The 144179-nt window shown below is 33.4% G+C and overlaps 12 protein-coding genes and 1 pseudogene across 18 annotated transcripts in view; 6 read left to right on the top strand and 7 right to left on the bottom strand.

Moving 5' to 3' along the window:
• The window catches only part of LOC132299150 (T-complex protein 1 subunit alpha-like), a 12312-nt gene extending 6272 nt beyond the window's left edge, over window positions 1–6040 (bottom strand). Inside the window, exons 1-10 of the mRNA XM_059795623.1 lie at window positions 5752–6040; window positions 5595–5659; window positions 3305–3394; window positions 3099–3185; window positions 2934–2993; window positions 2667–2717; window positions 2166–2261; window positions 1437–1502; window positions 1030–1247; window positions 459–555 (exon numbers count right to left, since the gene is read on the bottom strand). Coding sequence (XP_059651606.1) covers window positions 459–555; window positions 1030–1247; window positions 1437–1502; window positions 2166–2261; window positions 2667–2717; window positions 2934–2993; window positions 3099–3185; window positions 3305–3394; window positions 5595–5659; window positions 5752–5824 — 903 coding nt within the window. The 5' untranslated portion in view covers window positions 5825–6040. The remainder of the gene's footprint in view (window positions 1–458; window positions 556–1029; window positions 1248–1436; window positions 1503–2165; window positions 2262–2666; window positions 2718–2933; window positions 2994–3098; window positions 3186–3304; window positions 3395–5594; window positions 5660–5751) is intronic.
• Window positions 6041–9105: 3065 nt separating this feature from the next.
• On the top strand, window positions 9106–13885 carry LOC132299149 (probable plastid-lipid-associated protein 11, chloroplastic). 2 transcript variants are annotated; one of them, XR_009480031.1, is made up of 5 exons: window positions 9106–9735; window positions 10163–10228; window positions 11492–11606; window positions 13094–13207; window positions 13504–13885. XR_009480031.1 is itself a non-coding variant. In XM_059795622.1 (4 exons), the coding sequence occupies exons 1-3, from the start codon at window positions 9221–9223 to the stop codon at window positions 13191–13193; spliced, it is 681 nt and encodes a 226-aa protein (XP_059651605.1). In that variant the 5' UTR covers window positions 9107–9220; the 3' UTR covers window positions 13194–13207; window positions 13504–13885. The 2 variants fall into 2 exon arrangements, 1 of the variants encoding a protein (XP_059651605.1); XM_059795622.1 differs by lacking the exon at window positions 11492–11606 and having other exon boundaries at window positions 9107–9735.
• An 8498-nt stretch (window positions 13886–22383) lies between these two features.
• LOC132298611 (ASI1-immunoprecipitated protein 2-like) lies at window positions 22384–23588 on the top strand. The gene is made up of 2 exons (XM_059795013.1): window positions 22384–22580; window positions 23032–23588. The coding sequence occupies exons 1-2, from the start codon at window positions 22483–22485 to the stop codon at window positions 23303–23305; spliced, it is 372 nt and encodes a 123-aa protein (XP_059650996.1). The 5' UTR covers window positions 22384–22482; the 3' UTR covers window positions 23306–23588.
• Window positions 23589–30940: 7352 nt separating this feature from the next.
• LOC132299148 (metalloendoproteinase 4-MMP) lies at window positions 30941–32436 on the bottom strand. The gene has a single exon (XM_059795621.1). The coding sequence runs from the start codon at window positions 32297–32299 to the stop codon at window positions 31232–31234; it is 1068 nt and encodes a 355-aa protein (XP_059651604.1). The 5' UTR covers window positions 32300–32436; the 3' UTR covers window positions 30941–31231.
• A 10936-nt stretch (window positions 32437–43372) lies between these two features.
• On the top strand, window positions 43373–48496 carry LOC132299147 (squamosa promoter-binding-like protein 7). Of its 2 annotated transcripts, none has more exons than XM_059795620.1 (3): window positions 43373–44329; window positions 45043–45161; window positions 47871–48496. In XM_059795620.1, the coding sequence occupies exons 1-3, from the start codon at window positions 43617–43619 to the stop codon at window positions 48275–48277; spliced, it is 1239 nt and encodes a 412-aa protein (XP_059651603.1). In that variant the 5' UTR covers window positions 43373–43616; the 3' UTR covers window positions 48278–48496. The 2 variants fall into 2 exon arrangements, with proteins under 2 accessions (XP_059651603.1, XP_059651602.1); XM_059795619.1 differs by having other exon boundaries at window positions 47856–48496.
• Window positions 48497–64133: 15637 nt separating this feature from the next.
• On the bottom strand, window positions 64134–66579 carry LOC132299146 (squamosa promoter-binding-like protein 8). The gene is made up of 4 exons (XM_059795618.1): window positions 66377–66579; window positions 65421–66124; window positions 64840–64997; window positions 64134–64605 (listed from the first exon to the last, which is right to left on the bottom strand). Exons 2-4 carry the CDS (start codon window positions 66041–66043, stop codon window positions 64454–64456), a joined length of 933 nt encoding a protein of 310 aa, XP_059651601.1. The 5' UTR covers window positions 66044–66124; window positions 66377–66579; the 3' UTR covers window positions 64134–64453.
• A 4887-nt stretch (window positions 66580–71466) lies between these two features.
• On the bottom strand, window positions 71467–78504 carry LOC132299145 (uncharacterized; annotated as a pseudogene).
• A 113-nt stretch (window positions 78505–78617) lies between these two features.
• On the bottom strand, window positions 78618–82709 carry LOC132299144 (malate dehydrogenase, cytoplasmic-like). Of its 3 annotated transcripts, XM_059795614.1 has the most exons (8): window positions 82467–82709; window positions 82299–82351; window positions 80848–81006; window positions 80578–80753; window positions 79865–80130; window positions 79639–79774; window positions 79408–79519; window positions 78618–78981 (listed from the first exon to the last, which is right to left on the bottom strand). In XM_059795614.1, the coding sequence occupies exons 2-8, from the start codon at window positions 82339–82341 to the stop codon at window positions 78887–78889; spliced, it is 987 nt and encodes a 328-aa protein (XP_059651597.1). In that variant the 5' UTR covers window positions 82342–82351; window positions 82467–82709; the 3' UTR covers window positions 78618–78886. The 3 variants fall into 3 exon arrangements, with proteins under 3 accessions (XP_059651597.1, XP_059651598.1, XP_059651599.1); XM_059795615.1 differs by lacking the exon at window positions 82299–82351 and having other exon boundaries at window positions 82467–82708; XM_059795616.1 differs by lacking the exons at window positions 82299–82351; window positions 82467–82709 and adding an exon at window positions 81873–82224.
• A 1997-nt stretch (window positions 82710–84706) lies between these two features.
• LOC132300977 (uncharacterized) lies at window positions 84707–85436 on the top strand. Its single transcript, XM_059798279.1, has 2 exons — window positions 84707–85064; window positions 85132–85436. Exons 1-2 carry the CDS (start codon window positions 84707–84709, stop codon window positions 85434–85436), a joined length of 663 nt encoding a protein of 220 aa, XP_059654262.1.
• A 21-nt stretch (window positions 85437–85457) lies between these two features.
• LOC132300976 (uncharacterized) lies at window positions 85458–87674 on the top strand. Its single transcript, XM_059798278.1, has 2 exons — window positions 85458–86007; window positions 87562–87674. Exons 1-2 carry the CDS (start codon window positions 85458–85460, stop codon window positions 87672–87674), a joined length of 663 nt encoding a protein of 220 aa, XP_059654261.1.
• A 3757-nt stretch (window positions 87675–91431) lies between these two features.
• Window positions 91432–100126, top strand: LOC132299143 (3-hydroxyisobutyryl-CoA hydrolase-like protein 1, mitochondrial). Its single transcript, XM_059795613.1, has 14 exons — window positions 91432–91719; window positions 91810–91890; window positions 92105–92173; window positions 92314–92377; window positions 93824–93903; window positions 94561–94644; window positions 95970–96054; window positions 97283–97368; window positions 97462–97583; window positions 98669–98729; window positions 99014–99112; window positions 99202–99303; window positions 99392–99433; window positions 99787–100126. Exons 1-14 carry the CDS (start codon window positions 91597–91599, stop codon window positions 99904–99906), a joined length of 1218 nt encoding a protein of 405 aa, XP_059651596.1. The 5' UTR covers window positions 91432–91596; the 3' UTR covers window positions 99907–100126.
• An 11971-nt stretch (window positions 100127–112097) lies between these two features.
• LOC132299142 (uncharacterized) lies at window positions 112098–118408 on the bottom strand. Of its 3 annotated transcripts, none has more exons than XM_059795611.1 (9): window positions 118318–118408; window positions 116608–116656; window positions 116273–116519; window positions 114716–114868; window positions 114289–114394; window positions 114057–114171; window positions 113740–113829; window positions 113098–113627; window positions 112098–112814 (listed from the first exon to the last, which is right to left on the bottom strand). In XM_059795611.1, the coding sequence occupies exons 2-7, from the start codon at window positions 116653–116655 to the stop codon at window positions 113791–113793; spliced, it is 708 nt and encodes a 235-aa protein (XP_059651594.1). In that variant the 5' UTR covers window position 116656; window positions 118318–118408; the 3' UTR covers window positions 112098–112814; window positions 113098–113627; window positions 113740–113790. The 3 variants fall into 3 exon arrangements, with proteins under 3 accessions (XP_059651594.1, XP_059651595.1, XP_059651593.1); XM_059795612.1 differs by having other exon boundaries at window positions 113098–113688; window positions 113771–113829; XM_059795610.1 differs by having other exon boundaries at window positions 112102–112814; window positions 113771–113829.
• Window positions 118409–119170: 762 nt separating this feature from the next.
• Window positions 119171–134857, bottom strand: LOC132299141 (elongation factor G-2, mitochondrial-like). Its single transcript, XM_059795609.1, has 20 exons — window positions 134191–134857; window positions 133305–133526; window positions 132588–132709; window positions 132333–132483; window positions 131280–131351; window positions 128233–128328; window positions 128048–128136; window positions 127843–127909; window positions 127114–127152; window positions 126870–126930; window positions 126518–126627; window positions 125810–125884; window positions 125656–125724; window positions 125415–125536; window positions 122443–122568; window positions 120347–120467; window positions 120088–120188; window positions 119939–119999; window positions 119631–119684; window positions 119171–119531 (listed from the first exon to the last, which is right to left on the bottom strand). The coding sequence occupies exons 1-20, from the start codon at window positions 134632–134634 to the stop codon at window positions 119430–119432; spliced, it is 2304 nt and encodes a 767-aa protein (XP_059651592.1). The 5' UTR covers window positions 134635–134857; the 3' UTR covers window positions 119171–119429.
• Window positions 134858–144179: the final 9322 nt, after the last annotated feature.

Below are 144179 nucleotides of genomic sequence, written 5' to 3'. Positions count from 1 at the left end.
TCTCTACAAAAACCTACAGCCAACAACACGTAATAGAGATATAGGAACGCAGACACTCTTTGATGGAAGAATACAACACAAGTGTGACTCACAAAGAAGAAACCAACAAGTCCCTAGTTCACAACAAATAGAATATTATCTTTGGCTGGTCAGATAGGTATCTCAAAATGTAGGTGAAGTCCCATCACACAAGATGCTTAGACAGTTCTTTCATTCATTTCTGAAGACGTAGATAAATGAGATACTTCAACAATTTATTTGTCGCCCTGGATAACAAGTTTGGTTTAAGCTTGCTAGAGCAGAAAAATAGAGACCACACCAATAGCCGCACAATGTGATTGAGATGTGCATCTAAACTGTTGAAGGATAGACTACCGGTAGATACCATACAAGTCAATAAATCCACGACAGGGAATTAAAATCTTGCTATGGCAACGCTAAAACTACTCAAAACTTGCCTTGAGAGCCATATCATCAATCCCTTTTGTAGTCAAAACAACATTGGCTCCAGCTCTCAGAAGTTTCTCAATACGCTCTTTAGTCATATCGGCTTCTCTGTAAAAGAACAAGTACAGTTAGTCCTGCATCATACCAAACTGCTACAGAAAAGGAAAAGAGCCTATAAAGGTAGGTAAATAAATAAACAAACAGCATGATATGATATATTTCTTCTAGAAATATCATTGCACGATTACCAGAACTGTTGCTTGACAAGCATTTAGTTGCTCATTGATGTATACCCTCATGACTTCTTCAAATAGTATTTATACATTTTATTACACACACAGACACACGTATATTAATCTGGAAATGATGCCATCTAGACAATTTTTGCAATTCCTGCTATCCTATATTTAGTTCTCAAAAGAAAACTAATGCATGTATGAATGTATATAAATTGTTGATAGTCCATAGCAATGTATTTGATATGTAATGTAAGAAGGTGAGACATGCACTCTGCCCCAAGTATGACAAGATCATTTCATGACACAAATGTTAACAGAATATGATTTTTTACAGACTGGTCACCTTTGACGAATCTTTTCAAGCTCCCGGGGATCAGAAACTAATACTTGAACACCCATTTGCATTTTTGTCTTTTGAAGATTGAAATCAAGACAAGCAATTCTTGCAGGGGAAACTCTGGTTGACATTCCCTGTGCAGCACGGCCCGTATTCAGAGCATAGCCATTCAACAGGTAGCTTTCTCTTGCACTTTTACCATGAGCTTTAAGAATATTAATTCCCTGAAGAGTAACAAGGGAATCGCATTCTGAAATTAAAGTCTCACGACAATCTATAATATAACAAATAATAATCATTATATAAATGAAAGCCATTAAAGAGACCATCCACTGTTATATTTAATTTGAAAAAGAGAAGCTCAAACTAGAATATTATGTTAACAAAAGACAGAACCTTCTGTGACAACTGACCTTGATTGGATATCTAATTTCTCCTCGCGCATTGGTCATTTTTACTGCTTGTACTGCTTCCACTACCTGGAAAATTAATAAAATGTGTATTTTATTTCTCCACACAAAGGAAACTAATAATGCTTCAAGAAAAGAATGAATTCATTATATGCATAATGATAGCCACAACAGAATAGAAACTCTTGCATGATGAAAAATTAAAACTTTCTAAATATACAGGGGACTGTAAGTTTGATCTACGTATTTCCAGCATACAGGGTACAATTGAGCACTCAGATGCAGGGTAACTATTTTATTTGAAGGTAAAGCTTTAAGCTTCAATCAAATAAATTTCCGAAGTAGAAATAACTCCTCGGGGTTATTTACAAAACTGAAGATAACCGCCAAAACTTCAGTCGAGGCATTCAAAATTTTTGTAACAAAATTAAATGCAATCGTTTATGAACAGCCGCATGAAACAAAACCAAGAACTTTAAATAAAATGATGATAATAAAGACTCGGTAAAGACAAAAGGGCTGATGGAAAATATTTGGTGCATGAGTGCATCAGACCGCTCATTTCTTCCAAACTACTTTAGAATTTACTAGCATACATATGATGACTGATGACTTCTCCAACAATAGTGTGTGCTATTAAAGCTAACTTGCATTATAATCCATTTACAAATAAATAAATAAAACTACCGAGGCCGAAACAAATTCAAATTCTATATCATCCAATTAGCATACCAGATTTGCAAAGAAGTTGCTGTCACCAGCTATTAACTTCGAGGACATGCAAGTCTTGGCACAGTTCACAAGAGAATCTTTACCAAGCTTTTCAACCTAGAAAAAGGCAAAAGAATGACCCAGTTAACATTACATTATAGTACATGCAAGCAAGAGCATGAGGCATGAAGTTCAAAACCACTAAATGAGATCCATTAAACTACAGTAGTTGATAACTTCTTCAAACCATTCAAGAAAATGTTAACGAGTATAAGTGAAAGTAGAATCCAAAACAGGGCGAGTCCTTTAAGTAGATCTCCAACATGGACCACCAAAAATTGTATCAGATTTGATGTAATCCATGGGTACCAATGTGCCAAGTGGAGGTCATAGTACAATTTTGAAACTAAGGCATCAAACTATAGTACTTCAAATTCTCATATACATAACTTTCAATCAGATACTTAGATACATCAACTTTTTGACTTCTTCTCAAATCTCAACTTAGCAAAAGACCATTACCTTAACAGCCAATTTTTCATCAACATATTTGCATGCTTCCCTCATAGCAAGCTGACAAAAACATAAAATAAATTAGAATACAATGATAACAACTTGCATGCATGTAAGGGAATGAAAAAAGAAGAAGACAAAATTCAAAATAAAAGACCATGGTGCAAGCTCATATTTGCAATCTCAGGTATGCCTCATATAGTAACTTACAAAATCTACAAAGACAAGTATGGTCATAAAAATAAGTGAAAACAAATCTAAGAAACAAGTACTTACTCTGTATCCACTGATTATAGACGTTGGGTGGATCTTATTTCTCACAAGATCATTTGCTCTCTGCATATATTAACAATAAAATCATCCACAATACTAATAGAATCTAAAAAATCTCATATGGACCAAAAAGTCATTTCAAAAGATAATGCAGTAGGAGGATATAACCTTAAGCAACTCTGCAGCTATAATGACCACTGAAGTTGTCCCATCTCCAACTTCTCGGTCTTGAAGCTCAGCCAACTCGACAAGTACCTAGAAGAATCAGGAAAAGAGGAGCAAAAAACAATATGAATGCACAACGAAAAGCTCCAGTTCTACAATAAATACACGTAGTAAAACCATATGAGCAGAAAAAGACTTCATTTGTCCACCTTGGCAGCTGGGTGCTCAACTTCTAACATCTTGAGAATTGTAGCACCATCATTAGTAATTGTTACATCACCAATATCATCAACAAGCATCTGAAATACCAAAACAGCACCATGATGTGAGGTCAGATGAAACCATCCAATCGAAAAACAGGAACAATCTATAAAATAATCTAAAAAGCTCACACAAGAAATAACTTCTTTTTCTTTTTCTTTTTTTTGTTTTTTTGAAATTCCAAAAGGTATGTCTCCAGTGACTACATAAGCTATGCCTAACAAGTGGACTGCTCAAACATTGTTGCTGCTAATTTCCCATTTAATAAGCAGTGGGTACACAACCAAAACCAAACTCATAGGTTCACATGCACTTTTATAATTTATATGTAATTCAACAACTTGTACTGAGTTGGCCCAATTCTAGAAGGATGTACGTCTTGAACTTCTAAAGTGGATCACAAGTAGGCCACTGCAATTTTCTTCAACATTTTCAGGTTAAATCACCATTTTTTAAGTTTCCGTGTCCAGTTCACCATAGGGAAAAGTTAAGTGCTATGTCACATAGACTCTTTCAAAGTAGGTGAAGAACCCGTGTCCGACACACATTATTCGGACATGGGTATGGGATGGGATATGCGTCCAACACCTTTGGTTGGACACACACCTAAAGAATATATCAAATAATTCCATTTTATTATATTAATACTTCAAATAAGTGAAATGCCTATATTGGTCACTATGTTACATAAAAACATTATTTTACTTTTAAAATAAGATAGAAATATTAAATAAAATGAATATTTAGCAGTGCCCATTTGTCCTTCTGTTTGAGGATTTGACACGTCTAACACGTGGATACATACCCATATACCCAACACACGTACCCGAGTCCATGTAATATAGGTTAAATGTATTGAAGTGTAAAATACACCATGACCCTACAATATGTTAGATCTTCGTGTAAATGTGTGTTGGCTCTAGAGAAGCTCTTCTTCCTATTGAAAAGGAAGAAAAGAAGGACCTAACAGTGTAAGGAAGTATCACAAACACAAGAATTGGATTTTGGACATGCATGTTGATGAACCCTTACACTTTAGCACTTTACCAAACATATGTATGCCGAGTTGCACTAATGCAGATTCAATGTTTTGGGAATGTTCAACATTCCCTCTCTGATAAATGAAAAGCCCTCAATGCCAATCAGAGTTCAAACCAAAACTGTTACATTTTGATGCAGTTAAAATTTATTACCTTTTTAATTCAATTATCTCTAATAGTGAATTCCAATATTGTTATAACTCCTTCAAACTACACCAAACCAATTCTTCGCATTAAACAAATTGATATTTTCATGCACAACTTTTGAACTATTCCAACCCGACTCTTGGAATATGACATACATACTTAAAAGATACAAAGCAAGAATAAAGAATGCAAAAGAAAATTTAAACAACATAGAGCGCAAGGTTATACTTTCAAATTATATCCAATCACTCCACTAATTTTAGTTCTACAAAAAATAGAGTGGCTCAACTGAAGAAGGTACCATTCCAACCAACTGGGATCTATACATAATTCTTGTTTCTCCATTCTAGTTAAACCACATATTGTGTCATTTTTTCATTACCATATCAACTCTTGTTAATGTTAGTCTTCTCCTTCCCCCAACACTATGAATGTGGACCACAATCTTCGTGCACGTGACCGTACTCCTTTTAGGACATCCTATTTCCCAGCTACCTATATTATATCTTAAGTCTAACGGGTGTTAGTTCAATTGTCTCATGAATGTAATCATTTCTAATCTCATTATTTCTTATCTTACCATACATAAATCTCAACATCCACATTGCTACCGTACTTCTTTTAGGACATCCTATTTCCCAGCTACCTATATTATATCTCATAAAGTATGATAAAATAACCATTTTATATAATTTACCTTTAAAAAATGAAAGCTATATGTTATTTATGCATGATGCTAACATTAACTCTTATAGTTTTATGCTTATTTTCAGCCTAATCATTGATAATAAACATTAATTACTTTAAGGTCTACAAAATTGAATCACAATAGCAAGAGGAATCGTCATGGGACTTCATTACTGAGTTGCGCAATATCACTGTGTGTGATTTCAAACGCACACATACAAACACATTTTGTCAGTATCAAATCTCTCTCTAGATAGATCGAAAAAACATGAAAACAATTTAAAAGATCAACATATATAACTATAACACCAATCAAATTATCATGTTAAAATAGACAGCTTTAATTTGAGTGTGAGAGAGTGACCTTATCGAGACCAACAGGTCCAAGTGAAGATTTCACAATATTGGCAACAGCTTGACACGCCACAACTGTTCATATCAAGACGAACAAATCAGTAAGAAATTATCATACAAACTTGTGTTTGTTAGTGTGCATATGTGTAGAGAGAGAAGGATATTACTGTTTTGAGTACGAACGTCCTGCCCCGACTGGCGTTCCCCTAAAATAAAAGGAGATTGTGCCGTCATCGCCATTTTCGATTGAATCAAGAGAGAAATATAGGGATGTAGAAAACCCTAGATCAGCTCTGACGGTGAGTACTTGCTTCTCTCTCTCTGAGATAAAAAAGTTCAGAGGTTGGTGAGTTTACGAACTACTGCTATGTATGCTCCCTCTGGAATGTTAAGAGAAAAGCTTGGAAGCGAGAGGAACAAACAATTGCAGAGTGCTACTGTGTGCGTATATGAGAGGGTTTCGAAGGTTTTTCATTCAAAGTATGCTGCGACGTCGTTTGAGCTTCTATCGGGACAATTTTGTTTTTGATTAAATTACACTCCACCTCCTATTGTCATAATTACAGAGTCCTCCCATTTTATAAGAATCATTATGAATTACCTTTTGATAATTTTTGGAGGACATCATTAACATGGAATAGCTTTTGTACTTTTACCCTAAACGGTTATTGTGTGTTAGTTTATAAATGCTACTTGAGATATCAAATAACATTTTTACATCTCTATTGGAAAAAAGAAAATAGGAGGGAAAGAGTTGGGATGGAATAAAGCTCGGTTTTATTAGACAATGATAGTAATGAGGTAGGTTTGAGATGGGGGTGCAACTCGGACGAAATTGGAGGCTCAATTGTGGCTCAACTCAATATATCTAAATAATTTAACCATAATTCAACCCAACTTGACCAACAATTTGAACCTGACTCATCTTTTGTTTTTAAAGATCAAGTTTAATTTGGGCTTGCAACTCGTGTTGAAATTTTGGGTTAAATTTGAACTTTCAACTCGAGTTTGTTATTTTGTGTTATAATTCGCGTTGTTGTGATAACAAATTAAATAATTTAAAATCAACTGAACCGCTATAGACTGATAGTTATGAATCATCTTATTTAGGATGTTGAGTCCACGCACTAAATAACCAATCACGTGCAACTAACACAAATATATATCATGTTCATCAAGAGGGGTTCGTAGGGTTTTATAATTCTGGATGGGTTCGTTAGGTTTTATAATTCTGGATGGGCTCGGGTAAGGTTTAAAGTTATTCGACATAGTAACCCGAGCTTGGCTCAAAATGATATTAGGTTGCTATATTTCATCTCCGGAACAAAATTGCAATTTACATATTCCAAGGTCAAGAAAATCAAAGTTGGCTTGAGTTGATTGGTGTTAGGCTCGCCCGAGTTACGCCCTAACTTAGGGCAAAGGCCTTTCCCTGTCCCTACGGAGCCTTTAAACTTCAAGTCAAAATTTCTCCTCATTTTCTTACTCAAATTTTTAAAATCATATTTAAAAGTATAAATCAAGCAAACATTATTTCAAACCAAAATATATTAAGGGTAAGATGAGATAAAATTTCAATATAAATGGGATTGGGCCGGGGCGACTAGGGACCCGAGTTGCGCCCTAAATTAGGGCAAAGGCCTTTCCCTGTCCCTACGGAGCTTCTAAACTTCTAGTTAAAATTTCCCCTCATTTTCTTACTCAAAATTTTAAAATCATATTTAAAAATATAAATCAAGCAAACATTATTTAAAACCAAAATATATTAAGGGTAAAATGAGATAAAAATTCAATATAAATGGGGTTGGGGCAGGGCGAATGGGCGACCTTCCGAATCCTTACCCTGCACCAACATGGGTTTTCACTCCTAAAAACCATTCCCAACCAAAACCCTAAAACGACCCCAAAATTATTTAAAATGGAGCGGAGTGTTTTGCCATGCCTAAATAAGATAGAGATGGCAAAAATCCCCGCCCTGCCCCATTTGAAGCGGCTTTAGGGAACCGGTTATGTAAATGGAGACAGGGACAGTGCTGCTTTGAAAAACTCGGCAGGTTTTAGGGTGGTTTTGGGGGAGGGTTGCCTTGATCCAGCCCGAATATACTATAAATTTATTAAATTACCCTTACATACTATGATGTATTACACACAAGAGAAAACCCTAACCCTCATTTCAATTCATGTCTTAAGTCTTGTGACAAAAAAACAAGAGCCACAACTAAGGATGACAAAATCCCCCTGAGAACGGATCCTCTCAAAGTATCATGTATTAATCCTACGACTACTAAAGCACCACATCAACAACTTATTTGACTACTGAATAAACTAAAAGACAATGTTACCAAGGACGGAGCTATGAATGGGCTAACCTGGGCTATAGCTTAGGTCCAATTTAAAAAAAAAAAAAAATTAGTACTATTAAGTCCATGTACTACTATTCAAACCATCCATTATAAAACATTCCGCCCAGCCCAATCCAAACACATTTTTGTACTATTAAGCCCATGCACTACTCTTCATTTTCTTATCAGCCATTCAACCCATCCATAATAAAACATTCAGCCCAGCCCATCCATAATAAAACATTCAGCCCAGCTCAATCCAAACACATTGTTGCAAATCCAAATACATTGTTACCTTGAACTCTTCTTTTCTCAATCAGCAGAACCCGTGAACAATTTGAATGTTCAAACTAAACAATTAAAGTTTCCTCCCAAATCTCAACTTGGTATCAAGTAACATAGATACTTAAACTTCACTCTTTTGAACACAATTTTGAAGTGAAAAAGTAGATCTGTATGTTTATAATCTAAACCGTTCTCTACTTGAATTTTTTTTTTTTCCCCAGCAAATCCTTTACTTGAAAATTTTCTTTTGCCCCCCTTACTTTCAAATCCTGGCTCTGCCCCTGAATGTTATGGCATTTTCTTACTGTTTTGAAAATTTCTTTTTCGATTTTTTCAATCATCAAGATTGGAATTCAATTGTAGAAAGGAAACTACTTCCTAATATGAAAGTTGGATGGAAAATCAGCTCATCAGTCCATACGATACCGTATTTAGTAGTCAAATAAGTTGTCGATGTGGCGCTTTAGTAGTAGTAGGATTAATACTATATATGTTTGGAGTGAACTTTCCTTGGAGATGATCCGTTCCAGGCGTGAAAATCACTGTAATATAAAGAAGATGTTCCTATGATTTACATTTTTTAGTTTTGAACTGATTGAATGTGTTTTGTAACTCAATGCTGATATTTTTTAAAATAGGATAAAATCTTAAGAAATAAGACATAAAAGCCAAATACATATTCAGAACTTCTCATTTAAAAATATATTTTTTATTATTTTTTTCAATTTTATCAGGGCAAACAATAATGAGTAATTAAAAATGGATAATAGTTCTATGATAGGAAAAAAGTCCATAAATCACCTTAAAAAAAAAAAAAAAAAAAAGGGTTGTTAAATCAGAAATAAATCCAAAACCACATTGAGAGAAAAATAAATAAATTACACGTACACCGCACGTCCCCCACCCTTCTTGGACGGACCATCGTCAAGATCCCGACCGCCCTTTTCTTTAGCCAAGCCTCTTATCCAGACCAATTTACACACAGTCACACACTGTCATATATAGTTCCATGGCCACATGCCATTTCTTTCCCGCCATTTCCCTCCTCACCACCACCCACTTCAAATCCCCAAACTGGCCAAACCCTAGCCCTCTCTCTCCAAAAACCACAAAATGCAGAGCCCCTACACTCGCCCGATCGTCCCTCACCGACCAGTCCCTCACAGCCAAACGCATCCTCCTCGACCTCATCTCCGACCAAGACCGAGGCCTCAAAACCCAGAACAACCCTCGAATGCTCTCTGAAATCGTCGAAGCCATTGACGCCATGGCCGTTGTGGGCAGCGATTCGGTCACCACCGGCTCTTCACTCTCCGGCACGTGGAGGTTGCTATGGACAACGGAGAAAGAACAGCTTTTCATCATCAAGAACGCCTCTCTCTTCGGGACACAAGCCGGCGACGTGTTACAGGTCATTGACGTTGAAGAGCGTCGTCTGAACAACGTCATCACATTTCCCCCACATGGGGTTTTCTTTGTTCGGTCAAGTATCGAAATTGCTTCGTCTCAGAGAGTGAATTTCAGGTATTTTTAATGTTTACATGCTTTATTTTATGGTTTATAACTTTGCTAGTGTAAGTATTACAAGAAAAATGTGTTATTGTTATACTTATCAAAAAAGAAAAGAAAAGAAAGTGTTCTTGTTATATGATTAGTTGCATAGTTTGAGCATTTTTAAAAAATCTGAGAAATTTAATAATATTTGGATGTTGGGTTGCAAATTGGGGAGGGCGAGCCTTGGAACCACCTTACCATTGCGCCAAGGTTCACCCTCCCTGGGAAACAACCTCTCCATATACCGAGGTAAGGCCTTGTACATTTGACCCTCCTCGGACCCTAGAGCCTTTCATGCACTGGGTTGAAAATTGGGGTAATAATAATTTGTGTGTTGGTTAAAGATTTGAAGATCTAATAGTGTTCTTCTATTAATTGTATTGTGGGTTGTTTGTAGATTTACTAGTGCAGTTCTACGAGGGGAGAATTGGGAGATTCCATTGCCACCATTTGGGCAGGGGTGGTGAGTGCTTGATTTTTTCTTCATGTTGATTAAGTTAATATTTGGTGGTGATTGTTTATTTATTTATTATTTTTTAAAGTCAGTCTTGATCATACTTTGTTCGATGTACTGTGCCAAGTGCTTCTTTGGTCATTTTCATTTGGTTGTTGATTTTTGGTCTTTGAATCCTCTTGCTCACTTATTGAGAACACTGGCATTTGTTTCTTTCTATTACTGCTGTGTATTCTCTCTATATGTTTAGTGAGTCAGAATTTCAGAATAACTATTTCTGGTATTGCTCATTTCATTATTTCATTTAAGAGAGCTCAATTTATATACATACAATCATGTATACTTGAAGTTGATGAAGTCTTATTGCAGTGCAGAGTGTTATTTCACCCTTTGGTTGATGTTGAAGTATTTACTAAAGAATATCACACTATAGTTGGCTGTTTTCCAGGTTGGAAGAAGGATCCCAATTTGGCAATTTTTCTTATTATTGGGCCATATGTACCATGGAGTACTTACCTGTCATGTCTTTTCTCACTATCCAAGTGACATCTGTTCTGTCTTTCAGTTGGATAAACACTGTACTTGAACATCATATTTCATTTTCTTTTCATTTGTGTGCTTATTAGTATTTATATTATCTCATGTTAAATTAGCTTATTTAGTATGTAATGTGTTTTTTTACCATAGATTCATTTTTTTCTTATTTAAGTGCCCATGATAATATTAGGATGTCCAGGGATACTAAGTAGTTGTTTTGTGTTCGGAGATAAAAAGAGCAAACTTCTATCGTACTTCATTACATTAGTTTATCTTTAGGGTAAATAACTATGGCAAGTGACATGACCTTTATTGAGTGTAATGTTAGGGTAAGAGGAAGATCAAAACTAACATGGGGTGAGCCAGTTAGGAAAGATACGATAGAGAACTGACGTTGTGCTTTAAAACAGATTTTTTTTTTTGATACTCGGCCTTAAACAAGTGTTGGAGCGGCATTCACGTAGTTGATCCCAAAAGGCAGGAAAAACTCTGTTGAGTAGAGTGGAAAGATTACAAGGGAAGTCTCCCGTCCCCCCAAATATTTCTCGATCACTTTTGCAAACCATAACTTATTTCTAGTACTTTCTTTCTTGTCATTAGCTATAATTACATTGTTGGATGACAAGTTCTTAAACTTTTTGAATTGTAGCAGTCTTTCCCTGGTTTTCTGAGACATATGACATATTTGCTTTCCTTTCTAATTGATAGTAAACATGAAATTTCCAATTTATGCAGGTTCGAATCTGTATACCTAGACAATGATATTCGGGTTGTAAAGGATATCCGTGGAGATTATTTAGTTGTTGATCGTGCTCCCTATGAATGGACAGAATGATTTATTTTAACTTGGGTAGTCTTTCCCTTCCATCATCTTCTTATTGATATTGCAATTTTGTTAAGGAGACAATGCACATTCAAAAAAAGGGCATCATGCACTTTACTTCCTTTTATGAGAGAAAGTGGAGTGAGATTTTTTATTTTTATTTTTGAGAATATTGTATCCCTTTTGTTAAATTTTCCAAATATATTCTCACTTGAATTGTTTGAACTCAACACTTCACTCTCAAAAAAGCCTCTCTGCCCTGGAGTACTACCTGTTACGTTGTTTTCTTGCTAGTCAACTGACGGCTATTCTGCCTTTCTGTTGGATATGTATTGTACTTGAACATCATCTTTCATTTTTTTAATTTATTTATTTTTCTTTTGGGGGGGGGGGGGGGGGGGGGGGGAGGGGGTGTGTGGAGGTTGTCATCCTTATTAGTATATTATAATTATATCATGTTAAAATGGCATATATAATATGCAATGTTTTTTACCATGAATTCATTTTTTTATTTATTTTTGTGCTCATAGTCTGCATTCTGCAATGATAATATTTTTTTGTTGTTGCTGCAGCTGCAACCTTTGCTGTTTTTCTTTTTAAATTCCTCCATATCTCTCTATCTCTCTGAAGTAATTAGGGATTCAGGATGTGCTAGTTTGTTGTTTATTTATTTGTTATGGGGCTTTGTGGTTGGAATCAAGTGCATTTTGGTTCTTGGTGATGAGACTCGAGTTGTGAAGGATGGCCGGGAGACTATTTAGTTGTTGATTGTGCTCCTTATACTTGGACAGGATAAATGGCAATGCTTCTATCATAATTCATTACATTATTATATATTTTTTGGGTAAAGAATATATCTACATTTTGCAAATCAATCTGGTTGAAAATCCAATTATTTATTTTCTTATAAAAATTTGAAAATATTTAATTGAATAAGCTCAACAGTAGCTCCTAATGCAGTCCTCGTTTAGAAATGAACACACATTTGTATGATGGTGGAAATAGCACATGTTGGATATGTAAATGAGAGGAAACAGATATGGATAGGTTGGCTGTGTGCAACGATGACCAATAACCATACTGGTCATGAAAAGTGACATAGTCCTTACTGAGTGTAATGCTGGAGAAGAGGAAGATCAAAACTAACCTGATCTGAGATACTTTGAGAAAAAACAATAGCATATGGTAAAACTGGGGTTTTGGCCTTAAAAAGTAACTGTTTAGGTCAGCCGACTCCAAATAGTACGTAAAAGACTTTGTTGAGTTGAGTAGAAAAATTACGAGGGAAGTCCCTTTCCCCCTCCTTCTTTCTCCACTGTTTCTGAAAATCAAGCTAACCTTAACAGTTAACTTTTTTCTTTCTAGCAGTTTCTTGCTTGGCACTAGCTAATTATCTTGTTGGATACAAGTTCTGAAGCTTTGAATTGTAGCAGTCTTCCCCTAATTTCTGAGATATTGGCATGTATGCTTTACTCTTTGATTGATAATAATCATGAAATTTCCAATTTATGCAGGTTTGAATCTGTATATATAGACAATGATATTCGGGTTGCTAAGGATATCCGTGGAGATTATTTGGTTGTTGATCGTGCTCCTTATGAATGGACAGAATGATTTATTTTAACTCGGTAGTGTACCCCTTTTATGCAGTACTGTAATATATTCTCAGTCATTATTGTCATCTATTGGAACTATATATGCCAGTTCTTTCATCCTGTTATTGATATCATAATTTTGTTAAGGAGGCCAGACTCATGCACTCCACTCCCTTCTATGATAAGAGAGGCATAATAGGAAGTGGAGTGAGTGAAGCTTTTTTTTTTTTGGAGTGCGAATATCATCTCTCTTTTGTTAAATCTCACCTGAATTGCTTGAACTCTACACTTCACCCCCTAAAAGGCAATTTCTTTTCCCTGATGTTCAGGTTTGCTTGCTTTTGGATGGTACTCTTGGCTCTTGATGTTAGCCCTTGAAACGTCATGGTTGAAAGCGTGATTTTGTTAAGTCAGATTTTGGCTCTCTTCACTGTATAGTTCAGTCGAATCTTGCTGTTGAACTCTTATATCATCATCATCATCCTTGCCTTTATCCCATAGAGTCAGATTTTGAACTCTCATATCTTGTATATAATGTCAAGTTTTACTGCAACAATATGGGCTGCATTTATTCTTTGTAAAATCAGGTTTCAGAGTGCTCTGGAGTGTATATATTTCGTTGTATTATACATAAATTTTCTCAGATTGACTATAGAACTTACTTGTATGCTATTTTCTTGAAGATAATCTCATATATTTTGTTTCGACTCACTTCTTTCAGTAGACACTTGGCGTACAGGTTATATTTTTTGCTGAATGCCCTTGTGAAGTTGACTTCCTTAATAGTAGGCACCTGATAATTCTGATGTGTCCAACAAGTGCTTTGCTCTTCAATTTGCTTATTTGAAGTCTCCTCCATCTTATTAGGTGATCGTTTATTTGGATACTATTGCAATCTTTTTCTATGTTTATGCATATGTAGTTGTTTCATGTTGTAGAAGCAATTGATGTTTAGCAAAAAAATTCTCTTGCAAAGAGGAGAAGAGAGAACTGATTTTCGTTGGCTTAGGTTGCTTATTGTTTCTGGGTAGCACGTTGTGAAACCGGCATTGGTTTCTTTAGTAAAAATACCATTCTAGTGGTGAAATCTGGTGGATGTTGTACCCTTAATCTAGTTTCAAGTCTTCCTAGAAGCTAGAATACCATCTTTGTTTGCTAGGTGCTAGCCACCAACCAGCTTGCCACTCCCTGAAAAAAGGGCCGAGCACCACCGTGTGGTCCTGGACACTATTATACTTAGTCTTGCATGGCCATTTAGTGGACTTCCTTGTCTTTCTCTTGCCTACTTCATTTGATTCTTCAGTTACTTAAAGCAATAGATCAGACATAAGCCTGCATGGTTAGTATTCGGTTTTCTGAAAACTGAAAATCAGAAAAATGTGCAAAATACCTATTTGGCTGGGAGAAACCAGTTTTCTGTATTTTGTTTGAATGACAAACCACTGGTAAAGGATATATATTAATAAAATCCTAATAGGAGTAATACTCTTTGGGACCCTCGTGTGGCACACATGGGTTAATCAGTGATTGCTGTGTGCTTTCATCAATGGACTGCTTTAAACTCCAAATTTTTACCTCTTATCACAGAAAGTTGGGGGAAAAAAAGAAAAAGATTGACACGGTGAATGTTGTTCATTAACTCTATCAACAACTAGAATATATTTTCTCTGTATCTGTTAGTACATGCTTACAAGGAAGTCGAGAGGGGTATCGATTATGGGCGTGTTACTGCCAGAAAGTCTGTTGCACTAATACCCTTATGATGAGGAGAGTGAGTGCGCCCTATTTCAAGGACAATTCTTTAGTGCCTTTGTCCCTTTAGTATGTTGTTACTCACATTCTACTCTTCCAACCTACGTGGCAATGGTGCCTTGAGTGAGCTTGTAGGGATTCATCTTAGTGTTCAGTCAAATGTTCAATCTTACCTTATTGTCTGTGATTGAAATTTAGAGGCAGGGTAGAAGGAATAGAAAATGTATCTTTAGGAAAGTTAAGAGTTTCGAGTCGGTTTAGGTTTTCTAGAATTTTTTTTTACGTTTTTAGAGAATTGAAAATTAGAAAACTGCACAAAATTTTCTTTGGTCTCACGATTTTTGAAAACTGTATTCTCAAAACTCGGTTAGAGTGTCTTTTATAGTTCTAAACAATTTCCGTTTTCTAAGTTAAATTGTTTTTAACAATAAAACCAAGAAGATCGTCATTTCTCCTTCTTTTTTTTTCCCTTCTTGGTTGAAGAAGTAGAGGAAGAGGGAAATGAAAGTAGGAAGTCCAGGTCAATGCTAAACTTACAGATTTGAGATAGGATCCCTTACTGTCCTGTGCCGTTTTGATGCACAGGCATGAAGTCCCATATAAATACGCTGTCGAGGTTCGTGTTTATGTATCAAAACTATGTCATTTTGATGCACGCGACAAATTCTAAATCGTCTATGAACATGAAAATGAGAAGATTCAGGTTATGTAGCTTAGTTTTATCAGACGTTCCAACAAATCGACTTTTACAACAATGAAACTGAATCAGAAAAACTTAGTTACGACATGACCATTCCCATTGATAGAGATTGAGATATTGGGTGAGCCCATATATGATTGTTGTAAATCTTTGATAGACCCCAGCAGCATCCAAATCTTGGTCTTATTCACATGATTTGCAGGGTGAGAAGATTCAAATTCTGTAGTCTAGTTTCATAAGATGTTTCAACAAATCGACTTTAACAATAATGAAACTGAATCAGAAAAACCTAGTTAGGACATGACCATTACCATTGATAGAGATTGAGATATTGGGTGAGTTGTAAATCTTTGATAGACCCCAGCAGCATTCAAATCATCCAAATCTTGGTCTTATTCACATGATTTGCAGGGTGATGGCCCCCGGTTTGATCATGAAATTGCAAGGAAACAAACAGAGTGTGAATCAATGAAATGTTGATGGTGGGTATAGCTAATGTCACCTACATTTGACTTTTTTTATAAGCATGTACATATATGGGTCCCACAATTTTCCAAAAAATATAATGGTTGCTGTGTACCTTAGGCTTTACTGTACGGAATGAGTACCTGAGATGTACAGGCAAAAAAAGTTCAATGTCTGGGGCCTCTGTGAATGAAAACGAAAGATGAATTGTGTGAAGGAAATTTTGGGTGAGACCTTAGGAAATTTTGGGTGAGACCTTAGGACACTAAGACTCGTAGGAGGTTGTAAACCCAAAAAAAAAAAAGAAAAAGAAAAAGAAAAAGAAAAAGAGTAATAATAATAATAATGTGTATTTATTCTCTAAATTATAGAGAATGACAAGTAATTACGAGTTCTTTTTTTAATAAAATAAATTGGATTGTTTAATTAACTTGACATTTATAAATTATTATGACGTTAAATATTACGTGATTTCTTATTCACATAAATATTTGAATGGGTCATCCTTATTCACATAAATATTTGAATGAGTCATCGTATGTAAATTATGAATGTTTTTTTTATTAATTAATTGTTTATATTACAAATTTTAATGAGATGTGGCACCCAACTAATTTGGAATTTTTTTTTTCCCAGATATTTTCTTTCTTTGGCAGTGTCAGTTCAAGTTGGACGAGTGAGGTTCATTGAACCAGGTCTGTGCTCAAACTCTCTTGATACATCTATAAATGCATTGAATCAAATTTGAGTTTCATGAGTGAATCGAATTTGTTTCTGTCATGTTTTGATGCTTGTAATGGGCCTCATCATAAAGGGGTTAAAAAAACATGTGAAGAGACATGACACATGCCATGTTTTGTTGGGGGATCTTAATGGTTGGTATGGGAAGATTCCTGCAAGCTTTTGGATAATCACAGGTATAAGAAAATCTTGAATTCTAATTGCCAAAACACGGTTATTAATACTACTCGAATTGTACGGAATAAAGACAAGAATAATGATGATGGATAAGTTATTAAGACTAAAGATAAAGATAAATTTTTAATAAAGTATAAAAATAAAATCAATTTAAATAGAAAAACTTTTTATGAAATATCATATCTAACGAGTGATGCAAAGTCTGATCTTTAACCGATCCATGTGAAAGGAGCAAATTATACTGCTCTCAGTTCATTTACCTGCTTGTGGTTGATGGACACAAAAGTTGTGGTGTCTTCTCAGTCTTACCGACTTATCAATCCTTTGATATTGTGTTCAGTAGATGATGGGTCCTGAACTACAACATATTCTTTGAATTTTTTTATCTTTATTTTTATCAAGAGACGCGAATCCGAGTTCATAATATTGTTCCTAATAATAATGCTCGAATTCTCAAAACTCCCTTTAAAGAAGATCGTACCATCTGGCCTAATGATGTACCCATTTTTTAAATAAATATAAACCAAACTTGGCACACAAATTGTACAACAAAACCTACATAATGATTCTAAATGTCATTTTCCTCATAGTAACGGTGCCGGAGTTTGATGAGACCCGATATTTTTGGTATTGGTTGTTCAATATTGATCAAGCTTCTATTTTCACGGAGAGGTCGAATTCAAATAATGTGAGGGGATGATGAGTCGTCTCACATAATTCTTATACAATAATTAATAAAAATATAATCTCTCCCATTTTATAGTGTTTAGTTTAACCATCGATATATATGTCGTTAATAAAAACGGATCAAAATTTTTATCACTTTCCAATCAATAAATTTATAAAGATTCAAGATTGGAACGTTTGACAATAAAAAAATATAAAATGGGAGGTGGGCACGGAATTGTGACATAAACCTGTCTTGGTCTTTTCAAATTTCCTTTTCTTTAGGAAATTGGATGCATACTCATATATAGGCTATATAGGCTAACCTTAATTGTCAAATTTATGGCCACCAATTTGGTATGTATCAAACATCTATTTTTATCCTGTCCTAGCATTATTTTCAATGTTAATAATACAAAATTACAGATATACAACCCATGCTACCTCTTCTTTGGTAGAATTGTTGATATGCAGACTGATTCAGTACAAAAATGAGGCCTAAGTTAAAAAATTTAAACGAGACATTCCAAAAGAAAACTTACTTTGCTCGGATAAGACTTGATACATGGAAGACAAGTAAGAAGTTACAATAGAGGTGGATTTTGATAGTAACGGTAAGGTTACTTTATTGTGATCTAGAGGTCATGAGTTTTAAACATATATCAGGTTTAAAAAAAAAAAAAAATCGTCTCTTCAAATAAAAGTAAGATTGAGTACATCAAACTCTCCCGAAACTTGTTGTAGTGTCAGAAGTTTGGGTAATGATTTTTTTAAGTGTTAAGTTATACTCGAGAAGCGAGAACTTTAAAAGAGGAAGAAAAGATGAAAGATTTCACATGAATCTTTTGTTTTTGCCAATATTGAGAAATTAGAAAGTTGGATTTGGTAATTAGAGTGGACAAATGGAAAAGGGCATATCAAAAATCACAACACATATATAAGAATTGATATTTGCTTAGAAATATTTAAACGGGACATTATAAAAGAAAACTCGTTTTGTTCAAATAAGACTTGAAACGTGAAAGAGAAGTAAGAAGTTATAATAGAGGGTGGACTTTGGTAATAACAGTAAGATTGTTTCATTGTAATTTAGAGGTTATGAGTTTTAAACATTAAATTCAAAAATAAAAAAATAGCATATTTTCATGTAAAAGTAGGATTGCGTAGATCAAAATTTCTCCGGCCAGACATGTTTTGGTGTCGAAATTTGGGAAAGGCTTTTTTAAGTGATAAATTATATTTGAGAAGTTCAAAAAAAGAACAAAAGATAAGAGATTTCACATGAGTTTTTTTTTGTACTTGCCAATAATGAGAAATTAGAAAGAGTTGTATTTGGTAATTAGAGTGGAAAGAGGGATATCATATTCTTTAGCCACTAAGAAGCTTGGGGTGCTTCTGTAGTTGGGGGGGTTGGGGTGACCTATGTACCAAACCTATAGGAAATTGAAGTGACAATTGTTAGAACATGTCCTTAATTTGCTTCCCCATTATCTATCATCTATGACTTTGTAGTGATTTGTTTATCATAGATGTCAACTAATAATTTAGTATTTGATGGTTATAGTGATAATAATATATTGTTGATTTTTTCTGTTTTTAACTCAATGAGTACAATTATAGTATTAGAGACCATTCTTATAATTGAAGTCAGAGAATCATAATGTGGTTTAGACTTTGATGGGATGACAAAAATGGTAGTTAAGTTTGTTTTGGTGATGGTAACAAAACTACTTAATAATTTCTCACCTGCCCACCAAGCAAAATACTTACCTCTACTACCCTCATTTAGTTTTTTATTTTTATTTTTTAAATATTTCCACGAATCGTGCAATGCGTCCTCTTCACAAAAATCGAGTAAAGTTCAAACTATATCCGCGAGCGTGACTCTTGAAAAATTATTTACACTTCAAAAGAAATCGATTCTAAAATTAGTATATTATGAGACACCAAAATTTAAGTATTTTTTTTACTGCACCTTAAGATTAATCCCTCATCTAGTCCTCCATAATTTCTCAACACCTTCATATATAAATGTGAGAAAGCCTTAAGAAAATCAAATAAAACTCATTTCAATTCTATGTACCTGTATTGACACTAGTGCTAACTCAGTGTAAATATTCATAATTTAAATTATTATTTTTATAATAAATATCAATATTGTAAGTGTAAGGTGCAGACTCCAAGCTATTAATAAATAAAAAATAAAAATAAAATTGCAAGTTTCTTCTTAACGAAGAGATGTTAGATGTGTGTGTGTGTGTGTGTGTGTGTGTGTGTGTGTGTGTGTATATATATATTGCTATAAATAATTGGAGGTCTAGACAGCTGATCATTTTCTTCCCCACATATAAATTCTTGAACATGAAGTAGATGACTAAGATGAGAGAGGTGGACCCACATGATGCTTATCAGGTCTATAAATCATAGAATGTTATGTATCACACCCTATCTACACAATCCTCCAATCTTGAGCGTAGACCTGTTAATCAATGGTAAGAGACATTCTATAATATTAGAGTTTCGTAGTCGGGATTTCTTAATCGTTGAATCATTTATTAGATGAACCCACCACTACATTTAAAGACAAAATAATAATATTCACACCACAATTTTCTCCACTTGCACTTTAGTTATTTTTACTTAAAATTTAAAAGGCATAACTATCCTTCAAAATTTACTTTTACATTTCAAAAAAAAAAACATTCTTACATTTCCTTTGGAATAAGGAGTTTTAATATCTTTTCTATCTTCTACTTAAGTAGAAGGTGGAGAGTATAAATAAAAATTAGAAATAAAAGTGAGTGTGAATTTTTTTTCATGATTTAAAAAAATAAAAAATAGTCAAACTGTGAGTTAAATAAGGATGCATTTAAATGGGGTCCAAATAAAGTCCATAAAAAGCCAGGTTATTTACAGGTTGGATATACAATATTCAAGTAGAGTTATATTATATGTATAGCATACCATAAAGTCAGGTTATTTTTAGGTTGAGTTTCAATATTCAATTTATTTATTTATTTTTTATTTTGATAATAAACTCATTAAATCTACTAATTCGAATGCTTGCTCTCAATGAGTTTCAATATTTATTGTTAAATTAGGCTAACAATTTTAATTTAAACTTAATTCAAATTAAACATGGGTGGAGATTTTTTAAAACCAAAAACCTATTCAAGTTTTAGAAAATTGACCAAAATTTATACATAATCATATTAAATTTTGTTAAGAAATATACTTACACATTCATTTTGTAAAGTGTTTAATTTAATTCAAGGTTCAGGCATCTTGACAAAGGGAATCCAAACTAAGATCATAGGTGAAACACTTAAAATATAATTGTTTACTATTCAGACAATACGGTCACATCCTTACAAACTTCAAATAGTTACCAAAACAAGATAGTGTGGTTGATCCATTATTATATTCCTCAATTGCCAACAAGAATGAATTAAATGACTGGTCCATCCCACCTGCTTATGTTATGAAGTTGACCATTTTTTTTACCCTTCTCAAGTCAAGCCTATTAGTATTACTTTCACTGTTTTACCTTACCATTTCGACTTTAAAACACTATGACTCTCACTATTTTCAAACCCTGAACAAAATATACTCCCTTGGTCTTAAAATACTTGACTACTGTGAGTCACACATTGGATAAATATCAAACTAATTAATATCAAACTAATTAATGAAAAAAACATGTTATATAAAAAATTGTGCAAAAAACAATATTAGTGATTTTTTTTTTTTTTTTTGGTTCAAGGTATTTTAAGCATTTCAGTTTTAAAATTCCATAAAATGTCCTTGCTCAATTTAAAAAATGCATAAGATTTGAACACCATGAATATTTACACATTGGATATATAACAGAGTTTCTTTTAGCACTTTACCCTTAATTAATTACTCTAAAAAAATCTAATTACTTTTGTAAATTCATCATATATGGGTTTCCATATAATACCGTTGATATATTATTCTTTAACCAGTTGGAAGTTCAAAGAAAGTTCTAATAACTGTCAATTATGATATTATAATTAAAATGAGAACTCAAATAAAATAAAGGACAATGCCACTACGATCACAGCACATCAAAAGTAGCTATGTTTATACAGACATATGTTAAACATGACAATCGCATAGTTAATATATAGATGGTGTACTTATATGACAGAACATAATGTTTATTGAATGTTTAATTGAAAGAGTATGTTATACAACAAATTACATTTAATATTATTCCAACTATTCCCATGAATCACATTAATGATTATAATAAATCCTTCAATTAATAATGTCATAAGTAAATTAAGAAAGTACAAAAACGACAAAATTTATGAGTAGTTGACACCGTTCAAAAAAAAATTGTGTAACTCAATTAAATCAGATTTATTTCCTTTTCAAAGTACTTGAATTCTTGTTGAAATTTTCATAGGAGCAAAGTGACTGCAAGGAAAAAATTAAAACCATTAAAAATTAGAAAGGCGAAAAAAAAGAAAAAAAGGGGTAAGAGATGAATCTCGCAAGCTCATCTTGGGACACAATTGTCATTTTGCTATCTAAATTTTAAGGTTCACATCTCTCTCTCTCTCTATCCCTCCTAACTGAAAACGACTGCAAGCAACCTGTGGTCTACCTGTATATTTCCCTTGCATATATATATATATATAAAATATTATATATAGTAATAATATATTAAAGAGGATGCACACACCGACTCAAACCATTACTCTTAATTTATAAGTTTCTTTCTTGTAGTTCTCTCTCTAGCTCTGTCTCTCTGGTCATATCATCAATTGAAGCTTCAACAATGGTGGATCTTCAAACTGTGTGTTGTATGTGTGGAGATGTGGGCTTCCCTGACAAGCTTTTCCGCTGTAGCAAGTGCCACGACCGCTTTCAGCACTCGTATGCTCCACATCAAATACATACATACATACGTACATATATATAGATATATATCATCAACATCATCATTCGTAGTCCTAAATACATACACACACACAAACATTTATGTATGATGTATATCATATCATGCATGTGTGTGGAAGAATCCTTTCTTGATCATCGTTGTTGGTTCATACCGGCCCATCTCATAAATTCGATGTTTTGGCATCATATATATATATCTATGAAAACCCATCTGCATATATATATATATAAAAGAAACCACTCAACCACCACCACCACCACCACCGCCGAGGGAACATCCTAGGCTGTCTTAGTACAACAACCCATTATTATATTATTCTTTATGGTCACTATAACATCATGGTGTTTTGTTAGACGAATTGTTTTTATCACCGTATACAAATTTAATTAACTCTTTGTGAATTTATATATATATTTATGTATATAGGTATTGCAGTAACTACTACAGCGAATCATCGGAGCCAATTGAACTGTGTGATTGGTGTCAAAGCGAAGAAAGAAGTGTAAGACACGGTGGATCTTCCAAGAAATCATCACTGGGAACAGATAGGGGGGTTAACAGTAGATCTCACTACGCCGGCGAGAAAGTGAAGCAACGTGATCGGGAAGAGGGTGCGGACAAGGGAAAGAATCCCAGCGGTGTGCCTTCGCCACGGCCTAGTACTCGCAGGTACAAGCTTCTCAAGGATGTAATGTGTTGAGTGAGAGTAGAGGTGTGTGAAAGACTGAAATTTGTGTCCATATTAGTTTGCAAATGTTAATTATATATATATATATATAGTATAAGTTGTTTTGAGGAGTGTTTTGAGTTTACATGAGTTGTGTTTGGGGTATGGTTTCTAGCAAGAGTTGTTATGATTTTAATAATGGAAATTCCTCTCCCTCTCTCTATATATGTGTCTGTTTATGGAATTTTGAGCAGCTCTTGCCAGCTGATTCAGCTCGTGATTTTATGCTCATATGGTAGTATTATTTTATGTTGTTTTGGTCTGGTTCAATTTAGCAATATTTATGAAATTATTTGTTAATTTTATGTTCTTCTGTTATGATACTTATCATCGATCATCGTATGTGTTAATACTTAATATGAGGCATAAAATCATGGATGAACTAGCAAGCTTATCCTCATCCAAGTGATAATATAACATAGTATTGATATATAGGCTATAAATTTTGAGTTTATTAGGGTTTGCTTAGTTGTTCTAAGATTAACAAAGTAAGTAAATTCCTTAATTTGGGTTTTTTTTCAGTGATATATATAGTAGGGTTTATTGTCTAGGGTTTGTCTTTGTCACAACAGGATGCTAGGTGGAAATTGCAGCCTCTCTCACTCCTTTGTTGCGTCTCTTAAGGAGAATTGAATGCACTTGGATGCCTTTTTTACAAAAGAATTCATAGTACCTAAGCCTGCTAGCTTTTCAGATTCATTTAAAGTATTTATGAGACCCTCTATTATTGGTTTCTTCTTCTGGTCAGGTTATAAAAATTCAATAAATAAATAAATAGCAAATTAGGCTTCTTTGGAAATATTGATTTTGTTGGTTTTTGTGTGTGTGTGTGTGTAATTAACATTGAATAAGAGGACTAGCTAGAAGCATAGTTTAAACTTAGTCTAATCAAGTGTTAGTGCATTAAACAATAGCTTAAAGAGAAAATAAAAGTCAATTTGTTGTTTGCTTCTGGGCCATTTATTTTGATTTTTTGTTCATGGTGTGTACTGTTGACGATACATGTAAGTGTGTGGGCAGTATCTTTAAAGTGCACAAGCAGATAAGGTTCGATCTTCTCCACTGTGTCTATTTTGGCTATTTATGATAATAAACCAACAAAAAAGCTCTTCACATTGGGGGCATTGAAGTGACAATATTGAAACCACGACTTCTATCCACCGAAATCTTTTTCTTTATTATTTCTTTATTGCACCCATGGTTGTTCGTTTATCATATATAATTTCATACATCAATATCAACATCTGTGTGTGCGTGTATCATGTGTGTGTGTCACACACACACATGCACAGAAATATATATACTCATAGACTTATCCGAACTTCATGTGAAGCTGATTTGAAGATGAAGAAAACTCATCATGCACCTTATATATATATATATATATATATAAAAGCATCATTTATATATATATATATATATATATATAGCACTAGTTTCCATCTTCTGTCACAGTTTCCTTTGTTCTAAAACAACCATCGAGAGAGTCACATGGTTTGCTTGGTTTCACTTTCCCTCCTCTACTCATCCTATTTACAAGCAACTTCAAGTGTTCGATCTATCACTGATTAACATGCAATTGCCCTACTTTTTTACAATTTTTTAAAATCTTCTCAATTACCAATTCTTATTATATACTATCATTTTTAGCCTTTTCAAGATGCAAATTAAGTAAAGTGTTTGGCTTGCTTAGTTTGTAACTTTGGAAATAGTTATCGGAATTAAAAAAACAGAGAACATTTTTCAGAGAATAATAAAAGAATGTTCTCTAAAAACAAGTCTTTTTATAATTGGGTTTTCAGAAAACTGAACCAAGCAAAATTTTTTGTATAGTTTTCTGTTTTCTGATAACAAAAAACTATTTTCAGAGTTACAAATTAAGCAAGTCCTTTGTTTATGTACTATGCTGCACTTCTCTTTGTTTTAAGATGGAGACAAGGGATTTGTTTACAAAGGCAATAATCACCTTTCTGATCACTTCATTGATGAAGATTTTGTATTTTTTCATATTTTTCTTGTATACTCACTCATATTCTTCTCTCTTGTACATTTTAACTCTTTCTAATTTATGCTTGTAAAATTAAAAGGGAACCATTTTGTTACTATGGGGTGGGCTTTGGTGCAACGAAAATGTTAGCTTCATCATAACTCGAAGATTACGAATTTAAAATAAAAAATAATATTTATATATGGAAGTAAGATCGCATTCTTCAATATTAACAAAACTCTTGTACATTGGACTAAACTCTATTTCGTTGTTCATCTTATAATCTTAAATTGATGGGCACTGTCATTTGCTTTACTATTCAAAATAAATAAAATCCAGTAATGGTGTTGAAAACATTCCCTTTGGTTTAGGTTTAGAAATCGAGCTGTTTAAGGAGTTTTAATCATCTAATCTCCCCACTTCAAAAGGTGTATTTAATTCGGTTGTAATTGTTACTAAATTAATTATATAATTTATTTTAACTTAACAAGAAACTCCTACATACACTTTATCTCTTTTATTCGTGTAAGAACTTATACCCTTAAACCCTTGATTGTAAGGTACAAGAGTGTCACTAAGCAATAATCCTGATAACTAGTTAATTTATTGAAAATATGAAATTTGCCCTAAAAGCTTACTTTGATGAATCATGAATGTGCAGGGTTGTAACTTGTATTACTTATAAAATCAGCAATCTTATCTTATCTATGAAATTTAGTCAACCTATGTTCTATGACAGTTTTTAGCTCATAATATGTGAATTTAAGTACAAGATTTTTTATATTGTTATCGTATTAATTAATAACCACTAACTTAAAAAACTTAAGCCATCAATTTGGAAGAGTGTGTGTCCCATTAATTTCATCAACATAAAGTGTTCCAAGTCATGAGGTGGTTGACATGAACCATTTATTGGATTTGCAAATTAATTTTGTTCATATTATTAAAAAAAATTAAAAAGAAAAAGAAAAAGAAATTACAGATCTTTCTAGTCCGAAGCTTGAAAGTTTTCAAAGACAACATCATAGTCTACGGAAGTCTACATGTACTTGCAGCTCGAGACATAACAGGCTAGCTATGTACTCATAAGGTTCCTAAACTGCTGTCCGATTCACCATTGCATGGGTCATATCATATACATTTTGTTGGTGGAGGGACCCTGGAGTTACACGTGGACCTTCTTTCTTCTTACACTTATATGCTATAAATAATGAGAAATTCTGTCCATGAGTCTAGCACCCAGGCGTGCACATGGGCATTGTATGCTAAAAAATAAAGTTTGGAGTTTGGGTTTGGAAATTTTATTAGAACTTTCTAGAAATATAAGAAGTGTTTTGCTCAAGACGAATTTCGATTTGAAGGTCCCCCGAGTTAATTTTTTCCAATTATGACTTATCGCTCGCATGCTCAAGTACCTCGTCGTATAATTCGATACGCGACATATTGATTGATACGTGATCCTTTTTCAAGTCCGATATGTGATCCATATTGGGCAATTTACACTAACTTTATCCGAGTCCGTTATATCACGACCGTGATTTATACCACAACTGTAACCAATACTGTGAACCAGTTTTGTCCCATTTAATTATTCATTTTTTATTTTCTAACCCTACACGAAGACATATAATTAATGTACCCTCTTTTCAAATTACTAAATTAAAAGATTTATGAAAAAATAGAAAGGTAATTATGAAAATATTGTATTTAATTTGTTTGATTTTCTAAAATAGGCAAATAATTTGGAATACCCTTGTGATGACTTCTATGAGTGGGTGGGGAACACTGGATGAGCTACTATATTGGTAGGTTACATGGTGTTATAATCCCTCGTCGCCTGAAAAAGTGAAATGTTATATGTAAAGTTCAACACTCTTTTATTCAAATTGCATTTTAAAGCCGTAATGTTTATGAACTACCCATTCTTTAGTAGTGGTAGGATGAATGATATTTTAGAAAGTCTCTGGTTCAGAAGAGCCATAAGCGGATAATATTGTTCAATGTAAGAAGGTTACTGTAAATTGGTAATGTTATATAAAATACTACGTTGACCTTTTAAATGTGACATTTGTTTTGAGATAACCAAAAAAGAGAGATAGAGTCGATAGATATTTATTTTTGAACCGATGTTGTATTTATTTTGACCAATAAGCCAATCCAATGGAATAATCTCTTTTACTTTGAGAGTATACTTAGTTGAAACTGGACAATTTGTGAAATGCAAATGTGACAATTAGAGAGATTGAATCTTCTATGTCTCTGCTTTTAAAAGAAGAACAGATAATATGTCATGGAATATAATTAAAAAAGATGTTTAAAATTCCAACCTCTTTAACACACATTAATACCCATAAACATAAATTAGTGTTCTCAGTAGAAATCATCAAAGGATCGATCAATAATATCATATCGAATCTCATCATGTTGTTGGTCAACAATCACTTAGTTTGAAATGCGGATTGCAATAATCATACCAGTGATAACAATGGGGTGTTTTTATATTCGATTAATTGATAGTCAAGATTCTAAGCACGAACACTTGATCTCAATCTTTTGTCAACTCATTAAGTGCCTATAGATATATTATTGTGTGCGTGTGTGTGTAGGGGAGAAAAGGCAAGGTCCCAATTGGGTCAATCCTAGGGAGCCCATCACTAAATATGTGATGATATAAACTGATTATTAATAATAGTGTTAAGTGTAAAAAAATACTCTTGAATTTTTTGTCCTTTTGCAAAATAACCTTCTTCTTGAATTACAAATTGTTCATTAAAATTATTGATTTGTTACAATTAAGGGTAAATTCATTACAAAAGAATATTTTACCTCTCTCATTACATTTGTCAATTCTTATTAAACTATTTTTATTATCTTCTCTCTTATCTAAATATTAATTATACCATTTATTTTAATTTTATTATTATGTCAATTTATCATAAAAATTTAAAATAAAAAAATAGATTTGTAACTACTATTTTCTAAAATAATTAACTTATTATTTATAAAAAAAAAATTATGCTCACTTTTAAAAGATTTACCATAAATTACCTTCTTTTTCATGATATATATTCATGAAAAATTAATAAATACTTAAATAAAAAATACCTTATTTTTTATGCAATATATTTATTAAAAAGTAAGAAATTACTTAAATTGATTTAAAATTTTCTACTTCAATTTTTTATTTTAAAAATTAACTAAAAAATTAGAAGACAAATTTAATGGAGAACATGTCATCAAATTATTAAGAATTTATTTTCATAATTTAGTTTAGTGTAATTCAATAAGAAAAGTCATTATGGTCATTTAATAAAATATAGTTAAGACATTAGGATATTTTGAAACTAAATGTATCGTATGCACAAAACATACGTCAAAGGAGTTATTTACAAATTCTGACGTAATTCGGAAGATTTCTTACGCTTTACTTTTAATAATATTTATAAAACTTCTTTCAATCAGTACCACAAACGAAATAAAGAAAAAAGAAAAAGGAGGGTTGACCTTGTAGATTTGGGGTGTATCTAGGCTGCTCCTATGGTTAACTTTCAATAATATAATTTAATAAAAGATATTGCAAACGAATCCCCTATAATCTAAAATATTGCTTTTCCACTCTCTTATTCCCTCGCTTTTAGATTCATAGTTATCAACAGATTCTGTGTATAAACTTTATATTAAATTAAGTTCCACACACTTAAATACTGTTTTAACACTTTTATTTTAAATTATGTTTTAACATATTTATTGTATGTATTGAAATTGTGTTGGAATATATATATATATATATATAAAAGATGTGTTTAAAGTTTGACTCGTGATTTTAATGTCTTAAGATTAAAAAAACAAAAAAATTAAATTTCTTAAAAAATGTAATAGCATGCTAAGATCATTACAGAACTCAATTTTCTAATACTTCAACCTCGAAAAGTAGAAAGGTAATCATTTTCTTTTGTGAACTTAGTGGAAAGCGTGACAGCTTTTTGTTATATATATATATATAAAATCTGATGGTAAAAAATTGTTATAATTTTGAAGTATATATACTTTGTGGCACTCGATAAAGTATACACACTTTTATATAACATAAATTGTGTTTAAATATATAAAACTATGATATATAGACACTCCACGTCGTTTGTGAATCGGTTGTGGAATCTCAACAAGACAAGCACGATTAGAATAAAATAATATTTTAAAGTGGGTGGGAATTTATCGCTGCCCAAGCCTGCTGATGTACTGCGAGTCTTCTCTGTTTTGTTGGGCCGACAAGGCCCTTCTCTCACCTTATTATTTTTAGACCAATGGCATGGGCTAAGAAAAGTGGGCTTCATTTCTTCTTCTTCTTCTTCTTCTTCTTCTTCTATTTTATTTTAAAATTTATTTTATGTTGAAAATCAGCTTTTGTTCTTTGTTATGCTATATATTAATTTATTATTATTAGTATTAACACACTAAAAAAATATTAGCTTACCTCATTGACAATTTCTGAATCTTCTATGAATAAGATTTATAAAGAAAATTAAATCATTAGTGAGATTAGATAATCAAATTCTAGTAGAAACTCACAACGTTTTCAAGCAAAAAAATAGAAAATAAAAATATATAGTATGATTTTATCAATTTACATGGAAATAATTTATTCGAGTGGGCAAATCATAAGGTAATGATCAAGACCATATATTGCTCCAGATGGTATGAAAAGTGAGTAGCTCTAGCTCGCGTGAATATTTGTTGCATTCTAATATCAATAATAACGTTTCAAAATAATTTGACTGTTTGATAATTAAAATGTGTGCAGATTCTCAGCGGTAATGAATCTCTATTGTAATTTGTTTAAAAATTTTCAACACATTTAAATATTATTTTCAAAACATTTGTTGAAAGCTAAAACAAATGTGTTGTGCCTGTTTGTGCGATAAAAGTTGAAACACATTTTAATTGTCTTAAAATTCTTTTTAACATCATTATTTTTAATTTCTAACATTTAAATCGTGTTTTAATATATTAAAATACTATTTAAACACTACTCTGAATACGTAAACAAAAGAATTTTGTGACGAGCACTTCGAGTAGCTTATAAATGAAATGCAAATTCATGGATTAAATTTAGGCGTCCGAGTCAAACCATCAAATTAGGGCCGCCCTTGCTGATCAACGGCGGGACAACCGTGACCGTCGATAGAGACCATTGACTTTGACATCTGACCTGCCAGATAATGGTGAGTCTGCGTGCACCAAGCAATTTCCTTACAACAAATATAATTAAAGGAGGGGAATTATAGGGTGTAAGTTGAGTACTCAATAATCATATACAACGAGCTGATGATCATATCACCAACTTGGTTGAGACGGCACTCCTGCAATATCATGATTTCTGAGAGCTGGGTTTTGATATTTATGTGTTATATATATATATATATATATATTCATGGTGCACATCACAAATATTTTAATTGATGTATTAAAATTAAATTTGAAGAAAATTAGTTCAGTAATCACAAATTAAATTATCAATAAATTAGGATGGAAAATAAATCCCTTCATTTTTGGAAGGTTCTCGTACACTAAATGATGTCGTTTTGGTGTATGAACACGTAATCCAACATAAGTTTTGTGCTGAGACTCCCATACAGTCCACTTGGGGGCCTGTACTATGTACTACAAAGTCGTTATTTTGATTTTTTCCCCCCCATATTTTGATGCTTAAATGCTCAAAAAAAATAAAAAAAAATAAAGAATGCTTATACACTTTAAATTGTGAATATTACACCATTACAAAGTCTTACAAAAGAATATATAAATTTGGGGAAAAAAAATTACAAAAATCAACCCTAAAATATCTTCAGTTTGTGCTTGCTGATCATCCTTGACTCCTATTTTGGTTAGATATGTGTGTCCAAACGTGATATTTACATACACAGATACAACATCAAAGCCAGAATCAAAGTGGCCCACATTGATGATCTAAACTTTAAATCAACGGCTTGATTTGAAGAAATATCAGATTCCATTGAGGAAGAGAACTTAAAATTAGGGTTCGATCCATAAAGAATTTGTATGCCCTTTATATCATCAAGCTTCAAATCCACCTTTCTATTTCTGGGTTTCAAGCTAGGGTACATAACTGCCTCTTTAACAGAAGTGTGGGCTAGACCTAACAAATGCCCAATCTCATGTGTAGCCACTGATTCCAAATCAACCGCCACCGTCGATTGCTCTGATTGAAAATCAACGGCCCACGTTTCCGCAGCATCAAGGTGGAACCTCCCACTCTCGGGTGAAAATGCATGTGCCAACACTCCAAGCACCCCATCAAACGGCTCTCCGTCGCCGTGATCACCCCTGTAAAACCCTATCTTGATATCGGCGAATCCGTAATCGTCAGTCTCGACGAAACTCACCGGAATTACCGACGCCCACCGGCCGAAAGCACGTTTAAACACAACCCTTATCTCCGACAAACTTAAGGACCGGATCATATTTTCCGGCGAGAATGCATACGTCAGATTCATCGGTTTACTTCTCGACCACCTCGGTTGGTCGGTGAAATACGCGTAATGTCTGGTTGCATGCACATGCAGCGTGGGTGAATTGTCCGGTACACCGCATCTCGGTGACATGATCTGAGAGAGGGTATCGGAGTCAAGGGCGCCGGTGACCGGTAACCCTAGCTTCGCTTGATACCGGGTTATGGCGTGTTCGAGCTGGGCATCGAATGAATCGGTGAAATTGATAGCTTGCACCGGAAGGTACCCGAAACGATGAAAGTACTTCTTCAGCTCCGACATGCCGGTGACGTGGCTGCCTCTGCTAGCATCCAGGAACCTCTTGAATTCGTGCCACGTGTGGTTATGGCTCTTTTTTACGGTTATTACAGTCACCGGGTCGGAGGTGGACTCCGGTGACTGTCTGGCCGGAAGGAGTGGCAGTGAGGTGAGGAAGAAGAGATGGAAGATGTAAAGGTAAAATGGAAACATGGCAGTTGGGGTTGAAAGGGTAGGGTGGTGGAAATGGAGGGAAGCTTTATTATAAAGAAAGTATCAAATGTAATTATTATATATTTACCGGAAAAAATGTAATAATTATATGGATAAAGTTTAATTTTTTTTATAAATATAGACATAATTAGAAATTTGAAACTTTGATAGGTACATAATTTGGATAAGACTTATGTAATAAGTTGATTCATAAAAGATATGATAATTGGGAAGTTGTGATGGATCTTCCTAACGTTGGTTGGGTCTTTTCATTAGGTAGATTCTGACTTTTGAAAATTATTCTTTTGTGTGATTACTAAACTACCCTCGCCCTAGATTAATCAATTGTCTTTCCCCTTATTTTTTTTACAAAATTCTTTTACTATAAGTATCTCTTAATTTTAAGAGAATTTTAATGGAGAGATGATATGAAAAATGATATTTTTGAATATATATGCATATATATATATATAGTCAAATTGTTTAAATTTAATTTATGTAGCATTACTATACAAACTCTTAGATTAATAGGAAAGTATTCAAGAAAAAATAATGTTCATGATAAATTGAAGTATTGATAATTCGTTAGTTATTTAGTAGACGACTAACTGTTTTCTTGTAATTAAAATATATAAAAATTGGAAATTTTTTGTTTGTTAAAGACGCAAAATGGGTTTATAATTAAAGATAGTTTCTATTATATTAGATGATCAAAATTAAGTGACGAAATGGATGGTAAAATTTTCCACATGCAAAGGCTTATTTAGGGTGTAACGGAGAATCTAGTTTTGGCTTGTTTGTTTCTCAAGTCAAGAATAGCTAACTGTTAGAAGCAAGTTCGTATTGGTCGTTAGAAATTATCATGGTTGCTCAGGTTAATTATCATTAATGGGTCCTCCCTCTCCCTCTCTCTCTCTATGTATTTGTGTGTGTTTATATATATATATATATATATATATATATATATGCTGTTTTAATTAGGCGTGTGGAAGACTCAATGCATGTGTTTCAAGTCTGAGGAAGTCAGCTTTCTAAGCTTTGGACGTGTAAAGGACTCAAAGTTGAACTTCAACAACCCTTGAAGCTTTGAAAGTCATGTATAAACTGCTGCTTACCTTAGGCAGCTAGGCCAAGTTTGCTTTTTCAATGTCACATTTTTTTTTCCCCTTACTATACACCATTGATTTTCCATTTTTTATAATATATACCTTTAAAATTTTAGAATTGTGCTTACTAAAATTAAGAAAATTAAAATCCAATTACTGTTCCTTTAACATTTTTTATATGATTGTTGTTAAAGAGCGTCTCTACTTATGTAGTTTTTTAAGTCTGTCCCAGGATACACATTCATGATGTGGAACCTTTGTGTACTAAAAGATATGTTGATGGCTGGTCTAATTGATGGTAAAGTTTTAAACAGAGCAAAATACAGTAGCTTAAGAATCGCATTCCCATTCGGTTTCATTACAACGAAAGTTTTCTGTTTTGGAAAGACTAGGTATACATATATATTTACCACATTGCCATTGAATAGCCCATCTCTTTATTAATCATTACAAATTAACGTCACATGGAGTAGTAGCTTAAGAACATTTGTCGCTTCACACAGTGATTGGCCTTTTTAGGACCCACAGCTACACATTTTGACGTTTAAGTATGATTAAATTGTTGGAATTACGAATCCAGTTGGTTTATTTTAATAGCACGTCTCCGTCCCTTTCATTGACGCATATTTCTTCCATTTCATCGATTTTGTGGGATCATTCTTTTCGGAATGTCATATTCACACTCTAATACTTACAGTGAATTGTTTAACGGAATAATTTTTAATCGGCTATTTATACCAAATATAACTAAATAGAGGGTTCTATTTCCTTATTTATTGCATAATTGACCAATTGAAAGAGTAGGTCTAACAATTTTTTATTTTTTATTTTTATTATTAGATCTAACAATTCATTGTAATTATTTGCTGTAAGGATCATTTCTCTTATTTTCGTTTCTAACAAAATGGGCCGATAACAACAAATTTGCCCATAGGCCCACAGCCCGTTTTCAGAACATTTGGGCTTGTGTTAAAAACTTTCAACTCAATCTGAGAGTAGATTGGTCCAGCGTTAGGCCTGAGCTAGCCCTGGGGACATGGGCCACTCCATGTATCCACTTCACCTTAATTGCTTGCCATCAGAGTGTGTGTTCTATGCACATCATGTTTGACCAAATGTGCAGACCACTCTGTTTTGGACCCTTGTATATTACTCCAAAGAGTACACATGCACCTACCAGAAAGAAAAAAAATAATAGTGCACAAACGTACATAATCTCACAATGGCAATATCGGGTCTCTTAGAACACTTTATATTTTACTACCAGGTATATGTAGTTTTCTTGTTTCACATGCCACCGGGTTATTACCGAAAAACTTTCAAGGGAGTTCGAACACCAGACCTCTATGATATGTGGTGAGAGCTTTTGTCATTAGACTATCCCTTGAAGTTATACACACTATGGACATATAAATGCATATCCTAATTCCAATGTTAGCACATAGGTATACATACACTATAGAGTACTATGAATATTTTATGTTAGGTATTATGGATATCCTATGTTAGATTGACTCAGGTACGATTGTATTAGGTTTAAAACTTGTCGAATGCACAAACATAAAGACGATGGGACGTAATTAAATAGTTATTTTATTTGACAATTTTTTTTAAGTGTAAAATAATGTTTTTACCTAACATGATGTTCAACGTATGCATTTCAGTCAATTTGATGTACTAATGTAGTAAAATTACTTACTACATATGTTTTTCATATGTATACTCATCCGAAAGTATTGAAAGCATCATACACCTATGATTATCATGTGTATACTTCAGACTTCAAAAGTAACACAAGTGATATATTACATCCGATGGTCCACATACGTGACATAACTCGTATTATACCATGCATGTCAATGTTATTATAGAAATGTTATCCAACTTTGCATATTTAAATTAGAGAGTAGTGAATTGGTACTGTTAGCAAATTTGGTGGACCATTATATCCTTGCAATGCACCTTATTAGCTAATATCAACAAAACCTTCTAAGAAGTTACATACACATCATATATTAATTAATTGGTTCCAACAAGGATGATGATGAGTCCAATCTACCCTTTCACATGTATAATAATTTTGGTGAATCCTGACCGTATTGTCCATAGTGGTACCCTCTCAAATCCAAATCAGAGGCCTGTGATTGATTGCTAACATAAGTTTGATGTAAAGTTATCAATAAAATTGTGAAGTATTGGAGCATTTCCATGATGAGGGTTGACAAGGGAGGTTTGATGGGCCATGCAAGGCTCAGGGCTTGGGGTCCATATACAGATCAATTAGGACATTGGATCCATCAGAAGTTCAGAGGTACAGTAGAGGCCAGCACAGAGCAGGGTCCATCTTGACTCAGCCTTGATAGAAACATCTACTCTCCATAATCTAACCCTAACTATCTATTTTTTTACTACTACTATTTTAACTTTTTTTCTAATACTTTTACAATTTTAAAATGTTCTCCAAATTCTTTGCTTCTCTCTTGATGAGCCATATATATATATATAGATATATATAATTAAGTTTTGTCCCTTAAAAGTCATTTTACTTGTCTTTCTTTTTAGCATAAATCTTCTTTTTCCTTTGACTTGACATAAAAATTAAAAAAAATTATATTTTAAGAATGAAATGTTGTGTATTACAAGAGAGATCTTATATACGAGTATGCATAACATTTTAGCCCCTCTATCCATCCATTCACCTAATAGTCGAATAATTCAATAACGATTTAAATTCAGAACATGACATCAAATAACGAATTGAATTAACCTTGTAACAGTGAGATTAGCTTAATGTCCTTATAACCTTAAAACCACAAAATTAACACACTTTATTTGAGAAAATATATGTGATAAGCACAATTCAAGATCATGATAGTTTTAGTTTATATAACCCCTACCATATAGTATTGGATGAATCATGGGATTTAGAAGTTAAAAGTCTTGTAAAAACAAATTGTTTATGTTTACTGAACTGATAGCGTATAGTCCGGCATCAAAGAGTCGAGAAAATATATAGAATGGTCCCCTCTTAATTCACACAAAAAGGAGTGAAAAAAACGAAAAGAAAAGAATGGTCCCCTTCTTCAGCTTAATGGGTGATCTGCCTTCTTTTTTTTTCGTTGTATTCTTTTATGTGTTTCATTAAAAGGAACAATATTGTATGTGAAGTATCAGAGATCCCCATGTCTATCAGTTTCCCAACTCTGCGAGTACGGGAGAATTCTGATGGAGTTTGTTCATGTCCACGTGTCGAAAACCCATTTCATCTGGTACAAACTGAGTTCTAGAGAGAGAGAGTGAGAAACAGTGTGTTTAATTCTCTCTCTTAATGTCTTCCTGCTTTTTGGGAACTTGCATTCAGATTTCTGCAAAATCATTAAATGAGTACTACTAATTAAGTACCAACCAAAGTACGATTATGTATAATGATTTCATTCAATGGTTTGGAATCTGGTATGGTGTGGTTATGTAGCATGGTACAGTGAAAAAAAACACAGTGAATGATAAATGGAATCCTAAGCGCGCGCACACAATTGTTTCGACTTTTGTTTCAATCATGCCCCCATCATTTTTATTATAAATGAAATGGGACTTTTTTTATAAAAAAAAATTATACACATCTTACTATTTTTGACATAATGTCATACTTTGGTAAATCTTATATCAATGTTGTTCCAAAAGTAACTTTTACTTTTTCAAAACTCTTGTACACATAATAAAGTAATAAAAGTGTAATAAATTAATTAGGAACAATTGATGAGAAATGCTTTTTAAAGTAGTTTCCTTTTAGAAGTTACTTTAAATTGCTAGAATGATAAAGTTTGAAAGAAAAAGAAAAGAAATTAAAAAAGAGAGACAATAATTAAGCATGATCAACTTATTTGAGCTATATATATATGAGATGGATCCAATCAAAGACTCATTTGACATTGTTGCTTGAATTTAATCCTATTTTCGTAGCGTACTTATTCGTTTTCCGAGTTATATTTGAACATCGACCAAAAAATTCTATTAGATGAATACTCAATTATGTTCTTAAATACGAAAAATTGTCAATCATATGAAATTTCAACATTTCTCATAACATGTAAAGTAGGCACATGTAATTTTTTTTTTTATATAGTTGGTACCCTCACCCACACACATAATTTCATCGAAACTTGAATCCCTAATCTCTATTTGAGAAATAGGATTGCTTGACCACTGGCGTGTTAGTCCCTTTTACTATTTTTTATTAATTCAAAACAATTTATTCGTTTTTTTTTTTTTTTTTTTTTTTTTTTTTTTGTGGAGATTGAAATTAGATTTTTGTGTAAGCTAAAAAGAACTCAACTTTAGAATTTGTACCACCTAATTAGAATTTCCTCCAATTTTAATTAATTTTAAAACACTGATTTCATACTCTCATGCTCAACATAAATTTACTTCCGAGATATAAATAAATACTAACCACAATAAAAATATCTAATATAACACTACGTTAAATAATATAAGTGATAAAATAAAGAAGAAACTATGACATGATAATTTAATTCATTACGAACAAATTAATTTTTTTAATTAATTAAGTACATTTTGCAACACAATTTAAATATCGTATTAGAATTTAATATGACAAATACTTGAAGTCTTAAACAATGCTTAAAATTTGAAAAAATATCATAAAAAATAGGGTAAAGTGCGTTAAACCCCCCTGAACTATTGGAGTATGTGCAAGAAACCCCCCTGAACTATAAAAGTTGCAAAAAAACCCCCCTTAACTATTGGGGTATGTGCAAGAAACCCCCTTGAACTATATATTTTTTTGCAGTTTACCTCATCCACGCGAATTGATTGACTGAAAGGGACAATGAAGCAGAGGAATTTGTTGTTGGGATTGGTGGGTTTCATGTTATAGCTCCATCATAGCCGTTGCACCACCCGCCAGATCCGTCGGCCATATATATCGCACTTCTCTGCACCGTTGCGTCAGCCCATCGCCGTCACCGCCTTGCCCGCCATTCAGTTCACCTTGCTCGCCGGTCCATTCCACCGTCCATTCCAATCTCGCCCGCCCATTCTGCCATCTCCATAGCCGAGCACACCGCCGTCCGTGTTTCGAGCACACAGCCGTCCACTGTTCACCGCCGAGCCCCACAGTTCACGGCCGAGTCAACTGAGCTCTCATCACAGCTAAGTCTTCTGCGCACAAGCCACCATCATCCGAGACCGAGCCATCCCACCAACCTCGGATTTTCTCTTCTCTCTCTCTCCAGCTCTCAGTTTTGGTTGTATTGGGTGAAAAATATCTTTTGGTAGAAAAAAAAGAAGTAAGAAGTGTATAAGTTAAAACGATGCAGCGTGTTATAAGGGTAAACTGGTCTTTCAAAATTTTCGGTACCGGAAGCTGATGTCATGGGGGTAAATTGCAACAAAATCATAGTTTAAGGGGGTAAATTGTAACAAAATCATAGTCAGGGGGGTTTCTTGCAAATGATCAATAGTTCAAGGGGGTAAATTGTAACAAAATCATAGTTCGGGAGAGTTTTTTGTAATTCAAAGGAGTTTCTTGTAAATGACCAATAATTCAAGGGGTTTAATGTATTTTACCCTAAAAAATAATTATAGTAGTAATAAAATCCGGATCATAATTTTTTTTTTTGTTTTTATCAAAAAGTACAAAAGGGTTTATCTCTAGAAGTTTGATGTAGATGTAAATTTACCACAATGTCCCTGATCATGATCTTGACATGTGAACATCATTGTCAGGTAGCTATCCCCATTCATTTCCTTTACTTTTCGTCCACAGCAGAGAAGACCGCTAAAAGTCCGACACCTTCCATTCATGATATAAATGCTCATAAAAAAGTAACAATACGCGCACAAGAGAAGCTTGCAAATATCACGCGGTGATAATATCGTCCACGTAAGTCATCGAACGGTGGATATCGCGACGCGTGGTAAAGCTCAAAAATGGCGCGTGGGTTCAGCAGACTTATGCTTTTTCATCTAAATCTCTCGCTCTTCTGTATTTTTACTATTTAACCACAGGCAAAAGGGACTGTTATTTTTAAGTCTATTTTGCTATTCGCTGCTGTCTGTTATGTTACACGAGGACCTGTCTCAACCTTTTCCACCAACGGATAGTTCATACAAATGCCCCCAAGCTTTTCACTTATCTACAGTTTTGCCATCCTAATCATTGTAGTTGTAAGCGGCAACTCCAAACTTCGTTGAGGTCCGATCACTCTGTCTCTTTGAGAGACTCATTTGGACATTTTCGGATTTGATGTTTGTGATCGGGTCACCCTACTTATCCGAGAGGGCTCACTTGGGCACCTTCAGATCGTGTATTTAGCGTAGCACCAGATCAATGATTAAGTCTGATTTTGATATCATGAATTATTTCGCAATCTGATTCAAAAGTTTAAACGATAAGATGAGACTAACACCTAATCCAAATCTATTCAATTTCCTCCTCAAATCCGATATGGGACAAATTTTACTTATAATAATAGGTGTTTCACATAAAATTAAGGTGAGAGGATCTTAAACTTACAAGGGAGGATATATAACATTGCTTTTTTAATTTAAATTTTTGAGTCCAATAGTAAATGACTGGCTTATTACACGTGAAATTATTGCGCATGGTGTTCCGTCTGAATCATTATTGCATGCCATCTTCTTACTGTTAAGGAAAAGATATTTTGAAATTCTTGTATCACATCGAATCAATGATAAGCACTCCATGTAACATTAGGTTTCAATTCTATTCATTAGTTATACGTTTTGTTTTGTTTTGTCTTTTCTGGGAAAAGGTGTGACACAATTATTTTGAGAAAGAAATATTGTACCTGTAATTTTAAACTATATTGATAATCCTAGTAGGGGTATTATTTATTCATTAATTTAGTTTATGACTGTTCAAATGGAGTGCAAAGGAGTGGTCACGATCAGTGGCAATGTGGTCAATCTTTGCTGTGATTGAGGATCTGAGGTGGGCCCTATTGTGTGACACGTGTATGGCCAATCGTATATGTAGAGACTGTATTGCAACTTTACAGACTGTTGCATTGAATGATGGATTTGGTAATGTTCAAAGTAGTGACATAAATTCATATTCGTCCGATCTCTCTTTTTCTCACACTACCCTACTTATACCATTCTACATACTTGCATACTTTTATTGTGTTTCGATAATGACAAAAATTATATTTAAATTCATTTTTTTTATAATGTTTTTTCTTTTCAAATGGTAGGTAAAATACAAACACACAAACACCACCTGTTTTGTAGTATCCTCACTGGTGATCACTTTATCATTTACTTCAATTATTATTATTATTATTTTTTTATAAAAAATGAAGTTTACATGTTATTTTTTTATAATATTTTTAGTTTTTCATTCCAGATGTAATTTTATTAATTTCTTTATTAAAAAGATAAGTGGAGTCAATTGTACCAAAATACAGATTGTACCAAAATACACTTTGATTTTAAGGCAAAATTATGAATCTTGCATGTAGAGATTGTTGCAAGAATAAGGTTATTAAGAAAATTATCTCCCGATGACAATTTTTGAGAAAAATATTTTTTTTATTATAATAATTTTCTTAATTCAACTATTAACGAGAAGAATTAATAATTGTCCTTACAAGGCTTCATAATAGTCTTACTCGGTATGGGTGTGGTAAGTGGGCACTTACATAGCACTTGCCAAGCTAAAATGAGTGGGTATACATAATTAAAGTTCAAAAAATACCCCGTGAGATCAGGTTCAAAGTCAATAATTAAGGGTATTATTCTCAGTCAAAAACTCTTTCCATTCCTAGGCCACTTAAAACTCTTGGACATTCGGGATGGAGCCATAATTTTTTTTTTTTTAGGGGTGCACATTAATGTAATAACGTTATATAGAGATTAATATTTTTGGGATGAGAAAAAACGTTTAAGGAAACATATATAGTATTTTTCATTTTTGCCTTAGTCGAAGCCAGGTACTCTTAAAATTCACCGAAGACACTAACCACTGAGCTATCGAGACATCTGTAAAACATATATGATATAGAAAGGGATATTTTTACACATTTTTAAAAAATATATACATATTATAGGAATGTATATTATATATTATATATATATACATTCTTATATATATATATATATATAATAAGAAAAGAAAAAAATGCATGGAAACACATGCCCCCTAAGTCCTATACTGGCTCCCTCCTTGGAACATTGCCACGGATGATTGAAACCTCAAAGATAGACTTTCTCAGGCAGGTTGATTACCAAGGCGGGAATTTGCCCTTCGAGGGCTCCTCGAGACACTAATTGAGCTTTGGTCAAGAGGTCTGGATTCCAAAAGTCAAGGAGAGTGAATAAGGTTGACTTATTCTTTTAGCTATATTTAGGATGCTGATTTAAAGGTTAGGGAGCTGGACAGAGTTTGTTGATATTGTAAATGAGAATTTAAATCATCCATCTTTTATTTTGGATTGCAAAAACCTATTACTAGGTTACAACATTTGCTCTTACATATATAAATAGCTCGAATATCTAATATAAGAAACAGAGTAAATAACTAAATATACTAGGTTTCCACATTGAATTTTCCTTTTGTCACTTTTCTATTAATACTACAATTTGTAATTAATTTCCTTCCGTTCTGATAAACTACAGAAAATGATTTGAATTCTGATCACATCAGAACTCTTGCGCCCGTACAACAGTGTGTGTATATATTTAGGATAATAATTAAATTATATTAATTTTGTGTAAGTGTCAAAACAGTCAAATAAAAAAACGTTATTTTGTTTCTCGTGTGGTTGGGGAAGGTGATGTACTTCTTTACCCAGAAAAAATAAAAAGGTGATCTCCTCGTAATCTTAAATTTCATTGAAGTTACTCCCGCCGGCCCTCTCACCGGTGGCAGGCTTGGCGCCTTGGCGTCTTTGTTTCAACTTTCAAATTTTACATTCGAATCCTCAAGGGAGTTCTGTTGAACAACTACTAAGCCTAGAAGAACTTGTTGAAGAGGAACCGATTATTTCTTAGGAAATTTCTCTCATATCATTTCTAAGTATTTGATCTTAGGATCTTACAGATGTTATAGCGTTACATCACTACCTTACCATTCCAACATTAATTTATCAAACTTAATTAATTAATTTATAAATATAATATCTTTTGGACTAACTAAAATTTCCAAGAAAATAATTACGATTAAACTTCTCTATTTCGATTTTTCTGTACTATCATCAATCTTTATCCGTTACAATTTAGGATTTGAAAGATTTCACAATTTTTTTGACGTTGAGAGTATTTTAAGATCATGGTACATCAGATAACTCAAAACTCATGGTTTTTTTTCATCTAATTAATTACCTTGCTGCAATTGAATTAGTTCCGGAATTTACAGTTGAAAATAATTTAATTAAGAGTGTGAGTAAAAATTTGACAATTTGAGTATAATTTTTTTTAAAAATTTGTAAATAAAAATATAAATTTCAGTACAGACAACTATGACAAAAAAAAATTTATTTTTCTCTTAAAATTGAATGTGCCAAAAAGTAAAATGAAATTTTTAAAAGGATGAAAAATCAATGGATTCTTATCTTTACCACCTACCTCCGTTTTTTGACCCTTTTATTTCACGTGCAAAGCACGTGTGTCAGGTAGTGTACCTATACGTATATAGGGTAGTAGAAGAAGGGGGTCTGTGTACAGTAGTTTGTAACTGATTTCCAGGAGTCTTATCACCACCTCTCTGGTTGTGGTCTGTCTCTTTCTATTATTGCCGCTCACATAACTCAGAGCTGACTCTTCTAATCAAATCACTTCAATACCCCCAATGGCTCTGGTCCCACTCTGAGTACTCTGCCACATGCTCTTCCTCACCTTCTCACGTGCCACATTTTCTCTCTCTCTCTCTATTACCCCAAGAGTGCTAACTTTGCAGCTTTTCTCGTTAAAGTTTAAACACCCAATCCCATTGGAGTAGAACCATACCACCCCACTGCTCACTGCCCACTCTCTCTCTCTCTCCTCGTCCCCACTTTCTCTCTCTATATCTTTCCTTCTTTTATAGAGACAACTTGCGGATCTCTACTTATATGCAGTGTTAACTCCCATTTTGCAAACAAAAACTAGCAACCCACCAAGCCGGCAAGCAAGCCCTCAAGTACCCATAACTCCATTTTTAGAGAGAGAATTTTTTTTTAGAGAGAGAGATGGAGAGTAGTTGGAACTTGTTCAACAGCAGCACCAATAGTAGCAACAGAGGGCAGAATGGTAATTGCAGCAGCAACAGCCTTGCATGGAATATCAGCTGCGAGCTTGGTACTTCACGGTTTGACTGGAGCAGCTGTAGTACTAACAACAACTCGTTTAACACACCCACCACCGCTGCCGCAGCCACCGTTTCCGCCGCAACCGCCACGGCGGCGCCGGCCACCGCACACCCGGGGGCGAGTGGGGTCCACGCGCTCATGTTTTCTCACGAGGGGAACAATGCGCACCACCACCACCACCGCTCCTCCTCTCTCTATGCCGGTGGTGGAGGGTCCAACAACTACAACCCGGACCCGCACCTCACGTGCTTGAAGCTAGGCAAGAGGCACTATTTCGAGGATGCTACTGCCCTCAATGAACGCCACGTGGGTGGTGGCTTCTCCATAACCAAAAGAGGCAAAACTTACTACGGCGGTGTTGGTGTTGGTGTTGGTGTTGGCGGCGGCGGCGGTTTTGTGGGGCCTTCTACATCGGTGGGTGTGACGGTGGCGTCGCCGGCCGTGGTGCCGAGGTGTCAGGTTGAAGGTTGCCACGTGGCGCTGGTGAACGCCAAGGACTACCACAAGAGGCACAAGGTTTGTGAAGTGCACTCAAAGGCACCCAAAGTGGTTGTTCTAGGGTTAGAGCAACGGTTTTGTCAACAGTGTAGCAGGTAATAATACTAGTACTTTCCTTTCTCTCTCTACTTTCTTTCTCTTTCATCAGAGGCAGCGTGTTTTGGGTTTTCTGACTGCCATATACTATATAGATACATGTATTATATTATGTATATATATGTATACATATACTATATATATATATATATATATATATATACATCTATTATTTGCTTTGTATAATTGGCAGAACCCAGAAGCTCATTTCTGACTCAATGACATTCTACTTATTGCTCCGGGATTTTTGGGATTTGTTTGGTCACCTCCCTTTGTGGACTTGGCATATCACATCCCTTCTAGTGCATTGGATGATTGATTTGCGCATTCTAATTGAGTATGCTTACAAACGCCAAGATTTGTGTGATTGTTGGTGTTATATTCTCGATTTAATTTATAACGTTACGCATTTTAAAGTTTAGAGAAAATCGGGTCCACCATCGGGATACTGTGCGGCGGTTCTCATCACTCACAAAGATGATTGATGTGGACCATCAGATGTAGTACTATGCATGCGATCCACTCTCGGAATTGTGATGCTTGTTATTCGTTGTATTTGTTTGCATATACGTATATACATCTTTGTGTGTGTCTGTGTATATTAATATGTATAATTGAGTGTATTTGCTATATATTTAATTGTTCCGTGTTTGGCGATTTTATAGTCAAGTAATGGGCTTAAATGTAATTACAATTTGTGGGCGGGGTTTAGGTTTCATGCAGTGACAGAGTTTGATGATTCCAAGAGAAGTTGTAGAAGGAGATTAGCAGGGCACAACGAGAGAAGAAGAAAGAGCTCTCATGATTCTATTGCTAGGAACTCTTCTAAAGGTACTTCACTAATCATTTCCTCTAATTTCTAAATAGCAATGTCCATAATATACATATATACACATGTATACATAGATTTTTGTGTGTGTGTGTGTGTGTGTGTGTGTGCAGTGTGAGTGGATGGGCTAGGTCTATGATGGTTAGAGATTTGCTTTGCAGAAGTCGGTGGAAATAATGGCAGATATTTTAGACTGTATTTTGGGCCCATGTAGCTGACTATAACATGAGGTTAATTTTGGTCTATGGCAAAAGCATTGATGGAAAGAAGAAAAATGCAACATGGTTTAGACCTATAAAATTATTACCATGAACCTAAAATTCTGAAAAAAAAAAAAATGTTCTTTCTTGTTTTTGCTGTCAAAATTGGATTTTGATCAAATTTGTTCAATTTGATCATCAAAAACTTTTCAAATGTTAGAACTTAAAAGTAGTACAATTATTCATCGTCCATTTGTATTTTCTTTCTTCAATAACTATTTGTTCATTTAGATTTATTAATCTCAAATAAATATAAATTTCTTTGTGAGTTTTGGGATACATTTAGGTTTATGTAATTGTCTTTAGGAGGTGAATATGTTCTTCCACACTTCTTCAATGTTTCTCCATATATAGTCTCACATATATTATACAAGTATGACAGACACATACATATCCTAACTGCAACTTGCACCCTGCACCTCCTCTTCATGGGGGGGCATGGTATGAGATTCCACTTTTCACATTTTTCGTGTTTGCGATTTTCTGTTGAAACTAAGAAGCATGATGATTAAAGCATGGATGAGAGTTACATTCATCTAGAGCTTTAGTGATAAGTATTTAAGCCATGACCTACCAGTCCCTTTAAACGCCTTTTCAGCTTCTTTTTTTTTTTTTCTACTTTACTTCAAAAGCTTTGGCACCATAGCTAAAACTTGGAAAGCAAAATGGTGTGATCCCCTGTACAGGTAATGGAAAAGTGAGATAGCAATTTAGTACAAAGATAAATAAAACCCTAGCACGAATAGACAATGCTGGAAGATATCTGGTCATTAATTAATTTTTTGTTACCATATTGAATTGTTTATTTCTTGAGGCTGCATTTGATTTCTTATGTTTCATGATAACTTCAAAGCTTGTGTAAATGAAGCTTCACCAGATAGGAAGTGAGTTGGATCTTTAACTAAAGTTGTCAGTGAACCAAAAAGCTTTTTTTTAGGAGCATTCATTAGGCTCCAAACTAATTAGTTTTATGGGGCACTAGATTCACATAAACTTTATTGCTTGGTTGATAATCAATTTGCCCTATAGGTGCTGGTTGTCCAAGTTGCTAAAATGTCTTACCATATGTTAATTCTGTAAGTAAATAGCGGAATTGGTTTATCAATGTAATGCAATAGATCATTTACGGGGAAAAAAATGTGATCTAACATAAAATGCTACCCTAGATGAGAACTAGATTGGCCAAAATGATCGGAGTCATCAAATCCTAGTAGTTGATATATCATTGTGGAGTTGTTGAATCAGATGCTCCACCATCTCATTATTTGGATATCGACTTAAGTTCATATAAAATTAAAATTACATTGCTCAATGCTAGGCTTTCTCTTTCTGGATTCGGGATATTTGGTTTTCGTCTTTCTTACTGCATTATATGTTCTAAACTCAGTAAACTTGAGTTGTTGTATTGTGGTGGATTCTATGAGATATCTTAAAAGGGCCTTTTTAGAGGCAGCCAAAAAAAAGGCGCTTTTTTCTTTTTACGTAGGGTTTAAAAACTCAACGCGGAAATAGGATAATTTATTTGTAGATGGGAATGATGCTAACAATTGAGACGTTAGGGCTCGTGTAACCCTAATGTTTTCTGATAGTAGATAGATATGTCTCCCCCTCCTCTAAGCACATTGCCGAACCATGAAAAATATGCATGTGCTTCAAGTTTCGGCTTCCGAATTTCTGTGTTGCATTTGTGCTTTTGCTTTACACGTTGCATGTATAAGCTGAAGGATTTCTACCCGACTATTTAGTTTGTAAAATATATTCACCAATTGCTGTTGTTGTTATTAATATTTGTTTTACTGAAGTGGGATATTTCTCTTTTAGGAGCTTGTATCTTTTAAACATTTTCATTCATATAGGTGAAGGCTATGCCAGAATCAGATCCCTGAATCTTAAGTTTGTTGCACGGTTATCTTGTTTAGATTTGTATTGAATGATCCCGATCCCATTAGGCCGATGATTGTGGATTCAGCTGGCTCAGTACTGCACCACACGAGTTCACAAATGCACAAGAAAAATTGACATAGTTGAAAGTGTGAAATACAAGGGACGATCATTTAAACTAATACTCTTAAAGCAGGGCCGGAAACAAAATGTGCCAACTCCTATGTATGAATGAAGCTTTTCTTGCGTAATGTATGTGCAAATGTTCCGCTCTTTGTAGTTCTGTATTTGAAAATAAGTATAGATTATAAACATAGATAGTTTCATTTTAATATAGTTTTGAGGATTTGAGTGATAAACGATTCAACTGTTATGATCTACGTAAAAGATGCTTGTTTGTGTAGACCATAACCACAATAATTTGCATGCATGTTATGCTAGTGTTACACAACCTTGGATGTATATATATTTCTGGTTAATTAAATGCATTTTAAGGCTCAAGTTGAAACTCAAAAGAAATATGGAAATTCGAACTTGCGTCTAATAGGCTTCCAGGTTTATTACTTCCAGGTCGTGCTCTCTCTCTTCTGTCATCGAAGAACAATTCTTGGATTTCATCATCTGATCTCTCCTCAAGATGCAGCGCTGCACTACGTGAGCTGATTGCAGAAAACCGCGCAGCCATTCTATCCCAGCAGCTCGTCGTTGACCGAGATTGGCATTGGCACAATCATGCATTGGAGGACATGAATAGGAGCCAATCTGCAGGTTCCTATCCATTGGTAACCACTCATCACCAAGTGTTCCCGGAGCCACACAGTTGGGACCGGTTCAGTGAAGCCGGTGCCCACTTGACACTGGACCTCATGCAAGCTCCAAGTACAGCTTTCGGGTTCTTGTCTGTGAGAGAAAAATCTAAGGAGGAAGAAGAGTGTTCTGAGTTGTGGAGCTCCCTAGGTGGAGCTCATGTTGTTTGAAGTTTCCAAGAGTTCATTGATTGTTTTATTGTCATAAATTTGTCTAGTGTGAGTAGGTACCAATTTTCTAGCATATTAGATTATTGTCCTGCATAATTTGTGTTGTAGTGAATAATTTTTGCAAAGTATTTCATCATTGTTTGGTTACAATAATCTTATAATGTTAATTGGGTGGTGTAGTTTATATTTTGGTGCCACCACCACACCTTGTGCAGGCAACTGGTTTGATTCAAATTGGAAGTCACAAACAAATTAAATTCCCAATTCACACACACAACTTTAAATTAACCAGCAACTTACTTTTATTTAAGTGAGGTTGCAGGATAGGGGAATGATAGGGAGTCCAAAGTCGGAATTCTGAAAGGGTGAGTGAGGGTGTGAGTCCCATATTGACATTACCGTGACTTAATGGTGGGGTATATGCCCACACTTACGGTGATCCTTTGGATATATTCCACTTTTGGACTCCAAATCACTTTCTATATCCATGTTAGGTTTCTGTAAGTTTACAAAATTATTGGTTTAATGGAAGGTGTCGCATGGTTTTTCTTGAGATGGTTGTGACTGTGCTAGTGACCTGATTTAAATTCAATCCATTATAATTAGGTTAGATTATATAATTGATGAAGATACAATTCCCTTTTTCACACACTCAATTTCTTTCCAAAATTGTTGCTAATATACCTGTCCCTCAATGTTGCTGCAAAATGCAACTTCCAAAAATGTAGCTTTGCTTTTCAATTTGCTTTCCGAAAGCATATCTAGACAATGACTTTTGTGCATTAAAGTTGCTAGTCACTACAAACATTAATAAAGTTGCTGGTCACTACAATTTGAGTTTTGAATGAAAAGGAAAAGAAACTTCTTTTCATGGATCAACACAACATGTTGGTTAATTTCTAGGATCATATATCAATTGACTATGATTGAATTTTTGGCTTATTTTTCAAACTAAACCTAAAGAAATTGCAATATTTCCTCCTCAATCTACTATGAAGTTTTTCAATGTGCATGTTGAATATTTAAAATTTATAATCTCTCATCAAGGATAAAACAAGATCCAGTTTGCATCATATCCAAGGAATCCTTGATTCTGGCCTAACAAGCAATGTCACTCGATCATTGTCAAACTTAATGCAATCTTTTTCTATCCATGTGGATCCCACCAAAATGCCTTCTAGTTCTAATTGGTCATGAACTAAATAAGAATCATTCATAACAAGTTCTTTCTCAATGTGAATGTCTCTATGATTGATTATTATCACTACTTGTTTTGAGTTATCAATACCAGAGGACTTTCAGCTTTTAGAATTAAAAAAATTGGTAACTTGACTAGTGGCGGAGTGAATTTTAACAAAACAGTAATTAATCCTAAATTGAAAGATGAGAAAGTTAATTACATGAGCATGGAGATGGTCTTTCGAACTCCTAAAACATATAAATGGTGAAATTTGACTTATCTTTACATATGCACACGAGTTTGACTAACTAGTACTTATGCTAGTTACTTTAGACTTTCGAATGGTTCATTTATTTTAGATGAACAAAATTCTTAACGAATAACATGCATTATTTAAGTCAGACTTCAAATTTGACAAGTCAGTTCCATCAAAGAACCTAATGATAATATTCTCGAAGACTTTACCAGTTGAGTTAAGTCGTGAATGTACAAGCAATGCTATACCTTGCAACATTTTGACCATCGAAACAATCACATTAATTGTGGGTCTCGGTCTCACCGCATTGCTATGGTTGCGTCGCTGTCGAAATGTGGCAAGAAAAAGAGTTTTGAGGAACCAAAGTCAGCAGTTGGACTGAACGAGATATGTTGTTTGTGGTGGGAAAGAAAAAGAAATAAAAATGGAGTGAGAAGTTAGTTATCCATTCAGTGTACTGTAGAAGTCCTGTATATCTAAAAACATGAGGGATATTTACGTACATTGGGTTACTACTTTGTCTTTGCCAACGAGTATTTGTGTAGTTAATGGCTTCAAAGTCAAGATCGGTCTTTTACCACACTTACTTCCCAACTGCATGGTGTTAAATGAGTAATTTAACATGCCCATCTAACCTTCACTTATGTTCGAACGGTTGGATTTATATGTCGCATAGTAAATTTTTATTTAACTTATAATAATAACATATGTTCTTGACATATCTGAAATATTTATGATTTATATAATTGATAAATTTAATGTATTATGTTTCGATTTATTATGAAATTGATAATATCTATTTGATTATAAGATATATTTATATATGCGTGTGATGATGATCAATACATGAATATAAATTGTAATCATAAATTGTTCATAGTCGGTAATTATGGATGGACTAATTATTAACTAAAACTTGAACTGGATTCGCTTTAGGTTGAGATATATTGTGAGAGCCGTCGTATGCAATTGCTCCCTATCACCGTCATGACATTTGACTCTTAAGCATGAGAGAAGTATAGATTATTTTATTAATTAGTAATTACTTTGATTTGTTCGGTGAAATTTTCGGAATCCTTAGGCCGGCACTTTGGGTAATTATGTAATTAATAGTTAGAGGGTTATATTTTCAATATTTGCATCGTTATTACTTGTATTTATTTTGTATTGATTATGATTGATTACAAAGTAAATTCGAAGGCCGTCGTGTGTTTTTAGACAAAATGATTTATTATATATTTATTTATTTAAATTATTATTTTTGTCAAACAATGTTTTATTGTGATCAAGCCGGAAATAATCAAAGGTACCAAAATAAATATATTAATTAAGTAGTCGGATTGATGGCTTTACTTATCCGATAACTAATTATGCACAGGGGGTTAAAATGCAACATTAACTTAGATGTTACTTATTATTTATTTGGAGTTCAATTAATTTCTTTTAGTGGAGTAGAAATTAATTTATGAATTAATTGAATTGGATCCATGGATCGGACCAATTATTAATTCATTATAACTAAGAAAATAATAAGTCTAAAGGATTCTCACTCATAACCCAACTTGATATTGGAATCCTATTAGATTTGAGATATGGTAATTAGAGATTGAATGATTTATTGTTTCCTTTTCTTATCTTTATTTTGCCTATATATACATGGTACATGCATATTTTAGGTGTGACTTTTAAAAAAAAAAATGAATATTTTCTCTCTATCGAATTTTAGGGTTATTGTTTTCATTTAATGGAGGCTCTCACAAGCCTAGTTTTCAAAGGTCATTTATGGAGGCTTATGAATGATTCCTAAAGGCAAAACCATTACCAAGAAGATATAGATCTAAGGAAAAGACATCTAGGAAAGGAATTTACAATAAGTGAGAACATTCACTTTACATAAGGGATCTGAGATTTACTCAAACCTTGATGTAAGTATTCAATCTATTAATTGAATGATACATCATATTTTATTTTTACATAAAACTTATCTCTATGTGATGAATTAAGATCTATGTATGATAATCGCTCAGAAAGTTTTTAAAATTTACACGTTTCCCAGCAGTGGTATCAAACCATGGTTTGATTCATTACTAGAGATCATATTTTTTTATTTATCAAAATCATCATTCATGGATCCAAATTGTATATGCATATATATATATATATATATATATATTGTATATGCATATATATATATATATATATATATATATATATATATTGATATATGATGATGTATGTTTGGGCCATGGATGAAACTTATAGGTTTAATATAATTTTATCTTTGGATGAATGTAATTAAGGTTTTGATTTAGCCATTTGAAAGTTCAATGATGTAATTTAATTTTTTCCATTGTAGTTCAAATTGTAAAATTTATTTAAAGCCAGGTAATCTTCATCAAAGGATGGTATGAAACTTCAAGAAGGTCTAAAATGGTTAAATTATGCTTTAAGAATTTTCTGGAATTTTTCGAATTTTTTCTGCATTTTTTGGACTTAATTTACTATGAAATTTTTCGATGTGCATGTTGAATTTTTAAAATTTTAAATCTCTCGTCAAGGATAAAACAAGATCCAATTTGCATCATATCCAAGGAATTCCTTAATTTTGGCTGAACAAGCAATGTCACTCGATCATTGTCAAACTTAATGCAATCTTTTTCTATCCATGTGGATCCCACCAGAACGCCTTCTACTTCTAATAGGTCACGAACTGTATAAGAATCATTCATAACAAGTTCTTTCTTAATGTGAATGTCTCTATGATTGATTATTATCACTACTTGTTTTGAGTTATGAATACCAGAGGACTTTCAGCTTTTAGAATTAAAAAAATTGGTAACTTGTCTAGTGGCAGAGTGAATTTTAACAAAACAGTAATTAATCTTAAATTGAAAGATGAAAAAGTTAATTACATGAGCATGGAGATGGTCTTTCGAACTCCTAAAGCATAAAAATGGTGAAATTTAACTTATTTTTACTTATATACATACACGAGTTTGACTAACTAGTACTTCTGATAGTTATTTAGACTTTCGAACGGTTCATAAATTTTAGATGAACAAAATTCTTAACGAATAACGTGCATTATTTAAGTCAGACCTCAAATTTGGCAGGTCAACTCCATCAAGGAACCTAAAGACAATATTCTCGAAGACTTTACTAGTTGAGCGAAGTCGTGTTGGTACTAGCAATGCTACACATTGCAACATTTTGACCATCGAACAATCACATTAATTGTGGGTGTCGGTCTCACCGCATTGCTATGGTTGCGTCGCTGTCGAAGAAAAAGAGTTTTGAGGAACCAAAGTCAGCAGTTGGACTGAATGAGATGTGTTGTTTGTGGTGGAAAAGAGAGAGAAATCAAAATGGAGTGAGAAGTTAGTTATCCATTCAGTGTATTGTAGAAGTCCTGTATATCTAAAAACATGAGGGATATTTACGTACATTGGGTTACTACTTTGTCTCTGCCAACAAGTATTGTGGAGTTAATGGCTTCAAAGTCAAGCTCGGTCTTTTACCACATTTACTTCCCCAACTACATGGTGTTAAATGAGTAATTTAACATGCCCATCTAACCTTCATTTATGTCCGAACAACACGACATTGATCAGTCAATAGCTATCTATGTTGGAATTGTCTTCTTAGATGAATCACCATTTTGAAAACGTTTTTGATTGAGGACAGAGTTGTGTTTGTTACTGTCCATTTGAATCTCGACTAATTGGTTTATTTGTTTCAATGTCATTGCACTTGCACAATTCCAACAAACATGTTCAATTTTTTTTTTTTTTTTTTGATTTCTCGAAGTAAAAGTTATGAACATTCATAGACGAACAATATAATAACTTTGAATGTATAAAGTTCAAGAGAGATTTAAACAGATTTGATACAATAATATTGAATGATAATAATCTACTGTACACATGCTTATATAATAGAGTGAATCTAATATTACTAAGAAACTAAATAGAAAACTCAAAATTGAACCATCTCTAAAAACTACGGAAAAAGTAGGAAATGAAATTTAATCACTAAAAACTAATACACACTACGAATTAGAGAATTCAAATCTGTTTAGATCTTCAACAAAAATCTCAAAATATTGTCATCTTATAAATAAAATAAAACAAAAATTTTAAAATCTTAAATAATTAAATTCAAAATAAAAATAAAAAACAACAACAACAACAACGGATTATGAGCAATTCTAATAAGTAATGATGATCAATCAAATTTGCATTAAAAGTAATTCTCGCTTGAGGAAATATCTATCAATTTGTTCGTTTGACCTACCAAAGGGTTTTTCGCCAAATGTTAAAACCTCCTCATCTTCAAAGAGAAGGGAAAGAATTCGAGCCCGACGTTTGCTTTACCATTCAAAAAAAAAAAAAAAAATGTTGCTCATTCAAATGTTTATACCAATCATCATAGAGATTTGAATAAATGTATCATAATTGCTATAATTATGACTTAGAAAGCATAAGCCATTTTTCAAAGATGACAATTTGGATGAATAAAAAATGTCAACCACTAAACAAAAATCCTAAACGGAGCAATTTATCCACTACCAAAGGTCTTATAGTCAGAAAGATAGATACTATAAGATTGTAATACTGAATATTCGGTTGATACGATTGGCCCACATCTGGGACACAATTTCTTCCATCACGTGCAAATCACGTGACCCTGCAAGTCAGTCGGTACTTGGTATTCATTTACAACCCCACAAAAACCACACAAACCCTTCCAAAACTCTCCACGTGCAAGGTTAGAAAAAAAAGCCTCCATCGAATGTCATATTCAACAATACTCATCAGTCCACCACTGTGTGTGTGTGAGAGAGAGAGAGAGTTTGTTGCCATTAAAGTTTAGGGTCCCTTAATTTCTCAAATGCATGCAATTACAATTTTTTTTTTATAGGGTCAATTACACTTCACCTGTTTGGGCAAATTATTTATATTTACCCTTTTATTACTTTAACATCTTTTAAAATTTGACGTATTCAGCAACACCATTTGTCATTGACAAGAATTCAAAAAATGACTTGTGTTAAAAGATCTAAGAAATGACAAAATTACTATAAATGCTATTAAAATAATGCAAAACATCAATTTTCATACAATTTTTTTATTATTCAATTTTACAAAAACAATATTTTTTTGTGTTGCCGACATTTGATTAGGTTTCTTTTTGAGAGATGGGAAGCTAAATGAGCTGTCCGATCTTTTGCTTCTGTTAATGACATTTGATTAGGTTTTGTTTTGGGGGATGAGACAATAAGTGAGCTATCCGATTATTTGGAATAAATTTTGATCTTGTTGTGATTTTCAGTACCATAACATCTATTTATAAAAATTAAAAATATTAACATGTTAAAAAATAGATACAATGTAACTTCACATCAACATTTACTCACCAATAGTGGTTCGTTCCTACTAAAGAGAATCAACTCGGAAAATGCGTTATTGTAAAATATACTATATGTGTAACACTCATTTTGTTACCGACAAAAAATAATGTCTTGTATTGTCAGATGAGTCAAGTTAAAAGGTCCATAAAACCTGGCATGACCAAAATTTTAAATAAAATCAGGTATTTAATTCAATTTTATAGCTCACCATAAATAGTTTCGTACCCAAATGACAGGTTTAATTAATTGAAATGTTAATAAAATTTTGTCTTTATATATTTAAAACGTATTTGCATAATTAATTACACATTATATAGATTCAGAACTTATAGATGAGCATCCAATGGAAAGATATTTTCTATCAGTCCATGCCACATAAAATTGTACATTTCATCATAATTAATGAACGTATAGAACTAAATTAATTGTCACCTTTGTTTGTTTGGTACATTTATTTTTATATTTATTTTCACGATGATTAGACCTTGTCTAATTCCATCGAGCGCCACGTAGCATAACACCCATTTGGCTTCATTCTTTTTCCATGTTCAAACAGTTGCTAAAAATTAAAAATTACAATTAATTGCTAGATAGGAAGAAGGATTTATTACATGTGCATGGTCTACTTTGGGGGCACTCCTCAGTGTCCAATATATATATCTATATATATATGCATTCAAAATAACATGTGTTGATTATATCCTAACCGTGGCACATACATGTAGAGTAACGGCACACAAATGATGCAACAACATTCAATGTTGTTGCATGATGTAGTTGAAAGGAAACCAACTGAAATTCTCAAAATCTCAATTCTTTAATTCATCTTAATTCATGTTAATTTTATAAAATGGTGTTTTGAATTGAAATAAAAAAATAAAAAAAATTTTAAAATTTGAATTTCAAGATACTAATTTTATGTAATTACTAAGGGATTTGCGGTTTAGTGGTATCTCTTGTACTTCACAAATTGAATGGTAAAGATTTGAATCTCCAAAGGGACAAAGTAGGTGTGTGCTTGTAGTGTGTGTTTCTTCCTAATGACAAAATAAAATAAAATAAAATAATAATAATAATAATAATAATGCAATTGAATAAAACATAATATTTTGCAGGGAAGTACGTTTTCGCGTGTAAATTTTTGTTTTGTGATGTTTTTACCATGATTAGAATAGATTAAACATGTTGGAACGAGCACGAAGGGTTGTATGATGTATTAAGGCTTATTTGATATGTGTTTTGGTTTTGCATTTTTGTTTTAATCCAAAATAAAAACAAGTGTTTTTGTTGTATGGTATGTGTTTTGAATCGTAATCGGAAGCATGTTTGGTAATGTCTATTTGTTGTAAAAAAATTGGAAGCAAAAATATAAAACATGTTTAGTAAAAATGTGTTTGAAGTTTAATAAATATAATGGCTAATTTAAAAAGGTCATTCCGAGTTTTTCAAAATTTATTTACTTATTTACCATTCATTGCTACAGTACGCGTTGCTATAGTGTGAAAACATGTAAAAACACCATATTAGTGTTTTGATTTTTGGTCACTGCTCACGAAATGTCACAACACTGCACAAAATTATCAACTGTGTTTTTTTAGTGTAACAATACAATACCTGACAAAAACAAAACTACCAAAAACAAAACGCAATGGTTGAAGTCATGAGAAGGTTCCAAGAAGCTTGTTATTAAAATTACTCCAACCACCAATTTTATTCTTTTTCACTCCATCAGCACCTCAACAAGCTCCATTGTTGTCTTATTGCTTACAAAGGCAAACCTTGTATGAAAAAACACAAAAAGTTGAGATCTAAGGTCAAAAATTAGTCCCTATGGCAAAGCAATGTTGGCAGCAATTTAGAAGATAAGTCTTTGGGATTTTACTTTTGAACTGCACTCTTAACTTAAATGGTGCGTGTGTTATAGGGCCAATACACATACTCTAAAAAAATAAAGTCAAAAATTGAATGTTGGATTTTCAAAGTTTGAAATAATCTGTAAATTACAAAATAGTTTCAACCTTTTGCATTTCTTTTCCATTTTGCTTACATTTAATCTAAACATATTATTTCTTTGTAAATCTATAATAATAATTTGTAATTAGTGTTCCAATTTTCAGGCTTCCAAATCTAGACATTTTTCAATTGTTTTACTCATTATTCAAAGGGTAAATATTTATCTTTAGTGAAAAAAATTATAAATGATAATTTAGTTTTAAAGAGCATGTCATACATGCAATTATATTATATTTATTTTTTTGTTATATTAATTTTTAAATCTATATTTTAGTTTTAGTTTTTTTACTTTTCACTCATAAATGGTAATTTTTTGTGATATACACTGTACACATTGCGTTATATGTTATGAATTAAAATTCATGAATATTAATACTAGCTACTAATATTAAATAATCTTCAAAAATTCAATAAAATCCATTTATATTTAATTATGTTGTAAAACTTTTGCACCAATGCATTTTGGGACTTACGTGCAAGGTTTAAAAAATAAGATTATGATAATTGGTTTTGATATGTTAGGCCAGATTCCATTACCCCCCCCCCCCCCCCCCCCTCGCGTCCGTTGCAATATTACTTTCACCTCCTTTTTTGGGTTAAAATTATAAAACCCTCACTCATTACTTTCAAATTTCAAAAAATTCCTATATTTTAAAAAACTTATCACATTGTTCTAATATTCGTGTCTGACCAGTTAACCGGGCTATGAAATGACATATTCAACCTTACTATTCAATGTTAAATTAAAAACTAAAAAATATTTTTTAAAATTACAAAAATACCCTTTAATCTTCTTTTTCACCCCCTCTCTCAAATATAATTTTTGTAATTTAAAGTATTGTTTGTAATTTAAAAATAATAATTTTTAGTTTTTAATTTAACATGAAACAGTAAAATTAAATTTGTCACTTCTTAAAATCGTACGAATTTTTTAATTTATTTATTGATTTGTTAGAGAGAGAGAAAGAGAGAATAGATTATAGTATTGGGCTAATGGCCCATTGATTAGTTATTTTCTACTTTTTATCATTGTACTACTATTTATATGATCTTATGAAGGAGGTAGATATTTTATTTTAAACGTACTAAATCAGTACTTCTACATCCAATAACTATTAAATTCTCTTCCCAACTGAAAACTATACATGCTTTAAAATAATTATATAAACAATTAATGCACATTAGGATTTTGTACGTATATAATTAATGTGTTACTTTAATTTATTAACACATCATATTGATCACCCTTATAGTAAGCAAATAATTAAATGTCCATTTTTTTCTTCTTTTTTGGGTATTAAAATACAGACAAATAGGTCACACCCAAGTGTCTGATTACTTGATTTTGGTGGAAGATATTCATTTGAAGCCATTGATGGGTTTTCTTGAAGCTCTAGCAACTGACAATCATGTTTGGATCTTAGGAGATCGGTGTGCCCAGTTTAGGAAACAAAGTAATAACTTTCCTTTCATCCCAGTCAGGGGATGGAAATGTGAGGTGAAAGGTAGTACTGGGAAAAGGACCTTTGGCCAAACATTAAAGTGATTGCTAGCTGCTGATGATCACGATGATACGATGTCCGTTATGTGTGTGGATCCTCTGCTATAACATTTTTTTACTTCGAAGTGTTATAAATTACGTTTTAATTATGCTGAAATCTCTTTTAAACGTCATTATTTTTAATTTTAACACACTTATATCGTGTTTTAATATACTTGTTTATGTATTTTTATTGAATTAAAATGTATGATGGACATGTTAAAACACGCGTTGAAAAAAATTGCAACACATGATCACTAGCTGAACTTGTGCATTGTTAAGGACAAGATAGAGCTGAGAGAGCTTTTAGGAAAAGACTGATATATTATGTAAAGAATTTCAATGACAGGATCCTTAATTATTGAGTTTTTGATGTGATTAAGTGAAGAAGAGGGGATGTTTATTAACCTTTTTGTTCTTAAGGTTCCTAATAGGTGTGCCAAAAGACTACCGTCTTGGGCTAAAGGGTCAAACCCCAGCCAACACCTCATATTTTTTTTTACTTTTTTATTTAAATACATTTTTTTCTTTATATAATAAGATAGTAAATTCTCCAAGACTACAAAACTTAAATAATAATAATAATAATAACTAAATTTAATGCATAGGTGCTAGAACCATGACTACTTGTTCCATATAGGCACTCAGCTAAGTTGTTCACCATCTAGATGTCTAAATTTGGACTATTCTACTAATTGATTTTGGATCTTAACTCGCAACTTTACAAGTGGTTAAGGTTTCAAAACAAATAGAAAAATAAGAATTTTTTTTTTTTTTTTTCCCAAGAATTCTTTTAAAAAATAAAATATCAAACTATACTCAACCTAGCTTACTTAGTACACAGATACACATGCATTTAATTACCAGCAATTTTTTTTTTTTTTTTTTTAGTTGAGACTTATACACATTGCTTCCACTGAGATTTGAATCCCTAATCTCTCTTTGAAAAGTAGGAGTCTTGTACCGTTAGGCCACAGACCTGTTGATAAGTACCAGCAAATTTGCTATAGATTCGCTACATGAAGAATGTAAATAACCAAAAATAAACAAACAAAATAAATAATTTTTATCACATGATTAGCAAATTATTGCCATATTGTTCATAAATATTTGGATGGTTGCATGCTTGATCACATCTTAAAGCTAGCACAAGTGACCAAAACAGGAGCACAAAAAGTGTACGTTATATATCTAATCAAAATGATAATTGATTGTACTATATTCAAAATGATTATTAAAGCCACAATCAAGTATGTGCCAGGGAAGTGACCCCATGCTAAACATGTTGGGTCTATAAGGAGCCATAAAATGTCATTCATGGTGGATTAACTCCACAAATTTAGGTGTGGACAAAAACTATTGATCACTGCTAAGAAAGTGGGGATCTTATGCCGTCTGCTATAAAGCTCTACAATATTTTAGGATATTTTTGGTCGTTGGATGTAGTGATGAGCACACTTGATGAATGATTCATTAGATGAGAAACTCAGGGTACCATATTTTCAGATATAGTAAAACTTGTCGTGCTACCCGAATTATACATCCGACTAGATAAATCCTAGTATTTGCAAGTGAGAACCCCCCACACAAGCATGTAGTACTATATCGGAGGACGCCCACATGGTACAACGTCAGGATCACAGCTCCCTCTGGGTTAATTTTTAGGATTGATTTGGTTATCAAAAAAAAAAAAAAAAAAAAAAAAAAAAAAAAAAACCCCCCTAAATTCGAGAGAATTGTTTTGTAATTGCTTGACCTATATTGTTAGATATATCTGCATTGTCAAAAAGACAAACTCTTTATTGATAATGTAACACCACAGATGAAGTTCAACTTTTCCTAGCTTAAATTTCTTGTATTTTCCTTGGAACCAAACAAACAAATTACAACAATGTTTTCTTTCTTCATAAAAGACAATAGTAACGGAAATAAGATGAAAAAAGAGGGAAAGAGCACAAGGGTCCACCTTTGAACTTCGTGGAAGGTTCAAGGAGGCTTCCGAATCAAATAAAAGAAACCCTACGTTCTCTCCCCACTCTTAACGCAACAAAACAGCGTTAGCATCTTTATGCGTACATTAAAGGCAACAATCATGTTGTTTTGTCAATTGAATATTAATATTAATCACAAATATAAGATTTCTACGTGTGTGTGTATAACCTTTTATAGTCATCCCTCGTTGGGACAAAAAGGACGACTTTATATACAAGGGTGGAGCTAGGATTCAATGTAAAGGGACATAGTATTAACAGTTTTATTAATATAATATAATAATATTTTAAATCAAAAGTACTTCATGATCCATAAGAAACATATAAAAATATATCTAGCCAAAATTTGGCCAATTTGTTTACAAAATAATAATTGGCCTATATCTAGTCAAATATGACAAATAAATAATAAATTATACGCTTGTGCATTGTCTAAACACTTTAATATATCTTGAAATTTTGTGCATGTACAATGTGCATAAGATAACGACAACGTAATTAGATGAAATTAGTGTACTGTGACAGTCAAGTCCGTGAGCTTAGAATTTGTTTTCCAAGTTTCGACATCGACAACACTTCTTTAAGTATTTGAGTCTTACTTTGACATCCTGAATTAAAAGAGAGGAGAAAAAAAACCAGGTGGCAGTCGTGACTGTTAAAGTAAAAAGTCCTAAAATCACTTACAACTAGCAAAAGATGAAATCTATTTTTGAAAAATATTGAAAATATTTTTTTAAAAAATGATTTTGCTTAAGAACACTAACTTGACATTTTGCTTAAGTACTGCAAAAGAACACTAACCAGACATTTTGCTTAATAATCTATATTTCTACCATAAAACTCCTATTTGCAGATATTCTTCCAGAAGCCAAATTACAAGAAAATTCAAATTTTGCCATGTTGGGCACAATGTACGTACATCATAGGACAATAAAGCACTGCAATATATGCATCAGTATGCTTTGTTTTGATGTTGCCATATGTGAATATCTGATAGGTAGTCTGGATATGTATCCAGGTCAAAATTATATTTCCAGTCCAAAATCACTTATTTTATGAAGCAACATATAACAGATTTCTAAACATAAATTTCTTTGAAAATAGAATAATAGAACTTTATAATTGAAGAGGTCTTTTCTCCTTTTTGGTAAGTAATTGAAGAGTCCTCACGGACCTCACCTCTACTTTGAATCAATTAAATTAAAAAATATAAACCCCACACACACTAAAAAAATAAGATTACAACCTATAAAACAATGCATAAATCATCATATATTCATACATAACTTATGTGGAATTAACACATAACATATATGATTGTTGTTTTTCAAATGACCACTCCCTAAAATTATATGGATTAACATTAAAACCAACTTATACATAATTAACCACTAACAAATTATTATTAAAAAATACATAGAACTGATTAGATTCAATTACCACACCAGCAAAATTAAATTAAAAATTAGTCAAAAAAAATTCTAAAAATTCCATGATCCAAAGGGAAAAAAATAAATAAAAAATAAACATACCCCACTTGCAATGACAACCCCAACAACAACAGATACAAGAGGATTATGAGGGAGAGGAATTGGTGTGGCCATTCTGCTGGAACAGGTACAAGGGGAAGGAGAGAGACTGAGAGAGTCTGTGTGCGGCGGGTGCCCTAGTTTTTCTTTTCCTTCCATATGTTAAGGGGGCCAAGTGTACTAATTTGATTGCTATAAAATATTTACGAAGGAAAAATAATTTATCCATCAATTTTTGGTAAGTAATTTTATACGTTCTGTCCAAAGAACTCGACTTCAACCTCAACTTCCACTTAAACCTTTGCCAAACATTGAAAAATACAAAAAATAAAAATATTTTACCTAAAAAATAAAAATAATTTATGAAAAAAATATTTTACGTCAAAACAAACGGATAAATGTATCAAGATATTGTTTCCGAATTTGAACCTATGTGGATGTGCTAAGGTCATTATCAAATACACTAACGTAAGTAAAATTATGATTCGCATAATCGATTACAGTTATCATATTGGCCGCGATCATTATGTAACGGATTTAGATAGCATATCGAAACTTAAAAAAAATCATGCATTAGTCAATACTATGTGTACCAGCGAACCATGGTTAAAATTGCTAATGCAGGAACAGACAAATATATATATATATATATATATATAAAATATTGTTGGTATTACACTATTACAATAACCATCACGTACCGTCAAAATTGAATTAGACTTATCCTGATTTGTTGGTATTACTATTACCACAACTATCACTGTCAAATTTGAATTAGAACTATCCAGGAACTTTCACTTGATGTGCATTGGCATGCCATCATAATCATTTTACTTTTTGTGTTCGGCGGAAAAGAAATTAGCATGGTTCACATCGGTGATTCTCTAACCCTAAATTTAGAAGTTGACAAAATTACAACGACCAAAGTTTTATTTTATTTTTAGCTATTAAATTTCATGAGTAGAAAGGTATTGAAATGGGATCCATGTTCTAATTGTTAAATTGTTGTACTTTTCTCTTTTTTAATTGATAAAAGAAGATGCATTTATCATTTTAATAGCCCTTTGATAATATACTTTTTTCAAAATTTGTCCATCGACCGTAATTGTAACAATAATTGATAGAGGGAGACCATCTTATTAATTGTTACATAAGTTTAAAAAACCGATTCAAGTATGTAATATTACTTGTTATGGAATTCAAATATTTTTAAGACAACGCATGTCGGACTAGGATCTCCTCCTGTGATGAAATTGTCATTTGATTTGGTGCACCAACAAAAAAACCCAACAAGAAATAACAAAAAAACATCATTTTAATACACATTTCATGTGTGTCTTATTTTTGAATAAAAGCATTTCACCATATATATATATATATATATATATATATATATTATATATATGTGTATGCAGATCTAGAGGTCAATATAGAGTCATACACCCCCAACCAAGCTGACCTCGTCTCTGTTAGTACTTCGCAATTAAAATTCAACAATCGCAAGCTTTTTTCTTTGGAAGGCCCCACCTTAACAGCCATACAAATATATATAATCAAAATAATAGGTAGATATATATAGAGAGAGAATTTTGGACCATTCGATCTCTCCCTCACGTGGGACCCACACTACCATTATAGCTTGATCAAAAATAGACTCCATGCAGGAGACAGCTTGACTATCTTGAAAGTGTTCTTTCTACAACCAGCATTTTCGGGCAAAGAAAATAAATAACACTCATTCGTGCTCACTTTTCTTTTTTACCGCGTTCACTGCATTTTCCGGGAAAATCTCATGGGACCAAACAGAAAGAAAATAATGCAATCGCCTGGAATAGAAAAAATGAATAGACGTGCATCACCGTGTCTGCCAAAACTAACTGAACTCCCGTGCGTGCCTGCCAGCACTAACCAAACTCCATGAAATTAAAAAATATATATACAATAAAAAGAAAATTCCCACTATATATACTCAATTAATTTCCCCAAATCACATTTTTAGTCATTAATTAAACTAAGAGGCTTGAAACATTTTCTTGGAAATTAACAAATTAAAATAGGTACTTAATACTACATTTGATGTCTCTATAACACCCATCTTTTGTGCAAAGACTTAAATTCAAGGAAAATGGAAAATTAACTAGAAGTTCAACAACTGTTGTACGTATTGGTTGATCTTGATCTTCAGTATGTCATTGATACTCCTCATCATCCAAGCATTTTAGCAATGGAAATTTTCCATTTTCACACTCCCCAAACGTTACCCATTTGTGAAAAACAGTGAACTTGTTGATGCCGAAGAGGTGGTGGCAGCTTGAAACGGCCTTTGCCGGAAACAGTCCAGTGATATCCGAGGCGGTGAGATTGCCACCGTCACCGAGGAAGACTGAGCTCCTGTGTCCATTGGAGACCCTAGAAAAACCCATAAAACCAATACCCAATTCAAATTCAACTTATTTAATGCATATATTACATTCATGCAAAATTAAGCTCGTTAGAGTTTTCTAGCTCCGGTGGTGGGAACAAAATAGACGGTAAATGTGTGTTTGCTTGAACTTTTTTTTTATTTTGTTATTGTTTGCTTGAACTTTCGAAAATAAAAGAAATTAATAAAAATTCGACATAGTATATATATGTAAGGCTTACTTGCATGGTTTTGGGATGTGGTTGAATTATGAGCATTTTCGAGCTGAGGCTTGCGCTCTTGGTTAGGTTGCTGAGATTTTCGCCTGCGCCGGTTGTGATCGGCCAATCTTTTCCGGCAGCTTCTTTTGCCATTATCAAATTCAGAAAGAAGATGGAACCTGTTTGGTTGTGTGTGTTTGTGTTTTTTTTTTTAATAGAAAAAAATAACATTATCTTTAGAAAAACAGAAACTGAGGTTATTAACATAGTATTGTATAAAAAATACAAGTGTATTAAATGTTTTCATTGTTTTAAGAAAAGCAAATCCTACTTAACAGCTACTATAAGAAGCAAAAGCAAAAGAGTACGTAAAAATGGCAACTTATATTTGTTTACGGACGCAAATGCCCTCGGGATCACCCCGTGTACGGCGCAACCAATCATTAGTGAAACATGACAAGCAAGGGCATTTCCGTCATTTAAGTATTCCACAAGTCCATCGGAGTCTCCGGCGATGGACTCCGGATATGGACTGGTTTGATGTTGGGTTGAAAAATACGAGTGCATGAGAAGGGCGTTATGGTAAAAATTATATATATTACCTGCTACATTGTTGACAGAATCGTTGAGTTAACCCAGCGGCGATGACGGTGGCGGCCTTGGAGTGAAACTCGCAGACCTTGTGGCGGCGGTGGTAGTGCTTGGCGTGGGTCAGATCGGCATTGCAGCCCTCAGCTTGACACCTTGGAGAGTTGACCGAACCGGGATCCAAAGGCCTGGACCGGCGGTACAGCCGATTCACGAAGTCGTCCTCCGACGACGAGAAATACGTCCGGCCACCCAAATTCAGCCCAATTCTCGCCGTGAAATCGACCCCTCCCCCGCCCGGTTCACTCTTGGGCACCACCATGAACCCACCCGGACCGGAGGTTGCCCCGCCCATCGACTCCAGCGACAACATCGCCGGACCGGGAGTTGAGAACGACGCGCCGTAAGCGCGTGGGTCATAAAAAGAGTGCAAATGGGTCTGGGCTTGGTGGGTATGTGCGTGTTGATGATGAAAGTCATGGTGTGGGTTTTGCCCAAACCCACTTGGATTCACTATGGTTTCGTTGAATGCTTGGTGGTAGTGATCGAAAAGCTGACGGCTCTGATCGGAATCTTGGTTGGTTTCGTCGCCGGTGAGCATGATCTGTGATGGGTTGCCCCATTCGTAGTCCAACATTGCCTCAACTTGTTCACACAGTCACACACTCTAATATAACTAACCCACTTCACTAGCTAGCCTTTTTAAGCACCCTTTGATCTGTATACAGATAGCAAAAACACACAGTTATATATAACCGCACATAAAATATGCATATCTCTATACACATTCAGAGAGAGAAAGAGAAGGGAGAGAGAAGGCAAAATCTGTCAGCTTTCAGGGGGGAGATCACAGAGCAAAGAAAGGCTGCAAAGACTTGGCTTACTTTTTGTGTTGCTTTAATTTAGAATCATGGGTTGGTTTTGAATGGCTTTTGGGGACACTACGAAGTGTGTGAGAGAGAGTACTCACCTTATGACAGTGTGGAATTCAGAGAACTGGTCTTCTCCGTTTCAGAGGCCACACACTTGTTATGCTGTCTCTCAGTATCTCTAGAATGGTGTGTGTATACAATAATTTCTCTCTCTAGAATACTCGGTACTCACAAGGCCTGTTTCTCTCTCTCTATAGGGTGAGCTGAGATGAGACTCAGAGAGACTGAGTTAATGAGGCTACTTTGCTCAGAGAGGTGTTTTTAGCGTTTGTGCAGGGTTCAATTACTGTTTTAGCCAATGGGGATGCTGTAAATTGCAGAAAAGCCACTTGGAATGGAATAGAACTTTATACCATAAATGGGGAGATTTTTGTATTCCGTGTCTTGTGAACGGTTTTCCTGCTTTTGGAAACTATACGGTCTCTGCATTCTAGTGTGTAACTTTGAGATGCTTATTTAAGTCATCAAAATCAATCATTACTATTACTAAAAACAAGTTTAATAAATTATCTTCGTTAGATCAACTTTGTGTGATTGTGAATAATCTGATTGAGATCAATTTAGAAGTTATTTTAGAAGATATGACATTGTTAAATAAGTTATACCACAAGCAATATCCTTTACATTTCTTTTTTTCTTTTTCTTTTTTAAATTTTCAAAACTATTGTTATTCCCTAATTTACTTAATATATGGTACGAGGATAATATTCACCTCATTTTTTGTTATAAATTTTTTAATAAGACAATAAAGAATTGTTTAAATTAAAACACAATAAATTTTTTTTTTTTTTTTTTTTTTTTAACGCATTTCTATTACTGTGAAAGTGAAGGAAATAATAAGCTTCATTGGGAAGGGAGTGACATTACAATTATTTTTTGTTTCCAACATATTAAAATACTCCCTAAATTTCCTTTTTATTATTTCTATCTATTTGTTATTTTATGAAAGAGCAAAATATATAAGTTCATACCGTTCGTCTTTACAATGGATAGTTAAAAAATGCACGAGTCTCTACATTATAACAATTAGATTATTTTAGATAAAAATTCTAGAATTATTCTTAGAAAAGTAAAATTCTGGATGGTTAAAAAATGCAATAGTGTTGACATTATAATAATTAGAATATTATTTTTTTATTATTCTAGAATTATTCTTAAAAAATCTTAGATATTTTTAAAATAAAAATTTGTACAACTATGCACAAGTATAAATATTCTTTCAAACTATGGATGCTTCAAATTAAATTTCAACCCATTCTTTGATAATGTGTCCCTTTTGCAGAAGGGATTATAATTAGTGGTCATAATAGAAGGATTTTCAACACTGATTCTTATTTCTTCAATTCTAAATGTAACGTTGAAGTTGATGTCTGTCTAATTGTAACATTGAAGTTAAATGTCTGGAGAATTAGTTATAGAGGAAACTACTTAAATGAATCTGATTTTAAAATAAATAAGTGAATCTGATTTGGAGATAAATACATGTGATATGTACTTGTATGTGATGAGATTGGATTAAGAAAGTTAATTGAGATACAACAAAGAATAAGCGCTGAACTTCTTTTTCTTAATTTTTTCATAAATCACCACATGTATATATGTACGACTGTACGTACGCTAAAGTGTTGTATAAAATTTGCTAAGTCAGAGAATACAAAAATTATTGATAAATGAATTGTTGGTTTGGGTTAAGAATAAAATTAGCATGTTTTCTTTGGTTAATAAAATTTGGCATGTCATAGACTATGATTGATGATTAACCAGAAGCTATTCACGCCCTACCTTTTAGATTCAAACTAGGTTTAGCATGTGTGTATAAATCTATATTCTAGTTATATTCTAGTTCTAATATCATCAATCATTTCAGGTCATATTTATAGTTTAAAAAAACAAGTCTACTATTAATTAACTAGTATTTTTAAGTTTTAATAACTATTCTTATAATTTTATTGCTCAGATCAATTTATGCTAAACAATAAGCTAAGTTAAAATATGTTCTAAATCATCCTAAACAACCCCAACATATTCCATGCTCTTTGAATTTGGATATAGTTGTCTGAAAATTCCCACCAATCACCTTACTTATTTATCTTATCGATATGAGAACAAATTTAAGTCGGTTGTAACTAATTGCAATATATATATAGTTGTATCAGAAAACAATTGTGGAATGGTTAGTGAAACTAATCATCATTCAATAGCTTCTTAAAATCTATCGACATTCTCTTCTCCATCAATTAAAAAAAAAAAAAATTAAAAATTAAAAATTAAAAATTAAAAATTAAAAATTAAAAATTAAAAATTAGAGAAAAATAAAAGGTATTAGAAGGAAGATGAACGGATCACTACAATTTTGCAAGTGGTTTTTTTGTCCTTCCAAAAGTAAAAATTGGTAATTACTTGTTTTATCTTATTTATTTATGTAACAAGTGAATTGTTGTTGGACTCTCATCGCGTCCTCCATCATGTTTTCTAAAACACGAATTATGGTTAATATTGTCATTTTTCTTTTTATTTATTTTTGTTGTGTTAATCAACATCCAAATATTTTAAGAGATTAACATTATTCTTTTTTCTTTTTGTCCTCCGTCTCATACATTATAATTTTTTTTTTTTAAGTAAAAGAAAAAAAAAATTGAAAAGAAGGGCAATTGTGTAAAGAACGCAAGCAAGGAAGGTGAGTAGATGAAACCAACAAAAAGACAGGAGAGGATTTGATCGTATCTATAACGTACGAAATATTATTATTCGGTGTAGTGAACCTGTTTGAATGATTTCAAACAATGCATACTCGCAGATGCTAATCAAAAAGGTCCATACTCGCTCAGGTATTGATACACTTGGATATATAGAGTCCTTCTCCGAAATTGTGTTCTTTGATTTACATCAAGTACAAAGACGAAAATGCTCTTCTATGAACAGGTGTTTATTTAAGACAGCGATTGTATGTTTAGTACGCATTATTAAGTACATTTAGTATATTATTTTTGTTTATATATGGACACATATATATATATAGATATATGTATGTATGCATATTAGTCCCCTCTTAATCGTCTGGTTGCATTTGGTGAGAAGCCTGACACAAGCCTGACACAGACGTTGACTCTTATGTACGGAATGTCTACTTAGTCAGAGAAGAATAATATAGAGAGAGAAAGAGCTGTTGCTTAAGACTTTTCAACTCCATCCTTTCTATTCTATTTTGGAAAGAAATAATTCTGATTGCCAATATTTTGTTAACAACATTTTTAATTAAAAGTGATATATATTAGTGTCATTCATCTAATTATTAGTGGTTAGATTTTACATATTTAATTAATTTTTTATTGTAGATATATGCTTTCTTATATATTTATAATCATCTTTTGAATATTTCTACTTTTTATATTTCCTTTTTTTTTTTAACAGATATATTTCTATTTCACAAAACAGTTTTTAATAATTAATAAAAACGCGTTCATTGAAAAATCACCCCAAAGAACATTTAGATATGTATAATGATAGGGAGTCAGACGTTCGGCTAATTTTATGTAAGTAAAAATTAATATTATTATAACGTTAGAATAATTAATGACATCATATATATATATATATATATACATCTAGTCACCATCATATAAATTAATTAGAATTTTTTAACTTTGAGATTACAAATCATTATCTTTTATATATTAATTAAACATTAGCAAAAGTTGACTAAATAATACAAAATGATAAATGCATATATACATCATCAATGTATATTCACTATTTTCTTTGAATTATTTAATCCACATAACTTTTTATCTCACATTTTAACGTTGAAAATTCTCTTGAGAACACTCTTATATAATTTTTTTTTTTATAATTGTTCGGTGCATGGGGAAAAAAAGAATTACATGTGCTCAGTTTGAAAACTTGGTGGACGATCAAATTTTTATGAGTTAAAAGTCTACTCAAATTTCCAATTTTAGTTAATCAGTATAATCCACGAGCCATCTGAGAACAGTTTATAGAAAGGAAAATATTAGTTTATGTTCACCCTAGAAAGAAATTAATAAAGTGTTCAAAGTTGTTTTTTTAGTGATTAATCAAGATTATAAAAATTAAATTGCTTCACATGATGTCAATCAATTGAGATGATACAAAATTTAACTTTAGTTTCTAAATATATATGTGTATATATATATATATGTCTGTGTGTGTGTATATATTTTATAGATAATATGTAGTTGAAGAAATGCATTCTTTTAGTAGAGAAAGTGACACATTATATCAAACAGAAACTCCCCTAACTTGATTTTAAGTATCTCCCAACTCTCCTCCAAAAAAAAAAATAATAATAAAAATAAAAACAAAAATTGTGACTGACACACACAAGCATGTATGTGTGTGTGTGTGTCCTTCACGGGTAAGTTGACAGTATACAAAATTACAAACATACAGAAAGATACAGGGTACTCGAATTATATATATAAAAACCTTCAGAGATTTGAAGGATCTTTAAAAATATTTGGTTTTGTTTTGGTTTTTATTTATATTTATTATTATTATTATTTTTGTACTCAGGGGCATTAGATGATTAAAGAAATTTGAGTCAATTGAGATAATTAGAGACATAAAAAAAAAATTATCTATATAAAATGTGATGGTTTAAAGCTAAACAAAAAAAATTGTCAATTTAAAGTGTAAAACACATGACCCGAGTTATGCAAATCAAGAACTGGATTTTCCTTTGGTACCAACGGTAACAAATTGGATGCTTATCTTATGATCCAAAACCTTAAAACTATTGAGTAAAGTTGCTCCCTAACAAAAGTTTACTAAAAAAATTACTGGTATACCTTTGTATTATAGTTGCTTTAGGTCAATTTCAAATCCTAAATCAAGGTTTCAACACTGATGGAAAGAAGAAAGGACCAAAAAACTCCACTAAAAATTATAGTGGTATTTTTGATGGGTCTCGTGGTAGAGAAATTATGTATTTTTAACAATATTACTATTTATTGAATATATATATATATATATATAGTTTTGAAACCAAAGTCCAAAATTTTATTGAATATATATATATATATATATAGTTTTGAAACCAAAGTCCAAAATTTTACCAAATCACCAAACAATGATTCGTCTATCCCTCAAAAATTGCTGGCATATAAACAGGATCTTCATAAGGATTAAAAATGTACAATGAATGCAACAAAGCAAGGTTGTCTTCATTTTCCACATGAAACTGAACTTCCACAATTCTAGCAGAACAAGGCTGCAACAGTCATGGATGACATATATAGCTATTCTGTTTGTCTTGTCAACATCTCATCACTCTCATCATGGAAGAAGAAGATACTCAAAATACTTCCAAATACCATTAATTACAGTTTTTGAAGCATGCATGCCCCTACCCCCCCTTCACAACTATATTCAGCTATCACTCACTCACTCACAAACCTTTGTCGTGGTCCTCAACTTCAACTATTACCTTAGGCTCTGGCTACACCTATATAATTTACATCTCTCTCTCTCTATATATATATATATATGTATATATATAGAGAGAGAGAGCGAGAAGCAATTGAAAACATACATGTCTAAATCATTCACCAATACATGTCTAAACATGCCCTATCACTAGTACAAGGGAGTGGGATAATAATGTATAGTTCTGGCTAAGCACTCTCCGTGGCCACTACATGGCGCAATAGGGTTGTAAATTCCTGTCACAATTCGTGCTACTCTTAAAGACCTAAAAAGGGCTACCCAGTGCACGAGGTTCTCGTCATTGCAGAGTCTGGGAAGGGTCAGATGTATGCAGTCTTACCTTCGTATGGAAAGACTGTTTCCTGATTTAAATCCATGACCTCCACTGCTACTTCTAAGATCTATCGATGCCAATTCACGCTCTTCCTCTCCAATTATCCATGACAGGTAAATCCAACATTTATGCACGCAAGAGAGAGAGAGGGGTTCCAACTCTCATTAACCAATGCTTAAAAGTTAAAAGAGAACGTTAAAGTTTTGGTCTTAATCTTTTATGATTAGGCAAACATCAGCCTCTTGTCATTCTTGCAGCAAATGCTTCACAGTTCCCCTTGTTTTCCTGCTCAACAATATGTATCGCCTTTTTCGGAATGATGAAACCTTACCCAACTTTATGGAGGGATCTGTCCATTCCCTGAAGCTTCCTTAGTCACTGTCTTAAATTCTCACTGTCTGTTGTCAATGTCAGTAAAAATGTTGTGCAACAAATGCCTCTCTATCTGAAATAGGAAAAGGGAACTTCATTTTCGGCTCAGCAAAGCAGAAATCAAATAATTTTCCCATAAAGTTTGAAGAAAGCATGAACAATATTTTATTTCATTATTTCGATCCTTAAAACGATCGTTACAAGCAACAGAGGGTCATTAAGAAAAAGTATGATAAGATATAAAGTGATAAAATTCCTGGATATCCTAAAAACCAACCAATACACAGAAAGAAAAAAAAAATGCACCTCTGTAAACACTAATTTCAGTGGCATTTAATCACACATTATATACATAAATCTATATCTCCAGTACCTAGAGGAGAGGTCATCGTATACAGACAAAAATCCATGCCCCTCTTGTTTTCATATCTTTTGTCTCTAATCTCTATATAGACACTACACCACAATGATAAAGGGAAGGAAAGAGGGTGTTAAAAAGGCCTAGTTTTATGAAGCTATCAACACCATTTGCTCATGTGTTGCAGGAAAAAGAAAAAAAAAAAACAAGACTGACATTGCATAAATCTCCAACTGAGTAGTCCCTTGAAGACTCCAAATATTTTAGACGAACTACAAAACTATCCGGTTCATGAACCTATGATTACAGTTGAATACACTTTGTTTAAGCATGAAAGAAGAAAAATTGAGGAAGCAAATTGCAAAAGCTACAATATGTTGTCACGGACTCAGTCACTCAGGTGACATATTCTGAAAGGTACAATGTGCGGAGGCAGCAACTCCAAAACAAAAAGACACTATTTGCAGGAGGAGAAACGCCACATAATGTCAACAGAGGAACAGGATTACGTGCACGTGGACGTATGTGGAAGAAAATGTGTGCCTTTGATGATTTAAGTGAAAAAATACAAGACAGAACACAGAGTATAACGTGTATCTCAGAGCTGCAGAAAAGTGTGAAATATTTTTGAACTCAAACCCACAACACTCCTTTATCTCAACAAAGAACACAAAAGAAAAGAAGCAGCAAAATTGTCATCCATCACCGACACGGATGTGAATACCACAATTAAAGCCCTAAGAATTTAAAGCTCCTGGGAGAAATTCTATGCACCATTCCAATTATCAAGAAAATATAATAAGATGTTAAATGACAAAGAGAAATGTTATGTTTAGTCTTTCTTCTAAGATGTGACTGGTAGTAAACTTACAATTAGATCAATGAGCTAATGCACATTGTTGAGGTAGAAAATAATAGAAAATACTTGCCTCCAACTCTGTAAGGAAATTTTCTTACAATTGGCGTATCATCATATGATTTGACCATGTTAAAATAGGTTAGCCGATTTGAGATTAGTTTGACCAAGTAGAAATGGTTATCCGATTATTATTTTTCTTTATTTTTTAATTTTTTTCTAAAATAATAAAGGGCAACGTGTTACATTAATACTGTAAAACAAGTTGTAAGAAGAGGGTATCTCTTTATATGGTTGGAGACAAGTATTGTTAAAAAATAGTAGTAAAAAGGGATGTGAGCTATTTTCTCGATGAGAACTAAAGAGTTATACAATTTCTTCAGATTGCATATCTTACTTCGGTATGTCTATCAAGGTTACCAGAGATCTGATAACACCCGGACTGATCTTATCAGCAAGAACACCTCCTTCTGAAATGCAGAAGGATCTTTCCTTCACATAGCTTTGTAGTTTCTTTGCATCATAGTCAAATCGTGCTTGATCTGCATTACATCATGGATTGGATTTAAGTAACTTGTGTTCAAGAAATAGAAGGAATATCAATGCAATTATAATATTAAAGGTCATTTAGCTGAAAAAATAAAACATATTAATGAAAAGCTGAAGCACATAATGATGATGACACTACACTTAAACTTCTTACATGTCAAATCAACTACAAAAACAACAAATCAGCCCCAGTATAAACTAATGCTGTTAAAAATCGCCTGTGGAACTTAAAAGATCAGCATTTGTGAAAAGTTAATGCCAAAATAGATCTCCTTCATGGCACTGACTTTGGTGCGCCGCACACCGCATACATAAGGTCACATCGAGCCATTAACTTAAGATACAAAATTCTTCCAATAAAAGTGAAAGCATGCTTAAAAGACATGGTAGTGTTTGATCATCAAACAGCTATTGGACACCTATAAACATCATAAAGAGTATTATTTAGCAAGCTGAAAATCTTGCCACATTCTATGAACAGAATTTATACAATTTATAACTCTTCACAATACCCCCAAGACAAGAACACTGAGTTATCGTTACCTTGAGTTCTGCAACAGTCTAGAAACCCACATCCCAGATGACCTAGACTTTTTCCATTGTTACCAACATAAACACTTTGAAACGAGATAAACCAAAACTCGGGACCAGTTAATAGACCTGGGAAGAAAAAAATAGTAAGCTATAAAATTTCAAAGAAAAATAAACTACCTTGACCTATGAAACATGGACACAAATACAGGATACAGTCATGACAAGATATGGGCACAGTGCTAAGCAAAAGTCTTAAAAAAAGAATGTCAAGAGCGTGGAAATGTATATTATAATATTAATAAAGATACGTATAAAACATAATATATATTTGTAGATATATTTAAATAAATATTATTTTCATGTTATAGAACATTTGTTTATAAAAAATATGACAAAGTAGCAGAAAGCTGAGAGATATATTGCATGGATAAATTTTGGACTAAATTAGTCATGGCATATATCTCAACACTTCTGTTCTGAAAAAATTCTACACTTTTCTTAACTAATATGCAATATAATACTTTTCCTACACTTTAGTATTTTAGACTTGTTAAATATGTGTCCTTAAGTATTTGAGAACAGGATTTCTGGAGTTCAATTCTCTTCAAGTTCACCCAATGCATGTGATTTTCAGATGATTACGTGCATCTTAGAGATTAGAATGAGCAGGATACACCCTGGCCCAACAAAAAGAAGAGGCATGTTGCACAGCTGTCATAAACCGAATACAAATACATCTACAATATGTAAATCAAAGTCATACAGCACACATGTAGGCTGACCAGATACCCACTGCTTGGAAGCAAATTGAACATCAGCCACAAACATTCAGGATAAGGCAATAATTGAATTTAAGTAAATAAAATAACATGAATTATGCTGATGATTTGAAGACATGATCAGAGAACCTTGATGCTTAATCTATCACATTTTTCTGAGTTGTAAGAATTGTTAGTCATTATTTGTTATTTAGACAAATATTGGTTCAGGAAAGCACTTTTTTTTTTACCAATTTTGCTGTAAGGTCTTCCGGTGAGGGTTTCTGTTAAGAACTCCATGGTCAATTTATACTTCATTAGCCTTTATCCACATCTCAATCTGTTTTGTTCTTTATATTCTTTAACTTCCATGCATTTCAAGATTTTCTGCTTCTTTGTTCTGTGTTCAATATGTTTTATTTCCTGCCAACCAATAAAACACACCAAACCAACATTTAATGCATTGAACTTATTCGTGGAGTGAAAACAAACAGTAAGATTAGGATAAGGTTTGTTAACTTGAGATCTTCGCCATAAGATGCTAAATAGCTTATTTTTGGTATTCATTTAAGTGCTTCAAATATGTTATGATACCTCAAAATATAAGTATCATGTTAAAAATTTAAAAGAGAAGAGTCCAAAAGAAAACCTTTCGCCAAAAGGGTGTGAGCAGCATGGAACGGAGTCCTAACAAAGACGTCAGTTCCAGGGAACATTATCCATGTGTTCTCCTTCAGGTCATGGTTGCCACATGTTGCACGCAACTCCTTCACCAGAGGCCTCAATTCGACCCCGCTCAATCTCCTTCATTATACACTCAAAAGGAGAAGGGATACTTGTTCTTGTCGTCCGCGCCCTATTCCTCAGTGTCGTCAGCGCTTCCCTCTACCCATTCCTCACTCTATCATTTTCAACCAGCTGCATTCACAATACAGAGTTCGTAAATTTTTAAAACAGAAAGTGACTTAGTATGGTCTTAAAATTGGGTTTCAATTACCTGGTGCCCGGCTAACAGAAGATTTTCAGCTTCAGTTTCAACCTCAAGTAAGCTTTCTTGGAATTGCTTCATTGTGACATCCATTTGAGTCCTTTACATTTATGACCTAAATAATCATAGAAATCATCTTTCAATTAGGATGAACTGTAAACTAAGCTTGCAATATATTCAGCAGTTCATATAGAACTTTATGTGTACACCTGCGTAAAATAAAAATCATATACAAAAATCATATCCTAACTTGAAACCAAAACTTCTCATATACTACCATTACATGTTCAATACCTAATAGATGCATCCATATTTGAGAAAAAACATTTTTACTTGAACAAAAATCCCTAGTTATCAGAGTCTGGTATACTTGCCTTTAACATAGGGGGATATAGCATTTCTAGTATACAATTAGCGTGTGCAATTGTCAATAAAACCATATACGAGTAGATAGTTTTAAATTGTTAAATTCTAACTTAATGAAGTAATGTGATATAATGAGGCGAAATAATTAGTCTTAAATCCCTGTTCATGTAACATAACCTTTACTTTTCTCAAATGAATTTTGATGAGTCAGTAACTTATCATTCTCCTATCACACACACACACATGTTCATTATCTAAATTGTGTCTTTGCATTATTTTGTCCCCATCGTATCCTTATCCTATATTTCCAACATTTGTCAACCAGCATGTCCAGAACGAGGTAGTTGAAAAACCAGTCAGCTACTTGGCCCCAAATGTCAGACTGAACAGCAAGGTGCTCATTGTGCCATATTCATATCCCGCAACCAAGAACGTATGTTCAGATGAGTGTGTTTGTGTTTATAGCTTTGTTGGATTTGGTCCGTAGGTGATCCATTTAAATTTTGTATGCATCACACACATTACAAATTGAAATATACGAATCATAATGAGAAACCCCAAGTAGTTGGGAAAATGCTTTGTTGAGTTAAAGTATACATTATTAATCGAAACACCTATTAAAATTTCAAAATAAATTAAAGAGGGTTTTACACCACAAACAAAAATGAATATATAAAACTTTGAAGATGTGTAACTCGGGAAAAAGGTACTCGTAATCAACAACAACAATATCAATAACCATCGATTCACTATAAAATTCATATATATAAACACATATACATATATATCATCAACCCAAAGACAGGTTAAGTGGTGGTATGGCAGGGTCCATTATACCCTGCCTTATCTCCACAATCTCTTGTTCGCCTTCAACCCCATCTGGGTATATTGTTTTTTGATGAACCATACAGATTCAGTTCATACATTTTCACATACCATAAAAAATCAAGGTTCCAAAGACTTATATGGTTATATGTATATTTGGTTGACGCAAAGTATCAAACAGGTGGATGACATTGAAACATTAAGAACGTATACACAAACAACAATGACAGGTAACAACACTAAATCGATTGCAAGAAAACTCACCAAGCAGTTGTCAGCGTTGATGAGGGAGATTGAACTATTTGCTGACGCGAATGATGAGAGAGAAACAAAAGCAAAGTTGCGATCTTTGTTTCAACTTCAACCCAAGTTCAGACCCGGTTCACTTTGAACCGGGAACAAGCCCGCCCAATGACTCAAAAGTCAAAAATGACCAATCTACTTTTATCTAAGTGATTTTGAGTTTATCAAAAGTCAAGGTTTCGAGATCCATACAAAAAAACAAAACCAAAAAAACATGGTGTGATTTTTCAATAGACTGGATGAACTTGGTAAATAACAACGTTACCATTGTCTGTTGCTGTTATTGTTGTAGTTTTTTTCTTCTTCTTTTTTTTTTTTTTTTTCTCTTTCCATTTTCCTTTTTTCTTGGCAAGTTTATCGGAAGCTCCAATGATTCTCTAACCCTCTTTTACTTTCAAAAACAAGAGTACAACTCTTTTTCTAATGTTCACTTACTTTGTAAATCACTTAGCAGTTTCTGGGAAAAGAAAAAAAATGCATTGCTAATCATGATTCAATTTATACTATTGTTGGATTTAGTGTATTTATCCCCTCCAAAATCTAATAGCTGAAAATAACTATTATAAAAAAATGGAAAATAAATATCAAATGATCTAAAATAAGAGAACAAGTCACCACAAAACAATCCTTGAGTCAAGCATGAAATTGATCTCCTATTCAATATGCTAGAGATATATGTTGATTAGAAACTCTAATCAGAGCACTGCAACAACAAATGGAGGCTTATTAACAACATAATCAAACTATCAAGGCAACTAAAAATTCCATCACTGTATCTCTTTGGGTCAATGAAATCCCTCTTTTATTTTTCTCCGAAAGAAATACCAAAGCACATCTCATCATCAATTGAGGCATGAATATGCCAATGATTTCTCCTCAATCAGTTCTTTCGCAGTGGCATCCATCTTCCCTCTAGAAAATTCGTCGATCTTGAGCCCTGCCATTCCATAATGATGGATCAGTTTCATTCCATTTACAAAGAATACTAGTACTATTTTATCACGGTATACTATGCTACTGGAATATATGATAAACATTCATTCTTGATTTTGCCAGCACACAATGCAGATCATCCTTCATAAACTGCAGGGTTCAAACTCATCAAGTGAACCTGCCGGATACAAAAATATTCGAATCCCACAATTCCCAAACCCTCTGCGAACATAGTCAAATGTCACATTTTTTTGTCCGCCATTTGTTTTGGGTGACAAATTGATCGGTGAGATCTGAAAAGAACTGATAAAGAAGATCTATAATATTCCTATGATCAAGTATCTGTAGCCAACTTTGAGCCCCAAGGATTCATTTGCTCAAGCATAAAATGGACAATTGTTGCAGCAGTTTGTGAAGAACATTCACTTACCTTGCATGATTGACCATTCTCCTTTCTCACAAGTAACAGGGAAAGAGTAAACAAGACCGGGTTGGATTCCATAAGATCCGTCAGAATACACTCCCATTGACACCCATGTTCCCTGAATTAAAAGGAGCAAAAGCAAATGAAGAAATGGATGCAAATAATGGCATAGAAAAGAGGGAAACACACACACACACATCATTTCACAGGATAATGCTTTGAATGAAGAAATTCAACCTTGGGAGTGCCAAGAACCCAATCGCGTATGTGATCACAAGCAGAACTTGCAGCAGATAGTGCACTAGAGAGCTTTCGAGCTTTGATGATAGCTGCACCACGCTGCTGCACGGTGGTGATGAATTCGGTATTCAACCTAAAGCATTTGAATGGAGCAACATTATTATTCCAAGACAACAAAGATTCAAACAGATGCACATAGGCAGATACAGAATATTCGAGGTACCAATTATCATTGCCAACGAGTTCTCTGACAGATTTCTCTCCCACGGTTGCGTGATTGACATCAGGATATTGAGTTGAAGAGTGATTGCCCCATATGATAACATTCTTCACATCACCAACATGGGCGTTTACCTTTTCTGAGATTTGGCCCAGGGCTCTGTTATGATCAAGCCTTGTGAGGCATGTGATGTTTTTCTCCGGGATTGAAGGGGCAAATTCTTTCAAGATGAGTGCATTGGTGTTCGCTGGGTTAGCAACCACCAACACCTGCATAAATAATAATCATATGATCCATTAACATAAAATGAAAAATATGTTTGTTTTATGTAAAAAATATGTTTGATCTCTAAATTCTAACAGTAAGACAATGAATGTCAGGATTAGGGGTTATCATCCATCAACCTTTGGAAGGTAACAACAATTGAATTTTATGTGAATGTAACAACAACAACAATCAAGCCTTTTTCCCAACTACTTAGGGTCGGCTACATGAACCCTATATTTCCATTCCGCTCTATCTAAGGCCATAACCTCAGTCATACCACATGCTAATATTGTATGCGAATGGGATTACTAAAATGCAGTAGATACGGTATGTGTGTGTGACTGGTGATAACATCAACAGCATCTTTCTGATCATATGTTCAGATTCCATAACTTGTGAAAAGGAACTGAAAGAAAGAATCCAGAGGACTGCCAATAGGGCTATCTCACCTTGCAATCTGGAGCAGCATGCTGCTCTAAGGCCGAGGCTTGGGCCTTGTAAATTGAAACATTTTTGGACATCACATCCTTCCTTTCCATTCCTTCCTTCCGCGGGAATCCACCGACCATGACAGCAATGTTGACACCTTTACAAGCTTCAGCAACATCCGTGGTGGCAACAACGCCTGTTCAACCATAAAAACAGCAACATCAACAGAAGTTCCGAAGCAACAGCAATTGAATCATGTTGAGCTTGCATTCTAAATTAAAAGGCCATACCTCTAAGAAGAGGAAAGGCAGCATCGATCAATTCCATCTTTACCCCATTCAAGGACTCAGCTGCTGGTCCAATATCAAGCATGTGTAGAATCACAGGCTGATCTGGACCTAGCATAACACCTCTAGCAACCATCGGAACAAGAGCATAGCCTATTTGCCCTGTGGAACATTTCTACATCACCCAATGAGAACAGGTGCAGTAGGACACGAAAAAAATTTCCGAGCTTTTGAAGTCAGATATGCATGCTTAACTTGAATCAACAAATTTAGATGGATATGTTTTTAAACTTTCCTATCAATTAGTATCTACAGTTCTGCCAACAACTAGATTCCTCCTTTCCAAATAGTGTTTTGACTGGATTTGAACCAATTTATATTATCAATCCACATTGTTTAGGAACATTCCAGATGATTAACAACATCAATAGTATTCACAACAATGATTCACAAAGTCCATGTAAAAAGAATCAAGATTAATTATGGTTCTTGAATTTTCCATGACAGAAGACCAGTCTAACACCTACAATTGCCAATAGGATTCCTGGATCAAACTGAGGGAAATTTCAGATGTAAAAATACTTTTCACTTAAAATAATCCCCCATTTTGCAATTTCAGTATTTTTCTAACTAAGACAACCCGATATTCATAATAAATTCCGGAAATTGAATGTTGTAATATTTGGACTAAAAACTATAAAGTCCATCATAGGCTGTTTGCCAAATTCTGCTTAAAAAAAGAGCAATTTAAAGCTACTCCTATTTGGGTAAGACCCGAAAAAAGTACACAAAAAAATAAAAAATGAAAAATAGACAAAGGATCAATTGGTTAAGAACATGAATATAAGACCAGAGGAGGATCCATTTTGCCAACACCCCATATAATTTAGAATTGGATATAATTAGTAATTTCAAAGGCCTACCACAACTCAAACATGAATATTCACACAATTAATAACAATAACAGAGTTTTAAGATCAGAAATTAATAAATTCAGCAAAAGATAAGAGATTATTGAATGAACATGCCTGCAGCACCAGTGATAAGTACTGTGATTGGCTCCTTTTCTACATTCAAGAAGCTCAGCAAGTATCTAATGATACTCCGTGACAAATATACACAAACCAGAACAACAACAATCTTCTCAACCACTACATTAATATTCTCCATTTCTCATAAGCCCAAAGACTGATGACTGTTTACCACGATCGTACACACATATATACATCTTTATATAATATATAATATTTATGTGTGTATACATAAACGTATTTTAATAACAAAACCTTCACTGTAAGGCAACCATATACCAAATCAAAATCAAAATACACAAGCAATGCAGGAATATGAGATCTCCATTCCAAAGAAAAGAACAACTATACATATACATACATATACGCATATGTATATTTATATATATAAATACATGAATATATATTTATATATAACATTACCAGCTGCCCCGGTGACGAGAACCCTAACTGGATTTTTTGCCATTGTTGCAAAACTGTGTGTTTGTGTGTGTGAGAGACAGTAGGGAGATGATGTGATTAGAAAGAGAAGATCATATATATATATATATAGAGAGAGAGAGAGAGAGAGAAAGAGAGAATCGAAGGTACCGAAATACGAGGGGATAGCGATAAGGGTGACGAGAGAGCAGCTTTTACAGTTACTAAAAGGCCAAAAACTCTATCCCATTGAAGTTCGTTTCCATAGGATCTCCATGGTAGTCTATTAGTTGGATTAGCTGTTTGGCTGCTAAGAAATGGGTAGGGAAAGAAAAGAAACTAAGGCATTTACCAAATAATTCCAAAGTTTATGACTGGTTAATTTTACAAATTGTTGTGATTTTCACATGTGATATGTAATGATTTTATTTTTATAGAGTAACTAGTACTCATCTTCTAGAACAGAAGATAAATGGTTCAAAATTTCAAAAGGCCTCTGACCAATAATTCTTACGACCAAAATTGGAAATAGCAAAATTTGTATCCGCTGTAATATTATTTTCATATGTGTATCCTTCAAACGAAAAGGCGTGTGTATTTCTTGTAATATATATATATATATATATATATATATATATTTATTGAGTAATATACTTATTTTTAATTCTGACCTTAGAATTTAATCATACATAATTAATTAATCAGTTTTTTGAGTTAACATATTTTTAATGAAAATAAACTAAAATTAAATTGGATAGGATTTTATTTTCTACTTATACAAAAATTCCTTCCTACCTGTTCATCCAGGGAATTCGCAAAACATACCAATTAAAAAAAATAAAATTATTTTCAATCCCTTCAACCATAGAAGGTTGAAACATAGAAGGTAACTACATCTGAAAAAAATAAAATAAAACAGGATCAAAAAATAACAAACAGAAATCAACATGAATAGCAAACTTGTGTATAGTAGGCTAATTAAGAAATTCCCAAAACATAAAAAAAAAATTACTTCATACAGCGAGAGAATTCGCAAAGCATACAAAAGAAAAAAAAAATAAAAAATTTTATTTCCAATCCGTTCAACCATAAGGTTGAAATATAGAAGGAAGGTAATGATCCGAACAAACATAGATGACGTTGGAAATTTTTTATTAATTATAATTTTTATATACGTATACAAGAAAATCCTATCCAATTTTATTTTAGTTTATTTTCATTAAAAACATGTCTAGTTTTGTCATTTCCGGTTAATAATAATATATAATAGTAATAAAAAAAGAAACAAGTTCCCTAAAAAAAAACTGATTAATTAATTACCGTAAAATTATATTCTAAGGTCAGGATCCAGGATTAAAAGTGAGTATACTATTCCTTACTCATCAAGGAGCACTTAAACGTCACTGTATATATATATATATATAACTTGTATTAGTTCAAATAGCAAATTTTTTTTTTTTTAATTTAATGAGGGAGTGATAATATTGGAAGTGCTTACCACTTTCAAAATAAAAAACATTGTGATTGTCACTTTAAAATAAAGTGTTGAATTTTTAATTGGTTAAGAAATCAAATTATCACGTCATACATAATGTATACTATGTTTAAAAGTTCGCATTGTGAAGGGACATGAATAAATGGCCCCAGCCCAGTAGCCAAAAACCCGCATATTGAAAACCACCTACGAACATTCTAGGTCCAAGCCCAACATGTGTTCCAATTACAATCATACCATTTCATTTTGTTGTTTAGGAATAAGGTATATATATACAATATTTATAGGGAGCTGCTATTTTCCCCCAATTAATAAACACTCGACAAAAAATCGATTCCTACATGGATGTGTCTATGGCCCACTAAAATCACAATATGGGGTTTTTTTTTTTTGTTTTTTTTTAATTTTTTTTTTAATTTTGCCCTTGTTAAAGCAAATGGTGTGGGCAACTGGGCATACATGCTTCTCTATCTACTTTTTAAAAAGTATAGTGCCACGTAAGTTAAAAAGTGATGATGTGATACTCTATTTTTTTTTTATCCATATGTTCAATGATGTGGAACCCAATTATCTCATTCTCTATTTATTATTTTTTTATTATTTTATTAATTTAATTTAAAAATTAAACAAAAAATTTGAATTTGAATTTGAATTTAATAATTTTTTGTCTTATTCCCAACGGCTATATTTCAATTTCTATCTAAACCACTCATTCTATCTTCTTTCAATTATGAAATCCATTTCTTTGCATTCTCAAGTCCATTATCTGTTCTTTCAATTTCTATATAAACCACTCATTCTATTTTTTTTCAATTTTATTTTCTTTCAATTATCAAGTTCATTTCTTTGCATTCTCAAATCTATTCTCTATTCTTTGAGTCTTCATATTTCTTATACAAAAAAAAAAAAAAAAACAATGGCTTCATCGTCACGAGATATACCCGTTTTTGAGTCTATGTCTCCATTAAATTCGTCAGATTCAGATGGGGAAGATATTTTTGAAATCCATCGAAAAAGGATGAACGATGTGAGGATATTATTATCGCCTGATAGGGTGCGAGCATTCTTTCAACCTCGTAAGAGAAAATATATTAAACGTGATCGAGAGGAGGCAGCACAACGGCTATTCCGAGATTACTTTGCTGAAAATCCTATTTATCCACCAAACATATTTCGTAGAAGGTTTCGGATGCGACGAGAGTTGTTTCTTCGCATTTTGAACGGTGTTATAACATATGACGAATGGTTCATCCAGAAACCAGATGCCCTCGGTCGTATGGGGGTTCACTCCTATATAGAAGAGGACTGCTGCAATCCGTATACTTGCATATGGAATTTCAGCTGATCTTTATGACGAGTATATAAAGATTTCTGAGCGCATTGCGATCGAAAGCTTGAAGAGGTTTTGTGATGCTATAATTGTTGTGTATGCGGAGCAGTACCAATGCTCACCAAATGCAGACGACATTGCAAGTCTGCTTCGAGAAGGGGAAAAAAGAGGTTTTCCAGTTATGCTTGGCTCTATAGATTGTATGCATTGGGAATGGAAAAACTGCCCCGCAGCATGGCATGGTATGGCACGCACACGGGGAAGAAACCATAAACCTACCCTCATATTGGAGGCCGTTGTATCGAAAAATCTGTAGATCTGGCATGCTTTCTTTGGTATGGCTGGTTCACACAATGACTTGAATGTTCTTGATCATTCCCCAGTATTCAAGAGCATGATCAATGGTTCAATGCCTCCGATTAATTACGTGGTGAATGGGCATCAACGTACAATGGGGTATTACCTATCTAATGGTATATATCCTAAGTGGACAACTTTGATGCAAACCATCCCGCACCCAACAACTGTCAAAGAGAAATTATTTGCTAACAAACAAGAAGTTGTTAGGAAGGATATAGAATGGGCGTTCGGCGTGTTGCAGATGAGGTGGGCTATAACGCATCAACCAGTACTTTATTGGAATACAAAAGATCTAAACAAGATAATGAGAACGTGCATCATATTACACAATATGATCATTGAAGACGAGGGCGAACACATTTTGCAATGGACACCACTGACAGATGACCCAATCTCTCTTTCACATTACGTTCAAAACCCATCAATGTTGGCGGCACACATTTCCTCTTGCCTAAGTGGGATTTGCAATAAATCTGACAATGCAAATCTTAGGAAAGATCTCATGGAACATTTGTGGAATCAATTTGGTAATGAAGATGCTTAAATTTATTGTAATCGAATAAAATGTAATTTTCATATTGCTGATGAATGAACAATATTTTAAAAATTATTTGTTTCGATTAGATTTGTTAAGAAATTTAAAGAAATTATGAAGATGATAATTATTGAAGATGAAATTTAGTATTTATAGGCTAAAAATATAACCGTTTTATTACTATTTGAATGTAATTGACCGTTTGGAAGTAATTGAGCCATTGAAGCTGCCTTTTTGGTTTTTTGCCTTCTATCAGATTCTTTAAACAAAGAAAAAAAAATGGAGTATTCTCCAAACGTAACTCTGTATGTGGACAATGGCATAGATAGTGAGTGTAGGTCCCACAAAAAAAACACTCTATTTCTTTCACCATACCGCCCCTTTCTCTCTCTAAACTGACACGTTATCATTCTACATTTACTGCGCCTCGGATGCTCTTAGTACAGTACAACAACCATGTCTTTCTCTACATAAAATTGCATTGTGCCAGAACCAATGCGGCTGCCGGAAACTATAGCACAAAACTCGTCATCCGCCGATCATCTCTCTCAACACAAAAATTACAGAGTGCCACGATAAATACCACCGCTGAAAACTATATCGTCACTGTCAAACACAACTCTAACTGCCGCCGATCATTGTCATTGCTGTAGATTGATTCGCCCATGAAGATGATCGATCTGTAATTATTTCCAAACCAAATCCTCCTACCCCGCCGACGCAGTCAATTCGTTCTTCCACAAACACATAGTAGATCGCCGTGGGAATCAACAGACGCTATGGTCGCTAGCGAAGAAGAAGAAGGATGATCGGAGATTGAAATGAATGAAAGAGGTACTATGAATATGAGCATTAATTTAAGAGGTATAACATGTATGTATATGATGATGTAAAATTAGTGTGAGAGATTTGAAACAATTCCTTTGTTTTGTGCATCATCTCAGAAGAATTTTGTGCTCTGCTTTGCTTTTGATTTTGTTTACAAACTTATATTTTTGTTTCACAGGGGAAAAAGTAGGACTAGAATGGAATTTTTCCTTTTTTATTTGTTTTCTCTCCACCAGTTTATATTATGTTCCACCAAAGCAATTGGTGATGGCCAGAAACAGAAGAGATTGATGGAATTACTATGTCGCAGGTGCAATTCTTCCTTGCCGCTGCTAACTCTTACTCAAAGTTCAGTCTATCGTCATAGTTCATTAGTGTCGTTTCAGTCCATTACCAGAGTCTACTTCGTCGTAGAACGGACATTCGCCCATTGTCGAAAAACACATGAGAGAGAATGACTGTGAGCAGAGGAAGAGAGAGAATGCTGTACGTAAATAGTCTGTTGCCAAGTGGAAGTCGATTTTTTATCGGGATATACTTGTCGTCAAAAATAACATTTTCCATATTTATATTACAAAGAGATTTTAGGCACAATATTTATTAAAAAAAATTGGGTCTAGATGCACAATATCAATGCTACAAAAATATTTTTTTTTGCATTTTATCCTAACAAGCATATGTTGTTATAGCTTCAAACATATCTCATTTTACCTTATAGGCCAATTAGCTCAGGTCCCTTGGTACAATTTGGTTTCGCAATCCCTCCACAATTCCACATATGAAGTTCAATCTATGGTTGGCAATTCAATCAAGATTACCTACACCGGATAGCAAATCCATGGCACAACACCAGAACATATGTGGGCTCTGTAACATCTCAACCGAATCTCATGATTACCTATTCTTCAATTGCTGCTTCGTCTCCCCAATTTGGAGATACATTTGTGACAATAGTCATTTTTACTCTTCAATTCGAAATTGGAAAAACTTAGTGCAATTTATTATCACCACTCGGAAGTTAAATTCTCCAGCAAACCTGCTCGCAAAGTTTGTTTCTCAGTTGTGGTGTATCACTCTCGGGAAGAACGTAATAATCGAATATTTCAAGAAAAGAAGTCTTAGAGAGCCGTTCTAACAAAAATTTGCCCCACCATTACTTCAATCCTCAAACTAGGGTTTCTGAAGGATTTATCAGTTTCTCTATCCTTACTGAATGGAACCTTTCGCCATCTTGCTGCCGTCTGCCTGATTAAGCTTTCTCACAGTCCTCGTCCAATGGAGGGTTAGGTTTTAGTCAACGGAATGTTTGAAACAACAGCTACCATTAATGGGTATTAGCCCTTTAATTGCGGTTATTAGTTTTGTTTAGGTTTGGGTTGGGCCTTGTTTATCCCTTTTAGGCTTGTTTGTCTACCTTTTCAACAAGTTTTTTCCCAATATTGGATTGTTTTGGCAAAGGCCCACCATGTACTAATTACTTTATAGTATATATATCAGTTGCTTCAAATTTAGAAAAAAAAAAAAAATCACATGTGGTTATAATTTTTTTTTTTACCCTTACCAATCACAAGGGGGTTATATTAATATTATGCAATATATATAAATATCTTTTACTACAGTGTTAAATTATATCTATGTAAAATTGGTATATATAAAATTGCAACTATTATATTATAGGTTAAATTTAGGGGTGCACATGATTCGGTTCGGTTCCACTAGGAACTGGTCACAACGATTCCTTTAAAATGGAACCAGAATTGGAACTGTGTGTATATGGAATCGAGCCGCACGGTTTGGTTCCACAGAACCGTTGACTAAGGAAGATGAGTCGTGTTGCATTGCTACTGACTTCAAAATATGCAAATCTCTTTTGAGAATGTTGGCAGAAGATAAGCCTCCATGATCAAACAAGATAATATCATCAACATGAGTATAATATGTTGGTATTATAGTCTTGATAAAACTTGGTATATACCAAAAAACAGTATACAAAAATAATATTTTAGTATATGACCATATTATGGCAGGATTTGGACTATTAAAAAATGAAAAATAAAACAGATAAAGAAAACAATATACTTTATTTAATATAATATAAATACCAAAATATATTTTAGATGGGACTATTCGGGTAAATTACATTCCCTCTATTTTTAGAGTTTCCATTTGATTTAAAAGTATAGTACTATATTGACAGTATACAAGTAAATATAAATATATAATATAATCAAATTATATATATATATATATACGGTTCCGGTTTGGTTCGGTTCCCACGGGCCTGGAACTAGAACCGAATCGTAAATGAACGATTTCTAATTTTTAGAACTGGGACCGGAACCGTGAGAATCGAAACCGAAGCCTCAGTTCGGTTCCACGGTTTTTCTGTGCACCCCTAGTTAAATTTAGGGCAAGGTACGGAAAACCCCTCTCAACTTGTAACATTTTCCAATAAACCCCTCATCTATTTTTTTTACCAAAGAAACCCCCTCGACTTGTAGCCCTTTCCAATAAATCCCCCTTGTCTAATTTTTTACCAAATAACCCCACTCAACTATCTAGAGGGTAAAATAGTGGATATTTGGACTAAAATACCATTTTATTTAAATCTTAATTTTATCGAATTTCAAAAATTCATATCTTACAAACCGTACATCCAAATATTGTAAATAATATATATTCACAAAAAGCTTATAAAACAATAATTCCAGAAATATAACAAATCTTCATAACCAAAGAGAAATAAACAATCTAAAAATTTACTGCAATAATCATATTTTTATTTTATTTTTTATAAAATACTCGGGTTATTTGTAAGAAAATTTTCAGAATTATTCATTTTCATATGGAGTATAACATATAAAAAAATTAGCCCCGGGAGAGACCGAATATTCATTTTTTTTTTTTTAAATTGTGAATCTATAAAAGAATGAAAATACTTTGATGCAAAATATGATATCTCATGAAATCGATCTCTGTTAGGGCTAAATTTTTTATATATTCGGCTCCACATGTAAATGAATAATTCTGAAACTTTTCTTACAAATATCTCTAGCATTTTTATTTTTTTAAAATAAAATAAGATTATTGGAGTAGATTTTTAGATTACCTATTTCTGTCTGGTTATGAAAGTTTTTTTGTACAAATCTTATATTTCTTAAATCCTTATTTCATAAGCTTTATGTGCATATATCATTTACAAATTTTAAATGTACTGTTTGTAAGATATGAATTTTTGCAGTTCAGGAGAATTAAAATTTAAATAAAAGGGCATTTTGGTCCGAATATCAACTCTTGTACTCCATTCAGATAGTTGAGGGGGGTTCTTTAGTTAAAAATTAGATAAGGAGGATTTATTGGAAAAAGGCTATAAGTCGAAGGGGTTTTTTGGTAAAAAAATAAACAGGGGATTTACTGGAAAATGTTACAAGTCGAGGGTTTTTTTTTTGTTTTTTGTCCTTAAATTTATATAATATATAATATGTATACTACTATATTTAATGCAATAAATTATATTAATATAGTATTTGCATTTAAAAACAAAATTAAGGTAAATTGCACTGACATCTCCTGAGGTTTTAGTCAACGCCACTCAGTCGTCGGTCAATGGCTTTGTTTACATTGACACCCTTTAGATTTAAAAAATGTGCATTGATACTCCTCCAGACCTCTAAAATAATATAAAATTACTTTTTAAGTGTTTGACTTGTCAACAATTTTATTTAAATAATGAAATTATAAAGTTAACCTCCTAATTAAATTTAATGAACCAAACTAACTCTTAATCTTATATATAATAATACTTATACCACCATAACCACCACCACAACATAAAAATAAAAAATAATTTTTTATTTTTATTTTTAGAAATAACTAGATAACTGTACATCACCATAACTACTATCACCACACCCAAACACCACTAGAACCACCACCGCCACAGTAGAAAAAAAAAAATTGAAAAATCATGACCAACCCTTACTTAAATATTCCAAACGCCACCAGAGTTATCACTACCACACCAAGACAACATCACTAACACACTCAGATGCTATCAGAACCACCGGCACCACCCCAATAGAAAAAAAAAAAAAAAAAAAAAATATTGAAACATCCTGATAATCCAGACACCATCATAACCACACCCAAACCACACTACAACAATCACCACCAGAGTAGAAAATAAAAAATAAAAACAGCCATGTCCAAGATGGGGGAGAGAGAGGGGGAATGTCAGCGGCTAGTTACTACGATGTCCTAAAAAAATAAATAAAATAAAGTTAAAGATTAGAGTAGAGTAAGATACTTAATAATGAGTGGGTAATTTTATCACCGATATTTTGTAAATTAATTGAATTAAATAATTAGGATAAATATGACATTTGAATAAAAAAAATATTTGATCCCATTGCAGTGACGCTGGGTTTCAATGCAATTTACCCAAAAAAAAAAAAAAAAAAAAAAAAAAAAAAAAAAAATTAATATAGTAACTATTTTGTGCACACTTTTTTATATATGGGAAGAATTATGTGCACTTTACCTTTATTTATAATTTATAATCGACTTGTGCATTTTCTCTAGAAATGTTTTTCTTAGACAGTCAAATGCTTATTTATCGCATTCTATTTTCTTCTCCTTGGTTCTTTTCTTCTGTTGAAGCAATTTCCAGAGAACTAACCATCTTCAATCTTCAGTCGGAAGTTGGGCCAGAGCCGTACTTGAGAAAGATTTTAGAGAGAGAAAGTAGAAAGAGATGCAAAGCTTCAAGGCTGCCTCGCTAATCAGGCGTTGTCTTCGCAGTCGTCGCTTCATTCCTCATCAAAGAAGCTTTGCCTTTCATTCCAATAGTGCCCTTAGCGATGATCCCGAAGACATAGTGAATTTCACATAGCCCTTTTCTTTTTCTTCCATAATTAAGCTTCAATTTCGCTTCCTCTCTGAACCCTTTCGCTCAAACTCATTTCAGGTACTAGTTGAAGCCAAAGCTAGTTCCAGAACTGCAATACTTAATAGACCCTCGGTTCTCAATTCCCTCAATACTGCAATGGTGCGTTTCTTTCCCCTATGTATATATATTAGTGTATGTTCTTTAGGTATTTTGTAACAGAATTTCATATAAATATGTATTTTAGCCTGTTTTATTCTCAAAGTTTCTGATTGAGAATTTTAGCATATTGGTGTTTGTTATCTTGGAGTTTGATTGATACCCATTATTTAAAATATAAATTTTGTGCCATAAGCTCCTTATTCATGGTGCTCAGGGGGCTAGGTTGCTACATTTGTACAAATGTTGGGAAGATAACTCAGATATTGGTTTTGTAGTACTGAAGGTAACTTTTCTGTGATGATTTCGTTGTTTGTTTTCCGCTCATTCATACATTTCTATTGTTATAATTATTTTCTTATCGGTTTACATATTCTTATTATTTTTGCTTAGAAGCAACTTATGCATAGTTTTGAATTTTTGAAGGGCAGTGGCCGGGCATTTTGTGCTGGTGGTAATATTGTCTCTCTATATCATTCGATAAATGAAGGTATGGGGTTGAACCTATTGAAAAAAAAAAAAAACTGTTAATTATTAGAATCACACAGAAAATTACTTTGAATCCAGTTTTATTTACTTTTGTTCAGTTAAGCTTACATTTCATACTTAATTTCCTTGTATTTGTTGATCGTTCAAAGAAAAATAGCTCCACATCGAATTAAAGGGTGATGAAATGCTCTTATAAAATTATGTTTGTTAAGATTAGAATTTAGGAAATGAAACTAGGTGAAGGTCGTGGTGCAGAATCTAAAGCTATTAGGACTAGCAAGAATAAGGCAAACTATAATAAATCGAGAAGAAGAAATAGGGGAACAATGAATCTTGAGCAGTAGATGCCAAAATTGACCACTTATTGTTATCTAGGATTAATGATTCAAAAGGATGAAGAGATTTGAGAGGAAATTTCTTTCAGAATTGGAGGATGGAGAAGGGCAGCTGGAGTGTTATATAATATTTGGTAGAGAGGAAGGATTATACAACGGTCAGTAGATTGGCTTGGCTAACTCAGGGTCTGTTTGGGAATAATAAGGAGTGTTTCAGTCAAGACTGTTCCTTATTTTATTATTTGGTTTGCAGGAATAAAGAACTAATGGATAGTTGGTTTGAGGAGCTCCCTTTTTTTTTTTTTTTTTTTTTTTTCTGACTTATTTTTGTGGCAACTTGAAAATGAATTTACCGAATGGATTCCACCAGAAAACCAGTTATACTTGTCCATGTCTGACATGGTTCTTGGGTTCCCCAAGCAGCCCCTTAGCACCACAAGATCGATGTCTGTATATCTATGTCTGTACATTTGGCCTATTTAAAAGGCCATGCTCATAACTAATCTAGCATACTATGGGCTTCATGCTTAATAATCCATACCAGAGAAAGAGCGTAAACATTTATGCATTGCCTAAAACTAGTACAGTATTTTAGCATTGATTATAATTAAATTTCGACAGCATCTGATTATTGGTAATGAAGATTAAACAATGCTTGAAGTTGTATATGCTTGCAGAAATACTGAATATACACGTATATATTTTTTATATGCGTGACCCTCAAGAATCCCAATTAAATAGTCTATTTCTCTTCCTTCTATTCACGTTCCTTTGTTTTTTTTTTCCTATTGTAGTGGGACATTATGACTTTATTTATTGAAAAGTTTTCTTGCATGACAAGGAAATATCTCACAACTATTTTCTTTTAACTTTTCAAACATCTTCTATGCTTCAGGACTTCACAGTTCATATTATTTTCTTGTAGTGCTTCCATGTTGTGTATCAACACTTCTATTTGTGTTCTCTGTATGGAGATGATAGATGCCTTTTCATCAAAAGTAATTATTAGATGCTTCATTTTTTATTACATTATCTTGATTTTGTTTATTTGAATTACTTAAATTGGTGCTTGTTTATTAACAATCATATAATCATTGTTTCACACTGTGCAGGGAATATAGAAGATTGTAAGGATTTTTTTAGAACGTTGTATAGTTTTATATACGTTGTGGGTACATATTTGAAGCCACATGTGAGTATTTGTTATGTAAATGCCTTTAAGGTTGAAATATGCAGTTGGTTTTTGAGTATGGTGTTCTTACTAATACCATTCATAAATTATTGATTTGATGTGATCGTATATAAAAAATTTAACATGAAATTCTTGATATGTGGATGCCTGTGATTATTGTCAACAACAGAATCGTTGTCATAGAATCTCTGCTTTCGTCATATTCAGCATCTTGTCATTCTTTGAATCAGTCCCAATTTCACATAAAGTAGGAGGGCTGCAACAGATAGGCATCAACCACTGAACTTTTAGTCACATCTTCCTCTACGAGACTGTTAAAGAGTTTCATTCTTTTGATACTTTGAAAAGTTATTGTCCTATATAATGAATAAACACTGACCTGTGTGTTATTCTTCCCTGTACAAGCAATAAACAACTGATCTGTACTTGTTGCTTTTCAATGAATGAGCTACTTAGTACTGTAAAATTCATTAACATTATCTTTTGAGGTTGGGTAGGGAACATACAAATTAATGTTTATTAGTTGTGTTAAATTTGGGAGAATAACCTTTCGGAATGTTTTTTGGGAGAATGGATTGACATTTTTTCCATTTTATCTGTTCAATAAAACTCTTTCAATAATTATAATTAAGGTGGTGCATTTTGATCTCCATGTAGGTGGCTATTTTGAATGGGATTACCATGGGCGGTGGGACTGGAATTTCAATACCTGGGACATTCAGGGTCGCAACTGATAAATCTGTATGTACCAGACACCTGTGTGATCACTGTTCCTTTTTTCCCCTTAATGTCAAATGTTGGTTTGATAGTTGTTCTAATTTTTGTTGTCCATTTCTGGTTTTCTTTTATTTCTTCTCTTTTGAGAAAGTTTTTGATTATTTAACAGTGTGGTTATTTCGTATATACTTTGAACTTGGTTGTGTCTAATATCTGAACCCTATATGAGTTACATGCTTTATGCAGTGATTTGGAGAAAAGTTTATATGAATTTTTTTTGAAGGCTAAGACATTGTTGAGTTGTCCGGGTTTCATCGGCAAGGTGTAAAATTCATGTATTTTTTTTGGAAGTCAAACAAAAAAAATTAATCAACAAAAAAATCTCAGTTGTAATTCAAATAAACACGTAGAAACATAAGTAAATGTGTAATGTGTAGATTTTATGGTTTAGGAGTCAAGCATAAGTAAATGTGTAATGTGTAGGTTTTGTGGAATATCCTTTTTATTCCTTGTTTCCATGCAAGGACACAAATTTTATGTTTACGTCAATAAATCATATTGTTTTGTGATGCAAACATGAACATTTGCAGCAACACCCTTTTATTAGTGTTAAAGCTTCTGCTTTTTGTGTTTACAAGATCCTTAGTATGCGGATAAAAATCTGTGAACTTTTTTTGTAGCTGCAGTGATTCTATTTTAACTTTACAACGAATGCTGGAAAAAAAAAAATAAAAAAAGGTCAACAGTTACTTGAGTAACTTGTCTACCCTTTCTGATAAAAAAGAAATCCTCTTTTGTGATATGGTTCCTTAACTTGTAACTTGTGCTTGCTTAAATACAAACCAAAAAAAAAAAAGTACATTATTTGTAGGGCCCAATGGCCCATTGCTTGCTGTAATGATAAAACTTCTGGCAGCAAGTGGAGAATGCGGGTGGAAATGTGAGTGAGAGCAACCACTTTGCACAAATTTATGCCAAAAATGTGGCCTCTGTTTGTCCAACCATTCCAGCACTCCACATTCGCTATGATCTTCTTATCTTCTTGTTCATTAGGTTTAACTGTTTAAGATTTGTCCGTCACTTCTTCTGCTTGCTTGATTTCTTTTGTGGAAGCAATAGAAGTGCCACCCTTGCCTTTCTGGAAAGAAGGTGGTCAAATCAAGAGTGGGTTTTATGCTTGTTCCAGTCTGATTTCTTTTGTAGAATCAATAGAAGTGCCCCCTTGCCTTTCTGGCAAGAAGGTGATCAAATAAAAAAACTAATGGTTTTTACCCTTGAAACATTGGTTTTTTATGTTTCGATTTGAACTTATTTTATTGTCTATATTAATAGAGAGGTGTAAAGTGCAGGTTTTTGCTACCCCTGAAACTTTAATTGGTTTCCATCCTGATGCTGGTGCATCTTTTCACCTTTCACATCTACCTGGTTACTTAGGTAAGTTTTTTTATGTGTGCAAATTTGTTTTGTTTCTTTGCACAGTTAGCTTGTTTGATTTATTTCATTTTACTTTTCGATGAATATAGTTAGCTTGTTTTAATTGCTATATATTCTTGGAAATTAATTATTAGAATTCTATTGTTGTATGATTTGGAGAGAGATGACTGGAAATCTTATTTAGATTCCTTTCACGACTTTCTACCTCCATAAATCCAGGATAAGGGCCATTTGTTGGGATCTTGTTCTTGTGAGTTCACATCATGTGCTGCTCTTTTGCTAAAATCTCCCAGTTTATCTTTATTTTCTTCCCAAACGGCGCTTGGAAGCAATTTTAAGAAAATATGACCCCTATTGAATTTGCTTATTTTCGTAAAAAGAAAAAGAAAAATGTATATGTAAATGCTTTGCCATGTTCTTCTGTAATACAGTACATATTAGTTTTAATGATTGAGTTTGCTACTTTAACATTTCCCCAGAAGCGCATAGCTTCTTGAATTTTAGGATCACTCGATTAATTGATTCACAACCAAATCTAGAGTTTACTAAAAAGAACTGAGAAGATATTTCTCCCTGAAGTTGTTCCCAAACACTTTATCTAATAAGAAGGATGACACCTGTATGTGGAATTGCCTTTGGCAACCTTCAAAGAATCTGATATGCCATGTTGATATGCTGTGTCATCATACTTCAACATGCATAAATATTTGATATATCCACACTTTGTTCTCCTTTCTAGTGGATGCCAGGAAAGGACTCCTATTTGTTGATTTTTTCTAGATTTGCTGGGGGATGTTTGCCTATGGAAGGATGTTAGCTTGCTTTGGAGGGTCCTATTGTAGTACTTCATGTGTACTCTGCTGTGCTTCCTCGGGTGCTCTTTAGTGGATCTTTTTTTTTTTCAAAATAAATGAATAATGTTTGACATGGAATAATCTATAAATGGGAGTTCTTGTTATTGCTTAGCATGTTAGATGACACTTTCTAAATTGAGCTGCAGTATTTTTAGTGCTACTCGAGGTTGCTTCAGAAAGCTGGTAAGCCATAAAGCTTGGTGATGTTAGAAGACATGGTTTTCCATTATATAATACTTATTTAGTGAAAACTCTTTGAGAGAATATAATTTGTTAATTTGGTGTCCCAATTAGCTAGGCCAAGTGGTTGGTTAATTAATGAAATTATTGTAATGCCCATATGGTTATAATATAATGCGCATTCTTGTTTGCAGGGGAGTATTTGGCTCTCACGGGAGAAAAACTCATTGGAGCCGAATTGCTTGGCTGTGGAATTGCTACACACTATTCACTCAGTGCAGTTAGTTATCTTGGATCTTCGTCTTTGTAGCTGCTGTATGTTTGTTTCTCAGGGCAATATTGCAATAATGTCTTTGTTCTTCCTCCTTTGCAGAGGATTCCTTTAATCGAAGAGCAACTTGGAAAATTGGTAACTGATGATCCATCTGTTGTTGAAACTTCTTTAGAAGAATTTGGAGATCTTGACTTTCCCGATAGTATGAGTGTACTTCACAGGTATCTTTATTTTTATTTTATTTTTTTCGTTTTCCTTTGAGTAATGACTTCAAGTGTTTGTTCCTTTTGAGACCTGTATGTTTTATTTTTTTAACTTAAATAGTACCGCTGCTCTCTCTCTCTCTCTCGCTGTTATTGGCTTATAGTTCCAATTAGAGCATCATCGTTGGACACTATTGGATTATCACATTTGACTTCAATCATAAGGAAATTTCTTGTAGAGGTTGCAACAGGCAAAATGAGTTACTGAAGGATGCTTTGACATATTATTTCAGAAGGTGGTAAAGTTGAGGGGTGGTTGGACATCTTGTGGGATTGAAATCATTCCATTATGTTTTACGGATGGTTTGAATTGATTTTGTTCTCCCAACCAACAAACACACAATTCTTTTAGCACTCACGATTTGCTTTAATTTGAATCATTTACATTTTAAAAAAAAATTATTATTATTGTTTTTCACGATGATGTATAGTGATTTCATTCTATATTTGTATTCCATTCTGAGTGATAATCTGCCTTCAAATATTCCGGAAAATTAATGGAATTAATTTCAACTTCATGGAACATCCAAATGCTTCATCATAATTACCTAATCATTGACTGTGCAAAGTGGTTCCTGACTCAATTGACTCCAAATAATCCACAAATTATCTCTTAAACATGAGGGGGTTCACTCTTATACATAAATGGAACACTCACTGTATTGAATTTTAAGGTTAATTATCTCCTTTTGATTGGTGGTTCGATCTTTTGGTTCAATCCACTTCATCATTATTATACATCTCACATGCGAAACTTATATGTAATTCAATATCTTTGAATCATTTTAGACATCTCTGTGTCCAGTTGACTTGTAATTGTAATACTTCAATATATTTCATTTGCCCTTGCAATTCTTCTGGGTTGACTCAAGCCATATGACACCTCCATTTCAAAGAGCTTTTGTTTTCAACAATATTCAGGCAAACCATGATTAATTAAATTAAGTAATCTACATTGTTTCCTACTTGATTGGAACATCTTTTCTTAATAATTTATCTGTGTCTTTACTTAGCTGATTCTTTACTCTCTCTCATTTGCTTAGGATCGAAACCCTTAACAAATGTTTTGGCCATGCCACAGTTGAAGAAATCATTGATGCTCTGGTAAGCATTAGTACTCTGCAAACTTTTTCCAATTTCAAGAGAAATTTTTGTTTAGTTTCTCATGGAGAGCTTATAGCATTATGCTCCAGCACCATATAAGTTTGACAAAGCCCAAGGAAATAGTGAGGATGATATTTGAAATTACACCTCACACCTACCAAAAAGAAAAAGAAGAGAGACAAAATTTTTGAATGAATAGATATATATATATATATATTTTCTCCTAGTTGAAGGAATGGTTTTAATGTTTGAAGTAATGTTTTTTAAATAACAAATTTTCTCAGGAAAGTGAGGCAGCGAGAACTCAAGAAGACTGGTGCATTTCAGCTTTAAAGAATCTCAAATACGCCTCACCATTGAGCTTGAAGGTTTCCTTGAGATCCGTGAGTCCCTTCTAGTTGTTTATGTGGGTTAAATTCTATAAAATCACTTTGAATCATGATGTCACACTTTTTTTTAAGATCTGGTACAGATACGAGAAGGGAGATTTCAAACTCTTGACCAGTGCCTGGTCCGCGAGTACCAAATGTCCCTACAAGGAATTTCTAGACAGATATCCAATGACTTCTGTGAGGTATATTATTTCTTAATTCTCATGTGATTGGGGTAGAATCTCTTGATAGTTGTTTCTAAATTTTTGTTCCTCTATATTACCTCATTAGGGTGTCCGGGCACGAATGGTGGAAAAGGACCTCGCTCCAAAGGTATCATCAATTTAGATTGTATTGCCAAACTGACTTCAGAAAATTAAATGATGAACTCCCATCTTTTGGATGGTAAAAGTGATCCCGGAGAGATCAAAGTGCCGGTGCCCTGCGATAGGAAGCTTTTCTCATTTGATTTTTGAAATCCTCTAGGGTAGTTTTGCAACCTTTATTTCCCATATATGCTATGCACTGAATCGGCACTATGGATTTGGGATTGGAGAAATTTTAGTACAAAGTTTGAACTAAATTTCCTACAATTCCAAATTCAAGTCATCGATTCAGTGTTCCCAAACATAACATTAGTATAATTTTGTGTGAAATTGACATTTTTAGACATTCGAAATATGCAGTGGGACCCTCCAAGCTTGGAACAAGTATCAAAAGACATGGTGGATCAGTATTTTTCTCCTCTGAGTGAAGTAGAGCCCGAACTAGAGCTACCCACAAAACAGCGAGAAGCATTTCCATAGTTGTGGGAAAATGTCTTTTGTGCATTTCCATAGTTGTGGGAAAATGTCTTTTGTTTGTGTTTTTGGAAGCTGGTAGGGAAGTTTGGAAGTTGCAGACTGCAACTTAGAGCCACCAGCAGCAAATTATGAAAATTTACTGGATGCATTTTACATTAATATATTATTTCCCCATAATTTTTTTGCTTTCCAAATCCTTTTGTTATAATAGGACCATTATTCTTTTTTGTTGTCACTTCTATCATTTGATGCACAGTATTTGATTATGCTCATAAACTTGATATTCTTTTGGAGGGAACCTTTTTGGATTAATGTAAACCAAAATTTTGGATCTTATACTGAATAAAATTGACAAAAAATAAATAAATAAAAGAGAAAAAGAATTGTTCATGCAAATAACTAGATCAGGTGCATAGACTCTCAAGGAGATGGGAAGCCTTATTCATTTTGCACTTTTTGGCACGTTTTCCTGCCATTTCTCAGTTAAATAATTTCTTTCAATTTTTTATTTTTATTTATTTTTTCTTCTTTCAGTAAATAAATTTGCCATTGCTTGAATTTCCGAGTTACAAAAATGAGAAGACAACTACATCACCTTCCTTGCTGCCTTAGAAAATAGAACACCTAAAGGGAAAAATAAGTACCAAAACTAAGAAAATAAAGTTTAAGTTACTTGGCATAATTATTTACTTCATCTTTTGTGTTAAGATTTTGGAATTAGTGTCTTTTAAAAGAACTCAATTTAAAACTAAAAAAATAAAATAAAAAATAGATAGAAAGCTCAAACAATACTTGTACATTATATAGATTTGAAAATAACACATATGGTTAAGTGGATTTGGTATGTGTAATTAGAGCTTCACAACCTTTTAAAATTTTTTTAAAGAGGATTTAAAACCTTCATTCACTCTTTTCCATTCAAATAAGGACTTTAAAACTAATAATTTAAAATTTCTATCTCTGCCACAATTTCTTTCACTTTTGAGAAAAATTAAAGCCATAGTTCACTTTTGAGGAAAAAAGAGTATGGATCTTGTAGAACACTGTAGCTTACTAAATTATTCACAAGAAAAATGAATAAAGCAACAAAACAACATATAAGGTGGAAACCATTTCAAAAGAAAGAAAAAAATAAACAAACATATAAGGTCAGTTTGTTTAGATGTAAAATTTTTTTTAGAAAATATATATATTTTTATTTTCTGGTGTTTGGTTGTCTTAAAATATTTACGAAGAAAACAAATATTAAAATTTAACAAAAATAACTTATTCATCCATTTTCGACAAGTTATTTTACATGTCTTGCCCGATGGACTCAACCTCAAATTCAACGTTGACTTTTGTCAAATACCAAAAAATTAAAAATAAAATAATATTTTACCTGAAATAGAAAAATATTTTTCAAAAAAAATATTTGACATAGAAAATTAACCAATCAAAACAAATCTATGATCTAAACTGAGTTGGGTTTTGGGCTTTGAATTGGGCGCATCGCTTGATCCCTGGGACTTTGGTGATCCAACACTCCAGCTTTATCTATTGGACTTACTTGGGCTCAATAGCCTTTTTATTTTCGGCCTGTGCCCACCACTGTACATTATTACACCAATATATACAAATTGCTTGACCCAAAAAAATAAAAATAAAAACTCTTAACTTGACAATGAAGATGCTAGCTCTTATCTCAGAAATTCCATGTACCTCTAAATCTCTAATAATCGAAGAAGGATATGTATATATATCCCAATTGCTCTTAGGCTTTGAAAGGTAAGATGGAAAGTGTTACTGAAATTAAATATTACGAAGTTATTAGTTTCAAGAGAAAAAAAGAAATATTATCTTTTATAGAGAGCTTAGTCCATGGTTATTCATGCCAAAAGTTTTAGGAAATGATAAAAACCTAAGTCACAATGAGCAATGAGCGGTAGTGTTCAACCCTAATTGTAAAAATGATTACCCAAGCCTATAAAAGTTCGAGCTGGGCTTGGGTTGGGTTCGGGTTTCCCAAATCAAGTTGCACCCCAAGTTTTTGCTGACAATTAAAGTTTCAATTACCATGTATATCAAATTGTGTATATATTATATATATATATCCATCACATTGCATCTCTGTAAGAACTCTTGACATAAAACATTGTGTCTTTGATCATTAATATACATCATTTACTTTGATAGACATGTGTTAATTGTTATAATGATCAAAGTTAATGATCTATCTGATCCAGAAACAAAAATAAGGAAATGATTTTTTTAAAAAAAAAATCAAAGTATTGAAAATTTGTAAAAAAAACATTGTAATTTTTGTTGTAGAATTTGTACAAATCAAATTCTTATATAGTTATATTTGAGTACCATGAAACTTGATGTGAAAAAAAGAAGAAGAAGAAGAAGAAAAAAAAAAAGATGATGATACAACCATAAATGGAAAACTAAAAAGATAAAGAAATGGACTATGAAAAATAGAAAAATAAGAGAAAAGAGACGTATTTTATAGAAACAAATAAGAGTAGTAATGATACATATTTAAGTTGAAATTTTAGAATAACCATATCATATTTTATCGATGAATGAGAAGAAAAAGTTGTAAAGAGGATACTTGTGCTAAGTCACATATAGCGAGTGCGGCAAAATTAAGTCACAAATAGTTAAAAAAAAAGAACGAGAGCATGCACGGAACGTGAGAGCGGAAGCGCACTCAAAACGTAAGAGTAGCACTCATTAAGAAGAACGTAAGAGTAGCACTCATTGAGAAGAATTATGCGACTTAACTTGTACTCTCGTTAGAGATGAAAAACATGCGAAGTAACACATTATTATATTTTCAATTAATCCTCATTTAACAATTGATTTTTAGTATTTTTGGCAATGCCATGTGTATTTATTATTATTTTGCCTGCCAAAACAATTCAATATCAATAAGGTCGCCTAGGGCTCAAAATTTATGGGCCCATCGATGATAAGTGGTTAGAGAGATACTGTGCTCCCCACTTAACTATGACCAGATTGTAGAAAACCCTTGAACTAAAAAATACCCCCATAAACTATAAAAGTGTTGCAATTTACCGTCACACCGTCAAACAACCGTTAACTAAGAAATGAAATTGCCATCCTGTCCATTAGTTAAACTATGTCGTTTCATCACTTTATATTGATGTGGCACTTGTAATCCCTATATCAAATCAAAATTTGACAACTCATCCTATCTTAATCAATAATTTTGCTGAGGGTACCAAAAAAAAAAAAAAAAAAAAAAAAAAACAATTCCCTCCTCAATTACTAATTTAAACATATTAAAAATACTTGTTTATATTTGCAGATAATATATATATATTTAAACAAATTTGCTTCTTCCCCATCCATGGACGCCATCACCGCTCGGCACTTAAGATGAAAATTAAACACATTTATCAACAGATCCAACCCAATTGAAGAATACCCAGATCATTAAAACTTCAATCAACTAAAAAATTCAAGCTTTGTATTATAATAACATGATTGGAAAAATTAGGAAAAAAAAAAAATAACATGATTGGAAAAACAATTAAGGGAAGGGCATATTGAATACCAACCAAGATCAACCAAAACATAGAGGGATTCCTAGAAAGAGAGAGAGTAGAGAGAGCAAGTGATTCAAATAAGCAATAACAAGGAACAAAGAACGGAAATTTACAAGAAGAGTGGAGGTTTAAGAGAGGACTATATGTGTATATTGTAGTAGCTCTCTGTGTACAATCATGCAAATTCAAATTAGAGACGATATTGCAAATTCACCGACGCCTCTGCCTTTCTCGACACCGTTGACGAATTGGTTGCCGTGTCATCGTCGGAGTTGGAGGTTAAAAAGTGAAATAAAAAAGAGAGGGAGGTAGATTGGAGAGAGAGGGACTGGCGGCAACCATGGATGGTGGAGCTGGAGGTTGTTCTGAGGGAAGAAGCATCTTTGTGGGAGAAGGGAGAGCGGTGGTGGTGGAGCCATAAACCGTCGGTGGTGGTGTTGGCCATGGACAGATGGTAAAGGTTGTTGGAGAGAGAGAGGACGGCAGATGCAGCGATATATATATACGTATATATACATTATTCCTATATAATATTTATTTAATAGTCATAAAGCTAATTTTGTCATTCTAAATTTTTGCTTAATCAAGTGTATGTCACGTGCTTATGGACGTTAAAGTTTGGTCCGTCAATTAACAGTTTGCAACTAATAGAATAGTTTAGGGGATAAAGTGTCTTTTTTGATAGTTCAGGGATTTTTTTGAAAAAGAGAAGAAAGTCTAAGGGAGTTTAATGGACTTAACCCCTAAAATTATTCTTAACGTGCCAGTTTATTGTAATTTGCATTTTAAGGAAATAATAAATCTTACTCAATCATAGTTTTTACTTCACATAAAGTGGTAAAATTTTAGACTAATAAGAATTAAACATTCAAGCTTCATGATCTGACTTATAACTCCAAGGTCAATCCTAGCCGTCCACACTAATTAAGAAAACACAACTAAACAAATATTCAACCGTTGGATACTACTCCTGAAAAACACTTAGATAGCCATTTTCAACCGTTAAATTCACTTTTACTCCCCAAACCTGCAGATCATTTTAGGGCAAATCATTTAATCCTCCCCAATCGCCTCCATCTCTATACTCGTTCTTAACTCTGAACTCCCCCCCCCCCCTCCCCCCATCTCTTTCACAAAATCTACAAGAATCAGAAGTTCAAAACCCATATATTTCAGTTTATCTATCTGTCTGCAAAAATCAAAAGTTGAAAACCCATATCGGCATATCATTTCAGATTGTTCAAAAAATCAAAACCCATATCTTTCAGTTTCCATCGCCCGTTGTTCCAGTTCGGGTTCGCCGTTCACAAGCATCAGTCGCTGGTCCGCTGTCTTTCTCTAGGCAGACTGCTAAATGTATGTATGGGTTTTGTTTTAATTTTTTTTTTTTTTTTTCTAAATCAACTAATCAAGGTCTGTAATTCTTGTTTTGCAAACTAAATCCTATTTGGTGAAATTTTTTATGATCTTTTTAATATATATATACAAAATTTGAATCTACAACAAAATTTGAATCTGCGCATGAAAAAAGAAAAAAAAAAAAAGAATCTTTTTTGGAGAGATGGAATCTGAAACAATTTTTATCAACATGCCTAGCTTTTTGAAGATAGGAAATCATAACAAGAACTTTGACAAGCAAAAGTACTTAATATAGGGTAAAGCTCTAAAGTTACTTACTGAAAATTAAAATACTTACAAAAAGCATTAGGCCCTATTTGGCAAGTGTTTTGTTTTGTTTTAGGCCTGCTATAGTAGCCCAAAACATGTTTGGCTGGGCTTGTTGTGTTTGAAACAGCTGCAAAACACTTCCAAATTTGGGCCCAAAATATGAAACACCATTTTGGTGTTTTGTGTTGTTTCGGGCCTGTTTAGGGTAAAAACCACTGTAACGGAAGAAGCAAACAGGGCTCATTTCACTGTAGCGGAAGAAGCAAAAGAAGGACGCATAAAAGGAAAATCCTAGGGTTCGCGTTTGCTGCGTTTGCTCTGGCGATTCTTGGCGATTCTTGGCAGACAACTGAAGGACTTATAAATCCAAGGTTTCATTGCTATTTTCGGCCGATACCTTCAACAATATGCTTTCCTTTGCTGTTATCTTCGACGATCTCGACAGGTTTGAACTTTCTTTGAATATCTGAGGGTTTTTTTTTTTTTTTTTTTTTTTTTTTTTTTTTTTTTTTGCGGTTGCAAATCTACAATATTTGCTGAAATTAGCTTCTCACATATGCGCTAGAGTTATTGAATCTGTACATCGAGTTTGCTAAGGTTTCTTGCTTGTTCTGTTGGGTACCGCACACTATAAAGAAGAAGAAGAAGTCGATTTTGATGTTCTATTTAATGAATGTGTACCTTACTAGTCTTCACATGTTGAAAGATTTTAGCCAATGTAAGGTGTTATACATATGAGGAAATGTGCAGTTTTGGAATCGTCTGTCTAAATCCGCAAAACATTAACAAAACTCAATAATTGATGACCCTCATTAATTTGGCACTATGGAGCAGGGTAGCGTTAATTCATAATTATGTTCATTTAGAAAGGAATGTTAATAATCCTGATTTTTCTGATGAGTAATTTTGCCTATCGATTTGTGAATTAGTTAATATTAAATAGATTAAATAGCAAAGTGCCCTTCCCTCCCTTCCTAAAAGCAATTATTTATTGAAATAGAATATGACGAGGACACTCTCTTATAAGCATTGATAGTCCTGCCTGATGGAGTACAAAACCATTAAAAACTAAGTACTGTGCTGTGTCTAAATGATTATTTAGCGGACTTTATGTTATCACATTGGAAGCTAATAGATTTCAGTGCTGCATGCTAAAACATATCACCTATAAACTAAGGAAAAGGGGAAAAGAAGTGGTTCTGGTGCCTTCTTCATCCAAAGAAATAAAGGACTCAAAAATTAAAACCACTAGATTGAAAGTTTCACACCTTAAAAAAAACTTCTAATTTTTGTAGTCCAAATATTTCACATCAAGCATAAGAGAGCACTTAATCTTTTGATGACTTTCAATGAATTGTCCTTTGTTAATACTTTTTTTTTTTTTTTAATTAATCTCATTCTGTGCTGAAACTAATTTCCTTCAATGCTTTGTTTAATTGGAGACAAATGGCCATATAATTATGTTGTTCAAAACTAATTTCCTTCTATGCTTCTATTTTAATTTTTTTTATTAATCTCATTCTGATTGCTTGCTCCTTCTTAGATTTATTGTTGCTAACTTTCTCAGCTCAATTGCTTGCTCCTTCTGACTCCACCACTGACAGGATGTAACGAATTGACAGGATGTAACGAATTTTTCAACTTTAATTATCACAATAATGACGAGGTTTGAACAAGAAACATTTAATTCTGATATCATGTTAATTTTTTTTTTCTTTCTAAAATATTAGATTTTTTAGAAAAATTATTGTTTTTTCCATTGTTTTTGTTGGTTATTTGTGTTGGGATTTATATGCCCTGGCATAGCAAATTCTTATCTGGATTATAGTGACATATGTTCCTGACATATCTGAAATATTTATGATTTATATAATTGGTTAATTCAATGTATTATGTTTCGATTCACTATGAAATTGATAGTGTCCATGTAATTACAAGAAATATTTATATATATGTATGTGATGGCAATCAATGCATGATATATAAATAGTAATTATAAATTGTTCATAGTCGGTAATTATGGATGGACTCATAATTAATTAAGACTTGAACTGGATCCGCGTTAGGTTGAGATATATTGCGAGAGCCGTTGTATGCAATTACTCCCTATCACCGTCATGGCATTTGACTCTCAAGCATGAGAAAAGTATAGACTCTTTTATTAATTAATAATTACTTTGATTTGTTCGGCGGATTCTTCGGGATCCTTAGACCGACACTTCGGGTAGTTATGTAATTAATAGTTAGAGGGTTATATTTTCAATATTTGCATCATTGCTACTTGTATTTATTTTGTATTGATTATGGTTGATCACAAAGTAAATTCGAAGGCCTTCGTATGATTTTAGACAAAATGATTTATTATATATTTATTTATTAAATTATTATTTTTGTCGAACAAATGTTTTATTGTGATCGAGTCAGAAATAATCAAAGGTACCAAAATAAATATATTAATTAAGTAGTCGGATTGATGGCATTATTTATCCGATAACTAATTATGCATAGAGGGGTCAAAGTGCAACATTGACTTAGAGGTTATTTATTATTTAATTGGAGTTCAATTAATTTCTTTTAGTGGAGTAGAAATTAATTTATGAATTAATTTAATTGGGTCCATGGACCGGGCCAATCATTAATTCATTGTAGCCAATAAAATAATAGGCCCAATGGATTCTCACTCATAGCCCAACTTGATATTGGAATCATATTAGATTTGAGACATGTGAATTAGAGATTGAGAAGGATTAGTTGTTTCCTTTTCTTTACCTTTATGTTGCCTATAAATATACATGGTCTATGTATATTTTAGGAGTGATTTTTAATGAGAAGAAAAAAAGGAATATATTTTCTCTTTCTAGAAAATTAAGGTTTATGTTCTCATCTAATGGAGGCTTCCACAAGCCTAGTTTTTCAAGGTCATTCATGGAGGCTTATGAGTGATTCCTAAAGGCAAGACCATTACCAAGAAGATGGAGATCCATGGAAAAGATGTCTAGCAAAAGGGATCTACAATAAGTGAGAACATTCACTTTAGAGGAGAGATCTGAGGTTTACTCAAACCTTGATGTAAGTATTCAATCTTTTAGTTGAATGATACATCATATTTTATTTTTGCATAAAACTTGTCTCTATGTGATGAATCAAGATCTATGAATTTAAATCCCTCGAAAAGTTTTTAAAACTAGCACGTTTCCTAACAATTTGAATATTGATCTGGCTATGAATGTGATAATGTTGCTGCCCAAGTCTTCAAACAAGGGTTTTAGTTAACTAAATAGGTTTTACAAATAGCTGATTGGACTTATATCAGTACTCTTCTTTAATTTGGGATTGATTGATTAGGACACTTAAATTTTGTGGAAGAGTTCAGGGAGGGTGGTTTGAATTCTCAGACCCATGTCCTTTAATTCATAGTGGATTAGTTGGGGTCAATATCAACCCTAAGCTAGGTCACAATCACCCACTAGCCTGCAATTTGCAAGGTTGAGAAAGCTTTACCAAAGACATGTATGAAAAGGAATGGTGTACCAGGTTGGTCACGCAAGTCCGAAGTTTCTAAGGTACAAAAAATATTTCTTTGCAGTTTTCTTTTTAACATTGTGAATTCAAAGTTATCTGTTATTTTTTGTTTATTCGTGATCAAGAATTTCTCAAGTCCTCGAAATACATTGCATAGAAGATGATCAATCCAATTTAGTTATAAAACGCAATTATTTAGGTTGCTTTTTGTGAATCAAGTGCCCTAGAAGAGACCATAGATATTGTTTTCATGTTAGTGATGGTGAAGATGATGAGATTGTTCACCATGTGCCTTCGGCTCAGTTTCAGAAATGGATCAGTTGCGTAATACTATTGCTGATCGAATTTGGAATTATCTTTAGCACTCTTTATCCTTCTGGAAGTGATGGTATGTTTTTTCTTTTATATGTAATATATTTGTTGCTATTGTGAGCTTGTAATATATATATATATATATGTAATATAAATAATTTTTTTGTTACTATTACTAGTTGATATTATTGTTAATATATTTCAACTTAAATGCTATTATTGCAGATATGAAGTGTGTTAATGCTCTCTTGAAGGCCACATGTGCTGTTATGAAGATGATGTGTCGTTGCCATTGTCATCCATTTTATGAACTTATTATCATTTTTTAGTGACAACTATGTATTATTAATGCTTTGTTCCAAACATTTTATATAGAACTTAAACTTGTTTAATTTGTTGGTTGAATATTTAAGCACTTGTAAATGGTATATACTCTATTCCAATTATGCTTTCAGTTGGATTTGTTTTTATTTTTGATGTTGTGTTGAACTATACAGGTAACAGGATAATAAAATTGAAGTAGGTTATTGCAAAGAACTTATAAATAGGTTATTGTAATTTTTTTTTACAAATGTTGACTCATGTAGTATAGTAAAATGTGACTAGAGATGCTTTTATTTTTAATGTTGTGTTGGACTATATAGGTAAAATGATAATAAAATTGAAGTATGTTATTGCAAACAACTTGTAAATGGGTTATTGCAAAAATTAATATCTATATATATATATATATATATATATATATATTTATTTATTTATATAAATTATAAATATATATGTTTGTGGGTTCAAATGTCTCCATATCTATTAAAAATATGATAACTATTTATAAATATACTTAAAATTTATAAAAACAAATTAAAAACAATGAAAACCAAAAATGTTTTTTTGTTTCTATTTTTTTTTTTTTTTTTTGTAACAGTTAGACTGACCAAACATGTTTTGTTTTCAAAATTTTTGAAACGCACACTTACCAAACATGTTTCGTATGTTTTTGTTTCTGATATTTCCACAACAAAACATCGTTCCCAAACGAGCTTCCAAATTTTTTTCAAAACACTCCTACAACAAAAACACTATTTCTGTTTTAGCCAAAAACAAAACGCATGCCAAACGGGCCCTTATTTTGAGTGAATTCCATAGTGTTGGAAGGGGCTTGCCATGAACTACCTCACACTCTGCTTCCACTAGTAGATTCTCAAATAGGATTAGTAAATTGGTCAAAAGAAGAGATTACTGAGTGGTGAATTGTTCATAAATAAATTGGTAATTTTTTTTATTAATTACCCAAATAGGATTTTCTATGCCTTAATTAGTCAATTGTCTAAAGAAACATTTTTAGTTAACTAAAATTGAATTAAACAATAGTTGATTTTGGTTGATATATTTTGATCTAGCCTACCCCATTGAGAAATCCTAGATGTTTTAACATAGAAATAGTGTAATGCACGAAGGATATATTTAATCTTTCTGTCATATTTTTATTTTCAAATTTTGGTTTTTGATTTTTTTTTTTGTTATTAGAATGCAGAATATCAGGATAATGATTTCTTAATTTTGAAGATTATTTGTAAACTTATGCATTGTACTTTGTTATTGGATTAATTTAAAATAAGAGCGGTGTATAATATGTGCTAATCACACCTATTCGTAATCACACCTCTTTCTACGGATAGGTTTCTAATATTTTGACTGAAAGCATAGTTGGGTTGGGTTGGGTTGATACATGATACAAATAGTACTTAGATGGTGGTGTTTTAATTGTTATGAGTGAGATTGTGAAACCTCTTTCTCACAACTTGAGTGTTTTCTTATTTTTAGTGTTAGCATCGGGCCTCAACATTTAGCAAGAACAAGGTTCAAGAAACATGCCTCCTCGGTCATCAAGTAACAAACTCTTACTTTTTCTAAAATTTTAATTTGCATTTTTAGCTATTGGTCACGTTTATTTATTCATGTTTTACATACTGATTTTTTGTTTTTATTTTTGTTTTTGTTTCTACATACATGTATATAATATTGTTATGTTGTGATGGTGGAACAATTTATTAATGAGAGTTAAAGACTTGGAAATTTAGTTTTCAATTTCAGAATATATGTTAATGTATGTTTTACAAGTTTATTAATACTTTTAAAACTTCTCCACTTTTGACCTAATAATGTAGGTTTCTCTTATGAAAGAAGAGAATTGATTGGGAATGAGTGGGGTAGGGGAATTGTGAGACTTCTTGCGACGGACTTGATTACGTATGGTGGGGACATAGCATATGACGACCTTTACAACAAACAACTACGTGGATGGTGGTCTTGTAGTGATCGTCGTCTTGGGGGTGATTCCGAAGTTCTTCTGCCATCAACAACAGTAGATATGGAGACCTAGTTATTGTAATTGAACCCGGAGTCGGAGCTAATATGTCCAAATTGTGAGACTTCTTACCGAAACGGATTTGATTGCGTGAGGTGCAGATACCCATCCTTCTCTGTGTTTCCTCCCTGGATCCACTTCTTTGCGGACATATAGGGAATAAGAAGTTTGAAAAATCACTCTGTTTCAAATTTTTTTTGTTGGACTTCTTGTCTCTCATGCTATGCGCCATTATGATTTAAGGAGATGTATCAGTACTTAACATTGATGTGCAAGAAATTCAAGTTATTGTAATTGAACCCAAAGAAGGGATCCGGCCGCCGCCGCCACCGGAGCCGAAGCCAATATGTCCAAATTGTGAGACTTCTTACCGGTGCGGATACCCATCTTCCGTTTCCTCTGGATCTTACCGGTGCGGATACCCATCTTCCATTTCCTCCTGGATCCATAGGAAATGAGAAATTTGAAAAATCACTCTTTTAATTTTCTTTCTGTTGTTGGACTATTTAAAGGAGATGTATCCGTACTTAACATTGTTGTGTATGTGGTATGCAAATCTATAATATAAAAAAGGGTAAAGTGCATTAAACTCGCTTGAACTATTGGTCATTTGCAATAAACCCTCCTGAACTATATAAAACTCCCCCTAAACTATGATTTTGTTACAATTTACCCCCTTGAACTATTGGTCATTTGCAAGAAACCCCCCTGAATTACAAAAAACTCCCCTGAACTATGATTTTGTTGCAATTTACCCCCTGAACTCTGATTTTGTTGCAATTTACCCCCTGAACTATGATTTTGTTGCAATTTACCCCCATGACATCAGCTTCCGGCACCGAAAATTTTGAAAGACCAGTTTACCCTTATAACACACTGCGTCGTTGTAACTTATACACTTCTTACATTTTTTTTTTCTTCTGCCAAAAGATGTTTTTCACTCAACACAACCCAAAACAGAGAGCTAGAGAGAGAGAGAAGAGACCAAAGAAATCCGAGGTCGGCGGGATGGCTTGGTCTCGGATGATGGTGGCTTGTGCGCGGAGGACTCGACTGTGATGGGAGCTCGATTGACTCGACTGTGAACTGTGGAGGCGGCGGCGAGCTCAAGGGGGCTCGGCGGTGAACTGTGGACGGTTGTGTGCTCGAAACACGGACGGCGGTGTGCTCGGCTATGGAGATGGCAGAATGGGCTGGCAAGCTTGGAATGGATGGTGGAATGGACTGGCGAGCAAGGTGAGCTGAACGGCGGGCAAGGTGGTGACGACGATGGGCTGACGCAACGGTGCAGAGAAGTGCGATATATATGGCCGACGGATCTGGCGGGTGGTGCAACAGCTATGATAGAGCTATGACAAGAGACCTACCGATCCCAGCAAAAGATTCCTTGGCTTATCCAAACACTCCTCAGACGACTCCAATCCCAGCCACAAATTCCTCGGCTTCATCATCCCTTTTAGTCAATCAATTCGCGTGGATGGGGTAAACTGCAAAAAAATATACAGTTCAGGAAGGTTTCTTGCACATACCCTAATAGTTCAGGGGGGTTTTTTTTGCAACTTTTATAGTTTAGGGGGGTTTCTTGCACATACGCCAATAGTTCAGGGAGGTTTTTTGCAACTTTTATAGTTCAGGGATTTTTTTGCACATACCCCAATAGCTCAAGGGGGTTTAATGCACTTTACCCTATAAAAAATTATCAATACTTTAACATTGTTGTGCATGGCATTTCTCCTCCACCGCAAGAAATTCAACTTATTGTAATTGAACCTGAAGGGATCCGGCGCCGCCCACCGGAGCCAATATGTCCAAATTGTGACTTCTTAACAGAATGGATTTGATTGCGTGAGGTGCAGATTCCCATCCTCCTTTTCCTCCTGTATATTGCAGATATATAGGGAATTAAAAGTTTGAAAAATCACTCTTTCAAAATGCCCCATTAGATGTATCAGTACTTAATATTGTTGTGCATGTGGTATGCAAAATTAGTTATTTTAGCAGTACATGATACTTATACAATTGTTAGATTTCTCATGATGGTTTTGGAAGCCAATATCAACTGATCCCCTTCACACTTTTGAACTCCAAGCCATATGTAATACAGGGTCGTCTTAATCACAATAATTAACTTTAAACAAAATGCATCGTTTGCTTGCAAGATGCATACGCCAATCATCAAGAATGTTTGCACCAAAAATTTGAGCGGGGACTTGAAACTTTGCCCTTGCCCTTTCTGGTTAACATATTCATCGAAAGGATCCTGTTTTTTACCAACCCCAAAACCGAACAGCAAGAGCGGTCTGCATATAATGAGAAGACAACTACATCACCTTCCTTGCTGCCTTAGAAAATATAGAACAGCTAAAAGAGGAAAAATAAGTACCAAAAATAAGGAAATAGAGTTTAAGTTACTTGGCAAGAAACTGATACTGTTGAACTGTACCTTCCCCAAGCAATAAGACACTAATCAGCATCAACGGTTGGAACATCTTTCTGAACAATCTGCCATCACAAAAGTTCTTCAGGTCATATTGAAGCAAACAGGGAACAGAAATTTTCACATGGACGTGCAATATCTGTAGGAAGAATGTAAATTCTCCCAGAGTAATCAAATCCTTCCAACAGAAACAAGACTGAAGCTTGCAGCAACCAAATGGAACTCGTTTTACGAGTAAACGTGAAAGAAAACCGCTAAATCATTGACCTAAATTTTTAATTCTAAACAATACCTGTGATATGTATTCTTTAATTTTCTCACTAATTGTTTCATCTAAAGCTCTCTCAGCAACCTCATAAAATGAAGTGTTGCCTTCAGGACCATTAACTTTGTTCTTCTGCAAATATCTGCAAATCAATATTATGCAAGCATAAGTTAAGGTAAATAAATGGTATCAATTTTAGACAGTTATTTCAATCAAAAGCACAACATGTAATCAAGCCATTCCGTTTTCCAATTATAACCTTTGTTGGACAAGTGCTTCCAACGCCTGCTTAATGTTTCCAAGGACAGGATGGTTTTCATCACTTTCATACAATCCCAACCGACTCAAATTATGCCAAAGATTTTCTGCAGTACATTCACCACAAGACGATTAGGTTCTGTCATGTTGACTTTGGATGAGAAACAATAAAATGACATGAAAAATTGTCCTTCAGAATTAATGTGATAACTTTATGTCAAACTATAACCTCACTGGATAATCCAATGTGTCCAATAAGGCATGGTGGTTGTTCCAAATAGTTTTAAGATTTAACAAAGGATTTGTCTAGGCTGAACACAGATCTGGTTCCAAACACCATATTTCTGCCATCTATTCCCGGCATTCTGCTTGGCATTGAACTAGTTCTTACAAATAGAAGGGAAGAAACAAAAAACCAGAAAGCTTACCTTCGGAGATTTTGCCTCCAGCAAGATATGCAATACCAATAACAATAAAAGTAAAACCAGTCAGATGTGATGTATTTACATCTTCAACATATTTCCTGTATACATCAGCAGGTATCTGACTCATGATAATATATGATTTTGCATCCACCGTGCCTGAAATAAATACATCATAGAAAGCATAATTAACACCAGGATCTTTAAATAGAAATAACGAAAATATGTCCTGCTACTGCACAATATAAGAACTGGTGCTTATGATGTCCATGCAATATTTTATCCCACTGGTTTTTCAAGATATATATGGAAACTCTATTTTTCATGATGGTGTTAATCATAAAATCAAAGCAGGATGATTTAAAAGGTAAAGTGTGTTCGGAATATTGAGTGATTTCCATATCTCTCTAAAGATTAAAAGGGAGGTTATATAAATCAGCTATCAGCTATTAGAACAGCAAATTTTTGAGAGACATAATGTTGGGCAGCTAAGAAACAACATATTCATAAAATTAGTGTAGCAAAAATTCGAATGTTGAGATGGGTATGAGACAAAAAAAAAAAAAAAAAAAAATGAGCACATTCATAGGACGATTAAAGTAGCATCTCTTGGAGAAAAAAAATGAGAGAATCGATTAAGATGATTTGGACATGCGTAAAGAAGACCACTAAGTGCACCAATTAGGAAGAGTGACATGGTCGATATTAAGGAAACACTCAGGTAAGGGGAAGACCAAAATTAACATGGAATAAATAGTAAGAAAAATAGTAAGAAAATATGTCATAACACGTAATTTGACTAAGGTTATGACCTTGGAAAGAACAGAATGGAAAAATAGGGTTCATGTAACCGACCACAAGTACTTAAAAAGACTTGTTGAGCTGACTATACATATAAGTATATATGACATTGTTAGCGGGGCTCTTAAAAGAAAGACACACATCCACCAGCTGATGGAGAATATTTCTTAAGCAGTTTGGGTATGTTTGCCATAGAATGCAACTTCCACATGAAAAACTTATAGAAAACTTTCTAATGGAGGCTTGGCAGCAAATCTTGTGAATGTAGTGCAACTTGTTTGGAAAGCTCCTTATGCTGTTTAAACGTATTTTACACACTCGTGAACTCAACTGTGAAATTCTACTGTTCAGTGCAATTTTATTTATATTGGTCGAAACGAAAATAAGGGTTTCACGTTGTGAATATGCTCAAAAGAGTATTTATGGTATTTGCAGCTGCTGGCTACAATGGAACAGTCGTGATCTGTAAGATTGTTTAAAGACCTATAACCTCTTGACAGGAATATAGTGGTGTAAACAATGGAATGATCTCAATTTAATAGTTGTTCAGCAGACCATTAGAGACGGATTCCATCATCCTTACCATTTAGAGAAGTCAAGTGAGCAAGAATGTGATCACTTAAAAACGTTAATTATAACAATGTCTGAAATGTAACTTCTTCTAATTCTAATGACTTGTGTGGTATGGTAACCTGGCGCCTGCATAGTAGATGCATGATATAGATATAATTTATCATGAACCACAGTAGTAATAGTTTGTACTCTGTTGTGAAGAGCGGCCTTGATTTGCTGATGAAGGCCGAGAACGCTGGAGCTCCTTCATTTCATATCCAAAAATGCTCGAGAGCTTTGCTCTGGCCTCATTGATCACAAAAGAAGGGAGAGCCCGCTGGCGATAGTTTTTAGTAACCAATTGAGTAAGTTCGTCCCTCTTAATTGGGCAACCCAAATTCTGGTGGGTTTTAAAAAGGACACAGCGGATCACTTCTGCAACAAGCTTGTCCTTCTCCTGTCGCGGGTAAAATTTTCATCATCAAAATTTACACACTACCCATTTCATAGCTAAAGTATAAATGGAAGTAAAACACTGTGTGCACCTCCTCAGAAATATCAAAATGAGAAAAATCCTCACCAGCAGTTGCCATCCTGAAGTAAAAAAATACCATAATATCCATAAGATCATATTTTTTACACGATCCTAAGCTCTATTCATTGGCATCTAAGCTACCAACTCAAAGTAGGGAAGAAAAAAAAAAAGTAACATCATAATCACTTCAGAAATTGATCTTAATACACCCACATCCATGCCAACAAAACATAGCAGCTTCCAGAATCAACAAAGTTCCATTGCTTAGCCAAGCCATTTGGTAACTAGTTCAGTTACTAACCAGATAACAATATATCCTTGTTTCTGGAAGCAACTATTACACTAGGACTTGTGCCATCCCTACTTTACAACACACAAGACACATTGACGTCTGTCATGTTATTTCCCAAATGCCTACGAGACCCTCAGTCATAGGCTGCAGACTTGAAAATTGACCAAGTCATCTTTTAGTACATCATCTTAAATCAAAGCTTCACATTTGATCCCAAACTCAGAATTGAAGGAAAATGAACTTAAACGAGAAACAAAGAGAAGGAAAATAAAATTTTCTTTGTTTCTTCCCTTCTTCTGCTTTGGCTGTTTGGTCCTATAGAAAATGTTGCTTTTAACACCACGGCACCACATCACCACATAGTTCAAAACTGAAAAGGGGAGCCAACTTGGTGTAATAGTAATAGCTCTAAAAACTCAAACCTAAGATCACAAGATCAAATTCTAATGTAGATACCCAGTACCCATTCCTCCCAACATCCCAAATTGATGGAAGAACATCTATAATGGACTTTACTACCTCGTCAAAATTTGAAAAACATATGCTTAAAGAAGAGACCTTTGCTTTTGAGATATCCATTGAAAATCATGCTTGAAAAAAGCAATCTTTATACTAATGTATTGCCCGTCTAAAGTTCTGAAAAACAGGTTCAACTTTGAGCACAAATTTAGGAAATGTCCCAAATTCTAAATTAGAAGTTATTCACAGGTGCACAATTTTCAAAATTCTTGATTGACAATAACTATATAGAATTGGCAGGGACCTCCACCTTCTTTACTAAGCGAAAAATACACCATCGACTAACATAACAAAGAAAAATCAGGCTGCATAAAGGAAGATCAAATTTTGCGCCATCTGAACGCATTACCCATATAAAAATTATGGAACAAAATCGAAAATCATAATTTCTGAAATTGAGTTTCCATTTTATCCGGTAATTTGCAACGAGATTACCCACCGAGAAACACTACTGTGTGCTTATTTGGTTGCTGAGAAAGGTATGAAAGTTAGCTTTTATATATTCCTTCATTAGGGCTTGTAAAAACAGAAGCTTCCACGTGACAAAGATAACAGAAGGGCAATTAGACTCAACTGTGCTAAGTTTCATTTCAATCCCCTCATAATACCCCAAATAACAGAAAGAAAAAAAAAAAAAAAATCCCAGTACTTGATTTTCTTTTATTTTCCTTCGTTTTCTCAGCCCCCAAATGGTGGGAAACTGAAAACCCAGAATTAGAAAACAGAGGATAGGCAAACAGTAAAGAAGATAGCAAAATTAATATGAACAAAAATTGAATCATATGTAGATATGAAGCATGCGTAGATGGATAATTAAGAAAAACATAACTTTGTAAAAGATCTGGATGAATATTCACGTTTTAGTACTGCCGTTGAAACCCTAGAAGAGATAGAGAGAGAAAAACATACCTATTTCGCGTTTGGAAAGAATAGCAGTAAGGAGGAGAGAAAAGAAGAGTAGGATTCTGCTTCCCGCCACTTCACAAAGAGGCTGGAATGCATATAACATTTCCTAGTACTAGTTTATTTAAATTACCATAAAACTGTAAGTTTATTATATTTATTTTTTGATTGCCAATGAATTTACACACCCAAAAAAAAAAAAATAAAATAGTGGTATAAATTAAAATATATATATATATATATATATATATATATATATATATATATAAAGTGAAATTAGTTAAATTAATTTACGTCTAATTTTGAGATTTTGCTAATTGTTATTTTATTTTAAAAATTATTATTCCCTCAAATCCTAACAACGAATTATCTGAGTTTTGACTTTTAAACAGAATTACTTTTTAATTATTTTTTCTAAATGACACATTGTTTTCTTTTTCTTATGGCCATTGTAAATTACATTTTTATATATTTCTTTTGCATTTATAATTCGATCTACATTCAGTTAATTTTTTTTTTTTCTCGTAATTACATTCATTGTAAAATATTCAGACAAAATTACTTTACGAGTTTTTTTCTAAATACATAGATTTTTATCTCTTTCCAGAAAGTTCTTCACATCTTATCAGATATTTTTATCGGGATGATTGTCGTCACCTGTTTTTTTATGTCTAAAACATTTAGTAATTATCTTATTGATGTCATTTGATTTTATTAATTTTTTTCGGGAATGGGATGGCAGGAATGGGTGGAGGTGATGGGAGGATGCTATCCATGATAGCTGCAACGCACAAGGAATGGGCGGAGGTGATGGGAGGATGCTATCCATGAAAACACACACACACACACACACACAAGCAGAATGAAAATTGATTCTCACTTCATAGCAAAAATTGTTTACATGACTGTCCAAGGAATACAGTGGCTTCATACATCATTCATAATACAAATAAATAGTTAATTACATTATCTGAGCTTACCAAAACTTATTGACCAAACATTTGGACTTTTTGCCTCATAAATAAGAAAAAATCCATCTTTAAATGAACGAAGAATAGGAAGAAAGGTACATGTAGCTATTAAAAAGTATAGAGGCCAGGCGTCGAATAAAACCCCAACTATTCAGCCTTCTTGGGTTTGTAAGTGTTCACTAATTGCATCTGCACTTCCTGAGAAACTGGTGAATGCTCCTTGTATTCCATAGTGAACTCGCCTTTACCCTGCACAAAATTAAGAACCAATATGGCACATTAACTCATATCTCAAATGCAGTTTATCAACGGGAAACTCGGAATTCATATAATGATTTTTTGCTTCACCTGTGTCATTGAACGAAGAGCTGTTGAGTAACCGAACATATTGTTGAGAGGGACCTGAAAACCAAGAAAATGTTCCGCAGAAGCTAATTATAGTATAGATAGACACGGTTTTTAACTGCTATAATCAAACTTGTAAAGCTGACTCCTAAAACTATACATCTCTTTCCAAGAGTTTTTGTATTTGTGATTTAAACAGAGCAAGATGAACGGAACATAGAAGATCGACATCAAGGAAGCAGCATGTGGGTAATGCGTCCACCCTTTTTGACTCATTAATAATCAAGTGAGAAGAATAAAATCATGTGTACCTGAGCAGTAACTACAGAATCATCTCCATCCTGGTCATTTCCAACAATCAAACCTTTTCTCCTGTTACATTACATATGTGCACTTTCAGTTTAAAAAGTTGGTGATAAACTCCCAGATGATTTTGTCGCAAAGACCAAAAATTACTCACTTGTTGATATCACCAGTAACAGCGCCCTGAAATTCTGTTGGTACTTTCAGTTCCACAAGCATTACAGGTTCCAATATCACAGGTTTTGCTGCTGAATAGCACTGTTCCACAATGTGGCAACATGAAAATCCTCGGAAGGAAATGTAAATAACAAAGTAGAAAATTAGGATACTCTCCCCCTCCTCCCTCCCCAAAAGCCTAAAAAATATCAGCAAGTCATATAACTTAAGCTTTCACCCTATATGGGATGAGAATGGACCTGTCTAAAAGCATATATTGCAGCTAACTTGAATGCGAGTTCACTAGAATCCACAGCATGGGCTGCACCATCAGTTAAAACAATACGAACGTTTTCGACTGGAAAACCTATTAGTGAACCCCTGTACATACAAACAGGACCATATTGTAAATAACCACCACCACATCGTAAACAATAATAACTCATAGTAGTAGCCTTAACTCTTCTTTGCAGATTTACAAAAAAATGGGTATAAGAGTGAGCTAGCTTATTCCAATTGGGGAAGTCAGCAAGAGCCATTTATTAGCATTAACAACTCTTCTATGCAAATTTAGGACTCTTCCTCTTCTTACCTGGCTTTGCCTTTGGAACCTTCATTTAAAGCAAAGGTGGCATCTGGCACTATCTTTAAATTAATGCACAGGTGACTATAATATTGAAAAAAATTGCACCAGTATAATATGTGGGAGCCTTTGGACTTTGGAGTACTCTTGTGGGTTTCCCAAATCACTGTATACTTCAGAATACCACATTATCCATGGCTAAAAAATGGAAAAGTTACCGTAGGCATTTCTTGGGTTGGGCTAAAAAATCGATTTAAATAACATTTACAAATAAAAAATAATACTTTGTATAAGCATAAGGAGTGCAAAGACTGGTCAGTAGATTGCTAAAACAAATCAACCATTCCCAGGCAATTGTCTAAAATGGTTTGCTCTAGAAGAAGAAAGTTATGAATGGAGTCAAAAGAGGTGAGTAGTAAGGCATCAAGATTAGAAAACTACTAAAAAGAGAGGAGAGTTCTATATTGGTACATGCTTCAAGCTCTAAACCAGGAATGAAAGGAATATGAAATATATTTGGTAGGTAAATATTATTCTTGTGGATTACCAGAATTCACTCTGATGCCATTTGGCATCATCTAGTGTTCAATGCCTCGCTCTCTGTAAACTTATTTTATAAGCATTTCAGTGGTTTGGTGCAGTGCCAAAAGCTAGATTTGTCAAGCTTGAGAGCACATTTTGGAGTTGGAGGTAGCCACTTTTATGCAAATAATGTCAAGAGGTTAGGTTTGTACAAAATCCGTCCCCGTCCCACCACCTTCCGTTAACGGGGACCAAAATGCGTAATACTTTTTTCAGCTACTTGGACAGGGCCAGTTTTCCAAATATATGGTGTGAACATGATGCACCTATGGAAGTTGCAATCGTGTAAATGAAGATCAAGGAGATACTAAGGTGCTACTTATAAAAAAAAGGAGGAGATACTAAGGTGCCCACTTATAATATAGAGGGAGGAAGGTTCTATAGGTAGTAGATACAAATACAATGCAATTATGGTGAATTGAAAGATCACCTTTTTCTTCATTGTTAAATGGAACACGGGTACTTAACCTTCCTCCTGTTTTACTGGAATCTCATGGGTCATGCCTAGATCTCTATAGGATTTGTTGGTGCATTAAGATAAGAGAAGGGAAGGAAAGATTAGTTTGCTTGAATGCGTGTGAAGAGATAAATAGAAGAGTCTTCCAAAAAAAAAAAAAGGGAGCTCTTTAAAAATTTCTTCCTTTTTCCTTCTTTCGGAAGGGGAAGGGAGTAATTTTTTATTTTCTTTTTCTGGGTAGCAGACCTTTACTCTAAGGCCTAAGGATGTTATCCTCGGATCACCCTTACATTAATAATATGTTTCCTTACCAATTCCAGAATTGAAATGAAAAAGAACAAAGGCCCTTAGATATGCTAGTAGAGTAGATTAGGTAAAGACCTAACTTCTTGCATTATCTGCATGAAGTGACCGTCAACGCATTCTCATGCATGACAGATCTGAGCTTTTACTATTGCACCGAGCAATGACCCCTTTGATGTTTAATTTTTTCCTTCAAGTGTTATGATAGCTGTTCTGTGGCTTGTCTTTGTATGGTCAAAGTACACTCAGCATGTACCAAGTTTCACCCTTATTGTGTTTACAAATTTTATTATGCAAAAACAAACAAAAATAATTATCAAGATAGATAAACTTGGTTCCAACAATGAAACTGCAATAAGTATTAGTTCGTACTCCATAACCCAGTTAAAAAACTTCCACACAAAAGAGGCAAAAGAAAATGTGATACTTACGAATTGGCAGCTTCTTTAAAACCCTTCTCAATTGCTGGGATAAAACTTGAAGGTATGGTTTGTCCTATAATCATGTTCTCAAATTCAAACTTAGCTTCATCATCATGTGGAAGTGGTTCAATATACCTGCCAACAAAACCATTTACACAATATTAGTGGTATATCATGAATGTACTAATGTATAATTCATTAATTAGAAACTGTTACGAGCCCAAGGCAACCAGAAATGGTTTTGCAAGTTTTGCTAGGCACAAGCCTGGTTACCTCATTGGTTGGCTGAAGCACAAGCTATTCATAAAGTGTCAGAAAAGTGTGCTAAATTAAATATTGCCCGTTTCTAATGATAAGCTTTATGCAATCAGTTGTGTACAAAAGAATATGTTGAATAAATATTATAGGTGTTCTAAGGAACAAGTCTGACAGAAAAGTTAAGGGAAGAAAAAATAATTTTAGGTCATGCAAAAGGTGTCATGCAAAAGGTGATAATAACTCCACCAAGGTATCAATATCCAACTACTTTAGCATCTCAATCAGAACATAATAAGCCAGGAATTTGGTAATCCACTTTGTAAGCCCTTACAATGGCTCAACTGACCACCATCCATAATATCCAAGGACAACAATTACCAAAAATCCACAATAGATACCCAGAACAAAACTACTTTAGCATGTCAACTAGAATATAATAAGCAAGAAATTCTATAATCCACTATGCAAGCCCTTACATTAGGCTCAACTGACCACCATCCGTTCATATAGAAGGACAAACCAATTATCATAAAATCCACCATAGATACTGGAAATCAACATCAAAGTTTATGAGTCTATAAAGAGATTTGCGAACTAAAAACATCCATGTACAACCTATATGGTACCTTTGGGCAATGATAATTTCTTTTTTGAAAGGTCAGGATCAAATGATAATGCAAGGATCAAACAATAGTTCTCAATCTGGAGAAAGACTTCCCTACACCGCTGATACACGTCATAGGTGCCAACAACCAACTATATCTTGTCACATAAGTAAAAGTGCATTTACTTTAGTGGGTCCTATCGCTACGCGTCAGCATTTAATCAGTTGGTGATAACATGTCATCAATACACCAGGAGCATTAAAGTATTTCTCCTTGATCTGAAATACAAGTGTAGCACTAAAATTTTAACTTAGGGTCTTGACAGCAGGTCATTGCAATGGGGGTGAAGGATTCTTGCATGAATAAATGATGCAGGACATACAAAGATGAAAGAGGTGAGAATACAGATTGAAAGAGAAGATCAGTAACGAATGACAACGATGAGGCGTAATGGGCGACAAATGAGAGCAGTGAAGATCAGCAACGACAAAGGGTTACGTGGGCGCAGCGACTGGCAACGATGAGGCGATGCGATGACGACGTCTAAAATGACGAACTGATCTATGATGGCTATTTTCTGATGATGGAGCGATGACGATGTAGTGACTGCGACAGGGTCTTCAGTTTGGGATGTTGGTTGGTGGTTCAGAATTTGCAGCTAGGACTTGCAGCGGTGGTGAAAATTGTTGGCTTGGGTTTGTCTTGTGTTTCGACTAGGGCAAATGCAGTTTTAGATTTCATGACAGTAGGATTGCCGTGGTGCATTTTGTTTGGTTGTTGTTTGGGGGTGGGTTTCATGACACTGGGTTTGTGGTGGTTTGGGTTGTCTCCAATGGATTGGATGGGGCTAGTCCTAACGTTTGTTGCGGGTATCGGTTGGCATACAATGGAAGGGTTTGATGTAGGATTTGTGAACAGTGGGTAGGTAGGGTATTTTGCCATGCATGAGCAGTAGGGAGTTTCGCAACAGTGAGGATTGTTCCTTGTTACTTGAATCTTTCACTCTTATACCAAGTTGATGCAGGACAAATATAGGCTTCTTGTAATTTTGATTTAGAACCAAAAAGAAAGAAGGGGTGAGAATGAGAAGATGAGATGAAGCTAGAAGAAGGAAGTGAGACGACAGACAAAGAAGGTGAGAATACAGTTGAAAGAGATAAGAAAGACTGAGGGATTGAGAAGAGCAAGAACGCAGAGGAAGAAAGAGATACAAGGGGACCAACAGGTCAGTGGTCTAGCGGTACCAAACCCCTACTTCTCAAAGAGAGGTCAGGGGTTCGAGCCTCAGTGGAGGCATGTGTGTGTGACTACCAACTAGGGAAAAAAAAAAAAAAAAAGAGATACAGGGAGAGTTCGCAAACTCAGAATAATAATTCAATAATATAAAGCTACTTTGCTTAGTTATATAGAAGTTTTTATATAGACAAAACATAAACAAAGGCTAAGAAATTTTAAAATAGTAAAATACTAAAATACCCCTAAAAATAGAACATTACCAAAAATAATAATAGGCGTAACTTAAAAAAAAAACCCATATTCTATTTATCTTCCCCCCTTCTCCAATAATAAGTGTGGGTCATATGTGGTTCTAGCTCTTGGGTTGTGCCTTGGTCTCCATCAATAACTATACACAGCAATGTCATAGTGAACACGTCAACACCAGATATATGGACCCAATCGCCAGCCAAATCAGAGCGAATAGTAGATCCTTAGCTCAGTGAGTGTGAGTGGTTACAATCTGATCCCAGCATCGCCATATGTTTCTAATAGTCCTTAATAACTCAAAACAGTTCCCTCGAGTGTTTAACATACTTATTTAAGTCATAGACAATATTCAAGGAGCTCCTCAAGCTCGATAGTGATTACAATTTGATCCCCAAAGTCCAGTCATAATCCACATGGTAATAATGTGACCCAACAATTTCTTTCAAGAAAAGAGAGGGAGAGGAAAGAGGAGGGAAGGAGGAGGGAGGGTGGGGTTGGTTCCAAAGGACACCTTTCAGGCAAATTTAAGCAAACTACATGATGTCTTTACAGAATTAATTCCTATGTTAACCAAATAAGAACATAACCAAAATAATTATAATTGCTGATAAAAGTAGTATCATTCATGCTTACCCGCATACCCTTCCGTATTGACCTTGCCCTCCAGATTGCTTCTTATGTAAATAATCAAAGTTAGCACGTTGAGTAACAGTCTCTCTGAAGTTAACACGAGGCTTTCCGACAGTTGCATCAACCTTCATAAGGACAAATGAAAAAAATAAAAATAAAATAAGGAAGTATTTAGATAACAGAATTTTCAGTGAGAAGTAATATCAAAATTCATAGGTGTATTTAACAATAAAAAACTGGACACCTTGTACTCCCTACGAATGCGTTCAACATATATGTCTAAATGCAGCTCTCCCATTCCAGAAATAATTGTCTGTTCAAGAAAGCATTCTAGTATCAAGGTAAGGCATGATGGAATTCTTTCAAGAAACAAGGCGAATGAATGTCAAAAATCAAACCTGACCACTCTCAGCATCCAAACCAACACGGAAAGTAGGATCCTCTCTTTGAAAGCGATTCAAAGCTTTTGAGAACTGTCAGAAAGGATACAAGACAATGATGAATAAGATTTATTCAAATGAAGTGTATCAACTAGGAAGCTCAGACACTTCTCTTAATGTGCCATGGCGGTATCGGACACTTATCGGATACGCGGATATGGCTCGGACACGTGTTGGATACGGTTAGAAGTACTCTGTAAATTGAATATTTTATTTTCAGATTGAATATGGCTGGGAGCCTGGGACACGGCAAGGATACGTTTTGGACACGTTCAGGATATGTTGGGTGTTTCTGTAATTTTCTTTTTGGAAGAATAGGATTCAATGCAATTTAAATATATTACGGGTTAATTAGAAAAATAATATAAAATTTAAGAGAAAAAAAACAGAGAGCTCTAAGCTCCAAATTAGAGATTTTATTCATGACTATATGGATAAAATGGCAAAAAAAATATTATATATATATATATATATATATAAAATATATTATATTATATTATTATTTTTTGACGTATCCATATGCCGTTGCCCGTGTCCTATTTTTTTGAGATTTTCTGTTTCGCCGTATCCGTATCGTGTCGTACATGTGTCGCATGTCGACATCCATGCTTCCTAGAGTGTATACTTTGATGAAATTATATATTATATTTCAATGAAATTGCTCACTTGTCCTCCAGAATCTTTAGAAACTGGTGAAACGGCTAACGACATGACTGGCTCAGGAACATTCATAGAAGTCATCGTGTATCTAACTTTACCATCAGTAAAAGTATCTCCTGATGACACACAACAATAAAATAAATTAATAATAAACATGGAACAACAGAAGCAAAAGCAATATAGGAAATGTACAAATCTCCAGAGCATAACATTCATATGTATGCGTCTTTTGTTACAGCAAGAAAATGAATGACGTCACTAAAATCCATTTGTCTTTAATCTTCATATAACGTAGTAATATAACAGTTATCGACAAGATTCTGGTGTCTATTTGCATGTAGAGAGCAGGCAGGGGTACCTGAAGCACAATCTACACCAAATACAGCTACTATTTGCCCAGCATGTGCCTCTTGGATGTCCTGCACATAAAAAAACACAGAAAAATAAATACCAAAAAGATAGGTAATTCCTTAATTTTAAAAGGAATATATCAATAACTATTTAATTCCTGAAGGATTCACTCAAATCATCCTCTCACTGAGAGAGATTCGACAAATCACCAGCACAAGTAACAAGAATAACTTCAGGCAGGAAAAACAAACCTCCATCTCATTTGAATGCATCCGGACCAAGCGAGGAACCTACAGAAAAATAATTTTAAAATTAAAAAAAAAAGAAAAAGAAAAGAAGAAGATCAGGCCATGTTCAGTGATACCGATGACAAATAATTATGAAACATAAAATCAGGTCCCGTTCATCGAGTCCAAAACATAATTATTATGGATAGCATGACAAGATGACCAATATGGCAATATCAATATAATTATTAATAAGAATTTCTCCATTTGAATAGAGTGAAGAGTGCCATGGTACGGCTATTGTCATTCTTTGAGGCACATTTAGCAAACATATCAATAATCAAATGAATGTGATTTAAATGAAATTGACTTATGTGGTGCTGAATAAATGTCATGAAAGCCTCATAAGCATATAGCAAGACATCAGAAATTACCATAAAGTAAGCAAACGCCAGCTGCAGACCAACCTATACATAAAAATTTGGCAGTGCGTTTCTTTCCAAAAAAAATTCTTAATATACATCCCAGAGGGCCAGAACAGACAAGACAAATACTAATTGGAATCTTTTTTTTACAAAGAAGTAATGGATATGATTTTAGAAGAAACACACACACACACACAGTAGCAAAGAGAACCTTGGGTTTGCATGTCATAATTCTTCTAATTCATAGTTTGAGAAAAATAGCACCTCAAATCACTTGACAGCGATAAACAAGACCAAAAGACTTTTACAAGCTTAAACTTGAACTGACCTTAATCTTCTTGCCTGTATTTATGTTTATAATAAAATCACCCTTCCGAATGATACCTTCATAGATTCTTCATTGGGAAAAAATGCAGTTAGCATAATTGCACAATAATACATAGGTTAGGGCCAAAAAAAGCACAAGTACATGAATCCACTCATAAGCTAAGTCGCAACCATTAAATTAAAGATGATACAAATCTTAGAAGCACCTTAAATATGTCAACTGACCGAAACGCCCTTCTTCCAATTTAAAAGCCAATGCAACAAGAGGCCCAGCTGGAGTTCCGGATAACATAACCTAATAGCAGTTAACTCGAAGGAAAAATTTAGTTCTCCAATCAGATCTCAAATACAAAAATAGAAGGAATCAATCTGTAATCATTCAACTAAATACCTTCTCTTCTTTCTTGGTCTGGTCAAGAGCATAGTTACTAACTTCAGTGGGACAAGGCAAATAACTAAGCACCCCATCGAGAAGTGGTTGCACTCCCTGTAGTCCAGGCATGACAGAATTAAAGATTGACATCTCAGTTGCCAAACCAGGTAACACACCATCAAATCCATTAGAATGAAAAATAAGGCAAGATGAAGACAAATCTTCAATTCTCCCATCCTAAATATTTAAAGCAGTAGGTACATATCCAACAAAAAAAGAAAGAAAGAAAGCAGGAAAAATTGTTAGGCTCCATTCATTGATCACAAGAAAGAATATGAAAGTTATCTGCCCCAACACTCAACAGTAAACCGTATCATTATTAAAAGGTCCTTTAGAAGGCATGCAAAAACAAAAATTTGATAATGACCAAAAATAGAAATACAAACAGCTTTTCCAACACAAGAACCAAGCAAGATGCTGTTTGTTGACTTGTAGGAAGAAGAAGAAAATATTGTCCATTGTCCATTAAGAAATAAAAAAAAATCGTAACAATAATCGTTTAAGAAAAAATTAAAATAGGCACTTAAAATATATGAATGATGACGAAGGACAAATAAGAAATAGACTCTAAAATCAGGAAAATAAAATAAAAAAGGGACCTCAGTTATGTTGTTTTGCTACTAAAAACTGGTTGGAATTAGAGATGCAACAATAAGATATATGGCTTGTCATGTAGACTTGGGAAGACTGTTAATATAGCAGTGCTGCTGGTACTTTACAGTGCTGTTCTAACTAATGAGGGTAAAACAACAAGACATAGTTCCTGAAGGTCATTTATTACGTGTAAAATATTCAGAGAAAAGTAAACCGCTATTTAGAATTCCATCTTTTATTTTAGAAATTATTATTGTGTTTGTTTTAAAACTCCTCGTTGCCAACAAAAAAAAAAAAAATAAAAAAAAGAATATAAATATATATATATATATATAAATATATATATATATATATATATATTATGTTGAGATGGAGATCATTGGATTGGAAAGAGCAAGAAAACTTGGGCTTAGGATTTGGGGGGAAAAAAAGTTCTTTTTAAAAGATTACTCAGATATTGAGGCATATCAAATTGTCTTCTACTCCTTCCTTTTTTGTATTTTAATAACTCAAGTCATGAGACAAAAAGGCCTCACTTCTAAATAGCATCCTAATTAAAAATAAGGACATAAAAATCAGCTAATTGTCTAAAAAGAAAAGGAAACTAAATAAATTCATGGAATTCCAATGTAAAATTAGTTAGACACTCATCCATGGTCCTGTTTCCGTGCAAAGAGCTAATTGATATTAGGTGTTTACAGAGTACAGTAAAGTAAGAAATGTTGTGTTGGATAGCTCCTTAAAATAACGAGTGTCAACTTGAACAAAGTGTCATTGAGAGTGGTGTTCTTGAGATACGTCACCGAGGAGATTATAAGATCATGTGAAGATTGGAAGATGGAGTTCGATTCAACTCAAAGATCAACATTGTTGCTTCACCGTTTTCAATCACCTTAGAACCAGGTAAGTGAGACCTAGAGAACATATCATCTGGGCTGGTTAATTGGATAGAAAGAAGTATTACCCTCAATCTAGGTGAATGAAATTCTTGTTTGGAGTGTTTATCAATGTTTTGGACACTTTCGAGATTTAATGTTTGCTTAAAATATGAATAATTGAAAAAAATGTGTTTTTGGATTACAAGTACAATACGCACCGGTACATTAAACTCCAAATGGTTGTGCACTATATATAAGCTGACAGAAAGCCATATACTGCTACCACCACTAGATAGATACGGGAATTTGACAAAACAAAAAATAAAATAAAATAAAAAACTGAGTTTTATAATTTAACTTGAAGAGGTCCAAGTGATCCACAAAACTTTTAGAAGACTTACAAATTATAAATAGGTATTTGTAAAACTTGTTGGGTTAGAAGTAGGAGAAACATTGAGATAGGGAGAAATGAAGGGAGAAGAACTTATGTTTCTTTCGCCATTTTTAGCTGGAATCGAATATAATCATGGCAGTCAACTATGTGATTGAAATTGTGAGCACAGAGCTTTAATAAAAATCTGCAATTTGTGAGCAACGGTATAGCAAATCCATCAAGGTCTCGCTTCGGTGAGTGAGGATGCATCTTGTCGAAAGCAAGTGGTCTCGTTGCTACAGAAGGAGGTGGTGTTGAAGAAAGAGAGCTGACCAATGATCTTTGTGGGGAGAAAATCACAAGGGCAAAAGCCACGCAATTGCATTAACGGGAGAACAAGAGAGTTGGCAAATAATCTGAAACTAATGTGAATGTCGTTGTCATAGATAAATCAACTACTTAGTGATTTTAGGGGCAGGAGTCTATAATTAATACGTAGTAGTAAGTTGAACTCTTTCTTACATATAAAAAAATTGTACCCTTTCTTGGTCAAAAGGGGATAATTGAGCTCTGAACTAGGTTCTACCATTTATCCTAGTTTGAGTTTTTCACGTATTTTCCTTTTTTTCTTTTTAGTTGTTTCTATTCTCATGATCATGTGGGTGAATGCTTGAAAACCCAAAACAGTGAGAATATGAAAGATACAATATTTTGAAAGAGCCTATTTACCTTCCCCTTTAGGTCTTATTGTTATGGCTTGAGACATAACTCTCAGTTGGGTGAATGTTGTTTGGAATACTATTACTTTAAAGAAATGCCCCAAATATGGAAGTGTATGCAATCACCAAACTAGAACCTGTTTGGAGTACGTTGCTTGGAATACGTTGTTTGGAATACTATTACTTTCAAAAAATGCCCTAAATATAGAAATGCATGCAATCACCACACTAGAACCTGCGGTACCTCCATTATGCATTTTGCAATCTTTGATTGAAGCTAAAAGGCAAAAAGAATGAAATATGACAACGCAAATCCACATACCACTTCTGCGTTACCTAAATCTTCAAATACAGGATGGAAGAACAGATAACCCATAGACATATCATCCAAATTACCAAAAAAAAAAAAAAAAAAAAAAAAAAATGATGATCAGAATATACCTTGTTCTTGAATGCACTACCCATGAATACAGGAACAAATTTTCGTGCAATAGTAGCTCTGCGAATCGCCTCCTACTTGATTGACAAAAATCAAGACAACAAGAAAAAACATGAGAGCAGAACAGAAAAACAGCATATTCAGGTGAGATCACATTACACAATTTAGGGATAAACTCTAGTATGAGTTTGAGCTCCCACCACCAATCAGTGCAAACAGAAGGATAACAGAACACTAAGTAGGCAAGATCCCCATAAGAGATTGTCTAGTGAACATAGGCAAAAACTTAATCAGTTCTTGCTAGAAGAGTCGAAGTACGGATGGCCCCAATATGCCTTGGTATCGGCAATATGCTTGCTATCAATTGGTAAGTGATGGTATCCAACAGATAATATACAAATAAATTTTAGAAATCAAAAAAAGTGAAAAATAAAAAAATAATAAAAAACAATAATAATGATGGTGGTGGTAGTGGTGATGAATTAAAAAAGAAAAAAAAAATTGAAACAAGGAAACTATAATAATTACTACAATCAATATGATCAAATATTTCAATTTATTCACTTCCAGGTTGACCTATCATACTACTAAGATTCAGAAATTAAAAAAAAAATACTCAAACAAAAGTGTTCTAGTAAGCCACAAAACAACAAACATCATCTACCCTCTCCAGTTGTGATAAATCTTACCATTGTTTGATAGATAGAATTCTGGGTGCTAAAGAGATCATGCTACCTAATCAATACTTGACATGTTCCCGAGAAATTACAATCTATTGAATGCATGTATTGGACCCTAAATACAGACTGGATACCATTGATGTCCACAAAATTGGGCAAAAAACTTGATTTCAGCCAGTTATTTTAAGCACATACAGAGAAAAAAGTAAATCGTACCAAAATCAGGCCAATGAGATGGAAAAAAATTTGCCTGACAGACACCCAAATAATTCTTTTGAACCAGCAGTGTATCTCATATTGATGATGGAGAATTCATAAGAATCCATCTTATGTAACCTTTTGTTTGTAGAATGCAGTTTTTATTATGTAACGCACCTCAAGCTCAGCTGATGATATGGGTTCATCAGTGAGAAACAATTCAGCAAGCTTGTCATCAGCCTCAGAAACCACTTCAATCAGTTCACGTCTCTTTTCTGCGACTAATGCCTCCATATTGGCAGGAATTTCTTCAGCGACGATATTTTCACTAAAAAAAATAAATAAATAATAAACAACAACAGCCACAACAAGAAGAAAATTATAGGCATATAATTATGGAAACCAAGCAGACCCAAAGCTTATAAAACTGACCCACTGGAACCACGAAAGTAATAAGCTTTTGACTGCACAAGGTCAACAAGACCCTGAAAGTCTTCTTCCAGCCCAATCGGAACTTGCACTGCAGCACTATGATGTCGGAGCTTCGATCTCGCCTTAATTTTTTAAAAATAAAAAATTAAATTAAAAGCTCAATCAGAAAGACATTGTAAAGATGTCAATGCCAGGAAGTCAAAGTTCAGTCCTATCACAATCACATTAGCTTGACAAATATCCAATTTAATGCACAAGGGAGTTTCAGGATAATTTTAGAATATTTAATCTAAAATATATTTTATTATGGTTATGTCATGTACATGTTATCAATGGGGATAAAAAACAAACAAGTAATTGCATCAAGTGCATGAACAGAGATAATAATATACAAATTCAACATACATCACATGACAAATGATAGGCTTATTTGCCAACCCAGATGCATGACAAACTGAGATTCTTACTATGAATTGCATGCTTGGGGAATCCAATGATAATAATGATCAAAAGGCATCCTAGTATTAACCGCTGTGAGGCATATAGTTAATATTATCCAACACAATGCTGTGGTTTCAAACTTTAAGTAGGCAATTGGTCTGTAATAAAAGGAAAATGTAAACTTGATTCACTATCATCCCTTCAATGTCGTCTTGCAAGTTTATATTGTAACAGTAAATGACTGGATTCAAAACTTATCATAACAGTGGAACTAACTTGGTTGAGAACTTTCCAAGGATCTGCTCCCATTCGGTCAAGTTTGTTAATGAAAGCAAGTCTTGGAACCTCATATCTTCTCATTTGCCTATCAACGGTAATCGACTGACTTTGCACACCGCCAACACTACAAAGGACGAGAATGGCGCCATCAAGGACACGTAAAGCCCTCTCAACTTCAATGGTGAAATCAACATGGCCTGGTGTGTCAATTATGTTCACCTGCAACAGCACATTTATGCATGAAAACCATTGAAACTAACTACCAGTAGTGGCAATATATATTTTTTCATGCATAGAGTGAACAGATATCGAAAGTAAAGACCTGGAAAAGTTTAAGGGCATCACCATATGCATGTCCAGGGATGCTGGGAGGGAAGTATATATAAAATTGAACTCAATAATCACTTGTTATGAGGCCAACTACTTGATTTTCCTTTATTACTCTCAACGAAGCCAAATACTTGATTTGTCTTTTATAATTCTCAACCAGGAACTGAACCCTCTTTGGAAGTGGCATGAGATAAATCCCAGCAAACAACTGATGATGATCCAGATACTTAAATTACTCCTAGTTGAGTCAGTTGACTTTCTCATGAAAATCTAAACACCGAGTTAAATTTCTTTCCATTTTCTATGCTTACAACACTAGGAGAACAGGGAGCAATCAGTTGAGACAATAAACTTTCTTTCTTGTGAAAATATAAATATTCAAATTTTAATTTCTTTCCATTTCCTATGCTTTTTCATCAACCAAACCAAGCTAAATAAAAAATTAGAACATTAAGATTTTCAGTTTCTTTTCATTTCCATCAATTGCAAACCAGCAAAACAAACCCAGATTGAAAACAACCAAAAACGAACTGTATGGTAAGTGAATTATCACCTGATAATCTTTCCAAGTACAATAAGTAGCTGCAGACTGTATAGTAATCCCCTTTTCTCTCTCTAAATCCATCGAATCCATCTTGGCCCCGACTCCATCTTTCCCTCTAACCTCATGAATCTCATGTATCTTCCCCGTGTAATACAGTACTCGCTCCGTAAGCGTCGTCTTCCCCGAATCTATATGCGCCGATATACCAATATTTCGCAGCTTATCCATCGATTCCTTCCACCATGCCTCCTTATCTTCCTTTACACGAGCGGCGCTGCCGGCGGAGAACCGCCGCAAGTGGAAGTTCCCGAAGAGAAGGGCGGTGCTGGGGGACGAGCACGGGGATGGGGATGGGGATGGGGATGGGGATGGGGATGGGGACGGCGACGTTTTGGGGGAAGAAGAGAGGGTGTAGAGTAGGCGCGTCGTAGAGGATCTCGCATATCGAGCCATAGTTGAGCTGAGTTTTGTGTTGTGTGTTAGGGTTTTGTAAAACCCTAGTTGTTGCTGCTGGACTGAGAAACCCCACACTGTGTCTGTTTGGGTTCGTTGAAGTATACGGAGTTCGGGTTTTTAATATTGTGAAGAAGAAGAAGAAGAAGAAGATGTGAAACGGATCAGAAATTCGGGCTCTAAATTTTGGTTTGTGTTCGTATTTGATAATTGTTACTACTGCTTCTCTTAATCTAGATTTTATTTATCTATTTTCATGCAAATATATATATATTTTTGGGTAAGTCGTCTTACTTAATATAGTAATACGATTAAATAATTTATAATTAAATAATTTTAATTTTCGTTACTAGTAATATGATTAAATAATTTTATAATTATCATAATATGATTAAATAATTTTATAATTTTACAATATAATTTTTGTTCCCTTTCGTAACTTAATATGACGACCATTTTAAGAAACCATGATGGTAATTTTGTAATTATTACAATTCAATGCAATATAAAATATGTTATGGGTTTATTAAAAAATCACTATAAAATTTGACACTGACTCAGGATACCACCATGGCTTATCAACACCACCAACAATCTCAGCAAGAACCCACTTCGATTCACCCTCCTAGGGTTCCAATCCCACAAGAACCGACTCAAATGGTTGGTCCAGAACAAGGTTTAGGGCAAACCCATGTCGTATTATCCAAAAACAATGGAGGGTTTGGACCGGTACCCATGCACAGTAGGACCCCACCCTAAATTTTTTTCTTTGAATTTTATACTTTACTTAAATTTTCAAATCAGTTTGATATGTTTCAAGCGTTAATTATTTAGATATTTACGTATTATTTGATTATTGATTAGATATTTGTGGTTTACGTGTGTTTAGTACTAAGTCACATAAAAGGAAGCGAGAGCGAGAGTAAATTCGAGACTGGGAGTGGAAGAGCGGCAGAATTAAGTCATAAATTGATAAATAGTGAGAATTTGAGACCGAGCGCGTGCATAATGTGAGAATAACACCTGTTGAGAAGGATTGTGTGACTTAGGTTTAGTTTTCTAGATAATAGCTTGTTTGGAATTTAATTTTTCATCTTGAATTAATAATTCAGATATATGTTATATTGTTACATCTTCCACTGAGAGATTTTAAGATGTGTTGGACCAAGGACAAATATTTGACATGTAAATTTTAGCAAAGTTACAATTTTTATCTTATTGATGCCAATAGGATACCAGAGAATCACTTGATTAAAAAAACAAAAAAAAACACACACACACACACATACCAAAAGGTGAACAGTTTTTGTTGTCGAGCATTCATTATAGTCCAGAGGGAGTAATTGAAGAATGTTGCATGCAATGTGAAAAGTTATTTGAAATATTATGCAATCAAATGACTTTAAATTCAACAATTTTAATTTTAATTTTAATTTTAATTTTAATTTTTTTTTGTTATTTGTCATCTTTCAGTGACTAAAGGCCCTCTCTCTGTTTTGTTTTTTTTACCCAATTGACTAAAGGACTCTTTGTCTAGTGGTAACATCTGCAAATTTATGGAGGTAGGTTGCTTTACTAGAAACGTTGCCTACAGAAACATGTGATTGATAATTTTGGCATGCTGGTTTATTTTTTGATAATTTGTTCTAGAAGATTCATTTTTTAAAAAGACACTTGAGGTGCTGTTGGATGCTTATTTGAACTGCTTGTTGTTATGTTGGGTACTGGGTAATGGGCATGCGGTATTATTACCGTGGCAGTATTATTACCGTGGCAATGGTGATCGAGAAATATTTGAGAAGACGGTTAGTCTCTTTTTTATTGTATTATCCAATTGTGATAGACATTTGGCGTGTGCGCTGGCTATTTTCGGGATGCAGGGGTGGCTCTGACCAGTACGTTGGAATCTCTTGAGTCTTGGAGTGGTCGGCCATTGGAATGGCAAGCTCGAAATGTTTGGCGTGTGCGCTGGCTATTTTCGGGATGCAGGGGTGGCTCTGGCCAGTACGTTGGAATCTTTTGAGTCTTGGAGTGGTCGGCCATTGGAATGGCAAGCTCGAAATGTTTGGACGACCAACGTGTTACATATTTGGTGAGATTTGTGGGAAGAAAGAAATTGGAGACCCTTTGAGGTAATGAAGCACTCTACTTTGAGTTCTTTTATTTGTTTTTGTACATCCGTAGAGGATTATGTTGATTATTTGGATATTGTGAAAATATAATGTTTTCTTTTGTATAATTGTTCCTCGGGTGCGCTCCCTTTTTTGACATTCTTTAATAAAATTTCAGTTATAAAAAAATGTAAATATGCATCCAGAAGTACCTAAAATTATATGAAAAGTATCACACGTGTTAGAAATAAAAATTTAAAAAAATATATTTTCACATTTCCAATACGTTTAGGAAGTATTGGAAATGTATATTTATCCAAGGAGTATTTGACAGAAAAATTGTGATGACCTTGTAGGCGGGTGCAAGACACTGACAGGCTACCACACTGGTGAGTTACGAGTGCACAATTCCATATTGCCTAGAAAAAGAAAAGGTGAAGTGCTTATAGGTCTTTTGGGGTAAAACTCAAGAGCAAAACAGTGTGAGCTCAGGCCTACAGCCTGGATTAAAAATCCAAGTACCTGGACTTGTAAAAAAAGGATGTGAACTTAAATAACAACGATTTCATATATTTCAGCATGTACCTAAATTATATATAAAAATCATTTTGAATTTGCCCGCGACCAATCTATGTAATATATTTATCGAGGTGTATCATGTGTACAATCTGATGAAGCAAATTTCAAATCATAAGCATCTAAAGGAAGCTATAGGTGCTGACTCTTAAAATGTAATTATGTGTTGCCTGAATTTTGTCTGCATCATCATATTGGTACAATATAGCTATATTCTTAAAAACTTTAAATTCCATTCTGCAGATTGTTCAATCTCCGGTGCAGGTAAAAAAGGCAGTAGACCGTTTAGAGGAGGTGGTCGTGGCCATTTTGCTCCAGGATCAGATCGTTCTGGCCTCTCTATTCGTGGCAGGGGACAAAGCAGAGGTCGTGGTAGGCACATCCGATCAAATTCTTCGTCGGACCCAAAGACATTTGTTTCAGGAGAAGCATCACTGATCCAAGGAGAACAACTCAAACTTTGATGCAACCTGCAAATAGTGTCCAATTCTTCGAAGGTGTTGAGGTTGAATGTAACCTCAACAAAGATGGAATTAATGATGTCCTTTTTTTTTTTTGTTTTTTGATATTAAAAAAAAAAAACCTTGTACTTTTGTCCCTTGCAAATTGGATATTAGAAACTTTTCAAGAAATCATTTTAACTTGTTTGGTGTTATCAGAAACAAGTGCCAAATTCATCAAATCCCAAAATCTTAACAGACTGCAAAGGGTAGTAGTGAAGTTGTAAACAAAATAAATATGGTAGTTAAAGTTGTCCTAATAAACAGATAATCATTTCTTTGCACTAATCAAGGTTTTATCATATTTGTTTTGAAAAGGTAAAAACATACATTCATACCTTACAAGTTAAGGAACAGAGAAATAAAGTAAGATGTGTAAAACATGCTAAGTCAAATTTAAATAAGATAATAGAAGAATTTAAATTCGTTTTAAGCCGATGGTCGGTGTCTCTCCACCTCAATGTTGCCAACAATATCTTCATAAGATAGTGTGTAGCGGCATTGAGAAAGAGAGACATCGACTAGGTGATATATTGAGTTTGAATGTTGTCAACAATAACAAGTTAAGGGATAATAAAAAGAATTCAAAATTAAGATAGAGAACAGCGACCATGAGAGAGCGCGTGCGTCTGAGTTGATAAATTATAAATTGAGTTTTGGTCGTTCAAAATTTAGAAACACAAATAGCAATCAAAGTGAGTAGGCTGAAAGTTTAGTCATGTCAAAGAAATTAAATATTTTTTATAAAGCACAAAAACCTACTTTACAACAACATTTTTAATAAACAGAACATGATATCAATTCAGAACCGAATTCAAACATTAAATACATACAAATAATTAAATATCACAAGAACATTCATACGTACGTATATTTTTTATATGAAATTTATAAAACTGAAGTCCCACCATAAACTCCAAAATTTAATAACACCATAAAAACTAACACTTTTCCCAATCTCCCCCTAAAAAAAAAACAAATCACGCAAAGAAAGACGTGATTAATTAAATTAACAAACAACATTCTGAAAAAACAAACAAGAAACGAAATATGTAACAAAACAAAAGATTGGAAAGGAAAAGGTTAATAAAACAAAGTTGCTTGAAGCCAAAGTTGTTATGTATATATATATATGCATGCTAGACATGATAAACATGAAGATAGATATATCTCAGATATATGTAGTTGTCTCTGTACGTCACTGTGTGTTGTTGAGAGAGGAGGAGGTGAGAGAAGAAATTAAGAAGAGAGGTGAGAGAAGATACTGCACGAGTGGTTTTTCGCTGCATTAATAGATTAGGAAATTATTATATATATATATAGAGAGAGAGATTGATTTATATATACTTTGCGATAGAGATGGACGTGCTCAACAAGGAAACTAGGACTTAATTTGGCCGGGTTAATTCAATTGGAAAGAATGGCTTTTAAATCACGCAAGTGCTTTTTGAAGTGAGGATATTAATATAAGGTACGTATTTGTATCTTCAAAATTTAGTCTAATTAGGGTTTCTATTTTTAAAGTCTTATTTGTTAGAAATTTAGACAAGTTTTGATTTCAAAGAAATATATATTGTTATTCATAAAAAATTTGTGTCGATGAATATAAAAGAGATCGAGAGGGAAAAAATAAACCATTAATATCAAGATTGGTGATTTGGTGGTTGTTCCGAATTCGATCAGTTACGAAAGAGCCTATATATGATCTAAGTATGCTGGTACACAATATATATACACACGTACACATACGTATAAATTATGTATATATATAAAATAAGAATCTTTACAATTACTAGTACCTTTTAATTGATGGATATGCACGCCAATTAAATCATCACGTCTTGATACATGAATTTATTATAATATATATATACGTTTATAAAACGTACGCTTGAAAGAGAAAGATCTTATCAAAATAATTACATCTATCTATATATAAACAAGAAACTAAAGAAAATTATTTACCCAAAAAGAAAAGAAAAAAGAAGTAAAGAAAACAATATATGCATTCATGGAGTTATATATAACCAAAGAAAGATGTGATTAATTAAATTAACAAACAAAAATAAATTAATATGGAACAAAACAAATTAATATTGAAAGGAAAAGGTAAATAAAACAACGTTGTTGTTGTTAAACTCATGGATGATCAAGAAATATATATATACAAAAGAATGATTTATATAGACTTACCATTCATGTATTTTGTTAGACTTACCATTCATGTATATAGATGATGATGCTTCACATAGTTATTTCTCCGCGTCACTGCGTGTTGTTGAGAGAGAAGAAATTATCAAGACAGGAGAGAGAAGAAATTATCAAGACAGGAGAGAGAAGAAATTATCAAGACAGGAGCTGCATTAATTAGGGAACTTATATATATATATATATATATATATATATATAGAGCTTGATTTATAGTATATACTACATACTTTGGGATTGTTCAACAAGAAATTACGGCTTAATCTAAATATCGGATTGGGATAAATTCAATTGGAAATAAGAGCTTTTAAGTGACGCAAAGGCTGATTAGGGTTTCTATTTTTAAAGTCTTATTTGTTAGGAAATTTCTTATTAGGGCAAAACTAGGGCTTAGTTTATAATTAACCGCGGGCGAGTAATTGTATAAATTTTTTTTTTTTTTTTTTTTGGCACTCGTTTTGGATCAAGGAATAACAATTAATTCAAGTTGACGGAGTGTTTCAAAGGATCGAGAGAAATAATTGTGTGATTAATGTATTATTGTGCCGTGAAAAAATAAAAATAAAAACCTTAATATTTTTTCCAAAGGTTTGTTTATTGTATATATGTTTGAAAGAAGTAATTACAAGAGGCCCAATGAAGCCCAAAAAACTTGCAAGCAAGAGACAAGAGAAGGGCCGAACAGAATTGGCCCAACACTAGTACAACAAGTCATAAAGGGCCTAGTCCAAGAAAACAATTTAGAATATTTGTTGATAACGACCAATATTAGCTCTTATTGTTGTTTAGAAGCAGTTGTGCAGTATATATTTATTTATTTATTTTTTTAGGCAGTATAATTATTTACATTGGCAATAAAACCTATAAAACGACCTACTACTTGACACACAATTTATAAATCACGAAAAAAGAAGAAAAAGAAATAAGATCCAAATCATTGAACTCAAACATCTACCAAAAATCAACTAGACAACTCTCTTACAAGGACAAAAATGCGAAAAATAGAGCTCTAAACTTTGGAATTTGGCTGAAGAATGACGTATATCTCGCAAGATAGCAACAAGCTTTGCTAAGTACCTGGTTTTTAATTGAGAATGTAAAAACTCACATAAACATAAAATTAAATACCAAATAAAAAAAACACCCATAACCTTCAAAAATATTAAAAATTATAATTAAATTTAATTTCTAACACCTCCTTAAACTTGATTATTTCAACTCCAAGCAAACAACTTGTAAAATTCTACAGACTTGAGGGGCTTGGTGAAAATATTCACAACTTGATCTTGTGACTTGATGAACTTGAGCTCCATCTCCTTCTTGGTTATATATTCTCCAATGAAATGAAATTTTGTATCAATATGCTTGCTTCGTTCACGAAATACTGGATTCTTGGATAAAGCAATTGTTGATTTATTGTTCACAAAAATCTCTGTTGACTCTTCTTGTAACATGTATAATTCCTTCAACAAATTCCTCAACCAAATTGCTTAACAAACACATGAAGTGACTGCAACATATTCCACTTCACAAGTTAAGAGGGTGACAATGAGTTGTCTCTTTGAACACCATGTAAAAACAGGTTTTCCCATAAAAAAACAATAACCAGAAGTACTTTTTCTATCATCCAAATCTCCAGCCCAATCGCTATTACAATAACCTACAAACTTGAAATCATTAGAAAATGAATAGAATAACCCAAAATCAAGTGTACCTTTGATGTAACCAAGAATCTTCTTAACCGCCTTGAAATGAGTTATGGTTGGTCTTTCCTTGCTCATCGCTAATTTCCTATTTGAACTTTTCACCATTCAAGTGGTTTATCTAATCCAATGTTATCCCTAAAAATCACTATAACAAAGTAAACAATAATAACTAAAAGCAATTTTTAATTAGTGTTCACAATGTAACTGCAATCTCTAATTGAAATGCCAATTCTTTGAGGATTTAAGATGGACAGGATGTAACTGAAACAGAGAGAATGATAATACGGAAAATAAAACAAGAAGAAACCATTGTAGTTTATTAAGGTGCACAAAATAGAAACACTCCAATTATTACAACATATCAAAATTCAAGAGGTTGGAGTAATAACATTCCATTTTCAATTCTTTTTTCACCATCATTCTACGGCATGTGCGGTGGAAATATGTATTTGTGGTGTTCAACGCCACTTAAAAAAAAATCTCTGGGAACCATCTTCATCATATTGATGCAGTCCATCTTTTCTCGCATCCCAAACACACTCTGTGCAAAATTTTGTGTCCCTTTCTGAGGTGTAGACATCAAAACTGACACTTTGTTGTCCCTGTGAAAAACCACAAAAGAAAAGTGTAGTAAAAAAAATATTATCGCGGAACTTCCATTGATAGGAATTGTCAAAATGCAACACTCGAGCTCCAAGATCATCGTCCTTTGATTTACAATGAAAATTTAGATCTACTCCCCTTTGGATGTTATTGTAAATGACAACTCTTCTCCATGGTAGAAGGATAATATTAAATTTGGTTGAATTAAGGGGAGCAGAGAAGACAAGCTCACTCCATAGCACGGTGAACAAAGCAAGCAATATCGGACATTTGTTAAACAAACTCATTTTGATGAGTTAGAGGAAAGAAATTGATTTTGAAATTGTGATGGGATGCATCTTGTGTCTGCAATCTTATATACTCTATCAGTCCATAAAAAAATGTTCTCCTTTTTATTTTTGGCTGTCCCAAAATGACCGTCTCAATTCAAAATACAATATACTAACATTATAATATTCTTAATTTACCCTTCTTATCTTGAAATTATAAAAGTAATGTGAACCAACCATAGAAGGGTATATTTGAAAATCCATTTCCTACTACTATAATAAAAAAACTTTAAAAACTACACTATAAGTTAACTTAACAGAAAGTAACACTTTTTGTGTGACCGAATGAATATATAGATATATATATATATATATAATACATACACACATTAACAATGATGGAACAAACTCATTGTATATGTGATTATCATTGATTAAAAAATTAGTGCATCTTAGAGCATCTCCGACCATTGGTCCGTTATGTATATATTTTTTGTGTAAATATGATGTGTCATGATAGATTTATAAAAAAAAAATTTGAATTATTTATTTTTAGCTTACACGGTTATTTTATACCTTTTGTGTAAAAATATATTCTCCAATAATAACCAATCACGTGTCATGCCAGGACCCTGCATAACTTTTACAAACTTACTTAATATAGGCTTGATTCTTTAATGGAATAGAAAGAGGGAGGAGAAAGAAAATATGTTGATTTGGTTGTATAAAAAGGTTGTGTAAAATACAGATGACTGGAGATTTAAAAAAATTATACATGATACATAATAATATATATTTTAAACAAAAGAGTATTTTAACATATTGCTTGAGATATTCTTATTCTCCAAGTTCACCAAGACTTTTAGTAAATTTCATTAATTAGAGGATTTACTCTCCCAATTTTAGTTTTTGGTCAAATAGAATGGAAAAGTGAGGGTCCAACTCCTTTTTACAATTGGCCAACTCAAATGACAGAATTATCGGAGTAATTAAAGTATTTTAAAAAAATAAAATAAAAAATAAAAAAGTATTTTATCGTTTTCTTTGAATTATGTATGTTGTAGCCCCTCGGGCTTCTTTGGATTGTAATTTTTCTCTAATTTAGGCAATTAACTTTTACCTTTTAAAAAAAATGTTTGTCAAAATCACATTCCATAAAAATATTGTTATTTAATACCTTTTCGCTGTAAATACTTAATTACTTCTTTATCAATTATTATTATTTTTTTCCAGAGCAACCTTTTTAAAATAGAAAAGCAAGATATCTGCTGTATACAACGATGAAAAGAGCCTATTAGAGATCCTTCTAAGTTATAACATTAATTTAGAGGTGTGCCAATGATGAAATGAAAGCTATTATGAATGAAATTTCACTAGGTCAAAATGATGGATTGTTTGATTTGAAAACTCTCCCATGATTGTACTAAATTTCCCAAATTATTAGATATGTATCTCTCTTTATTTGGAAATAATTTGAAATTTAAATTTGAATTATCGCACATTTCCTAAAGGTCTAGACCTTCAGAATTTTTCCACGTGTCCCTGGTGGACCTATATTTATAGTCTTTGATT

Source organism: Cornus florida, unplaced genomic scaffold, assembly GCF_030987335.1.
Source record: "Cornus florida cultivar Cherokee Brave unplaced genomic scaffold, ASM3098733v1 CherokeeBrave_3.0.0_Hap2_Chr03, whole genome shotgun sequence".
Lineage (NCBI taxonomy): Eukaryota > Viridiplantae > Streptophyta > Magnoliopsida > Cornales > Cornaceae > Cornus > Cornus florida.
The sequence above is the reverse complement of the archived record's forward strand: the minus strand, read 5'-3'. Positions and strand labels throughout refer to the sequence as shown.

Excerpts from the sequence above, each read along its gene's own strand:
- LOC132300977 (XM_059798279.1), top strand. The coding sequence starts at position 84,707 with ATGGCTTCATCGTCACGAGATATACCCGTTTTTGAGTCTATGTCTCCA. Across the intron at positions 85,065-85,131 it reads GAAACCAGATGCCCTCGGTC|CTGATCTTTATGACGAGTAT; the intron begins GTATGGGGGTTC and ends ATGGAATTTCAG.
- LOC132299146 (XM_059795618.1), bottom strand. The coding sequence starts at position 66,043 with ATGTTGGACTACGAATGGGGCAACCCATCACAGATCATGCTCACCGGC. Across the intron at positions 64,998-65,420 it reads TTCTGTCAACAATGTAGCAG|GTTCCATCTTCTTTCTGAAT; the intron begins GTAATATATATA and ends ACAACCAAACAG. Across the intron at positions 64,606-64,839 it reads CACATCCCAAAACCATGCAA|GGTCTCCAATGGACACAGGA; the intron begins GTAAGCCTTACA and ends GGGTTTTTCTAG.
- LOC132299141 (XM_059795609.1), bottom strand. The coding sequence starts at position 134,634 with ATGGCTCGATATGCGAGATCCTCTACGACGCGCCTACTCTACACCCTC. Across the intron at positions 127,153-127,842 it reads ATACAGGCAAGAAGATTAAG|GTTCCTCGCTTGGTCCGGAT; the intron begins GTCAGTTCAAGT and ends ATTTTTCTGTAG. Across the intron at positions 122,569-125,414 it reads CAATACGGAAGGGTATGCGG|GTATATTGAACCACTTCCAC; the intron begins GTAAGCATGAAT and ends TTTTGTTGGCAG.
- LOC132299142 (XM_059795611.1), bottom strand. The coding sequence starts at position 116,655 with ATGGCAACTGCTGGTGAGGATTTTTCTCATTTTGATATTTCTGAGGAG. Across the intron at positions 114,172-114,288 it reads GAAGCACTTGTCCAACAAAG|ATATTTGCAGAAGAACAAAG; the intron begins GTTATAATTGGA and ends ATTGATTTGCAG. Across the intron at positions 113,830-114,056 it reads TTAAAGAATACATATCACAG|ATTGTTCAGAAAGATGTTCC; the intron begins GTATTGTTTAGA and ends TTGTGATGGCAG.
- LOC132299147 (XM_059795619.1), top strand. The coding sequence starts at position 43,617 with ATGGAGAGTAGTTGGAACTTGTTCAACAGCAGCACCAATAGTAGCAAC. Across the intron at positions 44,330-45,042 it reads TTTTGTCAACAGTGTAGCAG|GTTTCATGCAGTGACAGAGT; the intron begins GTAATAATACTA and ends GGCGGGGTTTAG. Across the intron at positions 45,162-47,855 it reads TGCTAGGAACTCTTCTAAAG|GTTTATTACTTCCAGGTCGT; the intron begins GTACTTCACTAA and ends ATAGGCTTCCAG.
- LOC132299148 (XM_059795621.1), bottom strand. The coding sequence starts at position 32,299 with ATGTTTCCATTTTACCTTTACATCTTCCATCTCTTCTTCCTCACCTCA.
- LOC132299149 (XM_059795622.1), top strand. The coding sequence starts at position 9,221 with ATGGCCACATGCCATTTCTTTCCCGCCATTTCCCTCCTCACCACCACC. Across the intron at positions 9,736-10,162 it reads TCTCAGAGAGTGAATTTCAG|ATTTACTAGTGCAGTTCTAC; the intron begins GTATTTTTAATG and ends GGTTGTTTGTAG. Across the intron at positions 10,229-13,093 it reads CCACCATTTGGGCAGGGGTG|GTTTGAATCTGTATATATAG; the intron begins GTGAGTGCTTGA and ends CAATTTATGCAG.
- LOC132298611 (XM_059795013.1), top strand. The coding sequence starts at position 22,483 with ATGGTGGATCTTCAAACTGTGTGTTGTATGTGTGGAGATGTGGGCTTC. Across the intron at positions 22,581-23,031 it reads CACGACCGCTTTCAGCACTC|GTATTGCAGTAACTACTACA; the intron begins GTATGCTCCACA and ends TTATGTATATAG.
- LOC132299143 (XM_059795613.1), top strand. The coding sequence starts at position 91,597 with ATGCAAAGCTTCAAGGCTGCCTCGCTAATCAGGCGTTGTCTTCGCAGT. Across the intron at positions 93,904-94,560 it reads GTACATATTTGAAGCCACAT|GTGGCTATTTTGAATGGGAT; the intron begins GTGAGTATTTGT and ends ATCTCCATGTAG. Across the intron at positions 99,113-99,201 it reads TGAAGGTTTCCTTGAGATCC|ATACGAGAAGGGAGATTTCA; the intron begins GTGAGTCCCTTC and ends GATCTGGTACAG.
- LOC132299144 (XM_059795616.1), bottom strand. The coding sequence starts at position 82,014 with ATGGAGAATATTAATGTAGTGGTTGAGAAGATTGTTGTTGTTCTGGTT. Across the intron at positions 79,520-79,638 it reads GGGTTCTTGGCACTCCCAAG|GGAACATGGGTGTCAATGGG; the intron begins GTTGAATTTCTT and ends CTTTTAATTCAG. Across the intron at positions 78,982-79,407 it reads AGAATGGTCAATCATGCAAG|GGCTCAAGATCGACGAATTT; the intron begins GTAAGTGAATGT and ends ATGGAATGGCAG.
- LOC132300976 (XM_059798278.1), top strand. The coding sequence starts at position 85,458 with ATGGCTGGTTCACACAATGACTTGAATGTTCTTGATCATTCCCCAGTA. Across the intron at positions 86,008-87,561 it reads ACATTTGTGGAATCAATTTG|GCCAATTAGCTCAGGTCCCT; the intron begins GTAATGAAGATG and ends TTTACCTTATAG.